Genomic DNA, 144179 nt, shown 5'->3' with positions numbered 1-144179 from the left:
ATGGCGGCCCGACGGCTACTCACACTGCGGGCCACCGACTTCCTTCTCCTCCCCCTCTCGACCCCGGGCGCCTCTACGGAACGGACCCCCGAAACAGGAACCTCAGTGGGGGGACTCCTTGAAGAGGCCGGGGAGCCAGAGGTTCGGCGTTCGAAGAAACGTCGACCGCAAAGGCCGCCTGGCAGGCGTGGATGAGCTCGTCTCCTCTATTCTAGCCTTCTTTGCCGATCTGGAGGCCGCGACGCCTTTCCTCTTGTGAGCCTTGAGGTCCCTGGCGAGCATCCGTGCTGCTTCGGCATCCACTCCTGGAAAAAAAAAAAAGAAAAAAAGAGAGAGGAAAAGAGATCAGTAAAAAAAAAGGGAGAAGAAAAAGAGAGAGAAGAAGAGCGGGAGAAAAAAAAAGGAAGGAAAAGATGGGATACTCGTAGGATCCAGAGGACTCAAGCCAATGTTGAACAAAAACTGCTCCTTCAGAAGGTTGGGAAGGGAAGGAGTTGAGTAACTAAGAAGTTTTCGGACGGCCTGAAGGTCGTCCTCCCTCAAGCTAGGAGCCCTGCGGACAGAGTCCCTTAGGGAGCCCCGAGGGGGCAGTCCCAGCCTCAAGGTTGGGCAATGGACGAAGAGGTACTTTCCCTTCCAGTTATGAATTGAAGAGGGAGCACCTTTCAGCAACCCCTTCTTGCCAAACTGGAGGGAGAAATACCACCAGTCCTTTGCCGAGGAGTGGCGCTTGAAGGTGTAGAAATACCTAAACAAAGAAAGGGACGGCTGAACTTCGACTACGTGGCAAAGGGAGAGGAACCCTATCAAAAACCTAAAGGAATTCGACGCAACTGAAGCTAAAGAAATATCTAAGAAACGAAAAAGGACGACGATGAAGGACGAAAGCGGAAGCCGGAGTCCGGCACAGAAGGCCTCCTGATACAGGCAGAAACGATCAGGTGGGGGGGTGCTAGCCCGATCGGAGGGACCAGGAAGCTCCAGATCATACTCCGAAGGAACTCCATACTGAACCCTTATCAGTAGAAGTTCGTCCAGAGTCAGAGAACAAGGAATGGCATCCGACGCAAAAATTGGGCAGGGCCCAGCCCTAGATGTGGGTTCGTCTACAGCGTGGGGGTTCTAGGGAGCTGAGGCGGACGAACTCCTGGAACCACTAGAGGCGGAGGTGCCGGAGGATATTTCAAACAAAGACCCTAAAGATCCTGGAGAAATCAGGCAGGACAAGAGGCGAAAGGTTTAAGGGGGATCGAACCAGAGGAATGCGGTAGAAGAAAAATGGAGGAGAAAAGGCCCCTAGATGGCAGGAAGAGAAATGAAAGTTCCGGGACTAACCTAGATCGCTCCGAAAGATGCAGAGGGCAAGGACAGGGATGACTCGAAGAATGCTTAGGGCCAAGGTGGACGCCAAAGAGGGTCAGAGCTCTCGGAGAGAAGGCAGACACCAACAGAACTCTCAGGCGGAATGAGACTCCTGAAGGCGGAAAGGTGGGTTAAATAGACCCTGGGATCCGATGCTATAATGATCGCAGATCTCCCCAGGCCGACCCATGCTCGCCACGTGTCCCACTCACCACCGCAAGCGGCTAAAAGTGGTTGACAGCTGACAGAGCCATTACTATGCCGTACCTGGGCCAACGCACCAGCGGAAATTTCGAAAGGTCCCTTCGGATTGCCCCGATTTGAAAAGACCCCAGCAAGCGCGCATTAAATGCTAGAATATCTGTGGGCGATCGTGCACGGGATTCAAGGGACAACTTCAGCTGTGAAAATTTCTCCGTACTTTCTTCATTCGAAACTCGAACTTGAAAGTAGGAGGACTGGTGTTGGGTATAAAATACCCTCCAATCAAAGTTCGCGACAGGAATAACCCTCCGGAGATTCTACCAGCTTTCGACCTTCGCGACATCTCTCCGAACCTCTCTGGCGGCCGAGCCTCCGCAACACCCCCAAGTTTTGCCGACGGATAAGCCCCCACCAGCGTCGACTGGATTTTTCACGACGGACGGACTCCACCCAAGTTTCCACGATGATCGACCACCTTCTAGACTTCGCCCGGACTCTTACGGGAGCCGGACTTCGTCCCCGACTCTGGCTACATGTAGACTTCGCCCGGACTCCTACGGGAGCTGGACTTTGCCCCGACGTCAATCGCAGAAAGACTTTGTCCGGACTCCTACGGGAGCCGGACTTTGCCCCCGACTTCAATTGTAGGTAGACTTCGTCCGGACTCCTACGGAAGCCGGACTTCGCCCCAACATCAATCGCAGGAAGACTTCGTCTGGACTCCTACGAGAGCCGGACTTCATCCCCGACTCCGGCTGCAGGAGGACTTCGTCCGGACTCCTACGGGAGTCGGACTTCGTCCCCGACTTCAATTGCAGGTAGACTTCGCCTGGACTCCTACGAGAGCCGGACTTTGCCCCCGACTTCAATTGCAGGTAGACTTCGCCCGGACTCCTATGGGAGCCGGACTTCGCCCTGACGTCAATCGCAGGAAGACTTCATCCGGACTCCTACGGGAGCCGGACTTCGTCTCCGATTCCGACTGCAGGAGGACTTCGTCCGAACTCCTATGGGAGTCAGACTTCGCCCTCGACTTCAATTGCAGGTAGACTTCGCCCGGACTCCTATGGGAGCCGGACTTTGCCCCCGACTTCAATTGCAGGTAGACTTCACCCAGACTCCTACGGGAGCCAGACTTTGCCCCGATGTCAATCGCAGGAAGACTTCGTCCGGACTCCTATGGGAGCCAGACTTCGTCCCCGACTCTGACTGCAGGAGGACTTCGTTCGGACTCCTACGGGAGCCGGACTTCGCTCCCGACTTCAATTGCATGTAGACTTCGTCCGACTCCTACGGGAGCCGGACTTTGCCCCCGACTTCAATTGCAAGTAGACTTCACCCGGACTCCTACGGGAGCCGACTTCGCCCCGACGTCAATTGCAGGAAGACTTCGTCCAGACTCCTATGGGAGCCGGACTTCGTCCCCGACTCCAGCTGCAGGAGGACTTCGTCCGAACTCCTACGGGAGCCGGACTTCGCCCCCGACTTCAATTGCAGGTAGACTTCGCCCGGACTCCTACGGGAGCCGGACTTCACCCCGACGTCAATTGCAGGAAGACTTCGTCCGGACTACTACGGGAGCTGGACTTTGTCTCCGACTCCAATTGCAGGAGGACTTCGTCCAGACTCCTACGGGAGCCGGACTTCGCCCCCGACTTCAATTGTAGGTAGACTTCGCCCGGACTCCTACGGGAGCCGGACTTCGCCCCAACATCAATTACAGGAAGACTTCGTCCGGACTCCTATGGGAGCCAGACTTCATCCCCGACTCCAGCTGCAGGAGGACTTCGTCCGGACTCCTACGGGAGCCAGACTTCACCTCCGACTTCAATTGCAGGAAGATTTCGTCCGGACTCCTACGGGAGCCGGACTTCGTCCCCAACTCCGACTGCAGGAGGACTTCATCCGGACTCCTACGGGAGCCGGACTTTGCCCCCGACTTCAATTGCAGGTAGACTTCGCCCGGACTCCTACGGAGCCAGACTTCGTCCCCGACTTCGACTGCAGGAAGACTTCATCCGGACTCCTATGGGAGTCGGACTTCGAGCTCCTACTGCAAGCGATCCACTCTGAATTTTCGCTACAAACGATCTACTTCAAATTTCTACCGCGAGTGGTCCGTGCTGAATTCCCATCGTAAGCCTTCGCTCAAGCTTCCATTATGGACGAATTTCTTTCAAATTTCTGTTGCAGACAGGCCTTGACCGAGACTCCTCGATAAATGATCCCCATCCGGGCTTCTACAGAGATCGGACTCCAACCGAACTTCGACCGACAGGCCTGGACCCCCTGGCAGGCCGCAGTAACGGTCATGACTCTGCTCCACTTCCTGCAACAGATTCCGCACGGCTCCATCACTCCCTGACAGGCCACAGTAACGGCCATGACTCTGCTCCACTTCCTACGATGGATTCAGCGCGGCTCCATCACTCTCTGGCAGACCACAATAATGGCCACGATTCTGCTTCACTTTCTGCGACGGATACCGCACGGTTCCTCCACCCTCTGGCAAGTCACGACAATGGACGCCACTCCACTCCCCGCAACAGACTCCACGTGGCATGTCCCGGTGATGGCCACGAGTCCACTCCACTACTCTTCGCAACAAACTCCTCCTGCCCTGAGCAGCCCACTGCCAGACGGTTACAAACATCGCTATCAGTCTGTTTCCCCTCCACCTATGAAAGGGGACCCCATATATGTTATTCTCTAAGCTCTAATTTCTATCTCAAAACTTTGCTAAAATTTTCATTTGAGCACTCCATTCTTGTTGAGGCAGAGAACTGACTTGAGCATCGGAGGATCTTGCCGGAGCAACCCCAACTCTGGTTTAGACTTCTTTTGCAGGTCCCGGCGGCGGTCGCGACTCCCTCGACTCCAGCTTCTCCGACGCAGGTGGATTTTTGTACCAACAGGTATATTTTTGACATATTAGTAATCTGATGATCCAGTATAAAGTTTCAAAAAAATTGACATGTGATTTCCAAGATATGGTACTAGTGTGTATTAACTAGGCCTTGTTTCTGGCTTTGGAGAGAAAGGGATTGAGCAATTCTTCAATGGAACAAAGGAAGCAAAGCACACCTTCAGAGAGGACAAGGAAGAGACCGAGAAAGGAATTTAGGAGGAGAAGAAAGAAGAGGGATATGGAAGAAGAAAGAAATAGAATGGATACTTGTTCTTTTTAAATTTTTTAAAATAATAGGATGGATAGACTCCATTAGTATGAGTCCTCTCCCATCTTGCTTCTTATCTTCCATACATGTCTAAGAAAGAAAGAAGTCCCTAAGTGATAGTCGCACCAAAAGTTTTTTCTTCATTTCTTTAGCAATTTGTAGGATGGGCATGTGCAAACTGCAATAGTATATTCTATTTCTTTCACCCATGATATGAAAACTTGATGTCCATGTAACACACATTCAAGAATAAATAAATAAACAAATGAATGAATGAAAAAATTTCAAGTTATCTATATGGAGACTATAAAAAGGTAATATAGATAATATTATAATTGAAAAGTTATTAACAAACATGATTCCATAAGATGATTTGTCAAATTATATTTTCAGAAGCAATCTAAAATTCTTTTTCATATTTTTATTAGATTAGTTTTAAAAGTACCTATTGTAAATATTATTGCTTTAGGAGAATATTTTATCTTTTTATTAGAATTACATGTGAAAGTAATATGAAATGTTTCTATATTTTCCCAATATCAAGAACTAAAATGTAATAAGAAAAATATATATTAGAGAAAGGCGAAGGGGATAGGTTACATCTTACAGAAAATGTTGGAGAGTATTTTTAATATAAGAATTGTAGATGGAATCAACAAAGAATATTTTAAAATTTCAAAATTATTTTTTTAATATAATTTTATCCTTACATATTTGTAACCTTTTTAACTTTTCTCTTTGTTTGGATGATGGCCAAGATTTTTTATTTGATTATTGATGTAATAATAAGTATATAATTTTTTTATTTCTCTAAAAAATTGATATAACGATAAGCATATTTTTTTTTATTTCTCCAAAAAACTATGTAATCAAATTTTCTATATTTGTATATAGTTAGAATTTTATAGGTAATGTAGAAAAAGTCTAAGGGCATTTTTGAGATAAAAATCTCAAATGAAATTTGGATGGAATGTTACTAGATTGTAAAACTCTAATTCTTAATATAGTAGATACAAATTTGTTAGTTGGTGATGAATTATGATATTTTTGTATGTCGAGGCCTTTAAAAATCTAGATGTTGATTATTTCAATGGGTGATCAAGACTAAATGATTCCATATTTTTATTTATGTTGGTCAAAGTATAAGAAATTAGAATTGGACCAAAAAATTAAAGATTTTTCAATATTTTGGATGGAACTGAGACATTGCTATCTGTTGTGGAACTCCACTTGGCCTCGGCCAATTATATCCTCGGCACCAACCGAAGATACTCAAGATCAAACTTCATCGAGTGTGAAGACTATTTCTAACAAGCCTAGCATCAGGTATACATCTTAAAACCAGAGCAAGTCTGTAGGAGACACTTGAATGGCAACTCAAACCTCGATCCTGACTGAGGTGGCTACCTCATCCGTAGCCGAGGTACCTTCAAGTTGGCCCTAGCCAATCTCCAGCTAAAATTTGTAGCTCTCTCTATTGATAGAATCTACTCTCTTTTGGACTCTGAAACATCCAGATAAGGAAGGATATCTCCGATTGAATCACACCCCAAATGAAAATAACTGTTGTCAGTTTAATCTATGCACAATATCCAGAAGCCACCTAGACTCCAAGATATGTACGACTCTAATTTCTCCTCTATAAATAGAAGGGCATAGAGACCCCCAAGCCCAAGGTAAGCTTTCAAAAAACTCTCTCTCCTTCTTCTTGTTCTTCACCTCCCAACTTGAATGTCGAAGGATCTTCGTCGGAAAACACCCAAGTGGGACTTTTTTGCAGATTTCAAACTGGAGTTTCAGAGTTACCCCTACATCACCTCTTCATCTCGGCCATCCGATCTCAAGTGCGGGAATTGGCAGCAACACTATCTAAACTAAAATGATATATTTGAGATCAAAATCTAGTTTAAGATATATATTATAAAAAATAGTAATTAAAATATATTATTTTGATAGAACTAAAAAATATGTTTAAGAAAGTTTTAAAAAATAAATTAGAAGATATCAACTAATATATCGAAATTATATTGATGGATATGTTAGAATATATCAGTTTACATCAAATGATATAATGTGTTAAGATGTTATATATCATATTAATGAGTGCTCAATTTTGATACAAATAGAGATCTTTGTCGAGGTGAAAATCTTGTTATATATGATATGCTATTACTTTAAACAGGCTCATTTTTCATTTAAAAGTATATATTTTTCTATTTTTTTTTAAGCATGAGTTAAAGTATCATAGATTTTCTATCAAGAAAGAAAAAATTATAGAAATATCTCTTCAACTTTAATCTAATTTTACTTATATTTTTTTAACTTTAAAATATATCAAATTACTCTTTAAAATTTTTAAGATATTCCAATATGGTTCTACCATCTATCTGTATTCATGCAATGATACCATTATTTTATAAAATAACCAAACTATCCTTATCCCCATCTCCTTCCTCCTTCCACTCTGATTGCGCCCCTTCTCCACTTCTCACATCAATTCTCTCATCCCTCTTTCTCCATCCTCTTCTTCCTCCTCATCCTCTTTTTCTCCTCATCATCTTCCTCCAAGCCCTTCTCCCTCTTCTCCTTTCTCTTCTCCTACTTCTCCTCCTCCAAGCCTACCCATGTCCCTCTCCATGGTGGCTCTCAATCTCACCACCTCTGCCCCATCCTCAATGGTGATCTTTCATTCCCCTCCTCCCCTTCTCCCCTTCCTCCTCATCTATTTTTCTATCATTCTTCTCCTTCAAGCTTACCCATGATCCCTCCTTTCTCCTCATCAGCTTCTCCTTCGCCTTCTCTTTCCCCTCCTCCTCCTTCAAGCCCACTTGTGAGCCCTCCCCATCTATGGTGGCTCCCTCCACCTCACCGACCAACCCTCCTTTCCCCTCCTCTCCTTCCTCTATTTCCTCCAAGCCAGCCCACCTCTCCTCCCCTAACTCCTCCAAGCCCACCCACGTCTCCTTCTCCAACTCCTCCACCTCTGTCCTTCCTTGTCGGCAGTCTTTCTTTCTCTCTCCTCTCTTTTCTTCTTACTCACTTCTTCTTATCATCTTCCTCCTCTTTTAAGCCCACCTTTGAGTGCTCTCCCTCTTTTTCTATCATTTTCCTTTTAACCCCTTCTCCTCTTCTTTCTCTTCCTCTAATCCCGCCTATGAGGCCTTTGACACTGTCCTTCCCATCCATGCTGATCTCCGTAATCCCACCCTTCCCCTCCATGGCAACTCCTTTCACCTCCATCTCTTTTTTTTTGATGATCTATCTAATATGAGCAAAGGATATTTTCATCTGTTGAAATAGAAAACTAATACCGTTAATTGGTAAGTGAATGGTAAGATTACATAGAATATTTCAAAAACTTGAAAGGCTAGTTTGACATGTTTTAAAGTTGATGACGTATAAATAAAATTAGACAAAAATTGAGAGGATATTTCTATAATTTATCCAAAAAGAAAAGCATTAGAATCATAATAAAGAAATGATGAAAGAATGACTAGTCAATCTTATCAAAATTCAACAAGAAAATCTCTTCCTGAATATAAGAGTGGTGCAACTATAAGGTTATAGCCTCGTTTGTCTTTAATTTTCTCTTTATATATTTATGATAGCAAATAAAATAATCAAAAATATAATTACATTTATCAACCCATATAAATCAACAAATACTCGTAACAAAATTTCCAATAATAAGCATTTCATTGACTGATTGGATTGAGCATGTGGTCATGTGCTTTTCATGTGAGATTATAAGATTACTCATCTCCAACAACTTGCAAGAATGGAATACATGGATCATGTTAGCATATCTACTTCTTAATTAAGTATTAGATCCATACATTAAGATTTCTAAAATATAGGATTCATAAGTTGAAACTTTCTTAAAACCCAAAGCATTAGTTATCTTGATGCATGATTGAAACCAAGATGAATCAAGAGCTCGATTTTTCATGATTAAGATAAAAAAGGTGATAAATTTAGGATATAAGTTTATCTTTAAGATTTTAGATGATATTTTAGAATCAAGATATTGAAGTCTTGCCAATATGATGAATTTGAGATCACAACCTATTTTTGACATCAGTTATGCACTTAATAACAAAAAAATTATTTAAGATAATAGTGAATAAAAAATGTCAAGCAGTAAATTGATATTATATTGGCTGAAATCCTGAAATATGTGGATTTATACCAATAGAGATAATAAGCGTCAAGAGTTTTCTATATATTATATGGTGACCACTGAGATTAATATAGATAGTAGCCCCTAGTAAGGCGAAAATCATGTTATATACCATATAACAACACTTTACACAAACACAGTATTTATAAACTTCATCTCCTTCCCTTTGTCACTCTCTTTTTCCTTAAACATAAGCGTAGAAGTATCACAAAATATTATCAAAAATTATGCAAGATCTTCTTATGTTGATTCTATCGAAGGTTAAACATAAGGTCTCCTCTTAAATGTGAGAGTGCAGCAAGCACAAATTATAATCTAATTTGTCTTTGCTCTCCAGTTTATATATTCATGAGGGTAATTAAAAATAATAATATGCTTATTGAAAATATAACTATGTTTTTTAGCCCATATGAATTAACAAAAGTATATGATAAGATTTTTTTTATATTGAGCATTTTATTGATTGATGGGATTTGAATCATCCATCTAGAATTTCTTGAGAATATTTTCAGTTTGAGAATAAAAAGTCCACATTGACTTGGAGTAAGTTGGAGGAAAAAAGTGATAAATTATTTTATCATTTCATAGGAGCAAACCATTTATGAATAAAGTGAATTATGAAGGGAAAATAGGATCTAGCAATTTTGAAGTTCTAAAGGGTTATGTAATTTAGGTATTGAAGTGAGCATTTAGCTGGATAAGGGATAATATGAATGGATTGAAGAAACTTCTATTCCATCTTATCTTCCATCTAAACTTAATTTTTAGATGGATTGCTGCTTGAGAGGATAAGATTTGAGGTGCAATCGAACTGAGCCAAGTAGAGTAGATAGAGGCTTGAGCTTGACTCAATTCAAAATATTTGGCCTTGAAACTTAGCTCAAGATCGATCAAGTTTTAATATCCCAAGCTCAAGCTTGACTCGATGAAAAAGAACAATACTCGAGATCGACTCGACTCGACTCTAATATTTACGAAGCCATGCTCGAGCTTAAATTCAGTTTGAATTCAAATCTAGCCTACTGATATATATAATATATATTTATATATAAATAAAAATAATACTATTAAAAATAAAAATATCTTAAATAAGCCCATGAGCCTTCAAATCGAGTATCTTGCTACTCAAATTGGACTTGAAAGCTATTCACCACTCGAGCTTGACTCAAACTTGAGAATAGCCGAGTCAAGCTTAAGTAGCTTGTGAGCTACTACTTATTTGCATCTCTAGGTAAGATAATGAACCAAAAAATATCGATGCTTTGAGAAGTTTTTTTCCTTATCAAATTATTATAAGATTCATATATATTTACATGTTGCATTGCTTCTTTCATCCTTCTTAAATAGAAATAAAATGAATCATCATCTTCTCTCTAAAAAGAAAAAAATAATAACTATTGCATTATCTAAACTTCATCCTAGCCTTTACGGTTGCTGTGTAGGAGTATCATTTATATAAGTATGGTTTATAGATCATATGTGAGTCTTCATTTATATTGAATTGAAGGATTGCATAAATGGATTCAATAATATGAACTTTTTGTGTAAATCAACATTCTTGAAATCTAATTAAACAATCATAGCCTATAAGATAGGGAGCAGTTTAGATGGCCAACATATGCTTTAGTGCACTGTTATTATACTTTATTCCAATATATTCCAAAACAAAAGAGCAGTTGTGAAGTATATAATAAATATTTCATAAAGCATATATATATATGTTTATTATTCTACTAGAAAATTTGATTGTACTCGACCTTAATTTTGCTAGATTAGAAGAAAATTAGGTAAAATCATGACAAAAAAATTAGGTATAACAAAACCATCTTATTTCTACTACTTACCATAAACCATATTTGAGCTACATTGAACTAGGTGTACATTCCCTACTACCACTGTAACTAATGTGGACTAAACACTTTTAGAACCAATGTATAAATTTGTGCTCATTGCAAGATCACTTGTGACATTGTTTACACCTCATCTCAATAATTTATATGATGGTCATGGGTGGTCGCCATGTGGACAAGGCTAAAGATCCGGATGAGATGGGGGCACATGAACATTATTAGACCTAATAGGACTTAGCCATGACATCAACCATTGAGTGTCAAAGTATAGGCCAAAGGGACAGAACTTGGTCATGGCACAACTATGACAAGTAAGCCTAAGGAACAGGACTTTGCCATAATTAACCATGACATAAACAGACATATGCTGATGCATGATTACCCTGTTTGAAGTAGATTTGGGCTCACGATTATGTCGAACATGAAGTGCAGGGATCATTGGATAGGCTTCTGGAACTACTAAAGATTGTCGTGAGCCAATGCGAATGGTTACAATAATGCAAATTATTTGATAGTTCGACACATCAATAGAATTAACTTATATTTAATTATCATTATTTTATCTTTATTTTTATTTTAGTTTATAGTAGAACTCTAATTTATCCTTTGCAGCAGTACTTTAATTATAGCCATGACTGCATCGTATCCTATCCTATCCTATCTATCCTATCATTGTTCTTTCAAACATGCATTGTAATGATGGTGAAAGTCCTTGAAGATCAAAACACCTCGACCCATGCTACTTTATCATCATTATCTATCATTCTATTTCTAACTATTCCAGTGTCAGTGACATATCTGCACATCTACCCAACCTAATCCTGACACTTGTCATCTCTTCTTACCAGCAAACTAGTTCTTTTAGCATGCCCTTTCCCCTTCCTAATAGTTGAAGTAAGAGCTGGTGGGCAATAGCTTGATATGAAATTAAAAATATGAATAAATATGCTCCATAATGAAATATTGCATTAACTATATATGTGTGTGTGTGCATGTCTATATATGTGTGTGTGTGTGTGGCGCGCACGCATGCACGTGTGCATTTGTGTACATATGTATGTATGGGTCAAGTTTGAATTACACCCAATGTAGCTCTTATAAAGTTAACCCTTTTTGATGGATGATGAGATCCCATATGAATGATCTAATTTGTTAGATATGATCTACTATCTTAAAATTGTTTATCAAAATTTACATAATTTTGAGACCCCTAGCAAATGAATTAAGTGGTCAAAAATTGGATAGTTTAAATAACACAAACTTTTGGATCATTATATTCATAAGCTGGGAGTCTCTAAATCATATGATTTTTTTATGTATAAATAGCCTTTAGCAACAAATCATATTTTGTGTTTCTATAATGAGCCATCTGAGTTAAGCTTTGCTTTGTAAACCCATTTAACTATAACATTCCTCAGAATCTGAGTTGATCCACCAACTCCTATGTCCCATTTTCTGATCATTTGTATCTCTTCCTCCGTAGCTTTCACTCATACTTCTTGCTTTGCCACAACTTTCAAGTTTTTTTTGTTCTAAAGCAATGACATTATATGTCGAGATATTTATCTCAATGTTCTTACTCTTCTTGGTGGTGTGTCTGAAGAAGAGTCTTCTTGTCTTGAAGTTGTTCATGAGATTATATTTGGGGATGATAGAGGTGTTGTTGCTTCACTTTCATCTCTAATATTCCCTAGAACTCTTGTTTCCAAAATACTAACAACAATTTAGATAGAATGATACTCCTTTCCTTGACTCTTTCTTCATCCAATTTCCAGGCAATGTTCTCTTTGAATTCCATGTCTTGACTTATTATGAGCTTCTTTGTCTTCAGATTATATACTCGATATCCTTTTGACTGATTGATGTGGTCCACAAGCATCACTTTTCTGTTTTCTTATTTTTTATCATGAATGTGAAAATAGCAAATGTAGCCAAAATCTTTAAGATGCTTTGTTGATGGCTTTCCTCCTCCATACTTTGATAAATTTTTGTTCCACACTACTTTCATTGAATATCTATTTAGTAGATTAATATATATTGTTTCCACCCATAACATATTTAGGTGTCCCATCTCTTTAGCATCAATTTTGCCCTCTCAATGATAGTTCTATTCTTCCATTTAAATACACTATTTTTATCCATGAGTGTATTTGATGGTTAATTTATTAGAAAACTGGGTAGGCAGCATATGTAGATTTCAAAAATTTGAAAACTGCAGGGAAACAAACAAGTTAAACCATTTAACCCTACATGCAAGAGATCAAACTAATCCTATCCAAGTCCAGGAGAAAACACATATATATAATCAAAATTTAGAAATAAATATGAGATCAGATCTCATTACCTTGGCATGGATAGATATTACCACTTCTGATGATCATGGATTCATAGATGCTTGAGCCGCACATGTGTCCAATCTCTATGGGTATCCAGGATCAATCTCGAACTGATTTCTCCTCATAGAAAATTTTTCTTTCCAAAAAAAATCTTAGCCTTGAACACTTTGATCAATATCTTGATTTGGACTACAGGATCAACTCCTTGATCAGCAATCTTCTTCTTCTCCTCGATCTTCACTCTTGAAGATAAAGCAGCACCTCTTGACGTGTGAAAAAAGGGGATGCCCAACTCTTGGGCATGGAAGAGAAGAGAGGGAGGAAAGGAGGCATGGAGAAGGGAGAGGGAGAGATATTTCATCAAAAATTAATTAGTTAGAAACTCTAGAGACATACCCTTTATATAGGCACTATCCTGACACATAATAGAACCCAATTATCTTAAAAAGTTAGATCCTTATCTCATAAAAATCTTCTACCTTTTTAATCTGATTTATTCCAATTAAAATCAGATATAAATAGTATATGATCAATCTCTTTAAGCATGTACAAGAGGCACCCTAGAAATACATGTCAGTAGTTGGGGCACCAACTCTTGGTGCCCCACAATAGGATTTCTATCTAAATAAGAAGGGCATGGCCCCACCTCTCTCTCCTCCACACCAAGCCACATGAGAGGGGTGGGCCCTCTAGGATTTGGCACCCAATTCTTGCCAAAAGAGAAAAAAGGTGCCATCCAATCTTCCATCTATTTTATATGTACACTTAGAGATAATTAGGAGATAAAGAAGAGATAATGTTAGGATAATTATACTAACTAATTAACTTAATCAAATCCTCTTGGGCTCATAATTAAGAGCCCAATTAAATCCAAATGGATTTAGGTTAGGTTCAAGGCTATGGACTTGATCAAATCAAAATTTCAGAAAAATTAGGTTTAACCGTGTGCTAGCATGGTTCTCATAAACCTAATAGGATTTTAATAAATCCTAATCAATTGAACTTCACAAGTCAATGATAAATTCAAGAATAAATTCCTTAATGTGTGACCCACATGTTTCATTCTATCTGATAGTGAGATATATTATGATCTCCATCACAATATCATCGAAACTCTTTTCGATCAATTAAAATATTTTCAATTCTACCCTTCGAGGTCATCGATCATCAAGATGACGTCTGATGAGTCTCACAATCCATCAGTGACATCTAGCAGTATGTAATAACAATCCAGTAGAATGAAAGTATAAAAATCTAGGTCAGTTATCATATGGTTCAGTCCTTCTATCATGAGTCTTGACTTGACGGAGGTCATGAAAAACTCATCAGACTCCATCGTCAGTCATATGCTAGATTGGCTCGCCTCGATTTCATTTATGAACTCTGTAAAATCTTTTTCAGTATTCATACTTGCTTTGGCCAAAGATTTTTTGAACTCAGTCTACAAATCGCATAGAACTTTTTTTCTACCAAGATCAATAGATTCATCTAGGTGCATCCTATTCCAAATAGCAAACCTGAACCTACTGAAGCCAACATACACGGTAAGGATCTGAATGGCTAGAGATCAAAGAAACATATAGTCAAATCCAGCAGCCTCGCTGTGAGTAGCCAATGGCACCATAGGTCAAAGGATTAGTCACACCACTACAGCATCAAGAAGATCACTGATGAGTGAGTAGACATCCATGTGGTTCTTGTGTTAGTCACGCTCAGTGCAAGTTGTTCTTTAACAATCACTTGCACCTTCATCTTAGTACCTCTACACCGCAGATCCGAGACTTATCTGCCCATAAAGGAGGTGAACCATGAATCGATCTCAAATAGATTGATCATTATCCTCCGTGATGATCTTTTGATCGAAAGTATTTAGAAATTAACACTAATTAATGTATGTCTTAAATTTTTAACTCTTTAAGAATATACAAAAATCTTTGTTAATTTCTAGGACAAATCATGGACACAAACATGATTAGAATGAAAAAGTCCTTTATTGACAATAAAAAGATTACAAGTACAAGTTTAGGCCCTAGAATTACATAATGTATCAACCAACAATTGACTTTTAGGGCACAAATCCAACAAACTCTTATTTGACCTAAAGCCAATTGCCATATACCTAAGACGCATTTTTCAAGGTGAGCTTCAATCTTCTGCTAGCTGAGAGGCTTGGTCAGCAGGTCTGCCACATTCAGTACGGAGTCGACTCTCTGCACCTCGATGAATTTTTTCTCGAGATATTCGCATATGATGTGAAATCGTTGCTCTATGTGTTTGGACTTCTGGTGAGACCTTAGCTCCTTAGCGAGGGTTATAGTGCCATTGTTGTCGCAGTGTAGTTAATGGCATCTGATGGCATCACACCCAGCTCCATAATGAACTTCTTGAATCAAAAGACTTCCTTAGCAGCTTCAAAGGCAGTGATGTACTCGGCTTTCATGTCGAATCTGCAATGATCGGCTATTTGAAATTCTTCCAGCTAATTGTACCATCATTATACAAGAAGATACATCATGATATAGACTTTCTATCATCGACATCAGTCATAAAGTCTGAATCAATGTATCTCTCAACTTTCAGCTCCGATCTTCCACCAAAGACCAACATCAAATCCTTAGCCTTTCTTAAGTACTTAAAGATATTTTTAATAGCAATCCAGTTTCTTTATCTGGATTCACCTGATATCTACTCATGACACTCACGACAAGTGCAATATTAGGGCATGTACATAACATAGCATACATGAAGCTCCTATTGCGAAGCATAAGGGATCTTGCTCATGCACTGGATCACCTCAGGTGTATCAGGGCACATCTTTTGGAGAGATGAATGTCATGTCTAAAGGGCAAAAGACTCCTTTTGGAGTTCCATGCTGAACCTCTTTAGCACCTCCTCTATGTACATATGCTATGAGAGTCCTATCATTCTCTTAGATCTATCTCTATAGACCTTTATACCAAGAATGTAGGAAGCTTCTCCTAGGTCTTTTATGATGAACTCTTTCGACAACCATACTTTGATCGATGTCAGTATGAAAATATCATTTTCAATCAAAAGGATGTCATCCACGTACAATACGAGGAATGTGACAGTGTTCCCATTGACCTTTTTGTACACACATGGCTCCTCCTTATTTTTGATGAAATTAAATATTTTGATTACATCATTGAAGCGAGTGTTTCAACTCCAAAATGCTTGCTTAAGTCCATATATGGACCTTTACAGCTTGCAAACCTTGTGATCACTATCACTGAATGTGAAATTCAAAGGCTGCTCCATATAGATATCTTCCTCAAGATATCCATTTAAGAAGGTAGTTTTCACATCCATCTGTCAAATTTCATAATCATGAAATACTGCTATGGCAAACAGAGTATAGATGATTTCAGCATGGCTGCAGGCAAAAAATTTTATGATAGTCGATGCTTTCGCGTTGACTATAATCTTTCATTACTAGCCTTGTCTTATAGGTCTTACCTTACCATCCGATCTAATCTTCTTTTTCGTAAATTTATTTACACCAAATAGGATAATACCTTCAGATGGATCCACTAAGGACCAAATCTGGTTGGAATGCATAGAGTCAATTTCTGACTTCATCGATTCCATCTATTTTTCGGAGTCTACATCTAACATTACCTCATCGTAGGTTTTGAGATCATTCTAATGTCCCTATCTCCCACAAAGAATGCTTCTTCTAAATCTTCTGTAAGAATACCTAAGTATCTTTCAAGAGGATGGGAGATCCTACTTGATCTACAATGTGGAAGAGGTATCACATCTACTGACTCATTATTGGGTTCAGGTTCTCGACTCGATGCTCTTCAGAGACTTTTTTTGAGCTGAATCTTCCTCCTACTGCCTCCATTTTGGATAAACTCTTTTTTTAAAAAGATGGCATGGTGGCTCATAATTACATTGTGATCCTCAGAAAGATAGAAATAGTATCCTATGATTTTCTTAGGATACCCTATAAAACAAGCCCTAAAGGACTTAACCTCAAACTTGTTCGCCTGCTGTCGCTTGACATGGGTCGAAATCTTCAAATCTTGAGGTACCCAAGAGTTGGCTTCTTACCATGCCATAACTCATATGGTGTGGTAGGAAAAATTTAGAGAGAATCTGATTCAAAAGATGAATCACAGTAAGCAAAACATATCCACAGAGGAAGTCAAAAAAATTTATGAGCTCATCATGGATTGGACCATATTTAATAGGATCGATTTCTCCTTTCGGATATCCTATTGAGCTAAGGTGTCTCTGGAGGTATCCACTATGAGACTATGTCATTATCTTTGAGATAGTCCAAAATTTTCATTAAGGTATTTTTCTCCTCGATCTGATCGAAGAACCTTTATGAGTTTTTTGATCTATTTTTCTACTTTATGTCTGAACTCTATAAATTTTTCAAAGATTTCAGACTTTCGGTGCATCAAATACACAAACTCATATCCTGAAAAATCATCGATAAAAGTTATGAAGTAGATATAGCCACCCTAACTTGTACATCAAATGGACCACACATATCAGTGTGTACCAGAGCTAAATCTCAGTGACCTTTTCTCCTTGTTCACAAAGGGCAGCTTGGCTATTTTTTCTTGAAGACACGATTCACAAACTGGATAAGACTCAGAAGTTAATGGTCCAAGAAGACCATCTTTCTCTAGTTTGTTGAGTCTGTCTTCTCCAATATGATCTAGCCTAAGGTGCCATAGATACTTTTGACTGATCCTATCTCTAGGTCTCTTAGACCTATGGCATTCACTATTTGCTCGTTAATATTTACACTTGCATCGGTATGTAAATGGTAAAGACCGTCAATCAAGAAAGCATGTGCTATAAGTTTATTTCTAAAATAAATAGAACACATATCTTTATTGAAATAAAAATTATAATTATTCTGTGCTAGTACAGAGATAGAAATCAAATTTTTACTAGATATAGGTACATAGTAACAGTCTTTCAAAAGCAAACTAAATCCTAACGGTAGTCGCAGAGGGTAGGTTTTGACAGCCACAGCAGCAACCCTTGCTTTATTGCCGACCCGAAGAGTGATCTCCCTTCTCTCAACCTCCTAACTTCTTCAAGACCCTACATTAAAGTACACAAATGAGCACTTGAACTAAATCAAGAATCCAACTAGAAGAAAAAAAATCGTTAGATTAGTTTCAATAACGAGCATTTCAGATGTTTTTCCAGAAGGTCCATCTTTCTTTCTGCTCTTAACAATCGTCAGATAGGTCAGATAGTTTCTTCTCCAGTGGCCTTCGACATTACAATAGAAACACTTTCTCTTATCATCGATCTTCTTAGGAACTTGCTTCTTGGGCTTGGCTTCATTCTTTTGCTTCTTCATGGGTTTTTTCTTTTTCTTGAAAGAAGATTTTTTTTTGAAGGAAGCCCTCTCCACAGCTAGAAATGTACTCCTTAAACTCTTCAAGGTGCCCTCTGCAATCACCAGCATATTCAATAACTCTGGTAAAATAGCATCGATCTTATTCATATGGTAGTTCATGATAAACTATCAATATGAGTCAGGAAGAGATTGGAGGATCAGATCCATCTGCAGTTTCTTGTCCATATTCATTTTAAGCTTCTGAAGCTCCTCTATGTCCTTGATTATTGTTAGACAATGATCATTAACAGACTGTCCATCACGCATCTTCGCTCTGAAAAATTTTCGAGAGACCTCAAAGCAAGCTGTGCGACTCTATTCACCATATAATTTTTGCAGGTGAACCAGCATCTCCATGGCAGTCCTCATATCTTTATGCTGTTGCTGAAGATCATTAGACATGGATGCTAAGATGTAGCACTTTGCCTTATTATCTTCATCCATCCATTTCTCAAGTGTAGCTCATTGATCAGCGGATGGGCGAGCAGATAATACAGACGCTTCCTAATCAAGGATATGTGTGAGTTTTTCGAAATTGAGAATAATCCTTAGATTTTGGAGCCAATCTTTGTAATTTATGCCGGTCAACCTATTTGTATCAAGGATTTGGGCTAAGGGGTTTAAAATCGACATGGCTATCTGCAGAGAGAACAGTTTCTAGTTAGATTTTGTACTTATAAAATTATTTATTCTAGAAATTTTAAAAAAAAAAAAGGCTTCCATTATTTCTTCGAATCTCCCACACTACTCGGGTGGAGAAATAGAAATCTATACGCGATCGATTTTAAGTGGATACTGCGGTCCATTAATCTATACACACTTCACCGAATAGTTATTGATGAGTACAGACCAATGAGTGGACAATACTTTATCCATTTCTTCACTAAGCAAGATATAATGGGCTTGATCTCTAAGTACTGTGGCCTCACCTAATAGTTATTGACATATTTCTTAGTTAAGTCAGATCCATCATTCACCAACGAGTGCAAAGCTGTCATTGAGACCCTCACCTAACAGTTATTGGGCCCAACCCCATCTCTACCTCAGGACATCAAATATCAATAGAGTGATTATACCTTCTTGATGCAACCGAACCAATGCAACCAGCCAAGAATGATCAACATCAGGAAGACACCCACATCTCTACAATAATGGAAGACCTCTAAACTTAATATTTAATGAAGAGATTTCGATTTAGATCTCTTCTAAATCTATAGATCTGATATCCGAATGATTAAATTAGATTAGCACATCAAAATATCTAACCAGCCTAGTCGGTATGGGTGAACTCGAGTAAACAAGTAACCTAACATGAAACTGAATCTCTCAATATGGTCAGGTAAGCTAAGATAAGTGAGGATCCCCTCGTTGCTTTCCTTAAACATCAATCAAAATTGATCAGATCAGACAATAAAATTAATTAAATAACCACCATCTAAATACTTGCCTTAGACATCAAATTGGTCGATTAGAATCGATTAGATTAACCTGTTGAAATGAGTCTGAACCACTGAGTCAAATTCGATCTTGAGTCAATCAATTCATATCAAAATATGAATCGATATGATCAACTACAACTAAACTCGATTTTGAGCCCCTTTGATCTAATTCTAATCATCCATCGATTAGATTCAATCAACTGCTCAAAATCGAAAATGGTTCTAGCCTGATCTAATCAATTAGATCCTAATTATAGTTTGATCATTTAGATCTAATTTGTTCATCCCATACCTACATGCAACAACACAATTTCAGATCTAAAAATAATTTTTAGATTATGTTTTATTTTATGCAATTAGTGGCTTATCATCTAGAAACTATTTCAGATCTAAATCTAGTTTCATATATCAAATATATATAGCTTCAGATCTAAATAAAAATGCATCACATATACATCAAATTTTAGATTTAAAACTAAATTTATACATATTAAATATATATAAAATAGATCTAAAATAATGATTAAAATATTTAAAAATATCTTTTCAAAAATCGATTCACATCAAACTAGGACAATCTTTACAATATAGGAGATAAATCCTATAACAGGACAACCTAATATCAGTTTGATGTGAATTTTTAATCATTCTAATTTTAGATCTAATTCAAATTAAACATATCATATATACTAATTTTTAGATTTAAAAGATTTGATTTAATTATTTTGAAAATAATTTTTAAAACTGATCAATCTTGTGCTAGGACAACCTTTACGATATAGGAGGTAAATCCTATACCAAGATAACCTTATATCAGTATAAAATTAATTTTAAATCATTAAAACCTTCAGATCTAATCTAAAAATTAGATCATATGTGTGTTCAAAAATCTGTGGCTCTGATACCACTGTTAGAAAACTGGATAGACAGCATGTGTACATTTCAAAAATTTTGAAAGCCACAGCGGAAACAAATGGGTTAAACCCTTCAACCCCACATGCAAGAGATCAAATCTAATCCTACCAAGTCTAAGAAAAAATACATATATACAATCTAAAATTTAGAAATAAATATGAGATTAGATCTCATTACCTTGACGCAGGTAGATATTCACTGCTTTCGATGATTATGGATTCATAGATACTCGAGCCGCACACGTATCCGACCTCTATGGATATCCATCGAAATCAATCTCGAACTGATTTTTCTTCATAAAAAATTTTTCTTTTCAAGAAGAACCTTAGTCTTAAATACTTTGATCAACATCTTGATCTAGACTGCAGATCAACTCCTTGATCAGCAGCCTTCTTCTTCTTCTCCTCGATCTTCACTCTTGAAGACAAAGCAGCACCTCTTAGCGTGTGAAAAAGGAGATGCCCAACTCTTGGGTGTGGAAGAGAAGAGAGGGAGGAGAGGAGGCGTGGAGAAGGGAGAGAGAGAGAGAGAGAGAGAGATTTTTCATCAAAAATCAATTAGCTAGAAATCCTAGAGACATACCCTTTATATAGGCACTACTCTAACACATAATAGGAACTCAATTATCTTAAAAAGATAGATCCTTATCTCATAAGAATCCTTCACCTTTTAAATCTGATTTATTCTAATTAAAATTAGATATAAATGGTATATGATCAGCCCCTTTAAGCATGTATAAGAGGCGCCCAAGGAATATATGTCAGGTAGAGTTGGGCCCCACAATAGGATTTCTATCCAAATAATAAGGGGTGTGGCCCCACCTCTCTCTCCTCCACACCATGCCACATGATAGGGGACAGGCCCCTCTAGGATTTGGTGCCCAATTCTTGCCAAAAGAGAAGGAAGGCACCATCCAATCTTCCATCTATTCTACATGCACACTTAGAGATAATTAGAGATAAAGAAGAGATAATGCTAGGATAATTGTGCTAATTTATTAACTTAATCAAATTCTCTTGGGCTCATAATTAAGAGTCCAATTAAATCTAAATGGATTTAGGTTAGATTCAAGACTATAGACTTGATCAAATCTAAGTTTCGAGAAAAATTAGGTTTAACCATGTGCTAGCATGGTTCTCATAAATCTAATAGGATTTCAATAAACTCTAACCAATTAACTTCACAAGCCCAATTGGCAAATTCGAGATTAAATCTCTTAATATGTGACCCCATAAATTTCATTCTATCTGGTAGTGAGATATATTATTATCTCCATCATAATATCATCGAAACTCTTTTCGATGGATTGAAACATTTTTAATTCTATCTTTCGAGAGTCATCGATCATCAAGATGACATTCGATGAGTCTCACAATTTATCAGTGACACCTAGCAATATGTAGTGGCAATCTAGTAGAATAAAAGTATAAATCTTTAGGTACAGTTATCATATGATTGAATCTTTCTATCGTAAGTCCCGACTTGATAGAGGTCATGAAAATTCGTCAAACCCCATCATCAGTCTTATGCTGATTGACTCTACTTGAGTTCATTTGTGAATCCTGTGAAAAATTTTTTCGATATTCATACTTGCTTTAGTCAAAAATTTTCTGAACTCAGTCTCGTAAATCATATAGGATTTTTTTTTTCTATCAAAGTTGATAGATTCCATCTAGGTGCATCCTACTCCAAATAACGAACCTGAACCTACTGAAGTCAACATACATAGTAAGGATCCGAATGGCTAGGGACAAGAGAATGTGCAGTCAAACCTAGTAGCCTCGCTGTGAATAGCCAATGGCACCGTAGATCAAAGGACTACTCACACCATTGCAGCATCGAGAAAATCACTGATGAGTGAGTAGACATCCATATGGTTTCATGTTGTCCACTCAGGATAAGTTATTCTCTAACAACCATCTGTACCTTCACTCCAGTGTCTCTATACCACAGATCTAGACTCATCTGCCCATAAAGAGGTGAACCATGCACTGATTTCAAATGGATTGATCCTATCCTCTGTGATGATCTTTGATCGGGAGCATTTAGAAATTAACCACTAATTAATGTATGTCTCAAATTCTTAACTCTTTAAAAATATACAAAAATCTTTTTGTTAATTTCTAGGACAAATCATGGACACAAACATGATTGGAATGAAAAAATCTTTTATTGATAATAAAAGATTACAACTACAAGTTTAGGCCGTAGAATTACATAATGTGTCAGCTAACAATTGACTTCTAGGGCAAAATCCAATACAATTAACATTCCACATCTTTAATTTAGTGAAACTTTGAATTTGTTTGAGTTGTATTCTTTACCTCTATTATTTTTAGTATCTTGTTGTTGTGGCCACTTTGCTTCTCTACATAGTTTTTAAATTTTTTGAAGATGTAGACCACCTTTGATCTTTCTTCATAAAATGCACCCACATCATTCTTCTGTAGTCATCAATATAGAAGATGAAGTACCTTTCAAAAGGTGTGGGTGTCTTCATAGAATTGCAAAACTGTATGTGCACCTACCTCATCGAATTCTTGGCTCTTCATGCTCTTCTATAATGGAATAATTACCTTTGTTGCTGATCAAATAGACCACTTTCATATACATCATACACCGCTTTTATGGTTGGAAGATCTCTCATTATATTTTTTAATAGAGAATCTTCAATCCATAAATATTTACATGGCTTACTTTAGTGATATAGGTCATTATCTACAGTGTAGATCTTCAATCTAGGTAACTTATTATTGATTTCAAAGTCGAGAGTATTACATACCGTCTCATCTCAAGAGAAGCAGACTCCATCTCAAATATGTAAAGGGCATTGAAACTAAGAAGTGAGAATAAAATTATTAATCAATAGATAATTAAATATGTGCATTTGGATACCTATAATTGGGTGTAAGTGACCTCTGCTTGTCGGATATGGACCTTTTTTAGTATTTAGATTTCTATAATTTGATCCAAACTTGTAAAGTGTAAACTAAATTACATTTGCAAACTCTTTCGAAGTAGTTTGTCTTAAAGCCAAATTATCCATAAAACAAACTAATGCAACTGGATGGAAAAGATAGAAACATCTTTATACAGTTGCAATTACATGCAAACAAATATGAGATTATATTTTATTGTAGCTATAGATCTATTGAACCAAGCACTAAAAATATGGTTGCAAATACAATAACAACAGCTACATCAAATTCTAACTACATGCTGGCTCTTTTTCTAATAACTTAAGCTTTTGGGCCATAAATTCGTAACAAATTATATTAATGCTACATTTATTGTGCATTACCACTTTTATTAGTTTCATGCAGTGAGAAATATCAAGGTCAAGAAGGACCAGAGCCATCGATAGGAGAAATTATTGGGTTGAATGAGTCCACCGCGTAGGATTATGGGCAAAGTCAATGGAAGCTCAACACGTTAGCCATAAAATTTGGTTCCTATTAAATATGTAACCATGGTTAACCATCGCTTCATAGGAAAAACATGGCTTAATAAAATTTTTTGGTACAGAGAAAAAATGGCTTAATGGGAATGTAAATAGATGGAAACCATTAATGCTGAACCATTAACCTTTTGATCCAACTTTCTATCTGTCTCTATTCTCGTTCGTCTCATCCCCCATGCTATTGTCTGAGTACACACTATTGTTAGGTGCGACGTAAGTGATGCCAAACGAGAGTGGTGGTGAGGCCATGCAAGGAAGGGAGATGAGCACAGACAACACCGTGCCCGATGATCTTAAGGTGTGACATTTAGGGATCTCGAGGCCATTGTCCATTCCCCTTCATCCCTTTAACACTCATCGATGAGGCCATGGACATGGTCGCAGTTGGTGTAGTGTCGAAGATGGTGAAGGTTGATGTAGGAGTTGGAGTAGGCGGGCAGAATAAGTCATAGCGGATGATAAGCTCAGGGGCTCAATAGCTTAAGGATGCGATAGACCTCAAGGAGATGGGAGAGGAAAGGGGCATGTGAGTGAAAGTGCCCATCTACACTAACCGAGTGGAGGATGACGACTAGAGAGGGGGCAATGGGGTCAACCAACTCAAGTGTTGGAGGCATTGAAGGAATGAAATTTTCTAAGGGGAGGAGGAGGAATGGGAGGTATTGGAGGACATCATTGAAGCTTAGAATCTTCTAAATGAATATTGTGTATAGAAGTTGGTGATGGTGGTGAGGTTTATAGGGAGCTAATAGTGGAATGAGATAACAGGTTATCGGAGGTTTTTAACTATTAGCTTTGCTTTTAGATGTCAATATAGGTTGCATTTAGGCTGCAAAGTGTAATAGCTCTCTGGATGAGAAATTTGGCTGTGAATAATTTTGTACTTATTTTCATTTGGAGCACAAGTTGCATGTGTGATGCTTTCATTTAGCAATTATATTAGCCTTAGAAACTATTAGGTAGATCAGTCCATTGTGAATTTAGGATGAAATCATTTTAATCCTAAGATGAAATTATTAGATGGATTTATTAGGTACTAATGCAGAAGTGCTCACATTCCCATTATCTTTAACTCCTTGTTTGGCCCTATCAACTGATGGTCCCGATGAAGTACTATCATGATTAACTATGGTTCAATAGGGAAAAAGGAATTATTTATCAAAAAAGTTGTTGGGAGTAATAAACTACACAAGTTAGAATGGCAAACGTATAGATCATTGTTGTAACAATTAACATTTATTTATGAGCTCATATGTAAATAAAATTTAATTCCTTGGGTGATAAATCCAATGTCATCTTTTTCTTCTAATATATTCTTTGGTTTTGACAATTTGAAGCCTGAACCATATCTAAGAGTTTGATCTAAAAAGTATAGAAAATAATTCCACTACCTTCATCACCCAATTCTTAGGACAAACAAAAATTTGTATCCTCTTTTGGCCAGAATCTATGGATTTTGGAGAAAATTTGGTGGAAAAACCACAGTCACATTCTCTCAAGTTGCACTTTTCTTAGTACACTTATTTATCTAGCAAAGAAATCAAGAACAATATAGAAACGGAGATAGCAACATAGCAAATATTGTTAGAAAATGCCATCACATAGCGATTTGGTATGCATGCAGAGATTTTAAAATTTTCAAATACGTAGTGGAAAAAAATTTAAAAACTATTTTAACATCGTTCTAGGATAACCATACAATATAATATTTCAATGTTATGTCAGGACAACCTAATATCAGAATGATGTTAAAAAAATCTCTAATTAGATGTAATCTAATCAAGCATAAAAAGAGATTATATCTCAACATAAAGTCGGATATCATCATATGTATAAGATTAAGATTTATGCAGAAATAAAAATTAGATTTTTACCTTTGTGCAAGTAGATCTTCACAGCGATCCGATGATCCATGGATATCTTCATGATCTGTTGAAGCTGTGATTCAATGATCTATGGATATTATCAAGATCTTTTAAAGCCACACAAGTATCCGATCTCTATAGATATCCACACGAGCTGATCTGATCAAGAGATCCTAATCTCACTGAGATGCTAGCTTCCTTGCAAAGATTGCTCCCTTGATTGTCGAATCAATCCTCTCTTTTGATTCTCTTCTCAAGATAATCAAATAGATCTCAAATAAAAGAAATAAATCAGATCTAGTCTGATCTAAAATTTTCCAAGAAATCAGATCTAATCTTATTCCTTTTTTTTTCTCTTCTCAAGAGAAAAGGATAAAGATCTAAGGAAAGGAAAAAGATGAGAAATCAAATCTCTCTTCTTTTCGTTCCATCCAACTCTTAGACCGAATCAAAAGAGAAGGAGATGAGGAAGCATGTCCAACTCTTCAACATCTATAAAAGAGAAGAGAGAAAAAGAGCTATATCTAACTCTTGGACAAGAGAGAGAGGGAGAAAGGAGATACCTCAACAACTAACTCTTGGTTGTAAGAAAGAAAGAGAGGCAACCCTTTCTCCCCTGCGTGCGAACTTCCTTCATGCCCAAAAATCTCTCACCCTAAAAGCTTTCTCACACCCACACCTCTCTTCACATTGAGATAGGATGAGGCACCCCATGTTATCCCTTTGAAAAAGGAGTTAGTTAGGGTTTGTTAGAGTCCAACTCTTCCTGGACTCCTAGTGCCGCCCACCCATCTGTATGCCCTCTCTATTCCATGCCAAAATGCAATCAATAATTCCTTTAGGCATGTGATCTAAGAAGAGTCCTTATGCTGATTAAACACTTATTTGGTTTGGGTTTGAATTCAAACTAGTTTGGGTTTCCAAATAAGTCAAGACTTTAATTAAATTCAAAATTATTTTGGATTTATGAAACCTAGTCCGACTCAAACTCAGACAAATCTAATCAAATTAAATTTGAATGTAATTTGACTAGGACTCAACCCTATTATTTAATTAAATCAAATAATCTAGTAATATTTATAAATTAATCCTTCTATAACTTACTAACTCTGATTAAGTTCTCCATGTAACTTTTGCATATTAGTCCAATCATCAATCATATTGATAATTAGATCCTCTTGTGATTCAAAATTATAATTCAACATTCTGATCAGTCAACATCGCTTTTGTGTGTGATATCGTAGATTCTATTCTGTCTATAGTGAGATATATTTTAATTTCTATCAAAATATGTCTCACTATCAGACAGAATAGAACCTACGAGATCCCACACAAAATATCATTGAAACTTTTTGAATCGATTGAAATAATTCTAACTCACCAACTGAAAATTATTAACTATTAAAATAATTCTCATTGGTCTCAAATCCATTAGTGATACCTAACAGTATATAGTGGCAATCCAACAAAATAGAAGTAATGAACCTCTAGATGTAGTTACCGTATGATTCAGTTCTTCTATCATGAGTCCCGACAAGACGGAGTTTATGAAAAATTTATCGAATTCCATTATCATGTATAAGATTTATTCGACTTGAGTTCTTATGTGAAATCTATGAAAACAATTTCCATCATTCACTCTGTCCTGGTCAAGATCTTCTGAACAAATCATATAGAACTTCTTCTTTTCTACTAAGATCGATAGATCTCATGTAGGTGTACATCTTATTCCTATAATGAACCTACTACAGCCAACATATACCTTAAGGCTCCGTATGGCTAGAGATCAAGTTATGGTGTAGTCAAACTACAGCAATCTCATTGTGAATGCTGAAGTACCAAGGTCAAAGAATCATTAACATACTACAGTATCAAGAATGTCACTGACGAGCGAGTAGACATCAAAGTGACTTCTCATATTGATCATACTCAGTACCTTTATTTTATAACAAACACCTGCATTTCAGTCCAATGTTTTCACACTAAAGACTCGAGACTCGTCTATCCAAAAGAAAATAATCATGCACCAATCTAACCGAATCAATCACCATTCTTATGATGATCTATCGATCATGAGTTATTTAAGAATTAACCATCAATGATACATATCTCAAATTCTCAACTCTTGAAAATATATATCATCATCTTATTAACTCCCTAGATGATTCATGGACACATACGCTACATGAATGTAACTAACTTTCTTAATTAATTAGATCAAATATGAAATTATTTTAAAAAAATTAATGTACCAATCTGATTGACTTTCAAGACATACATCTAACAAATATTTGATCAAACAATGAGAAAGACACCATATAATTAGATAGTTCAAAACCAAATCAAAAAAGTATTTAAAATAAATACATATGCTCTCACATCATCAAATCCAAGATTTTTCAACATCCATAAGTAACAAAGTTAATAAGATTTTATGGCACCAATCTTTCATGCCTAATCTGCTCTATATTTTGTGATCTCATTTGTCCCATACATTCCATAATCTCTAGACCTTTTTGCCATTCACCTGGAGATTTGTTTTCATTATTAGGCTCAGATGGAGGCCTCCACCATGTGTAAATGACTCTTGCAAGTAAGTAAATAAATGATCAGTATACTAAACTCGAAAGATCAATGATTAAATATTTTTAAATCAATAAAAAATTATGATAATAGGCAGTCAATTACCTATGTCAATTTTTTACAGTATCAATACCTCGCAACATTAATGTAAATGGGATAACTGACCCGTCGAAGCCCCAGATATTATTGAAAAATTGAAATATTAAATTACAAATCATATTAATATTGAAATTGAAAACACCATATTTTAATAACATTATAACTTTAAATATTACCTGTGAGAGCATTAGGCCCACATAGTAGGGCAAGTAAAGACTATCTGTTGATATAGATATGTTGTATGGCCTAATTTGATCCTAGTTAAAACTATATATAGGTTTTGAGATGGCCAATACATTGTTGGTATAGAAATCATGCTATATCGACAATCCGATATAGCTAGTTGGGTAAGAATTGAGATGTTGGATATGATAGGAAGATCCATCGACTTTGAAAAAAATTTAGTTGATTTTTTCATTTTCTCTACATCAAATAAGATGAAATAAATTATGAATATCTCATACATAATTAAATTTTTTGAGTGTCAATACAAAAATATAGAAAAATAATGACTTACTTGAGAATGTCTTTGGATATTTCTCAAAATGTCATTTTAACCCAGCATTAGGAACTCCTTTAGGCCTTGCACAGGGAGGGTCTAATAAAGGAGCTAAATAATTTTTTGCATTATTACTTTCATTGTTGTCACATGTATTATCTCTAGTGTAAAATCTACTTGTAAACTTTGTTTCTCAAAGAAGTTTTCCACCATTTTTCTCTCCACTCAAGTATATCCCATAAAACTTTTGCTTGCCTTTTATTCCTTTGACATCTTGTAGGTAAACTGCATTGACTTATGAAAAGCTAATTCAACTTTAGTGCAGTCCACTTGTATTGGCCTATCTTTTTTAAGATTATATATCCTTTTCCTTGCTTCTTTAGTCCACTATTTCATAATGTATATCTTTTAGAAATTCTATTAGTACTCTTGAGGCTAAGAGCTTTTGGAGCATATGAACAAAATATATCCATTGATTCAAACTTCTTACGTATACAAGTAACCTCTATAGTAGATAAGTTGAGTTCAACTATACAAATTTTTGAATCTTTACCATGGATAATTAAATTAAACTTGTATAAACTGCCACCTAATATAATTTCTTCAAATGATGATGCATTGCATCCATCAAGAAACTAATTCTCAAATAATTTGTAAATCTTAAGTGTATAAAATTTGGCCATATGCTTCAAAACTTCACTATGTTTAATTGTATGTATAGGAGTACTTTGATTGCGATGGAAGTCTTCATCGACTTCATTCCTTCGTCAACCTTTAATCAATTTTTCAAATGCAATCACAATCTTAATAAGCAAAGTTGACTTATTTACCATGCCATTCAAAATATTGTAGGTAGTCTCACTCCTTTGAGATGATTTAGTCCGACCATCAAAAAAGTCTTTGTTTAGAGTTGTGCACCATTTTTGATGAATTTTATAAAGATTATTAAGCCATTTATGATCTTAAACATTATATTCAGAGATTATCTTACTCCATATTTCTTCAAACTCCATTTCTAAGTCACAACCCTGCAAACATTTATGAAATAGGTGATAGAAACTTTGGCTAGAATTGAGATTGCCCAAGTGTGAGGGAGCATTTTAAGAGATGTGCCATAGACAAAGATAGTGATGTCTATTTGGAAACACTTGTTCAATATCCTTAGCCATTGCTTGATCTTGATCGATGAAAATTGTTTTAAGAGATTGATCACCCATGGACTCCAAAAATGACTTAAAAAGTCATATAAAAGATGTTGTTGTCTCATACATGCACAATCAAATATAACATTTTGCCAGTGGTGGTTAACCCCTACAAATTATGCACAAGTGAGATTATATCTATTTATACAATAAGTTGCATCAAAAATCATAATATCATCATCAATTCTTGACCTGCCATCCCTCCAAAGAGGGTTTATCATCCGACCCTCTTCATCAACCTACACATCCCAATAAAATATGTCATCCTACATAGCTTTGCACTTTAAATAGCTCACTAAAACTTTGATTTTCAACACCTCCAACTTCTTCAACCATATAGGAATATACATCGACTGTTTGAATTCCAGCATTCACCACAAAGTCTATAATACCTACTTTTATAGCCATAAATGATCTTATTGATCTCAACAAATACCTTTCATCGAGCTTTGCCAACTCATGATTATGCTTAGCAACCAATCTAGTAACCATCCACTTCCCATTTTCATCAATAGTGAATAGAATCATTGCTTTATAATCAATTTTGGTGTCTAGCTTATTAAAGGTCGATTTATCAGGTCGATGATCATTTTTAAGCTCTTTTTTGAGCAATAATAATTCTCTGTATGATTTTTTTTATTCTAAAAATATAAGTTTGCTTTCCCTTTCGGATACTAAAATCCATAGTCATAATATAACCTATAAGCCTCCTCACTATGCACACCCTAACTTAATAGCTCCATGCTTGGCTCTTCATGACTTAAAATATCAATTGACTCATCATTCCTTTTAGTTTCTTTCCGATAAGAGTGTGGACATATGGCTTTCCCTTCCTTATTATTGTCAATACAAATATCCTCTCTTTCACAACCAAGCCAATTCATCTCTCCACCATTTTTAGCACAATAATTATGACTATATATCCATTACTACAACTAGCAAACAACCACACATAGGCTTAAGAATATTGAAATAAAAGAAATATGAAAATTTGAAGTGTATTTTACATAAATGTTGATGAATTACACATCTAAATTTAATTATTAATTTAGTCAGTCTTAACTTTTTACTAAAAATTGATTTGTATCAATAAGCACGATTACTCAAATCATAACATTCTTAACTATTATCTCTGACGATTGATTTTCTTGTTTTCATTTTCTTTTTTGGGTAAGAGAAGAGGTCAATTGTATTGTGAGAATAAAAGATTATAGGCAAAATATAAAGTAAAAGGTTAGTATACAGAGAGAAGTAATAGACTAAGAGGTCATAAGTGTATAATAAAAAGACCTCTCCTAAAAATAGTTAATTACATATACAAAACAGAGCAAAAAAGAACAATGTGGATACCAACAAAAAAATAGAAATGCTTATAAACAAAAATTTAAAGTGGACTATGTGGATTGCTCCCAAAAGAAAATGCAGGATCATAGAGGCATGAACGTAGAATATATGCAGCTAACTTGCCATAGTATGAGAATCTAAAAATTATTATAGCTAAGAGAAAGATAAAAACTAGTCGAGAAAAGAATGCAAAGGTGATGTGTCTTAAATTATGCCACAAGTACATAGTGTACAATGTAGTATGTTCAGCAAGTACGAATCGATCCCACGAGAAATTAAATTTTCAAATTATATTCAAATACTTGCTCAGACGAGCTTTAAAAAGAAGAAGAGAGATTGTTTGTTTATTTACTATTACAATAATAAATAATTAAATATAAAAATAAATAATCTAAAAGATCTAGAACTTTTGAATTTACTAGACCAATAAATTAGATAGCCTTTTTATAATTTTTTTTATGATGTTTTTTGATTAAAGTGTAAAGCATGAACAAGCATGAACTATAAAGAGACTTGACTCAACTATAATTCATCAAGCATTTCACTTTCATCCTAATTAAGAGATTCTTCTTTCAACTACTTTTCTTGTGTTATCCAAGTATGGGCTATGAAAGAGCTTAAACCCAACTATAATTCATCTAAGTTTTTCTTGAAGAAGAAGAAGAAAAGATTTTAAGAGATTTGTGAGCCTTCTACCTATTATCCCCTTTAGCACCGAATCAAGAATGGACTATACAGGGTTTCTGACCCAACTATAATCCATCAATCTCTTAGCAAGAGAGATGAAGGGAGAAGAACTTTGAAAATTAAAAGCTCAAAAAAAATTCAAAGAAAAAGGTTTCTAATCATGGTCTAGCTTCATCGTAAATCCTAAAAAGATTGTTTAGTTATAAATAAATTGATTTGAAGCAAACATAAAATAGAACGATGCTAATTACGAGAATTTAAAATTATAGAAATTAAAAGATTGCAGAAGAATAAATGTAAGAATTTAAACTATCCTAGTGTTGAAATTAAAAATTGCATAAATTAAATTAAAGGAAAAGAAACTAATTTATTGTTGAAATAAAAATACTGATACAAAACTCTTAACTCCTAAGCCATTAACAGGGCTTAGAGTTAAAAACAAAAATAAAAATAAAAAGAAGAGGAAAACTTAAATTAGAATTTTTTCCTACAACCTTCCTCTATAGAGCCTTCTGATTCTCGCACCTTTCTCTGGCTGACTCTCCTTCTCGTGTGTTGGAAGGATAGAAGAAAGTGAAAAAAAAACTAAAGAATTTAAAAGATTGATATTTTCGTCTGTCATGTGGACCCCTACAAGAGGTATGGTGTGGAGAAAGTTATCTAAGAGTAGAGACATTGAAACCTTTTATAGGTGAATGGAGGTAGGATGTTTTTGTATGTTTTAGATGTGGGACTAATGAAAGGAACAAAAGGCTAGGAGATGGATGGATGAGATTTAAGAACAAAAAAAGATTGGATGGATGAGATGAAAGGAGAGGATGGCATAAATAATTTTCTCCAAAGTTTTTTTTTTTCCTTTTCTATGTTGATCTATGCGCATTCACTCGCTGCTTCACCGCTCGCACCTCCTTCTGCATGGACTCGTCTGCTATCTCATTGCGCGTGAAGCTCTACTTGCAACACCCAATCGCGTCATGTTCGTGCGTCAAACCACACTCGTTTCTTTTTGCATTGCACACTTTCGTACAAGCTACTCAAAAGACTCCACGCACCAAGCCATGAACCCATCCACTGCTTCCCAACCTTTACATGGTCCTTTCTCCATGCTACACCCAACATTTTTCCATGCAATCTACCATGGACCGTACCCCCTATGTGGTCCACCATGAACCCTGTGGGAAGAGGAATCTGTGAGCCGCGTGAAAATCTTTTCATTTTAAGATGTTATTGTCGCATTTCATATGGCTCACCAAGCTTCTCATGGACCAAGTGGTCCATGGTGGACCATCAGCTTGTGGATTGGTTTGGTAGATTTTCGGCTTTGATTTTAAATCCATTTTAATTTCATTTTTGGTCTTGTTTGATCCTTTTAAGCTGTGGATTGGGTTCTTTATGTTAGTGCACCTCTTTCTTGCAAAATATATGAAGAAGTATCAATTCTAAAAAAATAAAAATCATTTAGTTTATAAAATAATATTTTTTTATCATATTTATGCACTTATCAAAAGGCATATTCTATCAAAAAAAAACAAAAAGAGAATGCATAGGCATAACACACCGCCCTTGTGAATATGGCTTTGCTATATTAAGAAGACCAGTTGAAGCATCAACCAAAGCAAGAAAGCTAGACCAATTGAGAAGTAATAAGGGAGGCTCTTCTGCCGGTGTTGCTTATCTAGGAAATATCTATTGCATTGCTGTTGGAGGGGTTTTCTTGTTACTTCAAGCATCCGATACTATTGTGTTCCACTGTTGTTTGAGGTTTATTCCTAGATATCTTGCTTTTAGCTTGCAGGTTGTGTTTAAGAAGTATACATTTTATCTCTTTTATTGGTTGCAAGAATGGCTTCTGTTTCTGATTCCATGATTGGAGTATGGATGGTGAAGTTATTCTATATTTCAGTAAGATATTTTTTCAGCTTGGGGGTTGTCTCCTCTCTATCCTTTGTTCTCCTTACAATAGCATATGCTGTGGAGGTTACATCATCAATAAGATTATTCAAGTTAACAAAATATCTCAAGGTGTTCCTTGTTATGGGCTTCTTTTGCTGAGTTTTTTACACTACAAGCATCTTTTGTTTATACTGATTGTTAAGTTGGCATTTTTGAGTCTTTGGTACCTTCTACTAATGTTGAGGAATCAAAGTTAGAGTTCGCATTTCTGGGCTTCGCAATCACTACTTCGCTGCATCTTTAACAACCATTTCTTTGTTGTTGCTTTGCTTTTCCACTTGTGGAGAAGGCTTTGCTGTCAACCCATGTGGTTATATACTTCAGTTTGTCCATTGAGACTGTTGCATCTTTTACTTACCACTTACTATTCCAAGTGCATAAAGTTATCAACCCAACTCTGGGCTGCATTGAGCTTCTTCTGCTTATGGTCTTTTTCTTTTGTTTTAAGCACTTTGTCTTCTATGTTATTGTTCTTTGGTCTTCCTACTTTAAATGTCTTATTTTGCTTAATTCTATCTAAACTTTGTAATCATCTATATTATTACTTAATAAAGCTTTTACCCTTTGCTCTAACAAAAAAATAACTATAACATTGGCTATTGATCCATGATCCTGTCGGTCGTATAGCATGCTGGGAATGAAAGAGGAGAGTATTAAGTAATACCCAAAGGGATGAATGGGAACAGACAATGGCCTCGATATCTCCGAACATCGCACCTTGAGATCACCATACATGGCTCGGTTGCGTTTTCTCCCATCCTTGCATGGCCTCACCATCGCTCTCATCGGGCGTTGCCTCCATCACATCCGGACAATGGTGTGCACTCGAACAACGATATGGGAGACGAGACAAACGGGAATAGGAACAAACAGAAAGTTCGGGTCAAAAGGTTAATAGTTGAGTATTAATGGTTCCGTCTATTTACTTTTCCGAAAGTCATTTTTTTCTATACCCAACAACTTTCCACTAAGCCATTTTTTTTCTATTAAGCCATGATTAACCATGATTACGTATTTAGGACCCATTCTTTAATAGATAAATATCATAAAAATATTGATCCATTTTTTCAATGATCAATTTATCTATATTCTCATACTTCTCTAAATAGGTAAATTAATTTTTTATGGACAATATTTATCCATGAAATAGAAAAAAAATCTTACCCATCTAAAAGGTGGTTAAGTCATTTTTCTATCAATCAAAAAAATAATATTTTTATTTCATTTCTAATATACCCTTAACCCTATAATAACAATATAATAATATATAATACTAACTTATATATAATATAGTATTATTATTGGATAATAAAAATTTATTATTTTAATATAATATACTATTATAATAATATAATGTTATAGTATAATATCTTATTTTATTATTATAATAAAATATTAATATTTTAAATTATTGTAATAAATATAATATAACATAATAATATATTATTTTAATATATATTAATATTATATATGACATTATAATATATATTTTATTTTATTATATATATTATAATTTATTTATTATATTATATTATGTACAACATATATTATCTATATCTATGAATATATATTATATAATATCATATATTATAATATATTATATTATTATATATAATAAAAGATATTATGAGAAATATGGATAGATCTTAGTAATTTATCCAAAAAACTAGTAATGCAAAAAAATATGGGTAATAGATATTTGAGTCATTTTCAATGCACAAAAGAAGATGAGGAAATTATTTTCCATTCTAAATGTTACCTACAAAATACTTATTAAGAAAAATATAAATTTTTGGATAAAACTTTTATCCTCAAAAAATGGATCCTTAATGAAAATCAGATTTTCTAGCTGATGCGTTGAACTTTTATCGGGACTCTTATCTGACAGAGTAGCAGACTCATTCTACGTAATAATTACCTTCATAACTAATAGAAGAAGCATCAAAGTACTTTACCATACCAATATTTTTTTAATTTTTTTATCAAATTAATACAAGTTTAAACTTATTTACCAAACTAATGCAAATAAAAAAATATCATTTGGAATGATATTTTTACAGAAAAAATGTCATTCAGAATGGCATTTTTGGGGACAATTTTGGGCCTAGTCAATAACCCCTCCACAGCCTATATGGAATTTAAAAAAAAGCTATAAATGCCATTTAGAATGGTGCTTTTCAAAACGCCATTCGGAATGGCACTTTTGAAAATGCCATTCGGAATGGCACTTTCAAAAGTGCATTCTGAATGGTGCTTTTAGTTCATTATTTGCGCACTTTATTTGCTCCTTCTCGCACTGCTTCTTCTCCATCCCGATGACTTTGCTGACGCCGATGCTAACTCCCTTCTCCATCCCAACCGGATGTCCTCCTCATGAATGACATTTTCAAAAGCGCCATTCAAAAAGATACTTTTAAAAGCTCTTCATCATTCTACTCAGACACCCCTCTGTCTCCTTCCCGATGTCCACTCCATCCTGCTGCTTCGTCACCCCATTTAAAATGGCATTTTTAGGATCGTCCCATGTGGATTGATGGCTAGATTGAACCTCTGCATATTGGTGCTCAAGCAGCAATTGTGTTATTGGTAGTGTCAGAACAGTATCGACTGGATTACTATTCATCAGGACTGCATCTGAGATTGTTGAAGCACTATTGGCACTTTGGTTTGCTTGTGAGACTAGTATCTAGATTATAAGTACTATCTCAATTGGCTTGCTCCGGTGGTGGTGATGATAGTAATAATGGTGGTGATGTCGGTGGCACCTTGAATGGCTACGATGGCGGTGGCATCTTAGATAATCATTGTATTTACGAGAACTTCAAATCTGAACTAAGATCAATTTTATAGATAGATAGTCTTGGAAGAGTGAATGATAATCTTGGAAGACCAGTCGAGTTGACTTAAAGTTAGTTCGAGTCGACTCCTGAAATCCTGACAGTTTGCTTTAGCTTAAATTCACAATACAATACTTAAATTAACTTACAGCTAGTGTATATATCTGTTTAAAATTTTTAAACCTAATTCACCCTCTCTCCTCTTGGATTGTCTAGCTGGACAACATATTTTTTTTGTTAGAGCATATCCCCTCAACTGGCGTCGTAATGTAATATATTTCTTCCCTATATTAGAGAAGTGGAGCTAAGTTGTCTAAACTTGTTTCTTACTATTTCAAAAGATGTAATTGAATTACTTGATATATTATTATTATTTATATTTATATTTTAATTTATATGATCTTTTTAGTATGGTATTTTCTTTTCCAACCTTTCGAGACACATCTGAAGATCTGTATCCATGTCTACAAACCATAACATCCTAACACATAAAATTAAACAAGCAAAATATTTAAATTAATTTCGATAGAAATAATAATTAATAATATAAGATAAAATAAAAATATCAAGTCTGCAAAAAAAAATCTCATAGTACTACAAGTCCAAAAAATATTAAGTCCCATGAGGACGTCGTGGTGCCCATGGTCGCTTGGACCTTCTCAGGAATGTCCACAATGGTTGCTTCTGCTCCTGTGTCACCTATCTGCGAGCTGAGTGATCCCCTTAACCCCGTCATCTGGATCCAACTATGCAGACCACTCGGATGAAGACTTATGATGCCAATTTGGATCTTGTGCTATCATATGAGGCATATAGGAAAATGAAGGCTCTAGCATCTGTGGATCAAAAGATCATGGCATATATGTAGCATGCAGTAATGACATCTGCGAAATATATAGTGATAATATATATGGAACATATGGTGACGATATATATCTTATATCTGATGCATCGGATGCTCCATGCCAAGGCACACAGCTATCTGGGTCATTGCCAATCGTCATCAATGTTCCTGAACATGATCTCTCCATCTCCTGCAGTATCTTGGTCCGCTTGTCCTCATCAGTCGTAGATAGAGCATGACGAGTATCCAACATAAGATTCGACAAATGATCAGTCTACATAACAAAAATAAAATAAAAATTTAATGAATTAAAATTTAATATGAGATTGACATAAGACATAATTTCTGTGACCTTACCAATATATGCACAATAGAACTCTCACCCTTATATCCCAAAACTGCATATCGAGGCTACCCAATGACCCATACTGTAATATTGAGAAATCAAGTCATGTAGTCCTCGATATATGAATAGCCTCCCAATATATGATCACCATGAACTATATGATCTCGCCGTATATTCCAAATGATGATATACTCTGCATGTCTGATACGTTAATCAATATAAGCTCTTCTTTATCGATCAACACGATGAAGTCGCTGGCTGGTATCAAATTACTCTGGAATGCTTTGAATCTAACCAAACTGTCGTAGCACATGATCTGAAAGGTGTCACTCTTCTACATCAAAATAAATAAGCGATATCCTAGCAGCCCATAAATCATGTCCATCCATGCAAATCTATAGTAATATGGACAATATCTGATCTGTGTATGGCTTTCACAAAAATTGATAGAATTAAAAATAAAATCAGATTAATAAGCTCATTTTTCAATAGATTATGAATACTATAAAATAATATTTATACATAAATTAAAATTATCCGTCTATATGTATCAGCTAATGTATCCAGCTGGCATCTATAAACTCATGCCACCTCCGTCGCCAAGTGATGAACGTTGAATGCAACATTCTATCTGCTTGACAGTATGTTCACATTAATTCAATTTCATCTGATTAAAAATAGTACTGAGTTTTAATAGAATCAATATTTTTATACCTATATCCCCAAGGTGCGTCTAGTCTGAATGGAACATTAGGGTTATGTTGCTCTGATGTCATCTCAAGCAACTATCTCCATAATGGGCTGATGTCAACATCCTCTCTTATACCCAAATCTATCAATTCTAAAGAAATCATACATGATATGTCTAATTAGAGCTACAATAAAATGTAAAAAATTAAAATTTGTATATCACATACCTGCAATAATACAAGATAACTATCAATCTCTGACTGGTCTGTTGCAGAACCCCGACACATAGCCCTATATGGATACGTTAGTGCTGCACTACCCTAACTGAGCCTACGAGTGAAATCTAAATTCTCTAACAATAGTAAAAACATCTACTTTATTTTGTTAGATTAAGTATCAGGCAAAAGAGCACGCCTTAGTAATCGTAGTATGTGGCCCCTGATATATTGTCACACTATCTCCTCTAATACGTCATCCCCAATGTGCAATTATCGATAGTGATCATCCAAACACTCCATCCTCCATCATGAATGATCAAAGAATTGCACCTTGGACTGAAACCCTAGTAACCAGTAGCACATAGCCTGCTACTCTAGAATGCTAAGAGTGGGATTAGCTCCTGTGACTGTCTCACCATCAACTGATAGTCCAATGAGGATACTAACATCCTGTAACGTGATGGTCGCCTCACCGAATGAAAAATAAAATGTGTGTGTCTCTATGCGCCATCTCTCAAGCAAGGCAGTAGTAAGACCAACGTCTATTTGTATCCATCCAATCTAATATACTCCATAAAACTTCAGATATCGTAAATAATCTACAACTCTATTTAGGATATCCTCTGTCTTCCATAAGTCAGCATCAGCTCATTGTAATCGAAGGTGTCTGGGCTCCTACAATAAGATAGAATAATTAGATAACGTATATGACTTTAACAAGATTCTCTTTATAAAAATATAAATAATAAGAGTAGAAATAGAATGCTTACTTTGCCATCTAAGATGGCCTGTGAGCGATGAATCTCTTGCAATATAAGAATACTACGGTCTCAAAGATCCAGATGCCATCTCTCGTAAGTCCTAACACACTAATGAATCTAAAATAATGACATACATCTCAAGTGTATTAGAGCATGAGAAATGTAATACATGGAACAAGGATTCATCTCTGGATATAGACTAGACAATAGTTCAACAATCAAAAATGGATAGAACAATATACAACTCTGAACATAGATTACACAATAGTTCAACTATCGAAAATATATAAAACAATACACAACTCTGAAAATATATAGAGCAATACACTCTACTGCCTTTAATTTCTTCCATTGCTTGAAGTTGATGTGTGTGGAAGTAACCTAAGACGGCGATGATGATCATGACCCTACTCCTTACAAATGCCACAATGATTCTTGCTTCTTATTTGTCTATTATTCATCTCATTTCGCAGTCTTATTGACTTTGGCCTATCTTTCTACTTAGGTCTCAAACAATAATGATCAGAAATATATGTGAATATATGTGTGGATCTTTAATAGTCTTCATGTGGTAATATATAAAACTTGTCACTCCAAGCATTCATGTATACCACAACTGTGCATGCATCATCCATGAATCCACTAAAATGTACAATAATTTCTTGGCACACAACTAAAACATATGAACAAGGATATCTATAGATGCTCCACTTTCCACAAGAACATTTTCTGTCACTTAAAGTTATAGTTTGAGAATTTTCTCCACCTCTTAATCTTGCGTTGCTCTCCTTATAAGCACTAGATCACCACCACCATGATCTAAATTTAAGTTGCTAAAAAATTATGGAGGTTCATGCAAATAAGATTCAGATTTCAGATTCTCCTACATTAATATCGGGCAAATCATCTTCATCACCATCTTCATCTTCATCTTCATCATTGTTACTCTCCTCATCAAGCCATTCTTCTTCAGCCTCATTCTCATCTGACTCAAAACTTCGATTATCAGAATTTATTTCAATGCTGACTCAATCATCATCCTCCATTTGAGTATTGTATCCTGCACTTATTGCTACTTTCACTATAGGAGAAGTCACCATAGGAGAAATTACTATAGAAAAAGTCACTATAGGACTTTGAATAATTAGACAATTAGGGCTAACAGTATTAGAATGTTGTCCTACAAATATGGTCTCAATACCAACGGTTTGCACCATAGGACTTATGAAAGACGAAGAAGGTCCAGGAGTATTGTCCTCTTGGGTTAAAAGCTTATTAAAGTACCCAAACCTCAGTACCATCATTTGAGTAGTATTTTCAGTAAATGGTACATCTTTCTTTTCAATATATAATTCAATATATCGGGATTCTGAATATTTCAAAAAAAATATCAATATTTCTTGGACATCTTCATCATCATTAATTGGAACTAAGATATACTTGCTCTGCATTAATTATCCCAATAAATTAGGAGATCTCCACCTCAATTTGATTTCATATTTTTCTCTGTCTATAGGAATACCACTATATAAATGGTCTAATAATTCTTAACATGATAATGATGAAGATAGCCTAACCAATCGGCTCATAGGCTGACTGTATTGCATGTCATTTTTGCTATTTTCTATTATGTCATTATAATAAATAGTAAATGAACCCGAGCACTGACCATTTTCTCAAAAAATTCTATGACAATATCAAAATCAAAATATTTAGTATTAATAAAATTATTTTGATAAATGACTTACATAAGAAATACATCCTATCATCAACTAAAAAATATAGATAGGTCCTATCCCATTCAGGAATTATATTAATTCTATAAATAATTACAGTAATCAAACAATACGTAATAGAGGTCAAAAAAATTTTTGGCAATATTTTCTTTTAGTTCTCCCCACACGGCTGAAGATGTGTGAGGAGAACTAAAGAAAAATACTGTTCGAAATTTTTTTTGAATGCTCTGTGTATCGTTTGATTACTATAATTTTCTATAGAATTAATTATAATTCTCAAACTGTTTAAACTGGATAGTCAATTGACCAATGTACATAATTTTTCCATCCGTACAAAAATATATAAATATACGGATGCCGTATAATAGATACATTAATCAAAAGATGGATCTATAATTTAATGAAATATAATATATTTAAAATTTTTAAATTAACTGCCTACCAAAGTATCGAGTAGCATTGCAAACAGGTCAGGCTGGATCGGGCACTACCCCTAACCGAGTCTGGTCCGAAAATTTTTTTCGGGCTTCAGATCGGGCCTAGGCCTGATGATTTTAAAAAAAATTAGATTCGATCCATACTACTACAAAAAGGGGCTATAGCAGCGCTTATACGGCAGCAAGTTCTAAAATTGCTGCTATATAACCTACGACAGCGGTTATTCGTAACTACTGTAGTAGATATAACCTATGGTAGCGATTATTTATAACCGCTGTGGTAGGTATAACTTACGGTAGTGATTAAGATAACCACTGCTATAGGTGGACCTACTGTAGCGATTATAGTAACCACTGCCGTAGGTTTTATCTACCGTAGTGGCTATAAATAACTGTTGTCATAGGTCAGACTTACGGTAGTGGTTATTATAACCGCTTCGATAGGCATAACCTACGATCGCGATAACGGATAACCATCACCATAGATCGGATCTACAGCAGCGATTACTGTAATCACTGCCATAGGTATAACCTACGGCAGTGGTTATTCATAATCGCTGCGGTAGGTCGGACCTACGGCAGTGGTTATTATAACCACTATTGTAGGTAAAAATTTTATCATTCCATAACTTTTGATCCAGAGATCGGATTTCAGCAATTTTTTTTTTGATTTCATATAACCTTTTAAGATTTACATGGCTGTAATGATGATTTTGTGAAAAAATATTATTTTATCCCTCAAATTGGAGTTTTAAATTATTTAATTGATATTTACAAATAATTTTGGATGATTACATGAATCTGTAATAGTAAAATCAAATTTCAAGCACATCTTCATCATTTATTATCTAAATAATTATCATTAGAGTATCCTCACAAAAAATTACCTCAATCCGATAGCCCTAGTTTTGTCGATCATTAAAATTTGATTTCGATGGTCACGAATGATCACATGATGATCTGATAGATAGAGATTACGGATGGATCAAAAAATTTATGATGATGATTTTGATGATATTTATAGTATACTATCAAAATTTTACTTCAATCGGATATCATATGCATGGTCAATTTAGCATGAGATGATTTTGATCGTTAAATAAAAAATAAGTGATCACAAGGCCAATTGACATCCGATTGAGATGATTTTTTGGATAAATGATCTTTGTTAGTACTTTAATCATTTGTATGGTAGTGATCATAAAATTCAAACCGTACGTACATGTTAGAATCCATTGAGTGCATCTTACAAAAGCATAGGTATAATTACTTAAGAAATTTAAAATGAGTAGCAAGCGACATATAGTTTTAGATCGTCATACGCGCGGTTTGAATTTTACGATCATCACCGTACAAATGATCAAAGTAGTAGCAAAGATCATTTATCTAAAAAATCATCTTATAATCAGATACCTTTTGGCTTTTTTGTCACTCATTTTTTATTTAATGATCCATGATAATGATAATGATGTCTGATTGAAGTGAAATTTTGATAGTGTAATACAAATATCACTGAATTCATCATTGCAAGTTTTCGGATCCATCGATGGTCTCATCTATCAGATTATTATGTGACCATTTGTGATCGTCGAAATTAAATTTTAATAATCGACATATCTAGGGTTATCGGATCGAGACAGTCTTTTGTGACGATACTTTAATGATAATTATTTAGATAATGAATGGTGAAGACAAGCTCGCCCGCCACCACCGCCCCGACGGGCTAGGCCTTTCCTCGCTCTCCCTCCCGCCGGCCTCTCCTCGCACTATTTGTAGTAGTGCCATTTTCAAGAATATAACAAATAATATTAACAGGTACATTAATTTAACGAATACATTAGTTGAAAGGAGAAAAATAAAGATATGATAGAAAGAGCCTGGGGGGAGAGAGAGGGAAGAGGGGGGGGGTGTGGGGGAGGGGGGTTGGCCAAGCGGGGGGAGAGAGAGAGAGAAGGAAGAGAGGGCTGGGGGTGGGGGGGAGAGAGAGAAGGAAGAACGGCCTGGGGGGGAGGGGAAGAGAGAAAGAAGAGACGGCCATGGGGGGAAGAGGGGGAGGGGGGCATGGTGGTTTATCGACAGCAGGGCATTGGATGGAAGGGAGTCAGCGTAGGTGGAGTCGTCGGGAAGAAAGAGGTGTGGAAAGAAGAAATGCGGATAGGGCCCGCTATTTTTTTTTTAATATAATGATTTGAAAGTGCCATTCTGAATGGCATTTTTAAAAGTATCATTTTGAACGATGTTTTTATTTTTATTTTTTTTTTATTTCGTGTAGATTATGGAAGTGTTATTGATTAGATCAAAAAATATTATTTTTTTATAAAAATATTATTTCAAATAATATTTTTTTTATATTAATTAATTTGATAAATAAGTTTAAATCTGTATTAATTTGATAAAAAAATTTAAAAAAATTATTATTACGGTAAAGTACTCGTGAAGCGTCCCGTGGGTTTATTAGCCTGCTGCGAGTCCGTGGCACTTCTCATACAAGTTTCCCAGCCAAATTTGCACGCGTTTACTTGACCACCATTGCCTATAAATTCCACGCGCCCCACTCCAAAATCGTCGTCAGATTACTTCCACGATGGAGAACGTTGGGGTTCTGCGAGAGTGGTTCGGCCGAGTAGACTCCAACCACACCGGCAACATCACCGCTCCTCAGCTTCAGGTTCTCTCTCTTCTGCTTCTCCTTCCCCCTCTACCAAAACCCTAATCTTTTCCTTTGGCCGCCTTTCTTTTCTTGCCCTAATCTAACTTTAGCCCTCAATTTTTTTCCTTCTACATGTTTTGGTTCGAAAATCGGTGATCAGAGAGCGCTGGCTGTTGGAAATCTCGATTTTCCTCTCTCCATCGTTCAGCAGATGATCAGGTTTTCCTCCTAATCTTTCACTTCAAGAAAACACCTATTTTTTGATTTCATGATGTGGAGAACTTGGTCTGATGCTTTGGGCTTTGCAGGATGTACGACTTTGATAGAAACGGGACCATGAACTTTGAAGGCGAGTCTTGTAACTCTTCGATCATATATGCATTTTTGTCGATTACTCTCTCCGTGTTTGCTTTTTGTTGTTTGTTTATATAGATTGTTTCGGTTATGTGACGTTGATAGGCAGTGATAGATGGTTTTTCCCCCTAATGGATGCCATCTGATAATATTTTGCACTCGTTCATTGTTTGCATTTGTGTTAATGTCAGAACAGTTTTAGGTATACAGGTTATCCATGATGGTAAATCATGCTATTATAATTTAGGAAAGGTAGTTTTATACCAAAGCTTTGCTTCAATTGACATGCAGAGCAGTTCTTTCTTTCATGATTGCTTTTTCTGTTGACCCAAAACACATCAACGTCCCAATGTGTGTCAATGTATTTGATGTCGTTAATATAGCTTGGTTCTTTTCTGATTTGTAATTTACAGCTATTTCAATTCTAAGGCTGAGCGATGCTAAATATGGCCTACGGTATCCCCCGCAACCCCCTCTCACTGTGAGTATGTGTGTGGTTTTCTTAGTCACATGGGACTGCCAAGCCCCTAAGCAGCCAACTCTATCATACCATCCACATTCCTCCCATTCTTCAGCACCTTTCAGCAGATCCAGATAGCCCACAAAAAAATTTCTTCCCGGTGAATATAGGAGATCTTGAACCATCTCAGATGTCAGCATCTAAGTATCGTGTATTATAGGAGATCTTGAACCATCTTCATAGATCGTTGCTTGGGCATTCAGTTTGCTAAAACTATTTGATGCGCTCTCACATCCTGAGCTCTGGTTTTCCATTTATTTACCATTTGTGCTTGATAATCCTCCCAACTGACTTTTGCATAAGCCCTTGATAGCTTTGGAATACATTACTTTTATGATCCAACCCAATGAAATATTCCAACAAGCGAAAGCCATCACAAATGCCCTTCACATGCTCTCTTAATGTCCAATCACATTTCATGCATTTTGTTTTAACTTCTTGACATCCATGGTTTAGTTCATAATCCAGCCTGTTATATAATATGTTCTGTACTGGCTTGGATCTAGGATAGTGCACCAGCAAATGAATGGTCTCTTCGTCATGCCTTTGATGCCTAAGGCACCAGGCATTAGACAACCTTTAGTGTCTTTGTTGCTGGGTCAATGTCAGTAACATGTTATGTCCCACATTCTATAGGAAGTACCTGATCCTTGGCCTGATAGGATCTTCCATAAATTCTTTGATATTATGTCCTCGACATTATCTTTAAAATGATTCTCTTTCTGATTTGCTTAAAAATAAGTGGATTGAGCAATGTTCATCATATGGGACGTAGTGTACCATACTAACACCGGACCGAGACTCGATATGATGTGTATTAACAGAACCAGCCCCGTGTTGGATGCATGGACACTACCAGCATAGTATAAGTATAGAGTCCGGTATCAAGATTGTGAATGTTGGGATTGAGTTAAACTATACTTCTAAGATGGATCCATATTCATCCAATGCACATGATTGTTTGAATCCATGTTTGAAATGGGAATTATGACGGGCCTCCATGCCATGATGAGAAACTTTAGCTATATTGGCAACATCCTATTTCCTCTCTCTCTATCTCTCCCCCTTCTTTTTGGCTTCGGTTATTAGTTTGTATGATGGTCATTATTGAGAGTTAAACATCTGCAGGATAAGAAGCTTCATTCTAAAGTCTATTTTACTTTTAAAAAAATGTGGAAACATAATTTAGCAATTTAATATGTTCACTTTATTTATCTAATTTGATTGAGAATTGATGCTTGAGTAAGCACTGCATCTTTTGACATACAACTTTTTTTGTTTTATGATCTGGATTGGGAATTTAGCAAAATATCGATGATTATTTATCTTTTGTTTGCAAAAGGTTCCAAGTGGGAATGCTAGAATGCAATGTTAACCTTGTTCACCAAGCTGACTTGTTGATTGGGTTATTAAATAATTTCACTGCAGTATCTCAAAATTGATGATGCTTGAGAATGTAGTGCATCATTGGAAAGCAACCTTTGCAACTATTGAACTTTCAAATGAGTAGTTGATCAATCTTGTTGCTGTCTGTTTTGCTTTACTTGGAATTGTAATTGAATATGGCATCTAAACTTCTCAAGAAGCCTGTTATGGTTTGTTGATGCATTGCATATGAATTTAATGTTTGCTATTTTTGAGCAAGCATGCCAAATCCCCAACTTTAGTTATGTAGCATGTCAAGTTCTGAAGATCAGGTTATGCTATGGATTTATAATGAATCAGACTAGAGTGCTACCGTGTGTCTTGGCTGTCGAGCTTTTTTTCTTTTTGGTTAGTCGTAGAGGTTATTTTCACTTGTTTCAAAAATTGCAGTCTTTGTTTGTTTATGTTATGAAGTGACTAGGTCCATTTTATATAATTTCATGGTTCTGGCAATAAATTTAGTTTCAATAAGCATAAACATTAATTGTCTGCAAGTTGTGGTGAATTTTTGGCATATACTTCACGAGGAGTTATTTGAACCAAAACCACAGTGAAGAAGCCTTGCCAACTATTTGGCTTTGTTGATTTCAGCCACACTGTTTTTGATAAGTTTGACAAAATCACCTTGACAAAACTTCTGTCCATTTCGTTTTTGGCCTTCTGTTTTCTTGTCAATTCTAGGTGACTCTCCATATAGTAGCCTCTAGTTATAGTATGACATTCTCATATGATCTTTATCAATTCACTGCTTTAGCCTCAATTGGTGCAACTCTACTTCTTTTGATATACTCATATTCACATATCCTTTTTTTCACTATATACTTATCACATCCCAAACCCAATGTATAATAGACGCCGCATTCCTGCTGGGTGAACTATATAAGCATGCAAAGCTACCAATCAAATCATAATAATTCAGAGCAATAATGATAGTTCTTCAATCTTCAAAAAATTAATTGAATAAAGATCCAATTAAATCATTTCCATAAACAAATATCTCAGGTTGTGTTTGGTAGCTGGCAAATTATTTAGATTGTTGGTAATTTAAAGTGGGCCCATTGGATTACTGTGTTTGGTATGCTTTTTGGGTGGCAATCTAGATTGCCTTAACAATCTGCATTGACTCTCGGGAGGCATTCTAGATAGCCTTGGGGAGGGGTGACTATCCAGATTACCACTTTTTGGGAATGTTGCAAAAGAATTTTTGGATAAAATTATCCCTAAAAAAAAATCACACAAAATTTGCGGCTCCTGTGCCCTCGTCCCGTCCCCCTTCCCAATGGCTCCTCGGCACTCGTCCCCACCACCCCCACAGTGCTGCCCCCTGCTCCTTGATCCAGAGGCGACACATTCTCTAGGAAGCAAATAAGAAAAAAATTAGGATTTTTTGCCATGCCTTCAAGGGAGAAGACTGTCGGTAGTGCTGGCGGGAGAGGCGAACGAGAAGGAAAGGAGGTGCACTTTTGGGGGGTGAGAAAGTGGCCATGGCGGTGGTACGTGGCGGAGATACAGGATCTAGGGAAGAAGAGCTGTGTCTGGCTCGAGACCTTTAACACGGCCGAGGAGGCCACCAAGGCCTACAATGCCGCCACCTGCGAGTTCCGCGGCCCTAAGGGCAAAACTAACTTCCCCTTCTCCGACCTTTGCCCCAAACCCAACTCCCCTTTCGTCACCACCATCGATAGCGGTGCGACTCCCACACAGTCCAAGTAGCAGCACCATCGAGTCCTTCATCCGGGCGGGTGATTTAACATTTGAGAGTTTATTCCACTTAAATCTAGTCACTGCCCGCTTTTAGCCTCGACGGCTTCTTTTTTTCCTCTTTTTTTGGTCTCGAAGGCTTATTTTGCTGTCTTCATCCAGCCAGGGTCGAGAAGTAGCTCTTGATCCGAACCAACGGGGACCAAGCACTGGCAGTGGCGGTGACGACGATGCCTCCCTTCCGACGGGGACTGTCGGGGGTGGATCGCACCACCCAAGGCGAGTTGAGGCTCCGGCGGAGGAGCTGCTGTACGACAGCGATGAAGTGCTCTGCAGGGTCAACTGGCGATGCTGTGGCGGCTTGAAAGTTCCGATAGAAGCTCACTTGCTTGGTCATCGCCTCCTCCATCGAGATCCGTTGCCCCGACCACCCAATCTTGTCCTCCACTGCCTCCCCGCAAAGCCTGCACAGCCACCACCCCGCATATTGCTCCTGCACTCACGTGATGTATCCCGGCATGCACTCCATCAGCCCAAAACACTTGCATGCTGCCACTTCCACCACCTCCATCTTCTCTTCCCCTGCCGCCGCCTTCCCTCTCATCACTGTCGCCAACATCCTTTCTGATCCCAAATCCAAAAAAAAATTTGGGATCTGGGCCGATGGATGGGAGATCCAACTCAGTGTTGTAACCTATCAATTGTCAATTTCTTTCTGATTGATGAAAGTACTTATTCATCAATTAAGAAAAAAAAGGAAGAGCACCAAGACAAAATTATTGGAGATGTTTTGAGAATTTGATTTCACATAACCGTAATTTGATTGTCATACCAAACATGTCAGTTAAGATTCTCAGTAATATTACTACAATATTACCTGCATGTACCAAACATAGTAATCAACATTACTGGCAATTTAATGGTGGCAATTTATCTTGAAGGCAATCCACATTACCTTACAAGATTATCGGGCGATGCACCAAATGCAACCTCAAAGTAACATGAGTCATAATATTCCAACTAATTATTATCATTCAAATCGGATATAATATCCAAAACTAAATTGAACTAAGCTAAAAGACCAGATGACTCGATTATCTCTAAGCAATCTAGTGCATTCTCTCCAGTCCTGAGTAATCATGATTTAGGATTTGAGAAAATAAAAAGAAAAAGTAGTGAGCTACGCTAGTTCACTAAACAACATAACACATCAAAATAGGGCCCAAGCATGCGAAACACAAATAATCATTTGCATAATATTGATTAGGAAATAGGAAGAAATGAATTCTCCAATAATACAAATATTTATTTTCAAATTTTATTTTTTTATAAACTGATTATAGATCCAGCATCAGGCTATGTCCACATGACCCAATGGTGTGTGTCAAATAATTGATACATGATGCACAAAATGTTAACTATTCTATTCATTGGTGGCTCGGTGACGGTGTTGAAATAATTTCTCATATTGCAAGTTGATAGGTCGGACATATAATCTGTATTGGTGGGGCCAGATTAGAGCGATGCTGAGAATATGTACAAAACAAATTTCATAAATTACCCTGTGAAATTATACAAAATTCATCTTACAAGAATATCAAAATACATGACATATTTTAGAACAATTATGATAGTAATAATAGCATACTTGATCCGCTTAATCAAACATAAAACAGATATCATAATCAAATTTAATAAACTATTTATAATTTTCCAAACATCATTAGAAAGCACACTTTGAAGTATTAGGTTGCTTACATCTTCACATTTCAAAATCCCACTTTAGTTAGATGGGTCAGCTTCACCTATTCAATGTCATTAAAATACAATTAATTTTTATTATTGTCTTATAAACCAAGCAAAGTTAAAAATTAAGATACGAGTGGGCATACGGCTTCATGCTGGACAAGGATGTAGAAGGACAGGGCTAGCAGGATGATAGGGCCCAACAATTGGATTGGTCCGATCACACTAATTCCATCAGATCAAAAGTTAGATCCAGAGTATAGGTGGTTCACAATGATTGAGGATGGTCAGATTTAGTGGGATCCAATAAGGATCAGGTTGTAGGCCAATGCACTACTGGGTGGCCAAGGGTCAGGCCCCTTAACGGAGGTCAACACAGGTTACAAGGGAGGGACCTATTGAGGTCACCCATCATCTGGAGATAGATAAATCCTAGGAAGAGAGAGAAAAGAAGAGAGAGGAGAGAGAAATAAAATGAAAGAAGGATAAAGAAGAAGAAAAGAAGAGGACAAAGAAGAAGAGGAGGACCATGGCAAGTAACCGTGGTGGTGGTCGACAGTCGGAAGATTGGCGACAAGGGGCCACCGGTGGCCAGCGATAGGGTGGTCGGCAATGAAAAAAGAGAGGAATGACCAGAAAGAAACAGGGGTTTCGGCATGTTTCTCCATATTTCCGTGGTCCCCGATAGAGGGGCTTTGCTGACTGCTGAGAACAACATAGGGAATAGGTCTCCTTCTCTGGCAACAAGTGCTGGAAGTGGAGAAGGTCAGAAAAAGGAAAATAAAGGGGTTTTTTCGGATCTGAAAATAAGGGATAAATGGGGTCTCCTATCCTTGGATTTTTCTGGCGAAATCTCGACCAGCAGCGGGGCTTGTGAATGAGGAAGTGAAGAGAAGAAGATTAAGGGCCTTATCTAGGATACCGGCGAGGATTTGGGTGTGATTTCTGGCAGCTACAGTGAGCCCAACTGGTAGTTTTCCAAGAGAAGAAGAAAGAGAGTGATGCCTAGGTAGTCTCTGATGATGGGGAAGAACTAGGGTTGGGGTTCTTTAAATAGGAGTGGAGGATGGGCTTCCCTAGCCTCCAGCGAAGTTCATGTTGGAGGACTCATTCTCCTCCATCCATATTTACCAGAGGACTGGCTGGATATGGGGACGTGCCTTTGGGCCGCATTTTTGGTCCTGGGCTGGGCCAGAAGGCCAACCCAATCTACATGGGGCTGTGCCTCACAATTCTAACCTTAATATTATCATCTTTTTCTCTCTCATCGAATGTCCAAAGGCCCTCTTTGTTGTCAAACACCCTGTTGTTGTCTTTTGAAAAGTTTTACTCTGCTCAAGGGCTTGCACTTGACACCCAAGAAGCTCCTTTGTCATATAGAGGAATGGGGAGGCTGAAGTGGTGCAAATACACCTTACTAATTAAAGTTAACTTTAGCACTATTTGTTTCTTTGCATTTTTAGTTAAAGTTGGTAAGACTTGTTGTTACCAATTTATAAACATATACTATATGTATGTATATGAACTACACGCACACATGTGTGCATAGAGACTTATGTAGTTTAGATTTAAATAGGGTGTTTTTTCCTCTCAAAGTTTTTGGCTTTTGTTTTTCCATTAATCTACTGTTTTATTGAGTTTTAGCAGTCTTTTATTTATATATGTTGTCCAAGCTGAGCGGCCCATCTTACTAGTGGATTTTTGAGTCCGACTATGAGAAAGATTATTGTCTAAGGTCCTACATTAGATCCATATGGCCTAAAAAGAGGTTTTGGGTCATTTCAATGTTGATTGCTTCCTGTGTAGTATTCTGTGGAATTACAGAAATTACTATCTCTTAGAAGTACTTAGCTATCATTTGTTTGGAAGATGATGATTTTAGTATTACAGAGTTTTAAGTTGCTTAGAAGTCCTTTATGGAGTCAGATTATGTATATTAGAGTCCAAGGCTTGTAATAGGTCAATCTGGAGTCCTTCTAGAGGTAGCAAATATTGTTTTGGAGTTGTTTGATGGTAGGAGTGGTAATGTATCACGTTGGGCTAGGGTCCGCTCAAGTTGAGTCAGTTCGGGTCAAAAAAATTCAAAAACCATACCCTACCCATTTATTTTATGCAAATCCATACCACCCGCTGACCCATTTAAGTTTTCACTCATTTGTGATGCATAAATTAAAAAGGAAGGCAAAACATGGTATGTAAAGATGACAAACAACAAAACCAAATTTAGCTTAAATTATATGATCATAATCACAATAATCTTAGAACTTCAGGATATATGAAACCATAAACTAAACAATAAAACTAGCTAAAATTCAACTTCAAAATTGCAAGATCTCATGGCCTGTCCTATCCATCACTCTATATAAAATTCCCATTTCTCTAAAACTGAATTGAACCATATGGAAACAATTAGAAACTGATGCAGTAAAAGGAGAGGACAACAGGTATTGACAGATTATAGGCTAGAAGAAAGGGTTAGGATTAAAGAAGGAACAATTAGGGTTTTTAGGAAAACCTCCAGATTCGAAAGTTTATTGATAAATGATGACAAGAGATGGCTGCAAACCTATGTTACAGCACTTAAATACTAGGGTTACAAATGTTTCTTTTAATCCCAACCATAGATTAGCTACTTTAAATTGTAGCCATTGAAAACTATCAAAATAAGCCTAGAGCTACAGTAACCATGAATAGTAATGGAACTACAGTAACCTCATGAACAGTAACGGAACTACAATAACCTGTGATAGTTATTTGCTATATTATTACAGCAATTAAAATAAATAATCTATTTAAAGTTGAACCCTAAGCTCCTGCATCAGAAACCTATCAACTATATCGGGTTTGGGAGCCAGTTGTTTCCCAACTAGGCCACCCTAAGGGAACCATTAGGTCCATTGTCCAAAACCAACCATTTATAATCATGTTTATTTTAGGTTAGCTTGGCATTGGCCTAACTTTAAAAGACTCCTCCAAGTCCATTGATTCATGTGGGTTGGGTGCAGTTCAGATTTTGCCCCATATAGGAAGGTCTATAATAGCATTCTGGAACCATTGACCCAGTGTAAACATTTTTGTTTGCTAGATCACTAGTTCATGGTTCAACTACACGTCAACCATGGGTCAACCAATGGGCAAGTTGTAATATAATTTCCCATCTTAAACCTACCATCCGTCTTTTCAAATCCTAGACCTTGTCCTTGCCTCCCTTGGCAATGTTACACCACATCCTAACACCCAAGGATCATCGATATACGGTGGCTTTGAAGAAGAATCAGATGGGACCACCAAAGCTTTAAACCAAAGCCTAATGCTACTGTGGATGTGCAGATGGCCGATCGAGGTGAACAAAATGTTGTATAAGGAGAGCTGATTGAACCAGCTTTGAAGATATTTTCAAATGTGGAAGATCGTGCTATAGGCCAAGTAAAGCAGAGACGGCAATGTAAGTCATGTTGGGATAGGCCGAAAGGAGGTTAATAATAGGTCAAGACTGATAGGATGTGAGTATCAATCCAACAATTGCTATATAGTATCTATTCTGATGAACATAAGTAGTGGGAGGACAGTCGACATCAATTATCATAATCATTAGGAGTAGAGGCCAGACGTGGATGGCAGCCATCAGAGTGGACAATTACTATCTTTGAATATGAATAACTGGAACTGTATTTTATGAAGGAACCTTATGACATCCAACATTGATGAATTTTATTTTATCTTAGCTTTATTTTGTCTCGCACTTTACTTATCCATAGGATTCTTCCTTAGAAATAGTGTTAACTTAGATTTTCCCTACCATAGTCCAGGCTACAATCTATTCCCATCCATCTTCTTTGAATAGTGGTGTGATGGTGGCCAATATTTTTGAAGGTCTAGGCATTAGGACCCATGCTACTCTTGTATCCTCCCTTCAGTCGTCTTCTTTCTATTTGCTTAATGTTGGTGGCATGCCCACGAATCTATCTACCAGTTCTGCCATTGATTTGTCAAACAAACTTTCTAGCATGCCCATCCTTAGGTGGCAAGGAAAGCCTTGTAATCTGAATAAGTTTATTGGGATGCTCGATGGGATCATTGTATAGATGTTGTCAAGTCGAAATAAAAGGAGATCAATGAAGCAGCTACTAGTGGCCATCATGTTAAAGCCACTTATGAAGCGTTACATGGCATCTTCAGTTTCTATGTTGGAATAGGTTGAAACACTTGTTTTTGTTGTTGAGAGCTGGTATTATAAGTCACAACACGTTTCGATGTACATTGTGGTGAAATTAGCCAATTCTATCGTCGTGGAGGATGAATTGGCTTATTGATTATTACATCATGGAAATGTCAGGATTTGCAAGAAATTTGGTTGTCAAAGTTTCAGCTTGTCAGAAGGAATAGGCTGAACCTTATCTCATAGAGCCCTTAGAATTTATAGACCAAGGCAATGGGGAAGAGATCCTGCGAGCGAGTGCAGGAGCAGATCAGGCTGAATAGGAAATCAATGATGCTTTGGTCAACCTTAGGCCAATATTTGAGCTCGAGATGAGCTTCAGCCATCCTAGTTTGCAAATGACTTCTAAGAAAAATGTTAGTGGAATCATGCCGACACATGGTCTTGTCACTGGAAATAGTCATCCTTTTGGGGCAATAGATGTGGGACAAAGCCTACGCATATCCCTTTTTTGAGAGCTGGGAGGCTACCACCCTAGTGGATACCATGCCACCACCACCTCGTCATCAGGAACCACGCACACCAAATCTATGTACCAAGGAGCAACCTATTCTACTGTATCCACCGTACCCATAGGTTGAGGGCTAAGCATGACGATGGATCTTACACTACTAGATCCTCCACGGTTTCTACTTGCTCCTTAAGCTGAAGTCCCTTCTCTACCAAATCCTTCATGGTCTTCAATCAGCCAAGGTGAATTATATCCAAGTTCAAAATTAAATTGATGGATATGGTGTCAAATACATCCCATCATCCTCTTGATCGACTGTTGATGAGATGTGGGTGGCATTGTTTACGCCACATCCTTAACTCCTAACGATCACCATACACTTGGTGGCTTTGAAATAGATTGAGATGGGGTTACCAAAGCTTTGAGCTAAGGCCTAACGCTACTGTGGATGCCTAGATGGCCGATTGAGGTGAACAAGTGTTGTATAAGGAGTGCTGACTGAATTTTTCTTGAAGATATTCCCAAATGCAAACAACCGTGCTACATGACAGCTTTCGAAGCAAGCTAGCCAAGCAAGGACAGCGGGGAAGTGAAAGTGAAGGAGCTTATCTTTCAATAGAATCTGCCATCCACAGTGGCAGTTAGCACCTTGGTATTGAATCACTCTTCCCTTTTTGCTCTAGGGTGTGTCAAATGTAGTGTGTTAACTAGGATAAGAATTAAAGTAGGGAATAGCGGTAAGGCTTTCACCTGGGTGTGAAGGTGGGGTTGACTAACGAAAGACGACCAATGTAAGTGATGTTGGGATAGGCCGAAAGGAGGTTAATAACAGGTCAAGACCCATAAGGTATGAATATCAATTTAACAATTGCTACATAGTGATCATTATGATGAACATGAGTAGTGGGACGGTAGCTGGGATCAGTTATTAGAACCGCTAGGAGTGAAGGCCTAATGTGGGTAGCAGCTATCAGAGGACAATTACCATCTTTTAGTATAAATAAATGGAATTGTATTCTATGAAGAAACCTTTCAACATCCAACATCAATGAATTTTATTGTCTTAGATTTACTTTATCTAATACTTTAGTTATTGGTAGGATTTTACTTTAGAAGCAGCAGTAACTTAGATTTTTCCATAGTCCAAGCTATATCATATCCTAATCCATCTACCTTGAAGGCCAAGGCATCTAGGTTCATGCTACTCTCATGTCCTCCCTTCAATGATCCTTTTTTTGGCTGCTCTAATACTGGTGGCATGTCCGCATGCTTATCCACTAGTCCTATCATTGACTTGTCAAATAAGCTTTCCAGCTTGCCCATTCCTAAGTGGTGAGGAAAGCCTTTTGCCCTAAAGACAATGGCATGATGGCTCGGGAAGGATGTAACAACAAATCAAGCAATAATGGTGAATAATTGTTGGTGTGTTTGTGGCTTGAAGCTTTTGTTAGATGTATGCCCTAGAAGCCATATTGGCTGACACATGTACACATTCTAGAGGCATAATATTGTAATTAAATTTTTATATATTAATAAAATTTGAGTTTTTATCTATTCACATCTGTGTTTATTATGTTGTGAATTGTTTATTGAGTTAATGGATATGATAACATATATTCTCAAAAAGTTGAGAATTTGAGACATGTGTTATTATTAGTTAACTCATAAATTGCTTTCGATCATAGCATCATCACGGGGACGGTGATTGATCCGAAAAGATTGATGCGTGATCGCTTTCTTAGGGTAGATGATGAGTCTTGAATCTACGGTATGGAGACATTAGAGCGAAAGTACAAGTGTTTGTTAGGAATAAGGGTACTGAGTGTGACCAATCTCGAGTAGTCACAAGAGTATCTACCTTCTTGTCAGTGACATACTCATAGCTGCAGTAGTGTGTTTAGTTTTTTGATCTGAGGTGCATCGGCAATTCACCTTGAGGGTGCTGTAGTTTGACTACATCATAACTCAGTCTCCTAGTTATATGGAGCCTTGAGATGTATTTTGGTTGCAGTATGCATATTATAGGAATTGGATTGTACTAAAATGGGATCTATCTACCTCGGTAGAAGAGTAGTCCCATGCAGATTATGAGATTGAGTCCTAAAGTCCATGGCCATGGTAGTGTGAATGATGGAAAGGTGTTTCCATAAGGTTTCATATAGGACTCGAATCGATTGATTCTAACATATGACAGGGATAAGGTTTGACGAGTTATCCTTGATCTCTGTCCTGTCGGAACTCATGATAGAAGAATTGAATCACATGGTAACTGCACATAGAGAATCATTCTTTCAATTCTGCTAGCTTGCTACTACATATTGCTAGATGTCACTGGTGGATTGTGAGAGCTTATTAGGATCATACTAGATCGATGATCCTTGATGAGTATGAGTTAGAATTGTTCTAACCTATTGAAAGAAGTTTTAATGATGCTATGATGGAGATCATGGTATATCTCATTATCAGACAAATTGAATCTATGGGGTCACACAATAAGGGATTTAATCTTGGATTGATCCAATTAGACTTGTGAAGTCATAATTGGATTAAGTTTTGGTGAAATCCTATTGGGTTTAGGCACACCATGTTAGCACATGGTTAAATCCAAATTTTTTTCTGGACTTGACTTCTTATTGGATAAGATTTAGATCAAGTAAATTGTCTTAGTCGTAATCTAATCCATTTGGATTTAGGGGGCACTACATTGGGTGCCTCAATAGGATTGGGTCAAGCCAATTAGTTGGCTCATGTCCTCTTTTTCTTCCTTGACTTGATGCAAGTTTTATGGAAGGGGCGCATGCCAGCTCTGGATGAGATCAAGAGGGGCACACGCCTTGGCATGTTTCAGGTGTGCTCACTACTGGAATCCATGTGGAGGAATGAGAGAGGCACACGCCCCTTTCTGGTTTCAGCATGAGGAGAAGGGAGAGAGGGCACATGCCTTCTCTTAAACTTGCTTGGATGAGGACAAGTGGCTGCCAAGTGTTGGCGCTTACTTACCTATTTGGAAGGGATCACATACCATTTAGATCTGATTTTTTTGAAAAGAAAATCAGATTAAATGGAATGAGTTGTTATGAGATAACAACCAGCCATTTTATCCTGATTGGTTTGAATTTTGAATTCAAAGCAAGGGTCTATAAAAGGACAGCCTTTTAGGGTTTGCCAAGTGATGAAAATTAGATTTTCATAGTCTCTCCCTGTGTCTACACCTCTCCCTCTCCACCCTATTCCACGTCCAAGAGTTGAGCATCCCTATCTCCACACGCCTAAGGTTATTAGGCAAATCTTGTCTTGTACCAAGAAAAGGGGGAAGCGAATTCTCAAAGGTTGAGATCGTGAGGAAGATTAAGAGTTGATCTACGATCTAGAAAGGCTCACAAGAAGGACGATCCAAGGTTGATCCCGATGGATATCTGTAGAGGTCGGGCACGTACGCGGCTTAATAGCGAATCTCCTTCAGATCCACGAAAATTGGATTGCGGTGATCATCTACCTGCGCAAGGTGATAATGAGATTATCACAACCCCTTTGCATACTGAGTTCTTGCTTTAGTTTTCTGATTTAGATTTATGATCAATCGTTGCATCGGTTTAAGTTTTTGAATTCTGTTGCTTCTTTGATTAATCGATCCGGTATGCAACCCGATCCTTCAACTGGTATCAGAGCTAGGTTGTTGTGATCATAGATCTAAGTTAGATTTATTTTCGAATGAGATCTGAAGTTTTTAATAGATCTAAAAGGAGTTTTAGATTAAATCAGCATGTTTAAGACTAGATCTAAATTATATTTGATTTATGTATGCATATTTGGTATGTAGATCTAGGTACACATATGAGATATATAGATTTAGTTTGTTTTGAGTAGCCTAGTACTCGGAATGGGTACATCATCATGGTCGTTTGGTCATAAGAGGAAGCATGGATTAAAGTTTCTTTCTTGTTTAATCGACGGGTTCTCTTATGGCATATAGGGGTGCCGCTTGTGATGTCTCGTGAAGAAGAACAGCGAAAAGAGGATCTTTTGTATGAGATACATCATAGATCTAAACTAGACTTATTTTCAGATGAGATATGAAGTTTGTTGATCTAAAAGGAGTTTTAGATTGGATCAGCATGTTTTTATATATATAAGATATATATACTTGCATATGAGATATGTAGATTGAATCATGCATATAAGATATGTAGATTTAGTTTGTTCTGAGCAGTCTAGTATTCGGAATGGGTACATCACCATGACCGTTCGGTCATAAGAGGAAGTAGAAATTAAAATCTCTTTCTTGCCCAATTGATGGATTCTCTTATTGTGTGTAGGGGTGCCACTTATGATGTCTCACGAAGAAGAACAGCGAAAAGAGGAAAAACTTAATTTTTTGCAAAATCTTAGATCTAAAAATTCTAGGATCTTTTGCTTATGATGCATGTTTAAATTTAGATCTTGTTAGGTATAAAATACCCACAGCCAAAACCCCCAGCGGAATCGACGACGGAACAGAACAGCTCCGCCCGGACTCCTACGGGAGCCGGGCTCCACCACCGGCATCGACAGCAGCTCAGCTCTGCCCGGACTCCTACGGGAGTCGGGCTCCGCCTTCGACTTCGAGCATCTCAGCTCCGCCCGGACTCCTACGGGAGCCGGGCTCCGCCTTCGATATCAACAGCAGCTCAGCTCCGCTCGGACTCCTACGGGAGCCGGGCTCCGCCTTCGACTTCGAGCAGCTCAGCTCCGCCCGGACTCCTACGGGAGCCGGGCTCCGCCTTCGATATCAACAGCAGCTCAGCTCCGCCCGGACTCCTACGGGAGCCGGGCTCCGCCTTCGACTTCGAGCAGCTCAGCTCCGCCCGGACTCCTACGGGAGCCGGGCTCCGCCTTCGATATCAACAGCAGCTCAGCTCCGTCGGACTCCTACGGGAGCCGGGCTCCGCCTTCGACTTCGAGCAGCTCGGCTCCGTCCGGACTCCTACGGGAGCCGGGCTCCGCCTTCGATATCAACAGCAGCTCAGCTCCGCCCGGACTCCTACGGGAGCCGGGCTCCGCCCTCAGTATCAGCTGCTGGTAAGCTCCGTCCGGACTCCTACGGGAGCCGGACTTCATCTTTAACTTTGATTGCAGAATGCTCCGCCCGGACTCCTACGGGAGCCGGGTTCCGCTTTCAGTATCCACTGCAGGTAAGTTCCGTCCGGACTCCTACGGGAGCCGGACTCCACCTACGACCCCAACCGAAAGGAGGACCCTTCCCGGACTTCTACAGAGGCCGGACTCCGACCGCTGCCGAGCCTCGATCAACAGATCTGCGCCCCTTGGCAGATCACAATAACAACCATGATCCTGTTCCACTTCCTGTAGCGGATTCTGCGCGGCTCCATTACTCTCTGACAGGCTGTGTCAACGGCCACGATTCTGCTCCGCTCCCTGCGGCAGGTGCTGCACGATCCCACTACTCGCTGACAACTAGCAGCAACAGACGTCGCTCCACTACCTGCAACAGGCCCTACGTGGCAGGCTATGACAATAGCCACGGGTCTACCCCACTACCTTTCGCAATAATTCCCCTGACCATGGACGGCCCACTACCAGACGGTTACGAACGTCGCCATCAATCCGTTGCCTCCTCCGCCTATAAAAGGGGGACCCAGATACATTATTCTTTAAGCTCACCTCTTATCTCAAAACTCTGCTAAATTCTCCGTTCGAGCACTCCATTCTTGTTGAGGCAGAGAACTGACTTGAGCGTCGGAGGGTCTTGCCGGAGCAACCCCACCTCCGGTTTAGACTTCCCTTGCAGGTCCCGGCGGCGACCGCGGCTTCCCCGACTCCAGCTTCTCCGGCGCAAGCAGATTTTTGCACCAACAGATCTGAAAAGATGTTTTCATATCTAAACTAGAAGTTTAATGATGCATATATGTTTTTGAAATATTGAAATTTGTGGCTGGCATGCTTGTGGAGTCGACTCGAGATCCTAGTGAGTCAGCTCAGTTTGCAGATGAGCCGACTCAGTTGTGCAGGTTGAGGCTTACAGATTTCTGTTCATCACAGTTGAGTCGATTTCGTCTAAGAGTTGAGCCGACTCACTGTGATGAGTCGACTCGGATCTAGGATGAGTCGACTCATGTCTGTGGATAATGAATTTGTATGAGATACAAAATGAAATGCGACTCGGATCTAGGATGAGTCGACTTATGGCTGTGGATAATGAATTTGTATGAGATACAAAATGAAATGTAGTTTAAATCTGAAATTGTTTTGACATCTAAACTAAACCCATGTTCATAATGCACTTAATTAAGAATTAAAACATAAAATTAATGAGATCTAAAATTGAGAATTTAAAATTTAATTTCATCGCATAAAACATGGGGTTATGGGTGTGGGTAGCTCAATTAGGTCTAGTTTGAGCGGTTGATCAAATCGAATCAAAATTTGATTAGGATTGGGACAAGTGTGCTCATGACCAACCCAATAGTTGTAGATTGGTCGGTTCGACTAACAATTATATATTGTCGATCAACTTAAAAAACTAATTTGGCTCAGTGGTTTAAGTCCGAGTCTAGGTTGATCTATTCAATTTTTATTGATTAATTGGTGTCTAAGACGAGTCTGGATTGTGGTTTTTAATTGGGATCATGCTTATCTGGCCATGAACAAATGGTGTCTAAGGCAAGCATCTGCAATCCTTCCAACGATCACACTTATCTGGCCAACTTGGGCGATTAAGTTTTGAATTGAGTTGCCTTGTGATTCGAGCTAGTCCATGCTACTAGGTTAGTCATAATATTTATGACTAATTAAGAATGAGACCTAAATTTAAAATCTCCTTAATAATATTATGTCGAGGGGTCTTCCATCATTATAGTGCTGTGCCCTCTCCGATGTTGACTGTTCTCGGTGGATATAGTGGTTCAGTTGCATCAGAGGAGAAGCAACCACTTTATATGCGGGGTGGAGATGGGATTGAGTCCAAGATCTATCAGGTGAGGATCCAATGATGGCTTTACTCGTGCTTAATGGTGGGTTTGACTTAACTAATGAATGAGGCTAAGATCTGTCAGGTGAGGTCTTAAGACTTAGAGATCAAATTTACTGTAATTTGCTTGAAAAGCATTGGGCAAGAGTTGTCCACCCATTGGTTGACACATTCATCAAGATCTGTCAGGTGAGGTGGTGTACCAATCGGTGGGACCGCAGTATCCACTAGGAATCTTAACTCGCGAAGGGATTTCAACTTTCTAACCCAAGGAGTGTTAGGATCTGAAAAAATAGTGAGAGCTCCATAGAATTAGTGGGAGCTAAGTTTGTTTTTAAAATATTTTTTTAAAAACAAACTAAAATCAATTACAAAAGTCTAACTAGAAATTTCTTCTCTATAAGAAGTTATCTGTCTTTAATAGTCTAGCTTGCATCTTTGAAATCAATCAATTGTTAGGTTTCAACTGTAAGGATTGGTTAAGGGACTTGAAAGGTATTTTGAGTTCTAGGAAGCTAGATTGTGTCTTAGATCAGAAAATACCGATAGGGATCTTGAAGAGTTCAAGAGACACACCTTTAGAAGATATGTCAGACTTGCTCGTGATGAAGACTAACCTAACGATTTTTTTACTATCAGTTGGGTAATAGACTCTGGTTCTAATGTACACTTGTGCACTTTAATGCAGGATCTTAAAGAATGTTGAAGGTTGATGTTAGGAGAGATAACCCTACGAGTAGACAATGGAGCAAGAGTTGCTGCTGTAGCCGTAGGGACTTATCTTCTTCGATTACCATCTGGTTTCTGTCTAGAACCAGGGATTGTTACTGTGTGCCTAATGTGAGCAGAAATTCGATTTTTGTTTCGTGCTTAGCACAGGATGATTATGAAATTAGTTTCAATAAGGACCATTGCACCATTTATTTTGAAAATAAAATGATTGCACGTGGTTACTTGATCAACAGTCTACCATTTGCATGTTAATGTAGATGAGTTAGTTAATTTATCCAAGCAAATTGTGAGTGCTGTTGGATCTAAGAGATCCAGAGATGAGGTTAATCTAAAGTACATGTGGCACCTTAGGCTAGGTCATATCGGAGAAGAAAGGATTAATAGACTAGTGAAAGATGGTCTTTTAGACTTGTTCAAGGATGAATCGATTCCAGTCTGTGAGTCCTACCTTCAAGGTTAAATGATCAAGCTATCGTCTGTAGGACACAGGAAAAAGACCACTAAAGTATTGGCTCTGCTACATATTGATGCGTGCGGCCCATTTGATGTGTCAATCAGAGGAGGTTATCTCTACTTCATCATCTTTATCGATGATTTTTCATGGCCTATGTTTCTTATGAAACACAAATTTGAAGCCTTTGAAAGGTTCAAAGAATTCAGATGTGAGGTAGAGAAGCAAACTGAAAAATCACTTAAGATAGTTTGATCAGATCGAGGAGAATATCTGAGTGGAGAATTTTTCGGTTATCGCAAGAAAATTACATAGTTCTCAATGGACTCCATCTGGAACGCCTCAGCTCAACGAAGTTTCAAAATGAAAAAATCGGATTCTATTGGATATGGTTCGATCTATGATGAGCTTCACCGATCTTCCTTTAATTTTTTGGAGACACGTTTTAATCTGTCAATTACTTAATTAATAGGGTTTTCTCTAAATCCATTTCTATCATACCATATGAGATTTGACATGATAAAAAGTCAAATTTTGGTTATTTCAGAATTTGGAGATGTCTGGTCTATGTCAAACGACAACAGGCGGACAAATTAGAGGCTAGATCTATGAGAGCTCGTTTTATAGGGTATCCAAAAGAGTCTTTGGAATATTATTTCTACCTTCTGGAGGATCACAATGTGATTATAAGTTCGTACGCCAAATTTTTAGAAAGAGATTTTATCCAAAATGGAGGCAGTGGAAGAAAAATTCAGCTTGAAGAGAGTTTCTAAAGAGCAACGAATCATAGAGTCTGTGGAATCCGTTCCACCTCGTAGATCTAGTAGGATCATATGTTCTCCTGAAAGATACATGGATATGTTGGAAGAAGATGTAGAGGAAACGTTTCTCATGGATAATATGGATTATGTTGATGATTCTAAAATCTATGATGCGGAATGTCAGATATCGACTCTGAGAAATGGTTGGAAGTGATGAGGTCAGAGATTGACTCAATATATACCAACCAGGTCTGGACATTAGTAGATCCACCAGTAGGAATAGTTTCTATTGGGTGCAAATGGATCTTTAAGAGAAAGATTGATTCAGATGGAAAGGTGGAGACCTTTAAAGCGAGGTTTATGGCTAAAGATTATAGTCAGTGCGAAGGCATGACTATCAAGAAATCTTTTCATCAGTTGCTATGTTGAAATTCATTCGGATATTGCTTGCTATTGCAGCAGCTCATGATTATGAGATTTGGCAGATAGATGTAAAAACTGCTTTTCTGAATGGATATCTTGAGGAAGATATCTATATGGATGGGTTTCACGTCCAGTGATGGAGATCACAAGGTCTGCAAGCTGCAAAGATCCATCTATGGACTAAACTAAGTATTTCGAAGTTGGAATACTCGATTCAATGATGCAATCAAATCATTTAGTTTCATCAAGAACGAGGAGAAATCTTGCGTGTTCAAGAAAGACAGTGGGAGGATTGTCACATTCCTTGTATTATACGTGGATGACATCCTCCTAATTGAGAATGGCATTCTCATGATGACTTCAAATTTTGATTGTCCAAAGAGTTCTCCATGAAAGATCTTAGAGAAGCATCCTATATTCTGGGAATAAAAGTTTATAGAGATAGATCTAAAAAGATGTTTGGTCTTTCACAGCAACTGTACATGGAGAAAGTACTGAAACGGTTCAACATAGAGAATTTCAAGAGGGGTCTGTTATCCTTCAGGCATGGAGTTCATCTCTTTAAGAAGATGTGCCCTAACATACTTGAGGAGATTCAGCGTATGATCAAGATTTCTTATACTTCTGCTTTAGAGAGTCTCATGTATGCTAGGCTATATACTTGATTTGATATTGCTCTTGCTGTGAGGATCACAAGTAGATAACGATCGAATCCAGATGAGGAGCATTGGATTGCTATGAAGAATATCTTTAAGTACTTAAGAAGGACTAAGGATCTCTTCTTAATCTTTGGAGGAGACTTGCGGGTACAGGGATACATAGATTCAGACTTTATGACTGACATTTATGATAGAAAATCTACATCAGGTTTTGTGTTTATATGTAACGATGGTGCGGTTAGCTGGAAGAGTTTTAAGCAATCGATTATTACAGATTCCATCATGGAGGTAGAGTACATCGCCGCATCGGAGGCTGTTAAGAAAGGATTTTGGTTCAAAAAGTTTGTTGCGGAGCTGGATGTGATACCATCAGATGTCGTTCCACTCTTCTGCTATAACAATAAGGCTATAGTATTTGCTAAGAAATCGAGGTCTCATCAGAAGTTCAAGCACATCGAGCGACGATTTCATCTCATTCGCAAATACCTCAAGAAATTTGTTGAGATGTAGAGAGTGGACTCTACAGAGAATGTGGCTGATCCGCTGACTAAACAGCTGAGCCAACAGAAGACTAAAGCTCACTTTGAAAAGATGGAGCTTAAGTATATGGTCAATTGGCTTTAAGTCAAGTGGGAGTTTGTTAGATGTATGCCCTAAAAGCTATCTGGCTGACACATGTATCCATTTTAGAGATATAATTTTGTAATTAAATTTTTATATATTAATAAAATTTAGATTTTTATCCATTTACATATGTCTTTATTGTGTTTGTGAATCGTCCATTGAGTTAATGGGTATGATAACATATATTCTCAAGAATTGATAATTTGAGACGTGTTATTATTAATTAACTAATAAATTGTTCTCGATTATAGTATCATCACGGAGACGATAATTGATTCGGAAAGATTGGTGCATGATCGTTTAGGGTAGATGAGTCTTAAATTTACGGTATGGGGACATCGGAGGGAAAGTGTAAGTGCTTATTAAGAACTAAAGTACTGAGCGTGACCAATCTCGAGTAGTCATAAGGATATCTATCTTCTCGTCAGTGACATACTCATAGCTGCAGTAGTATATTTAGTTCTCTGACCTGAGGTATATCAACAGTTCATCTTGAGAGTGCTGTAGTTTGACTATATTATAATTCGGTCTCCTAGTCATATGAAGCCTTGAGATGTATGTTGGTTGTAGTATGTTCATTGTAGGAATTGGATTGCATCAAAATGAGATCTATCAACCTCAATAGAAGAGTAATCTTATGTAGATCATGAAATTGAGTCCTAAAGCCCATGGCCATTGCAATGTGAATGGAGAGATGTTTTCATAAGGTTTCATATAAGACTCGAATCGATTGATTCTAACATATGACAGAGATAAGGTTTGACAAGTTATCCTTGATCTCTATCCTGTCGGGACTCGTGATAGAAGAACCAAATTACACGGTAACTGCACCTGGAGGTTCATCCCTTCAGTTCTACTGGCTTATCACTATATATTGCTAGATATCACTAGTGGATTGTGAGAGCTCATTAGGATCATGTTGGATTCATGATCCTTGATGGGTGTGAGTTGGAATTGTTCCAACCAATTGAAAGGAGTTTTAATGATACAATGATGGAGATCATGGTATATCTCATTATCAGATAGAATTGAACCTATGGAGTTACATAATAAGGGATTTAATTTTGGATTGATCTAATTGGGCTTGTGAAGTCACAATTGGATTAGGATTTGGTGAAATCCTATTGGGTCTAGGCACACCATGCTAGCACATGGTTAAAACCAAATTTTTTTCTAGATTTGATTTCTTATTGGATAAGGTTTAGATCAAGTAAATTGCTTTAGTCCTAACCTAATCCATTTGGGTTTAGGAGGCACCATATTGGGCACCTCAATAGGATTGGGTCAAGCCAATTAGTTGGCTCATATCCTCTTTTTCTCTCTTGATTTGGTGCAAGTTTTATGGAAGGGGCGCATGCCACCTCTGGATGAGATCAAGAGGGGCACACGCCTTGGCATGTTCCAGGTGTGCTCACCACTGGAATTCATGTGGAGGAATGAGAGAGGCACACGCCCCTCTCTGATTTCAGCATGAGGAGAAGGGAGAGAGGGCACACGCCCCTTCTCTCTCTTGCTTGGATGAGGAGAAGTGGTTGCCATATGTTGGCGCCCACTTATCTATTTGGGAGGGATCACATACCATTTAGACTTGGTTTTCTTGGGAAGAAAATCAGATTAAATGGAATGAGTTGTTATGAGATAACAACCAGCCATTTTATCTCGATTGGTTTGAATTTTGAATTCAAATCAAGGGTCTATAAAAGGGCAGCCTTTCAGGGCTTGCCAAGTGATGAAAATCAGATTTTCATAGTCTCTCCTTGTGTCTACACCTTCTCTCCCTCTCCACCCTATTCCACGCCCAAGAGTTGAGCGTCCCTATTTCCACACGCCTAAGGTTGTTAGGCAAACCTTGTCTTGTGCCAGGAAAAGGAGGAAGCAAGTTCTCAAAGGTTGAGATCGTGAGGAAGATCAAGAGTTGATCTACGATCTAGAAAGGCTCACAAGAAGGATGATCCAAGGTTGATCCCTGTGGATACTTGTAGAGACCGGGCACGTGCGCGGCTCAACAGCGAATCTCCTTTAGATTTACGAAAATCGGATTATGGTGATCATCTACCCGTGCAAGGTGATAATAAGATTATCACAACCCCTTTGTATACTGATTTCTTACTTTAGTGTTTTGATTTAGATCTATGATCAGTCGCCAGATCGGTTTAAGTTTTTGAATTCTGCTGCTTTTTTGATTAATCAATCCGGTATGCAACCCGATCATTCTATCTTAGAGTTTTGTCAATCCATGATGACCTAATTGTCCTTAATCAGAGTAATAAAGTAGATGAGGAAGTGGTGGGTTGATGGTCAATGATGTTGCTCTACTCCCTTCTTCCCTTTATTTAGTCCCTTTCTGCCTATGATTTGGTCTCGATCACCACAGTCATAATGGAGAAGAAGAAGAAAGTGAAGAAGAAATGGTATAAGCTGCTTGTCGGATTGAGTTGTTGATTGAAAGAAGTTGAGGTGGTGGAGGTTTCTTGCCAAGCATTGTTGGTGATCGAGTGTCAAGAGATGAGGAGAAAAAGAAAGTAAAGCAGCAAGGGAGGGATGATTAAGGACTTTTCTTCTCAGAAAGTAATTTTCTGGGAAGTTATTTTCTAAGAATAGGAATTCGGTATGTTTGGTTGACCATGGGAAAAAGTGATTTGTTGAAGAATGGCTTATGTTTGGTTAAGCACCCATTTTCTTGAAAAAATTATATAGAATACCTATTATAAGCTTAGTAGATATAAGACCATACATTTTTGTTCCTAAATTTTATGTAAATAATAATATTATATTTATATTAACATAAAAATAATATTAATATATTATAATATAACATTAGATTATAATAATTTATTGTGTTAATATAATACTAAATTATTAATATATATTATATTATGTTAATACAATATTAGTATTTTAATATAATAAATTTATTAATATATTAATAAATATAATATAATTATAATACTATATTAATATAAATACTATATTAATGTTAATAAAAAATTAAATTAGTATAAGTATTAAAATATAATAAATATTATAATATTATATTATATTATATTTATATAAATATTAAGATAATATTAATATAATATTGTATTATCATTGTTCAATATTTCATCTTAACTATCCATGATATTTTGCAAACTCTTAGCCGTAGATCTTAAAAAGGTATTTTGGGAAAGAAGAAAATACCATTACTTTTCATCGTATGGAAAGTTTTAAAACCCACCTCCTCCATGGATTTTTACTTTTCATGAAATGTAGGAAGTGACCTCTCATGGGAAGAATTTTTTTCATTCTTTCTTCTCTTAAAACTCCAACCAAATAAGAGACCTCTTCCGTACTTCCTAGAAATTGCCTCTTCCTCCCTCCACTACTCGTGAACCAAACGAGTCCTAAGAGTGACCGGAATGGGGTTCAATTCGGTAGTCTTTTTTGTACCTTAATATATTGACATGTGCCTGTCAAAAATGGTTTTACTGGGTTGTTTGGATGGTTGCGCTGCCCGGTTTGATGGGTTTCAGGAGATTCCAAGTTTAACCATGACCTGACCCATATATGTGTTCGGTGATGGGTCAAGCGGGTGACTAAACTCCGGCCTTAAAATAGGGTTCCATGGGGAGTGATGAATATGTGCATTATTTTAGGTTTATTCTGAATTATTTAGCTCCATTGTGAGATTTTCCTCAATCTTATCTCTCTTCTCTATCAACATGTTTTTCTTTTTTTTTAACCTTTACCTCTCCAATTTTTTTCTTTTGCCATCACTATCAATCCACCAGATGTTTGTTCCAATGTTAAAAGTTCATTTGTAGCTCTTACACTGAGGATTTGCATGTTATACACGTAAATTGGACTCCACAATGATCTTATGATCATACATCTAAGATTGTATACGCTCATGATCCTATTACCTGATCATCCCAAGGTCCATTTGTCATCATAATTAAATGTATTGGTTGATGAATTTTCGCTTTTATAAACCAATGCCTAGCAGAATTTTGATGGGACTATAAAAGATTCAATATATTTATACCCATAATTGTATGTGTTTCTTGTGTGTCTCTCAAAGACTTGGTCCGATACCTGGTGTGCACATGGTTGTTATGCCATTTAAACAAAAAAGGCAGATGATGCTTCATCAATTGATATTACACTGATTCTGAAAACAGATTTTTGGCTGCTTGCTTATGCATCATTTAATTAGCCAGAGCTTGTCTATGTATGCTTTAGAAGGCCTAGATTCACTGTATTGACATGATCTCATCTGGACATATACATACATTTACATAAACACATATGCTCTAGGCACAGACATTGCATACACAACTTTTGAACAATGATGAATATGAAAAAAGCTTGATCAATTAAAAAAAATTCGCATGTGATTGGATTTCTTAGTTGTTTTTAAGGATGTAAGTATCTTGTGCTGGTTTAGTGCTGCTTGGCATGATATTACTGTGCTGTGTGATGCAATGCTGGTGCTTGGCACACATGCAATGCATTGGCTTTTTGGCACGATGGTGTGCCAGGCACTGGCATGTATCCTGCATGATGGTGGTGCTGTCTGTTGGTGAGGCATTGGTATGGTATGTATGGTGCCATGCCGATCGGCAGGGGTGGGGCTTTCTAATCCATGGTTGTTTCATATATGAACAATTTTTTTTAATTTTCTCTGATTCAATGTTTAATTGGTATCTTATGCTGGTTTAGTGCCGGCTTGGCATGATACTACTGTGCTATGTAATGCCATGCTGGTTCTTGGAATGCATTGGCTATTTGGTACCATGGTATGCCGAGCAATGGCATGTAGTCAGCTTGGTGGTAGTACTGTGTCGATAAGGCATGAGTATGATATGTATGGTGCCATGCTGATCGGCAGAACAGCACTTTCTAATCCATGGTTGTTCCATATATGAATAAATTTTTTATTTTCATTAATGCAATATTTAGTTTTTTCTGTGATAATCATTTTTCATTAATATATTGCTTTTTGATTAAAAAATGCGGGCTTATTTTTATAAAGCTTATTTATTTTAGTATAAGAAATTATTTGTATCATAGTAAATTTTGTATATGAAAGGGTCTTTTATAATCTAGTTATGGGTTATATGCAATAAACCCCTATTTCTTAAGTTGGAGACAGCTTTGCATGCACCCGAGTCATCATGGCTATTATTGCATATATCTTGATTTGTTTTAATGTTAACAAAATTGCACATGGATTGCTTTGTCATATTAAAGCCATATTTGTAATTTTATGATTTAACCTTGCAGAATTTCTCGCTCTTAACAAGTTTCTGCTCAAGGTTGGTGCTTCTAACAAGTAATTTTTTTAAGATTTCATGAACTTTCAAATACTATATCTGAACTTAAGATAGACCTGGGGGTGATGCATGCCTATACTGCAGCCAATCATTTGTTGCCCAGCATTAAGTTTCACATGTCATAGCCATTTTCGCAATCTTTCAAAGCTTGTATCATATCATGTTGAGTATGTGCACATGCATGAAAAAGTCTATCATTAGCTCATGCAAGGTGCACTACAAATTGCCAAATACATTAACTTTGCAATCTTTCAAAGCATAAACTTTTCACTGACAAATTGTTGGTATTATATCTGTAATAAAAAATCTGCATGCTATGAATGTCAAACATGTTTGACTATTCTAGACCAACAATTCATCCCAATGAGTCTTGAATTAATATTGTATTGATGATATTGCAACTAAAACATCTTGCACACTAAATTATAACCTTTGGCCTAAACTAAATCAAAATAAAAATATAAAAATAATGAAAGCAATGAAACTAAGCTATTGTAAGGTTTAAACCATAGATACATCATGACTAGGGCAACTAATTCCCTCTTTTTGGCAAACATTGATTATGCTTTTTTGGTCATTAAGGCAATTTACAAGAAACTTGTTGAATTTTTATTTGTGACGACTCATATCAGCACTAAGCTTCAACCTAATATTACTAACATTTCAATATCAGTAGAAATATATGATAAATACTATTATTTTTTCTTTCTTGGTATCTTAAAAGATAAATCTAATATAGATCGTTTTTTGTTTCATGAAAGATTAATTACATATCTAAGTAACTCAAGGCAAATATGGGTATGTTTATGTTAGGTGAGTATTATTACATCTTTGATATTTTCCCAAGGTTTAGAGTACCGATGTGGGTGCTAGTATTAAATGGGAACCAAGTTGATATGGTGTTGATATGATATCATACTAAGCAGTACGGGGTGTATTGTATTGGTATGGCATATGGTATCATACTAACACTGGTGTATCATACTGAACCGCGTGTTGACATTGTAATAGGATGGTACCAGTATGGGATCCACTATCGAGATGGTGAACCTTGATGCTAACTATCGTATAACCAAGGTTCAAAAGCCGATGGTTGTACTTGCACCGACCAAAGGTGGTATCAAGGTTCGTTGACAGAATTAGATCCCATGCCGGCTAACAGCGGTATGAGTCGGTATGCCTCTGTATCGGACCGTATTGTGCTTGAATCGATACAGAAACGAGGGAGAATTGGGGAAGAAAAAGAGAGCGGGGAGGGAGGGAGAGGAAGGGAAAGAAAGGGAGGCTGATGGAGACGTCGGTGGTGGTGACTGGAGGGCTGTGGAGGCCGCCAGAGAGCCGTCGAGACCTTTGGGGCTCCATGGTCCTCCACTAGAGAGATTAGAGAGAGAAAGAGGGGGGATGGAGAGGAATGGAAGGAGGGGGAGGTGGTCGGGAGGCTACTGGAGGGCCACCCAACATCGGGTGGCGGCCCTCCGATGGCCTTCCCGCCGCCATCCCTTCCATTCCTCCCTCCTCTCCTCTCTCTCTATTTCTCTCTCTAATCTCTTTCACAGAGGACCGTGAAGCCCCAGCGGCCTCGGCAGGCCATCTTCAGCCTTTCCATTTCATTTCCTCCCCTTCTCTCTCTCTCTTCCTCTCTTCTTTCTCACTTCTTTTTTGCTGGTGTTCTGAATTGAATGCCCGAACTGCACCACCGGTGCCGTTCGGGGTGGTTCGGCGTTCCATGGATTAGTGTGTATGTTATGCCTCAATCCCAGGATTGTACGGACGAAGGGATGGGGTTGCATATGCCTGAAACACCTTCGACGCTTGATACTACCTTTTTTGGCCTCTAAATTTTGGTTTTAGGTTTCCTCTGGCATTTGATATTTTTGCAAGGAAGAATGTGCAAATAACGCGTTAACTATCCTTATTATAGTTTCATGTGCATGCTAAAGTTAGAAACATGCATGTGTATCACATAAACAATATATCCAAATTGCATATATAATATAGGCATTCATATTATCATTTAAAAAGCAATTAGATTGCTAGAAATCATAAATCTTTATACAAGGAGCATATTGACCGTTCTAACTCATGGATCGATGTGTAATAAAAAAATCCGGAAGTAAAACTAACCATTTGACAAAACAACAAAGAACAATATATCTGTAATGGCATTCATTAACAAAATTATATTCTTCAAATCTCCATACAGCCCCTCACTATATTTTTTTTATTCATTTTGTGAAATTTTATATTTTTTTAAGATGAGGTAGAAGTGCAAGTTCACTGCATGCATTTTGACCATGCACCACATTATGTATGCAGATGCATGAATTTATTTATCCTCTTTTGAAGACCAAATTCTTAATTTTTTAATGCATATACATTTCTAGTTAATTGGAGATAAAAGTTATAAGGTTAGTAGAAATCAGTTAGTTTAAAAATGCACCACCTCTCTCAAAGTTCAACATATAATAAATTAACACATTCAAAATTACATATTTTTAATATTTTTATAAATAATTAATTCAAAAGTTGCTATTAGAAGTTCAAAAATGAAAAACTTATTGCAAACAAAATGCACTATCAAAACTAGCACATCATGCATAACTTTTTGAAATTATAATGTTTTAAATATTTTACAAATAATTATTGTAGAATTTAATTTTAAAAATTCTAAATAATCATGAAATGTTAAACAGGGTTTTCGTATTTTTCAGCATTGTATATGCACCATATAAAATAAGAACTTGAACGGTTGTATCTTTGACAAATTAATTCTAAGTATCTTTGACAGATTAATTTTAAATTTATTTAATTTTTGGGCATAAGTTTTACCCTGTGTTTGGTTGGGGTCATGAGAGGGTGGATAGATAAGGTTGGAAGAATGGATGATCTCTATCTACCGTTTGGTTCAAAAAGTTATATGGAGGATGGATAAAAAATGAGGGGTTGTCTATCCATCCTGGTCCATCAATTTGTATCCTTTCAAATTGATAGGATGCAAGGAAGGATGGATGGAGCATCGATGAGTGGATTTTTGCATTGACAAAATTTTTTCTCATTAATTTTTTTGACAAAACTATATTATTTTTTCATTTTTTTCGTTCATATTATTTATATATATTTTTATGTGTACTATTAATCATATACTATTAAATTTTATTACTAATTATTTTAATTTTAGTATATAATTAAATAATTAGAATTATTTTCTATTTCTCTATTTTTATATACTATTTTTTAATTAACTATTTGTATAATATTAACTATTTAAATTAAATTATAAAATAATTTGTTATTTATATAATTGATATATATAATTTATTCATTAATATTAATTTATAAAATTATTTATTAATTTAAATTAAATATTTATATATTTTTATATAATTATAGATTATAATGATTATAAGTTTATATCTTGTTTATTTTTTTAGTATAAATAAGTGTTATAAATTGATAATAATAATATTTTTATCTAAGGATAGTTTAGTAAATATGTTACATAAATATCATTCATTCTCTCTTTCTTTTCTCCTATACCAAATAGAAGAGGGGATTATTTTCATCCATCCTTTCATGTTTAACTAAGCATATGAAAGGATGGATAGAAGATTCATCTATCCTCTCCCCTGTCCATGCTTCCTCCTCCATCCATCCTTCCTTCAATCCATTCTTCATATCAAACAGAGGATTAGGAGAGCCTGAGCATTCTAATTGATCCTTTTTTTGTTTAAATTTTGTAGCATGTACACATGACACGTGCAAATAATCTACCAACTTTTTTTAAATGTAACATATTATTTTTAAAATATTTTTAATAAACTTAATTTTAGATAAATAAAAGCAAGAAAAATTAATTTAGTATGGTTATAGAATCACCATGCCCCACATCATATCTGAAAATCAATCCGAACAAACACCATTTGATAGGATTAATGTTGGACTAAATGGATATTGGGTGTAGGTTTTGGGATTAACTATAAAAACCCCAAAATCCTACTCTTTCAACACCAAATAATTTTCTAAAGAATGAATTCTTCAAAGATCTATTCTCCAAAAAAAAAAAAAAAAAAAAGATAGAGTTTCTCTTTTATTTATTTTAGCTATTTTAGCACAGTTTATGCTTAGATTTTTTTCAAAAAAATAAAAAATGGTGGAGATAAGACATGGACCTTGGGGATTTGTCTTTGCAAGCTCAAAACCATGGTTTTGGAGGCCAAATGCTGGCTTTATAGTGCAAGGGTGCTGCCTTGCTTTCCAGGCCAATCCAACCTAATGGTCAAAGAGGGAGAATGGGGTGTATTTTTGAGGCCTCAGTGGGTATTGAGCAGTGTTGCATTGAGCTATTTAGGCTTGGTTCAGTCAGAACTGCTCGATCCTTAAGTGGTTTGTGGGCAGTTTGCATGGATCTACCCCTGAACTTGCGGGGATAGGACTAAACCATCCTCAATTTGGCACTAACTGGGTGTTTTGATACAGTTTGCTTGATTTTCATCCTTGGTTATAGCATTATGGTACTGAACTGGTGCATTTTTGTTTTTTAGTGGTTTTATGTTGTTTTAGGATTGTATGAGGGTTATGGCAATTATGGGGTTAGCACATGGAGTATTTATGGTGCTGATGTTGTTAGTATCTCTGGCGTTTTGCCAGTGTAGAGTTTTTTTTTCCTTCTTGCTTTCAGTTTTCTTACACTATAACATACTGAGAGAAAATTTGTTTTGATGAATGAAGCACATTTTCTTTGTGCACTTAGTTTTTGCCTTTAAATTACGTAGATGTGTTATTTTTTTTGTAATTGTAAATTTACTGATAAAAGTTTATGTGCAACTGTACATGTAGAAGAGGAAAGATAATTAAAGTTTTAATTCATTATGACTTATGAAAACTCACCAAAATTATATTGATATCTTACTTGCGACATCCATATTAAAATTATACTTTTGAAAACAAAATGTTTGACATATAATTGTCGCATTGCACAAGGTTAGGTTACTCCATTAAGGTGTAAAATTTCGCAAAAATATTGGATTGTGATCTTGGATTTATTGGAAAGGTCTTTATGAAACCTACGATTCATATCTCACAAACCTTGGTGGAATTCTAATTTCTAATGGTTTCTGGGTCAAAAAAGGGCCAAAAGCTGTAACTGTAATTCAGTAACGATTTTCTTTTGGTTTCTGGAAATTCATTTCTTTCCATGAAAATATCAGATTTGAAAATCTCGGACTCATTAGGACTTTAGGAGGTCTATGATTAATATCTCATAGCCTTTAACAAAGTTCATATGTTTTCTTTCTCAAAAAGTGGCTAAAAGTTTTAGCTACAATTTAGTAATTTTTAAAATTTGTCATTTTAGGAGTTCGTAGATAGCAATTTAGATGGTTGGGATTTTTTATTTAGATTCAAGTGCATGATCTGTTTTGGATTGAAATTTTTTTCATGCTTTATGTATAGCATAGATTTAAAATAATTTGCACATTTCATATATCATTTGATTAAAATTTATGATGTAATAGTTGTAAAACTACAACAATCTTAGAGGAAAAAATGTATATTTGTTAAAAGATTCTCTATATTTAGAGATGTTTCTGCATATATAATGGATTGCCCAGATTACATGGCATTGTAGGTTGACACTCAACCTGAAGTATACCCCAAATTCATGCCAAATGGGAAAAGGAAGGTAGAAATTCTCCTTTTTTAATCTTTGACCTTTTTCACATGGAAAAAAGGAGTTGAGTAGTCGATCATGTAAAAGCATGATTGTGAGCGGAATTGTTTTGATCTACATGAGTCTGTCAAATCTGAATATGAAAGGGAGTGGAAGAACTCTCTTTCTTCATCCCTTTTGCTCCTCTTATTCAAAAACCCAAAATGGAAAAGAAAAAGTAGCACAATTGCTTTTGACTTGATACTGACTGATACTGGATGGAACTTGCAATTGCCAATTTGTATGCTTGGCGCCAAACAATATAGACTATAACACCTTGGTTTCATATGTATCATGGTAATAGGTGCATTCTAATACCTAGTTCTCTATCGGTATGATCATGGGATGAAGCCATATACAATTGCCATGGGCCCCCTTAAATTTTAAGTTTTCCTTTTAGATTATATGGATTTAACATCTAAAAGAAATAAACTTAAAGAATGTTCTCCCCAAAATCATGGGGATTACTTGTTTGGTTCCAAAATTTTGTTTTGCAACTTCCCTCTCCCTAAAATAAAGTGGTCTAGTTGCTAGTTTGGCTACCTACATGGAAGTTATGGATTGTTAATGTAAGGTATTGAAAGCAGAGAATAAAAGAAATTCTCTGTTCTATATTATTCCAATTTCTTGGTACCTATTATATACAAGAAAAATTATCTAAATCCAAACCTTAAAATTTGGTAAATTACAAGAAATTAGGAAGCCAGAAATCAGAAAATCATTACAAGAAATTAGGAAGCTAAAAATCAGGAAAGAAAATAGGAAATGATATCCCTAAACTGACTCCTTCGAATGTGGAATATAATCTGGAAAATAAATTGAAATAATATCCCTAAACTGACTCCTTCAAATCGGGAACATAATCTGAAAAATAAATTGATAAGCTGTTAACACTCCCCCTCAAGCTAGTGAATAGATGTTGGTCATTCTCAGTTTGTCTACTAGCACTTCAAAATTTGATCTAGGCAGCCCTTTTGTTAGCACATCTGCTATCTGCTGTTTTGTAGGCACATATGTCATGCAAATTATCCCATCTTCAATCTTCTTTTTGATAAAGTGCCGGTCTACCTCAACTTGCTTTGTTCGGTCATGATGAACCGATTATGCGCAATACTTATTGCGGTCTTATTGTCACAATATAGCTTCATAAAACCCATATTAGGCATTTTCAATTCTTCCATTAGTCTCTTTAATCACAAGCTTCCTGTGCAAGAGCTCTAAATTCTGCCTCTGCATTGCTACGGGCTACAGCAGACTACTTTTTGCTTCTCCCAGTAACCAAGTTCCCCCAAACCTTTGTACAATAATCTGATGTGGATCTCCTATCCTCTACTGAACCTGCTCAATCTGCATTGGTAAATGCCTCCACATTTCTCAGCTCTCATTTTTCATAAAAAATAAGGCTTTACCTGATGCAGTTTTTAGATACCGTAAGATTCGATAGATTGCTTTAAGATGCTCTTCAACCGGAGAATGCTTGTACTGGCTTACTAACTGCAAATGCAATATCTGGTCTTGTTTAAGACAAGTATATCAATCTTCCCACCAGTCGTTGATATGTACTATCTACTGGAATTTCATTCGTTGCTTTTCCAAACTTCATGTTCAGATCTATGGGTGTTTCGGCAGGCTTGCAACCGAGCATTCCTGTTTCTTTCAATAGGTCTACTGTATATTTCTTTGGGAGATAAGATACCTCTCTTGCTTCTTGCCACTTCCATCCCTAAGAAGTATCTAAGTTGCCGAAGGTCTTTCATTTCAAATTCATTTCTTAGAATTTTCTTCAACCTCTCCATTTCTTTCATATCGTCTCTGGTTAATATAATGTCATCCACGTACACGATCAAGATAGCTTTCTTTCCATCTTGTGAATGTTTGAAAAAGAGAATATGATCGGTTTGTCCCTGGTGGTAACCATGCCTCTTTATTGTCTTTGCAAAACAATCAAACCAAGCCTTCGGCGATTGTTTTAATCAAGGTTCGCTGTACCGATACCGGACGGTGTGCCGGTGTCGGACCGGTATGGTACCGGTATCGTACCGTACCGACACACGGTACGCCTAGGCATATCGGTCCGGTACCGGTACACAATATTTTTTTCGATTTTCAATTTTTTTTTTGGATTTTTGAAGTTAATAATTGATAAATACAACCTCAATATGGCATTATATTGCATATTATTGACATATTTGGGTTCAATTTGGAGTTAGGTTGCGGTACAAAGACTTTTGATCCAAAATTTCAAACATATATTTATTTACATTATATTTCAACTATGTCATCTTAAAACTAAAGAAAAAATATATAAAATACGCATTAAAATGTATCTAAATATTTAAGTACAAAGCGCAATAACTGATATACGAACCTAAGATGTACTCCGCATTTAATTTCTTGTCGAGTGTCTGTGATGCTCGTAGATGTCTGGATCATCAACATAGTCTGAAGGGATATCAGTTCAATCCTCTAGCCAAGCTGCATCATACTCTCGAATATTCATCATCCCATAAGGCATCCTCTCTGGATTGTAAGACATTTCAGACCTCTCGCTAAAATTTTGATTCTGAGAAGTATCCTTGAGATGATGGTACTGTTGTGGAGGAGTCTATCCAAATATGTCAGTAGCAAAATCTGATCCATAAGATGCTCCAGGCTGCATAGGGTAGTAACCACTAGAAGATGCCTCGGATGCACCATATGTATATGGATCATAAGGTGGTTGTGGATAATAGGATCCATAATGCGAGGATGATCCAGATACATCTATGGATCCTACTCCACGTGCAAGATCGTCCTCAGTATATATATATATATATAATTAAAATATATGCAAGTATAACAAAACACGATAGTTTAATGATAATTAAAATAATTATATATAATTTTAAAATAATTTTAATAATTATTTTAAAATTTATAAATTCAAAATAAATATGTTATATGTTTCAAATAATATTTTTAAATTAACTAAAATATAACACTATTTTTATATATTTTTTATTTTATAATTAAATTTTTTAATTTAAATTATTAAAAAAATAATTTTTTAATTTCAAATATTTGAAAAAAAATTTAAAATTAGATTTAAGTAGCTTGAATCATTCTAAACATGATTCCCAAACTCTAATTTTTTTTCCTAAAATTTATTTTTTTTTAATTTTTAAATAAATAAATATTTAAAAATATTTAAAAAATATATAATTAACAAAAATTAACAATTTGGTGTCATCGTGTAGATCTTCCAAAGATCTATCACATATAATTAAATCATACCAAAATCATAAGATTTTGGCGTGATTTTCTTCTATTTTTATTTTACCTCATTTTTATCCTATTTCTAACAACAAAAATAAAAAAAAATATTTACTAACAAAATAACAGATTATCTTACCTCCGGTCAAAGATCAGCCTCTTCTCAAATCACTCCAATTTCACGAAATTTTGCCTTCTTTTCTAATTTTTTGGAGGTCTCAACGATTAAGTTGCCCACGGCCATGGGTGTTCTTTGAGAACTCTCAAAGAACACCGAAGATCTGGTGCTTATTAAAGCACCAGGCCCTCCCCCCATGTGAAGTGGGCCACGCCTATCTCTCCCCCCTCCCTCCCCCCCACCACATGAAAAGGCCCCCACCTTCCCCCCTCCCCCCCACCCCCATGTGAACCCCTGGGCTGTACGGTTTGGTTCACCCCGAACCGACGGCGAACCGAGCTATACCGCTCGGTTCCGGGCGGTATGGGCACGAACCGCATTGAACCGGGCGGTTCGGTGCGGTTCGGGGTTGTTTTTCGAAAAACATGCCCGAACCGGACCGGTAAAGGATCGATCCGGCTCGGTACGCCCCGTACCGGATGGTTCGGCCCGGTACAGCAAACCATAGTTTTAATCTATATAGTGACTTCTTCAACCTACACACTCTCCTATCACTATTTGCCCCTTCAAAATCTGGAGGCAAATCCATGTAAACCTCCTTATCATGCTTCTCATTGAGGAAGGCATTTTTTACATCCATTTGATGTAGTGCCCGGTCAAGATTAGCTGCTAGTGATAGTAACACCCTTATAGTATTTAATTTTGCAACTGAGGCAAACGTTTCCATGTAGTCCACCCCAAAAGTCTAAGTGAATCTTTTTGCAACCAGACGAGCCTTGTGTCTCTCTATTTCACCATCTAACTTACACTTAATGGTAAACACCCATTTACACCCTACAGAACTCTTACCTTCAGGTAACTCTACTACATCCTAAGTTTTATTCCTTTTTAAGGCTCTCATTTCTTCAAGTACAGCAGCCTTCCATTCTGGTTTTTCAAGAGCTTCTTGAATATTTTTTGGAATTTCATTCTTTTCAACCTTTTCTATCAAAGCTCGGAATGTCGATGACAATCGGCAGTAAGATAGGTAGTTGGAAATGGGATGTTGTGTGCATGCTCTAACCCTTTTTTTGAGAGTTACAGGAATGTCCAAATCATTAGGTTGAGACTCCATTTGTGGCAAGTTCGAAGTATCATTGGTATCAACAGCTTCAGTTTCAGTTTGTGTATTTACTTGTGGATTGGACTCTTGGCAATACGGCTGATGCATGAAAGCTTGCACTTCTTGAGGCTTTTTGTCCCTTCGTGAATAAACATGAAGCTTTGATTGTTGTTGACTAAGCCCATTTGAATCTCCCCCTATTTCCAAATCAAACCCTGTTGATGACACAATTGTATGATTTTTATTTATTGGTGTTTCGGGTATGGCAGAAACTACAGGAAGAGGAATAGGACAATCCCAAAGCCTCTCTCTCCTAATGTCTCTCCCTGAAGAGTGGGGTTTGGGTAGAAAGGTTGGTCTTCAAGAAAAGAGACATCTAGGGAAACAAATAATTTTTTTTGTGGTTGGACAGTAGCATTTGTATCCCTTCTGATTTGGAGAATACCCAACAAAGATGCATTTTATGGCTCTAGGATCTAACTTTTCACAATTAGGACTGATATTATGGACAAAGGACGCACAGCCAAAGACTTTTGGAGACAAGGAGGTGAACAACCGGGTTTGGGGATACGACTCAAGTAGGATACTCAAAGGTGTTTTAAAGTTGAGGACTCTGGATGGAAGTCGGTTTATCAAGTAGACAGCCTCACCCCAAAACTGTTTAGGAACATGGGTATAAACATAAGAGCATGAGCAACCTCCAATAGATGGCGATTTTTATGTTCAGCAATACCATTTTGTTGAGGGGTTTTGACAAAAGAACTTTGCTAGAAAATCCCATTTTCTTTAAAGTAATTGCCAAGGATTGAATTGAAATATTCCCAACCATTATCCGTTCGAAGAATTTGAATTGATGTATGAAATTGATTTTGTATCATTTTATAATATAGAACAGTTTGAAACTGGAACAGATGCATTCTGTTGAGATGCTTGGGCTTGGGCAAGAAGGGCGTGCAGTTGTTCAAGCTGCTCCTTGTTAAAAACTGATCCTCCTGCTTTGTTTTCCTCTGAAGCAGCCTGGAATCCTTTGCGCTGTTCGCCTTGTTTGCATGGCTTCCAATTAGCTGATTTTTCATGTATCTTCCAGTATGTTTCTCTAGTATGATATGGACGTTGACAATGATCACACCAGGCTCTATGATTCTTTCGATTTCCATGCTGATCTGCAGAACTAGCAGGTTCATAATTTTTTGAAACAAGGGCAGAGCTTTGAGACAGATTATCCAAGATGATTTCTTTACTTCCTCTTAGCATGACACATTTCTTGCTTTCTTCCCATCTCACCTCTGCAAATGTCTCTCTAATGTTTGGAAATGGTTTAGTTTCCAACAGCCGTCCTTGTACCTCATCTAACTCCTTGTTTAAACCATGGAGAAAATCAAATACCCGTTCTTTTTCAAGCATTTGCTTATATTTCAAGCTGTCTTCAGCACAATGCCAATTTATTTCATAAAACATATCCATCTCCTGCCATAATTCAGTCAAAATATTGAAATACTCTATCACTGAAAGATTACTTTGTTTTGTGTTTTTTAAGGTAGATCTAATCTCAAAACACTGTGCTGAGTTCTCCAGATCTGAGTACATTTCATGCGCCATATCCTATATCTCCTTTGCTATCTTGTAGAATAAATATGTTCGGCCGATCTTAGGTTCCATGGAATTAATCAACCAAGCCATAATCATAGAATTTTCTGATTAGCCTGCTTCTCCTTCCTCAGGTGTTGTCATTGTACCTGTCAAGTAGCCGAATTTGCCTTTGCCTCGAATTACCAGCATAATCGATTGAGACCATTCAAGAAAATTGGTCCCATTTGAGTTGGTGCTGGGTTATTTGGAGAGAATGAGTATCCCCAACAGCAGGAACCACAGATGATGGCATATTTTTGGAGGGTTCAGATGATACCTCTGAGGAACCTTCTTGGGTTGCATCAGCCTTGACCGTTTTAGCCATAAAACAATGATCAGAGGAACCTTGGCTCTGATACCATTAAAGCAGAGAGTAAAAGAAATTCTCTATTCTATATTATTCCAATTTCTTGGTACCTATTATATACAAGAAAAATTACCTAAATCTAGACCTTAGAATTTGGTAAATTACAAGAAATTAGGAAGCTAGAAATCATGAAATAATTACAAGAAATTAGGAAGCTAAAAATTAGGAAAGAAAATAGGAAATGATATCCCTAAACCGACTCCTTCAAATGTGGAACATAATCTGAAAAATAAATTGAAATAATATCCCTAAACTGACTCCTTCATATCTGGAATATAATCTGGAAAATAAATTGATGAGCCGTCAATAGGTATAATTTTCTTATTTAAAATAAATATGGACATTAAGAAACTATCATATACCAAGCCAAGAGGAATTTTGCTTTTGGTCTTCTACTGAGGTCCAAACTACTAGAAAAAGACAAGTTCCCTCTTGTCTCATATATATGACTGGTAACATTTTGTAATTTAGGAGTTTTATCTTTTATATTTGATCTTTTATTGTTTATTTAATAAACTACATATTAGCTTAAAATTTTGAATATTTTTTTAATAACATTTGTTCACCTTGGCATTAAACCATAGAGTTGTTTGGAACAATTAATATTTCAAAGTATGTTCTCATAGACTTATAAATAGATACTTATTCAACATCATTAAACAATGCATAGGAATTTAATATAATATATGTTTGTTTTTTTTTCCTCTGAATACATATGCTGGAATAGGAATGTCAACTTTCTCCTATATGACAAAATACTATGATTAGACTTTATTTTGCTTTTAGCTCAAATTATTAAATTTAATGTGTTTTTTGTTGGCCTCCCAAGGAAAAATGCTGGCTCGGCCCATCTAATCCTTTTTGCTTGCTATGGATTGGGACTTCAATCCTTGGATTTTATAATATAAATATGATAATTTTTCTTATCATGAACTAGTTTGTAACAATTCATTAATAGATTTATTAGTATAACTAAATTGGTTGCAATCAAAGATTCAGATCCCAGCGGGATGTCCTGCGAAACATCGGGATAGGGTACCATCCCATGTGTCAGGACAGGACCATTCCGCTAGTGTCCTCGCATCTCAATTGGGATGCTTTGGGTATCCTCTGTCCCAAGCGTCGGGACGGAGCAGGACGGCGGTGCGTCCCGTTCCATAGAAAAATCGAGACAGCCCCGTCTCACGGGATTTAAAACTTTGGTTGCAACTATAATAGCTGCAAGTTGTAGAACTCTGTAATAACCTGGAACCTCACCCAAAAAGGCTAATAGGAAGGTGTTGTTTAGGTTCCTTAGCCTGTATCATTTGCCAATATCTAATCAATGTATAGTCAATGTGAGAATGCATACATGCCCACACGGGATTTGATATACTTTCTCCATTTAAGCCCTAGGCTTGCCAGGCTAAGAGTTCAAATCCATTCAAATTTAATCACAAGTACTACATTCAATCACGAACGCCATAATCAGCTTGTGGTCAATCCGATTGGGCTTGTGCTACAATATCCTTAATCTACATGGGCTATAGATCTGCTTTGATATCATTTGTAACAACGTAAAACCTCACCCAAAAACACTAGCCAGAAGGTGTTATTTCAGTTCTTTGGCCCTATATAAGTATCCAAGATTTATCCAATGCAGAGCTGATATGGAACTAAATATACGCTTGCATGGTCCTTTTAAGTGCTCCTCAAGCCATTGGCATAATTGCCACTATTGGGCCTTGGCCCTAGATTCCTCCACCATCATAACCACCACTCTAGTGGTGACAAATTGAAATAAATTATTTCATTGTTAGAATCAAGCAACAATTCTATGCCCATGTCGTACTAGATTGAGTTTAATGATTTTGAATTGAATATGGCTATACATCCAAAAATTGCTGCTACAATTTAGATAACTGTTCATTTCAATTTTTCATCTCTTCTTTGAACTCCCTTTTCTTGTATGATTGAATTTCAAGTGAAGCATTATGATGAAATTTTATCACAAGGATTATGAAGGCTGAGTATAGTGTGAGTTGGATAAATGCGCTCCATCCAGACACCATTCACATGGATTGATATTTAGATGGAATGATTGGTTTAGATATCATGATCCACGGATTGGCTCTTTCAATCGAGATCTGAAGTTCACAATCTAATTGATCTCAGCATAGGGATCTTATGTAAGTTGTTAGTGCCATCTTATCTTTGGTTTTCTTTGAATGAAATTGCCTCTGGTTTGTTTTGCCTTCCTCTTGCTGATTTTCAGCACCAGAGATCTGGAAGTTTCAGATCCAAGCAGAAAGATCAGATCAATCCTTTTGCTGATTGAGAGTTTCATTGTACATCAATCCTTTTGGTCTTTCTAAAGCAAATACTGCTTTAGAATATATGAGATTAGGTTAGCTAGCTCATCATGTTTTTGAATTGATTGTTATCTGTAGTGTGGATGCAGATGTATGTGCTGGTCCATATACGTAAGTCATTTTTTCCCGTTAACTCTTTGCTGGTGTGGTGTTTCCATCTAATTATAAATTCTAGAAGAATCAAATTCTGATATTCTTTGTGCATTGTTTGAAGTAAGAGTTTATGAGTATTTTATTTTTTTTCAGTTCAATTATGAGCTATAATTTTGAATATATTCTCAACTTTATTATGTTGAATATATTTTTTTTAAATTCATAATGATGAATTTTGTCCCATTATGTGTTTCTATTTGGTTCATTAAAGATGTGCTGTAATTTTTCTTATTTATTATTTATTTTTTATGTAGGTTCAGAATGTCTTCTCAGCGCTAGAAAGGTCTTCCATTGCATCCTTCTTATGTGTACATGCTATCACTATCCATTCAAAAACTTTTTATCATATGTCTGTTATGATCTAAGTTGGAGCATGTTATGTTATTATATTTTCATTTCATGTCAGTTCATCTCTTGGATTTATAGTTATGGAAGTTTCAAGTTTTGGCTAAAATGGATTGGTTTCGGCTGGTTTTGGCAAATTTTGGTCAGTTTTGATTAGTTTTGTTCGAGTCAACTAGTTTTGGCCAAAAATAATGGAAACTACCTTTTTTTGGTTAACTGACTCATATATGTTTAATATTTTCTTTGTTTCTGTCTTTGAATTTCTGTACTAATTAGCAAGCATTGTGTTTCAATAATTTTTCTCACTTAATGTTTTTTATTTTTAGAAAGAAAATGAAATATTAAAATCGGATAATCAAGTAAAATGTTTTTTTTTATCTAGATAGGTTTTTGGTTAATTTGGTAGGTTATAAAATGAATTAAAGTGACATTTGTTGTCATAGCTCATTAGAATCACATATGCTTACACTAGTTTTTTATTGCTTAGATGAGTAATTAAATAAAATAAAATGAAATATATTTAGAAGAGTTCTCTCTTAGATGGTTATCGATTTTATACTCTTGTGATACTGAACGAGGACATATAATTAATTCTATACTATTATGTACTTAGTCTTGCTAATTTGTGCTTGATTGAATGAGTTTTGGTTTTTATACTTAAATACATTAGGAGAGGGCGAGTGTTATCATAATGATGAAGTTGCTCCATTGTGACCTATGTATCATGAGTTCAAAACACGAAAACAACATCTCTACGTGTGGGGGGAAGGGCTGTGTTCATCTGACCCTCTTCCGACTCTGTTGTGGTGGAAGCCTCGTGTGCTACGATACCATCTGATACTTAATACATTAGTATCTTCATTATGACCTGTATCATGAGTTTTGATGAGTGTTGTAGCATACTAAAATTAATCGTACTCACTACATTGTAGATAAGGTGAGTCAGGATCGTATCTACAGGGATCTCAGGCCGATTATTTTGAAAATATAAATAAAATAAATAAAAAAAATAATAGATTGCAAGAAACTAAGAAAGAAACAAAGAGATTGCAATAAAAATATTTTTCATTGATTAAATAAAAAAAACATACAATGGAAAAGAAACAAAAGTTCGATATAAGAACAACGAAATCAAGTTGATCTTCTAGTTGCGTCTGATAGTGGATATATCTCCTTGAATCCTTTATCTTCCTCCATGTAGACAGCGGCAGGATGGTTGGAAGGCTTGGTCTAGGAAGTCCAAAGAAGAAAGATAGATGGAAGAGGATATGTGGAAGAGAAAGAATAGCGGCACTAGGATTAAGACCTCTCTTAAATTTCTTGGGATGTGGAAAAGGGATTTATGGAGGAATATGGTGTCGTGCTAGGGTTAGTACCTCCCCTAGACTTATGGAGAAGAGAAAGAAGGAGAGAGAGAGAGAAAAGCTTGAAGAGAACTTAGAGTTGGCTTGATTGAAGAAGATGGGGGCCTTGGGATTTTATTTATAGAGTGGGGAGGCTAGGATTTTATGAAAAAAGAGATGGGAGCGTGAATAAGGATCCTTGGATCTTTATGAAGAGATCTTTTAATCTGAGCCTTTGAGATTTAAGTCGTGTTCACATTTGGTTTCATTTATCTTTTAATTTGGGCCCTTGATTGGAGAGGCTGCTTCTTGATCCTTGATCTTTAAGTCGCGTTCACACTGGAATGGGAGCTGGTTGCCTGGTTCACTCAAATCTGATCTGATTGGAGTCCAATTTGAATCATATGAATCCAAACTCTCCATCACTTACAAAATAGACTAGAGAGCATCAAATTTTAATAAAATAACATCAATTATTATAATATTTAGTGTTTCTAAGGACTTAAATTAAATATTCTATCACAACCCCCAACTTGAACTTTACTCGTCGTCGAGTAAAATAGATAATTAGCATTGTGCACCAAATTATTCTTGAATCGAAAGTTATTCTAGACATTCCTAACTGTAGTGGATATCTGGTTAGACCATTAAAAAGGTACTTCATTAGATTATCAATTCGATTCAATTAGTGGTTGAGTATTAGTCATTAAATTTTTAGAGATCTTCTTTTGCCAACTTTTCACTCTACTCTTTAAGTCCTCTAATTTGATGTGAGCAGGGTTTATTGTCTTATTACAATTTAGTCCCCTTATTATCTATTTTTTTTTCTTTCTTTTTTTTTTCAAAAAGAATGTAGTGCAATGTTTTAGCCTCTTGAGCTTTCTAGCTGATCCTTGTAGCAAGCTTTCAGTCAATGACTCCCAACCCAGTTGGCTTTAGGGTAATAGGTGTAGAACACCCCTCAGGCTTACTGATTTGAGTCCAAAAAAAGTTACGAGGTGAGACAGACTCTATAACAATCTTTTAGCATCCCTACTTTTTGACGCGAACTAAAATGCTTACTCAAGCAAAGGGGTCCGGTTACTCACCGAGACAATGCTAAATCTTTTTTTATTTTATCTTTTTTTACAATAAATTTTTTTTTTGCATACCTCGATCTTTCCACCCATACCTCCATGAAGCAGATTCTTCATTGAGATGGTGGGAAGAGGATTTTAGAATCACTCCAAAATTTAGTCTGGTCTAAATTCTTCCATTAATTGGGTGTTCTTAATAATTTCTTCCTCAATATTTTTAAAATTATCTAGACCATTAATCACTCATTGATTAGGGTGCCTAGTTAACTTCAAATCGAGATAACATTCAGATACATAAAACTAATTATTTCTGATCATACTCGAGGATTTAATTAAATTAGTTATTCTCCAACTTAATTTTCATTGTCCCTAATGGAAGGAAAAAAAATGCAAAAGGAGGGATACCACCTGATTTGCTGTTGTTTGCAGGTTCTTTCATGTTTTCCAAGAGCCCTCATTAGATGTTGATGATTCTCTCCTCAACTTAGCTAGTTGTCCTTATTAGATTTCTACAAAATAAAAAAAAAATCTGGATAACTGAAAAATAAAATATGGGTTGCTTCCCAACAAGCACTAAGTTTAAGGTCTTCAGTTAGATCAAGCTAAAGTTCAATTATAGACTGGATGCTGTAATTCAATTGAGTCAACTTGCTCGCCATCTATGATTTCATTCACATAATATTTCAATCGTTGGTCATTTTTTTTGAAGGTGTTTTCCTGTTTAGGATCTTTGATTTCAATTGTTCCATGAGGAAACACCTGAGTTACGACATATGGTCCATTCCAATATGAACAGAATTTTTCAGGAAATAGTCGCAACCTCGAATTATAAAGCCATACTTTTTGATTAGGTTCGAACATTTTTCGTGAAATGTATTTATCATGATAAGCCTTAGTTCGAGCCTTATAAATTCGCGAACTCTCGTATGCTTCATTGCGTAGCTCTTCTAATTCGTTCAATTGTAATCTTTTATTATTACCTGCATTTTTTATGTCGAAATTGAATTACTTTATAGCCTAAAATGCACGGTGTTCTAGCCCTATCGGCAGATGGCAGGCTCTTTCAAAAATGAGCCGGAAAGAAGACATTCCTATTGGGATCCCGTATGCAGTACGGTAGGCCCATAATGTATCGTCTAATCGTCCAGACCAATCTTTTCGATCCGGCCTAACCGTCTTCTCGAGAATTTGTTTGATCTCTTTATTGGAGACTTTCACTTGGCCACTAGTTTGGGGGTGGTATGGTGTGGCAACTTTGTGAGTAATTCCATATTTCTTCATTAAGCTTTCAAAGTGCTATTCGTGAAGTGTGCACCTCCGTCACTAATAATGGCTCTTGGACAATTGAATCAATTTAAGATGTTCTGTTGGATGAATTTCATTACCACCTTATGATTATTTGTCCTGGTTGTCATAGCCTCAACCCATTTAGATACGTAATCTATCGCAACCAAAATGTATTCGTATCCGTAAGATGGAAGAAAGGGGCCTATAAAATCGATTCTCCAAATATCAAAAACTTCCACGACTAAAATAGGGGATAAGGACATCATGTTTTTTCTAGAAATGTTCCCGTCTGCTGTCAGTGCAAGCACTCAAGGCAAAATTTATGTGCATCTTTAAACAATGTCGGCCAGTAAAACCCACTTTGTAACTTTTTCACGGCTGTTCTCTTTCCACTGAAATGTCTCCCGCATGCATGAGAGCGGCAAAAGGTAAGTATACTTCGATACTCACTCTCAGGGATACAGCGTCGAATCACTTGGTCAGGACAATGCTTGAATAATTCAGATTCCTCTCAATAATAATATTTGACCTATGAGAAGGATCGATCTTTCTCTTGTTTTGTCCAATGGAGAGAAACTTGTCCTGTTGCCAAATAGTTAATAATGTGAGTAAACAATGGGATTTGGTTAGAGGAGATTGTAAAAAGTTCGTCAGAAAATTTTTCTTTGACTTCATCTGTATCCATCCTATGATCAACTAAAATTTTAGAAATGTGATCAGCGACCACATTTTCGGAATCTTTCTTGTCTCGGATTTCTAAATCAAATTTTTGAAGCAGAAGGATCCGTCTGATCAATCGTGGTTTAGTATCTTTCTCTGAGAGCAGATGTTTCAGAGCTGCGTGATCAGAATACACTAGAATCTTAGACCCTAATAGATATGAATAAAATTTATCAAGGGCGAATACCACCGCTAGTAGCTCTTTTTCTGTCGTGGTGTAGTTTAATTGGGCATCGGATAGAGTTTTTCTAGCGTAATAGATCACATGTGGCTCCTTGTTGATTCTTTGACCTAAGACGGCTCCTATTGCGAAATCGGAAGTGTCATACATGATTTCAAATGGGAAGAACCAATCAGGGGGCTTTATTATGGGTGCTGTTGTCAAGATTGTTCGTAATGTATGGAAGGCTTGTAGACATTTTTCATTAAAGACAAATGACGTGTCTTGGCTAGTAGATTCCACAAGGGTCTCGATATTTTGCTAAAATCTTTGATGAAGCGTCTGTAAAATTTAACGTGACCTAGAAAAGATCGTATTTGTTGAATCGAAGTGGGTGGTGGTAGTTTTGAAATGACCTCGATTTTGGCTGTCTACCTTAATCCCCCTTTCGGAAACAATATCCCAATACGATTCCTTCTCGAATCATGAAATGATTCTTTTTCCAACTTAAAATCAAATTTATCTCCGTACAGTGCTTAAGGACTTTGGAGAGGTTATGAAGACAATCCTCAAAAGTGATTCTAAATACGGAGAAATCATCCATGAATATTTCGAGATATTTATCCACCATATCCGAAAAAATGGCCAAGATGCACTGTTGAAATGTAGCGGGTGCATTGCAGAGCCCAAACGGCATACGTCGAAAAGCGAAAGTGTCATAAGGGCAAGTGCAGGTGGTCTCCTTTTGGTCATCCGGGAATACAGGTATCTGATTGTACCCCGAATAACCATCCAGAAAATAGAAACAATGTTGACCTGCTAGCCGTTCTAGGATTTGATCTATAAGGGGTAATGGAAAATGGTTCTTCCTAGTTACGGTATTTAGTTTTCTATAATCAATGCACTCGCCAATCAGATGGTGTGCGAGTGGAAAGTAGTTCACCTTCTTCATTCTCCACCACAGTAATAGCTGATTTTTTAGGTACTACTTGGGTAGGGTTGACCCATTTACTGTCGGATATGGGGTAGATGATTCTAGCATCTAACCATTTTACCACCTCTTTCTTCACTACTTCCCGCATGTTTGGGTTCAGTCTCTGCATGTCTCGATGGGGTTTGGCATCTGCCTCGCAATGAATGTGGTGCATACAGATGGAGGGGTCAATTCCTTTTAGATTGGCAATGGACTAGCTGATAGCCTCTTTGTTTTCCTTCAGAATACCAACCAATTGTGCTTCTTGATCCGGGGTCAAGTCTGATGCAATGATCACCGGGAGAGTGTCATTAGATCCTAAGAATGTATATTTGAGTGCGGTCGGAAGTGGCTTTAATTCTAGTGCAGGTGGTGATTCTAATGACGGGGCTGTGGGTGTATTGGTTAATGCAGGCAATGGCTCGTACTGGATTGTCCAAGGAGTAGTTTCAGCATTTGATGACAACTAGAATGTTTACTTCTTCGCTACCTCCCTCCATATCACGGTCATCCACTCCAAAGTACATCAAGTGGGTGTCTCGAAAATCATAGGCAAAAATCATTGATGTTGCTTCATCTATAATGTTCTCGAATGTATCTATTTCGAAGTAACTATTCGTTGATGGTCCTTGGGATGCACTAAACACATTCAGTCTTAGTTTTTTATTCCTAAACATGCATTCATGACTCCTATCCTACAATTGATGCACGCGTTTGCCGTAGCTAGAAAGGGTCTGTCTAAGATAATGGGAATTTGCCTTGGATTGCCACTTAGTTTCATATCTAGGATTAAAAAATCAACTGAAAAATAGAACTCATCTACCTTGATCAAAACATTCTCGATCATCCCATGTGGTGTCTTAATTGATCTATTAGCTAACTGTAAAGTGACCGACTGGGTTTCAGTTCTCCGAACCCAAAAAGTTCAATACCGAGCTAGGTAAAAGGTTCACACTGGCCCCTAGGTCCAGGAGAGCTTATTCTATGTGAAAGTTCCCTATAATGCAAGAAATGATAGGGGCACCTGGATCTTTAAGCTTTGAAGGGGTAGCGTGCTGGAAGACAGAGCTAGCTTGTTCGGTTAGGCATACTTTCTTCGAAAATTGTGATCGAGATTTACGTTTCTGGGTGCACAATTCCTTCAAAAATTTTGCATAAGTTGGGATTTGTTTGATTGCATCTAGGGGGAGATTAATTGGGCTTGCTTAAATAATTCTAATATCTCGTCGAGTCTTCCTTCTTATCCACAGGAGTAGGGACTTTTAGGGCACTCAAAAATGGAGCTTTAGGCAAGTAAAGTGATTTTGGTTCAGTTGGTTCATTCTTTACTTTTGGGTCCTCTTTGTTCTTGGGTGATTCGGGCTTGGTCTGAGGTCTAGGGTTGGTCTCATTGGTTTTACTCATGTGTTCAATGATCTTTCCACTTTTGAGAGTCATGATTGATTTGGCATGTTCATAAAAGATTTCTGGAGCATTTGAGCTCTCAGCTATGAATTGCTCTCTCGGGTTGCTCTTAGGTTAGCTAGGTAATTTTTCTTCTTTCCTCCTACTGAATGCAGTTGCTAGTTGACCTATTTGGATCTCTAGCTTAGCAATGGATTGTGTGTGGGAGTTAAGGATTTGGGTGTTGACTTTTAATCGTTCTAGTACTTTTAAAATCTTCTCCTTAAAAGTTGAGTTGTGATCAATGGTAGACGGTTGAGGAGCATTTTGGAACTGGTGGTATGGTTCATGCCTATATATCGGGTCCTGATAATTGGGTCTAGGTATAGTAGGGCCAACCACTGGCTGTAGTCTCCAGGAAAAATTTGGATGGTTTCTCCAGTTGGGGTTATAAATGTTTGAGTATGGATCATTTTCTGGTCTATGAGCTTGTTGGGTTTGAGCTTGCTAGACCTGCTCGTGCATAAACTCAGGAAATTGAGGTGCGATTGGGCATTCACCAACAAAATAGATCGGGCTTGCATATAATGCACAAATATCTTGGACGGGGTTAGGTAGAATCGGAGAGTGTCCAGTATTCAAAAGACGATCTAATTTTTGGGACAACTCATCTACCTGTGGATATCCATAATGTTTCTAATCTGATAGATTCCACCTCTTTTCTCTTGAGACATGGGTTGTTCTCTAGAGGTGGCAGACATGTGATGCAGGAAGTTCTCACTAAGTGTTTCAAAGAGCTGCCAAGCCTCATCTTCACTGTTTAGCATGAATGTCCCACCATATGATGCATCGATCATTTGTCGGTGTTTCTCCGATAGACTGTCGTAAAAATACTGAACAAGTTACCATTTGGAGACAGCGTGGTGGGGGCATTTACGAATAAGGTCTCTTAATCTTTTCCATATCATATGAAAAAGTTCACCATCCAATTGGGAAAAACTAGTGATGACTTTTCTAATTTGATTTGTTTTTCCAATTGAAAAGTATTTCTTGAGGAATTCTCTCTGAAGATGGTCCCAAGTTGAAATGGTTATGGAATCTAGAGAGTTTAACTACTGCTTGGTTTTGTCCTTAAGTGAAAAAGGGAACAGTTTCAACCTGAGGGCATCATCGGAGAAGTTTTGGATTTTTTACTATGGAGCATATCTCAAGAAATTCGTCCAAGTATTTGTACGGATCCTCGTTCGTCAGTCTATAGAATGATGGTAGTATTTGAATAATGCTGGACTTGATTTCGTATTGTGCCGCCTCCACGGGAGGAGGCTGGATACATGGCGAGTAGGTGTAAGATGAGGAAGTAAAATACTCCCTCAATTGTCATGGTGGGTCAGTCTCTTGTTTTGGATCCATGGTTTTGATTCGGTTTGTTCGAATCATTTTTTCTAGCTCTTGGTCTAATGGGTGTAAATCAGGTTGTAATGATCGGCATCCTAGTATGCACCCAAAAGATCTCATCGAGTGTTAAGCAAGTTTTTTTTTTGAAAGATAAGAGGAGAAAAGGAGGGGGAGAGAAAGAGTTTTAAAGAAGAGAACCTAAGGAGTTCTAAGGCTAAGAAGAGAGAAGAATTAATTAGGTTTGATGTTTTTAGTTAACAATCAAGTGGTTCGACTAATCCTGACTATGGGTTATTCTAAATCTAAACAGCTCTTAACTATCAAGGTCACCTTCAAGTACTCTAAGTAGCAGACTAGCCGCTCAACTGACCAGGTAAGTGTAAGGTTGGTGGAGGTCCCCCTGTTGCTTTTTTTAGACACCAACTGCGTTGGCTAGGTAAGCGAACGGAACCAATTAATGAACTACCTTCCTTCAGGATGTAATTTTTGAACCACTTTTCTAGACACCAGTTAAACTGACTAACCTGAATTCGGTCCAACTTTTTGGGTTCCTTGTCCTACTGAGCTCGAGGATCCTTAGGGGTCAACGTCTAATCGATTTTAAATTAGAGGTTTAGGTTAATGCAATTGCAAGATGGTGGTTTGTAGGCCAAGGAAGGGTGATGAAATTCTCACTTTATGTTGATTAAGATTTTGTCCTTAAGTTTTTTTATGAAAATATGCAATGCAAAAAGAAAAGGTATCCAAACATGTTAAGTAGCTTTTAAGATTTAATTGGTTTATTTATATTAGTCAAGTGTTATGTGGTGTTTTTGTATTTTTTTTATATTTGTTATCTTTAAGCAAGAAGGAATAAGAGGAAAGTTTTAAATTAGGTAAATTAGGTACGAAAAGATCTAGTGAATTTAACTAAATAGAAAGTAAATAATACTAAGATTAAAAGGCAAGTAGGTAACCTACAAATAAAGCAACAAATCGAATCTACTTTTAGGGTAATAAATTATTTTAAGCTATGGAAAGCATTAAACCATTAGGTTATAGAAAGCAAAAAATTTTTCTATACATGCAAATAAAGTAATCTAGCTAAAGCAGTAAATCTATCATATATGAAAAGTAATATAAGATAGAAATTTTAAAAAGAGTAAATAGAAGGTAATTAAGCAATTAAAGTAAATTAATTAATAATTAAAAGTAAATTATCAATTAGCAAAATAAAGTATGAAAAGCAAGAGTGCAAGAGAAGAAAATAATCAACTAAAAATATAAAGCAGTAAAGCATATAAGGCAGTCAAGCAGTCTAAAGTAAGAAATAAAAATTTAGAAAGTAGTAAAATATTTTTTTTGTTATTTTGCAGATTTTTTTTTAAAAAATCGCGTCAAGATCTCCGACGACGACGTTAAAATTTGATGCATGTCGTAGCACATCAAAATTAATCCTACCACTACTATGTAGATAGGGTGAGTTGGGATCGTATCCACAGGAATCTTAGGTCAATTATTTTAAAAATATAAATAAAATAAATAAAAAAATAATAAATTGCAAGAAACTAAGAAAAAAATAAAGAGTTTGCAATAAAAATATTTTCATTGATTAAATAAAAAAATATACAATGAAAAAGAAACAAAAGTTTGATACAAGAACAACGAAACCAAATTGATCTTCTAGCTGCGTCCGATAGTGGATGTCTCCTTGAATCCTTCGTCTTCCTCTATGCAGACAGCGGCAGGATGGCTGGAAGGCTTGGTTTAGGAACTTCAAGGAAGAAAGGTAGATGGAAGAGGGTATGTGGAAGAGAAAGGGTAGCGGTACTAGGATTAGGACTTCTCTTAAATTTTTTGAGATGTAGAAAAGGGATCTATGGAGGAATATGGTGTCGTGCTAGGGTTAGTACCTCCCCTAGACTTATGGAGAAGAGAAAGAGGGAGAGAGAGAAAAAAGCTTGAAGAGAATTTAGGGTTGGCTTGATTGAAGAAAATGGAGGCCTTGGGGTTCTATTTATAGAGTGGAGAGGCTAGGGTTTCATGAAAAGAGAGGTGGGAGCATGAATAAGGATCCTTGGATCTTCATGAAGAGTGATCTTTTAATCTGAGTCTTTGAGATTTAAGTCGTGTTCACACTTGGTTTCATTTATCTTCTAATCTGGGCTCTTGATTGGAGAGGCTACTTTTTAACCCTTGATCTTTAAGTCGCGTTCGCACTAGAATGGGAGCTGGTTGTCTGGTTTATTTAAATCTGATCCGATTTGAGTCTAATTTGAATCGTATGAATCCAAACTCTCCATCACCTGCAAAATAGACTAGAGAGCATCAAATTTTAATAAAATAACATCAATTATTACAATATTTAGTGCCTCTAGCAACTTAAATTAAGTATTCATCAAGTTCAAAACATGAAAATAATCTCTCTGCATGTGGGGGTAAGACTGTTCATCTGACCTCTCTCAGACCCTATAGTTGTGGGAACCTCGTGCACTATGATGCCCTTTGGTACTTAATACATTAGTATATTATTATGATCTACATAATGCATTAAGCTCAATAGGATCCAATTTCAGCCCAAAACTAGTTATACTACATTAGTTATGATTCTAGATAACTCAAGATACAACAAAATGATGTAAAATAACTTGGCTTGAATTATTTTTATCTTTTCTTTTTTTAAAAATTTTTCTGACTTTTTTGGTTTAACTCATTGGGAGTGAAATTGCTGAACCATTTAAACTGAAAATCTACCCCAGAGACCCAAATCGAAACCAAAGCCAAGATTCAAAATCTTTGAAGGTTATTTTTGTTTGTATGTTATATGGTTATATGAATATTTTTTGTATTATAGCTTACAAGTAGAATTTGTTTTTGCTACATAATTGTAAATGAAAGGCCAAATTATTAAATTGTTTTATTGGCGTCATTAGCAAAGATGGTTGGATAATTATGGACTAGATTGGAACTAAAATTATTTAGGAAACTTTCTGACTTGATCAAACTTTGGATGTTGATGCATTAGTGAAATAGTTGAAGTGAATTAGCATTCTGCCGAGCCATTACATGTAACAAAAACTATCTGAAAGGGCAAAAATGCCTTGAAATAGCAATATTACAATGAGAAAGAATCTACCCATGGTATATGTTTACATGGAGAAAACATATGAGGGATATAATAGAGTGATTTATGGGAACTTAGTTTGATTCTAGTTTGAAACTTGTTCTGCTTCTGTTTAATAGTCTTGGTAATTTCAGTTTAAATTCTTTGCTTTGTTTGAAACCAGCAAAAAATATAAAAAACTATTTGAACAAATATATTAAAACTCTGAGAATTAAAGAAAAAATTAGAAAAATAATGCAAATGGAAAACTGCAAGCACCAATTTAAGATATGTTATTATATTGTTTAGGCATGTGGCTTTTGTGCTTTCATTTTGAAATTAAAAAAAAAAAGAAGGAAAATGGAAAGAATAAAATAGAATATCATAGAAAAAGATTACAAGGTGAAGAAAAATATTGTAGTTGTCATTTTATAGTATAGAGAACTATTTTATAGTATAATATTAGTGTTTACCATGTTCTTCTAGTAACTACTGGGCTATTGAATATTTCAACTTAGGTAAAAATTGTACAAATGGTAGAAAAATGATTGGACATTGCAATCGAGAATAATAATAACCAAAAAGAATCTTTGATGTGTCCAAGTTTCAAAAATCAACAATTATAAAATTATAAACCAATAGTTGATTATGTTTGAACAAGTTATTGATAATGTAACCTACTTTGTCTTAATACATGTGTATTCACTTTAAAATTAAGAATCCTGGAACTATCATTTTCATAGAGAATAATATTTGAAATAAATATTATCTTTTTAATTCTTCTATAAGTATTTTGTTATCAAAATTTTTGTTTCATGACATGTAGTGTTCATGTCAAAAATGTTTTGCTCCTAGATCAGGAAGTAGAAACTAGCTATATTAGTCAATTTTCCTCAAGTGTTCATACAGTGGTACTTGTCAAATTTATGGAATTTCCTAAAATCTTGATTGTTTAAACTTAACCACTAGGATGAGGATTTGAATGAAAATAGCCTGTAACTTTCATACCAGACATCCAATTGCTTCCAATTTTCTTAAGACTTGCAAAGTTCAAGATTACTCTTCTAAAAATTCTCCTCAAGGATATAATATCATCCACAAGTCAATTCTCCCTTCAATTCAAAAGGAGAAAAGATGAAATTTGAATTTTCTAGCAAGGATCTAGGGTCAGTTTTGTCAAACTCATTTATTTCGATCTTAATTGGAGCGCTAATATTGGGGCCGAACTTAAGATATCACCAAAACAAATTTGTGACAAGCCAAAATGTATCTTCAGCCGGAACTCTGAACCATGTTATTAGATAACGTGAGAGGTAATTTAAGGGGCAATAAGGGTTTGAAAGAGATTGTTATATTTCATAATGAAGATCTGCAAATTCTTGATGACATGGTACTTGACTTTTTTGTCATGATAGGTCTACACCAAGGCCATATTTTCTTTTTCTTTTTTTTCTTTTTGGGTGAATGGCAGACAATACACATCATGGTACAACTTCTCCAATCAGCATTAATGACATCTTAACAATCATAGGAAGGCTTTCTTCGCCACAAGACACCAAATGAAACATTTCAGTAGGAATCATGGAAAAGGTGTTGACAACTTGATTTCCTTCTTGAAACATGAGATATGTGAAAATAGTCAAGGTCTTTAGTTTCTACTCAGTATTGAGTAAGAAAGGATGACAAGATGTAGTAGCTGAGGGCTGACTAGATATTTGTTTGACCATTGTCAAACAGTAACCTTCTGTCCGATGCTAGAAACATGGAGATAATCCATAATTGGTTCATCGAACCGGATGGTTCGAGGTGTGCCAAACCATATCGGTGGCTAATCGATGCAGTTCCGGTGTTTGATTTGGAACATCGGTGAGAATGGAGCAAGGGAGAAGGAACGAGAGAGAGAGAGAGGGGAGACAAGGAGAGGGAAAGGTCGGTGATGGCTCGCTGAGGCTTTCGGGGCTCTGCAGTCCTATGCGAGATGCGAGAAGATAGAGAGATAGAGATAGATAGGGGGGAAAGGAGAGAAGAGAAGTGAGGGGAAGGTAGCGGGGGAGTTGCTGGATGGCCCAAAATCACCCCACGGTCGCTGTGGGTTCGAAACAGGGGCAAAGCCCCTATTTTGTCGTGTTCACCCCTGTTTTAAACTTGCGATGACCACGCGGTAGTTTTGGGCCGTTCGACGGCCATGACGGTCCTTCGACGGCCCCTCCGCCGCTTTCCCCTCACTCCTCTTCTCTCTTTCTCTCTCTCTTCTCTTTTCCTCTTGTGGAGGATCGTGGAGCTCAAGAGGCCTCGACATCCTTCTGAGGGACTCCACGGCCCTCTGGTAGATACCGCCGGCATCTTCGCTAGCCTCCCTTTCCTTCCCTCCCTCTCCCTCCCCCCTCTTTTTCCTCGGTTCATCCCTCATTTCCATGTTGGTTCGAATCCGGTATAGGGGCATACCGACTTGTACGGCCAGTCGGCTAGCATGGGGTCCAGTTCTGAGTTGACGATCCTTGGTCTATATAGTAGGTGATAGCATGCCTTGCAGCTGGAGTTACATAGGAGCAACAATCATCAAGTCTAAGGGAATAGCCTTTGCTGCAATTACCTGTCTGTGGTGGTCTTGGATGACAAAGCTATCTCCTACATTGAATACATGCCTTTAAAATTTGAACAGCCACATCAAAATTGATCTTGAGATTTTCAACATGGCGGGAAGCTGAAGTGAAGAAGATGGTAGAAGAACTGCCATGAAGGGCAATGTCTCCCTTGCTAGAGATTCGAGATGTCTAAAAGATGGGCTTTTCATAGAAGATATCAATTCCATCATTGGGGAGAGACATTTTTTGCTATAAACCATGGAGAATGATGGTTGTTATTGAAGATGTTGGCATTCCTAACATTCCAGATTGCCCATCAAGCATAAGCTACTATGGTAGCTACCTCTTCCTAGTATTGTCTTGGAAACATTGACATTGACCTTAGGTTTGGCCAATCTTGCTGCTGACCAAAAATAGATGGCAAATATCTCCAAACACCTCCTAAGATAGGATAATTAATAAGAACATGGTCAATGCGTTCCTCATAAGCACCATTCCTTGGATAATTAGCAAAATGTTGAAGTCTTCTTCTCCAAAGTGAGGAGAAAAAGGCGAGCGACCTTGATCTACCTTCCACCAAAATATTTGAATCAAGGCTCCCAATCTTGATACTGGACCATATACTGTCTTCATGTTGGTATACTGTTAGTATGCTTGATACGGGGGCCGGTTTGATGTATTGAGAGCCAGTACGCTCTCCATACTGAGTCTCGGTTTAGTATTGGCATGGTATGGTATGCCTGGTACGGTACACCCGAGATGGGGTGGATGTACCGATATGGCAGGATTTGAATCCTTAGGTGGTATCAAGCCTTCCAAATCGTAGTACCACTAAATTGGAAATTAGATTCTAGTCACTAAATGCTCCATGTTAGAACAATAATCACTGTTTTTTGGCGGTAAATCTCAAAGCTCCCTAGGATTTGTAGTTCAAGGCACTCCTTTAGCCTTTATGGCAATTTCAGTTCAAAAGGAATGAACCTTTGAGTTATGTTTATAGAGCCAAAAAAAAAAAGCACAAGGACACAATTGACCATAAAATTAGATGGAGAAAATTGAGAAAACATAACAATTAAATTCTACATACCAAAATCACCATTTCCATGTTGCAGAGAGTAAATCAAAATGAAAACCATCTTAATATACTAGTAGAATGAACAATAAGATATACTCACTCTATTTTGTTGGGAGCATCTTAATTCCAATTAGCACCTTTATCAAGTTGTCAAGTGCATAACACGTTTCATGTCTGCTCCTTTTATTCCACCTTTATCCTTCTCTGCATTGACTTGTCGACTAGTTGTAATATCATTTCAAGTTTCAAATGGCATCCTACGCTTGTCCAGTATGTTGGAAACCATCGAAATAAAGTTATGCTGCACAGTTTTTGTTTGACAATAGCACATGCTTCTCATGGCGGATTCATGCTTAAAAATATGAACATTGTTGCTGCCATTGTTTTTCATCAACAATTATCCTTTTCACCCTTAGATGATTTTGGAAAATTGATATACATACTTCTCATGTGGCTCGAAGAGGTTTAAGTTTGTGCTTTCTTGGACAATCTATTTTAGTTTTGTGATAGTACTTTTTAAGCTTCTGAACCTTGTTTATTTTGGACTTGTGGTCTGCCCATACATGAGTTTTGCAATAAAGCTAGATGAGGTAGGCATGCCCTTGATGTGACACCAAGGTAATGTAGAAGCAGCACCTTTTGTGGTGATCATATATCTTGGAGGATAAAATTATCACTGTTGAAGGCCTACTTGTACACCACTTAAGTATAGGGGACTCCTCTTGGACACACTAAGGAAATAGTTAAGTTGGTTCCCTTTATTTAGAGTATGATGATATGGGCCAAGGAGAATTATAAAGTCAATGTGGCCTGATACTCTTTCTAAAGCTATTTGAGGGTATGCCTATAATATCTCACACACCCCTAGGTTTAACTAAATATTTTATTTATGCTATATGTATAGTTGCTATGTATGCTAGGTATATGCATGCTTTATATTGTGCATATTGGTGTTCTGAAGGAATTTATGGCATTATATTATTAAAGATTTACGAATGCATGCAGTGTTAATGACCAATGTTTAGAGATACTAGGTGGATCAACAAGGTCCACCACTCCACCTACTGGCCTGTTACCTAGGGCCCTAACTAGTTGGGTTATTGAGAAGTTTGGCATCCTTAAGAACTTGTTTGACCCAGTGCTGCACATAATTGGACTGGTTGACCTAGATGGATTGACCAGTTTCCACCTATTTGACTCATTAGCATACAATTTGAATAAAAACTTAAATAAGGGGTTTAGAGCACAAATTTTGTTCTCTCAGCTTTGCTTTTGCAGGAGCTTGGAGAGCTTTATCTCGTCACTATCTCCATCATCGGTTGAGTGCAAGGCCACTAAGGTTCGTTTTGTCGATCTCCTTGATCTCATCTACACCAAGGAGTTGGATAGAGCTGGTGACAAGGGTCTCAACTTCAAATTAGAGGCAAAAAGAAATTAAAGGCAAAGGGATGGACAAGGAAAGGGATGATGGTAATGAGCTCAATGTTGACAGCTAGATGCCAAGGGAATGAGAATGGAGATGGGGCTTGGAGATGAGAAAGGGTTGTCAGCATAGGTCGACATCACGGAGAGGAGTGGCGCTGACACCAAAGGAGCAGTCATGGTATGGGGGATGAGGTTGGAGGGAGTATGAGATGGGAGAGGGCTAGGATGCAATAAAAAGGAATTGGGAATCAGAGAGTATTGAGAGAAAAAGACAAGATTGAGTAGAGGGTGGTCCATCCATTACCTTTTATTACCTCACCCGATCAACTTGTAGTTGGACTACCATTGAACCAGGGCCCATGAACCAGCTGCCACAGTGGGTCAGTCCAGTTCAATGGGTTCCAAACATTGATCATGACCCTCTGACCTTTGATTGGAAGAAAACACTTTGAAGTTTTGTGTCAAACCAATTCCATGTGAAAGTAGACTTTTTAAATGTTGAGATATCACAAATTGAAGTTCGACCAATGGTGCAATCCTGATATGATAAGCTTAGTGTGTTAGAATTAAATATGATGTGGACACTTGAACATTTGGGATACTTCATGGCACTCTCTGACACTTTTTTCCATAAAATTATGGTGCCATTATCATTGTTTCTACTTTAGGGCTTGTATTTTAATTCTAACATAATAGTTAGTAATCATTTTATTAAATTTTATGAAGTTAAGGAGCATAAATCTTGCTCGTTGTTCATTATACTTAAGATACATCATCTCGGTATCGGGTTTTGTACCGGTGCCACCCTATACTGCATCGGTATGCCTAGTATGGGGGCCAGCTTAGTATATCGAGTGTCGATATGCACCTCATACTGTGTATTAGTATCGAACCAGTATGGGATAGTATGCCTCATACCACTTGGTTCGGTATGGTATGGCATACCTTGATTATACCTGTATATTAATACAGTTTGCATGTATATAAGATTTAAATGTCTCTCCACGTCTATGATTTCTAGAAGATTCTTCTAGATACTTGGACACTATGCACCTATATCACATATCTAGGTAACATTGGTTCAATCTCATTATATCGGTGTGGTTATATACTAGTGACGATTGTAATTTGTATGTTTTTGCTAATTGCATCTTACCTTTTGATGTGTTTGTGCCTTTGTATATTTGCCAAGATATGTCTCTTTGGTATAGATCTTGTTCTCCTTGACATAGGTAAATCATACAATTTACTCTAGCATTATTCTGTACATAAGACTATATGTTTCAAATTTGCGAGTTTTCATATTTTGGATGTTTAACTTTATCATGTAATGATCACTTATCATGCTTGAATAACTATTTGTTAAAAGTCTTTGCCTTGGCTCTTATTTTCTTGTTTTGCTTATTTCTACAGGGGCCGTGGATTTCTCCCTCTTGATGATGTCTATGCGGTATTCTTTGTTTCAAACAGTTTGTGATTTAAGTAATCGTCTCTGTGGTAGTGCTGAAACCATATCAGATATGGATTAAATACCAATGTACCGAATCCATATTTGTTTTGTTTGATGAATATAGAAACCAATGCAAATGTTAGTTGGATGCAAAAATTTATATCCATATTTGTTTTAAGTGGATATGGATATCAATCAAATATTGAAAGTGTGGATATAAATATTAGATAAAAATCGAATAATTAAACTTTATGACCATAGAATTAAAGATATTACTAAGTGGATGATAAATCAAGTTAGTACCATGAATAAATAGAATCAGATATTCCAATACAAATCGCGTAGCTGTCTTGTCCATATTCATATGTTTTTCTTTGATGGATATGGATATGGATACAGATATTTATTGGATGCTCAAGTTTCTCCATATCAAGATAAATTTCGATATGAAAATAGATCTGGATGAATATTATCCGGTCCATTTTCACTCTATTTTGTGGTACATTTTGCTCGTAACATGCATACAGGTTGGTTCAGTTTGGGTTAGCCTTCAACGATCCAACCCACTTGAATTGCAGCTCAAACTTTTGGCCATTTGAACTGTGAACTCATCATTTACAATTTACCATTTTATCCAATGTGATTTTGACCACCATTTGTATAGATTCTTTTTTCTGTAGATAATATTTGAGTCTATTGTGATGGCAAACCAAGAATGTTATTCTTCATGACCTAGTTGATGCGCCTGATATATTGAAAATTAGGTCCTTTTTTTTGTTCATGAAAACATGATGCTTATCAACATCAATCTATTTATTCTATTAATATGCAAGCATGAGTAAATGCCTTTGCTCTACACCTCTTGGCACCTGCTCATATTTTTCATGCACAATTTCTTTTTGGCATGATGCAGACCCTTATATTTGTTTGTCTTGATTATTTTTTCTATTACAATGTTAACTATTTATCATGAATTCTAAGTTGAGGACCACTGTTGAAACAATGTCACAGGCACTAGTCAAACTCGGTTTCTCCCTTGACTCACCTGCCTTTTATACAGTCTGTGAGGTACCATACACCTGTGCTTTTATATCTCAAAAAGCAATAATTTTTCTAAAAGCAATGATGCAACTTGTGCAATTAGTTTAGCTAGTAGCCTTCAATACATGTGTTGTTTGGTCATTTCGATGATATATATATATATATATATATATATATATATATATATATATATATATATATATATATATATATATATATATATATATATCCTGTACAGTCATGACAGTAACTTTCAAAAGATGGAGCAAATTTATGCCAAAGCATGAGTCACAAACATTGCAAATGAAACAAGCTTCCATCTTATCGGCTATTTATCAATAGGGATCCTGATAAACCTCCTATTTATCTTTTCTATGTTTGCTTGGTCATTAAACAAGAATAGGTCCATATAATGTAAGCATCAAGCACAGGATGAACTGTGTATTATCTGCCCTCTCTTTGATTTTAGGTTGACACCAGATAGGTGACCGAGGATAAAACAGAAAGGCTTTGTCACCCTCTCTTCCTCCCACCCCCTGCAAGCCTTTCTTTGGAAGAAAATGAATACAACAAAATATAAGCTATGTTGCCTGCTCGGATCAATGATTTTCACCTACAGAACAAGTGTAGTTTAGTGAATCACCTTTCATGTTAACATTCAAGCGAATCACCCACTCCTGGTCCATCTTGACATAGATCCAATCCAAAGGTTTAGACCTAGGCCTGTATCTGGTTAGGTGGAGTCTCTTTCTGGTGTTCGAATCAGGTCTAAAGTTTCCGTAGGTAGTCCAGTCTTTTAGACTAATTTTTGTCAAGTTGAATGAGGTGTTTGTTCAGGTCTGATGGGATTGAATCCAATTATCCATGGCCCATATGAAACCTGATTGGTGGTTAGATCTTAATTTGAGACCCATGCCTGACCCATGGATCTTTCTTAGAACAGGAGTCAGACACTTGCATTTCTATCTTGAAGCCAACCAAATTTCATGCAAAACTTATATAGAATATAAAATTTAGTAACAAGGATGTGTGTTACCAGATGATTGAACTGCTGAAGTTTTATTTCCTGATTAACAACTTGTTCCCACTCGCTCACTGTATTAAAATGTATTTACAGTTGCAGATGGTTGGGCTATCTTGTAATGTGTGTGCGGTTTGTGTTTTCAGTTTTTAACAATATTAAAAAATTATCAGGATTCACAAATATTTGAGAACCTATTTTAACTTACTACGGCATGTATTGTAATAAAATAACAATATTACTCCATGCACCATGTTCAAGTTACAAGTAGGAAAATGCAAAAAAGAAATCTACCAATTATTAAAGTGAAGTGGGAAGAAAAGGAGAACATGCAATCATTTGCATGGAGCTTAGAACACATGCATGCTGCATGGGCCTATGTGGGCAGCTAGCAGCATTCTGTGGCACAACTGCATATGGGGAGTGCATTGGTCCAATGTGGTGCAGTCACTAGATGGCATTTGCATGTGCTTGCACCTATGTCACCGCATGTACCACTTAAAACAATGCATTCACTAAAGAAATGCAACATGTTGACCATGTCTAGGATTATATCCATAATGTTTACATCTTCATTGAAACATTTTATGTTTGCATATTTTGAGATGCTATATGTATTATGCCTGCCCTCTGCATTTTCTTGTGATTTGTCTTGTTCTAATTGCTGGAACTATTGTTTAATGTTTCTCTTGTTCACATTAGAGCTTTGACAAGAACAAGATGGGAATGGTTCGGTTGGACGAGTTCATTTCACTTTGTATTTTTGTACAGTCAGCTTGGTATGTGAATTCATATGCCTTAAAAGAAACTAGTTAGTTGTTCTTTGTTACATAATATATATTCCTTTTTCATTTTCATCGTTATGTTTGTTAGATAGACCAGTTCATGTTGTTTTGTTAGGATCTCTACTTCTGACAGAGCACCTTGAATTCATTTTGCTTCTGGGGCAGTAGCAGCATCTTCATTCTACCTATGAACCTAAGTCTATTTTGACATTCTGTATATAAATTGTAGTAACTTGATATGAACCTCTTTAGAGTTCTTCTTCATTATATAATATATTTCTTTCTTTATTTTCGTCTGCTTTTATTCAATGAGCAAATGCTGTTTGTTTCTTCTGGAATTCAATTTATGATGGAACATATAGCCTCGCTCTGTTACATTTGGAGGGGATTGCTATATTCCATCAAGTTAAGATGCATCATAAACCAGTTGTCGAAGCAAATACTCTCTAAACAATTTAACATGAACTGGAATGTTGTATAGAATATAGATTAACATAAAAGAAGCGTTTGAAGAGCTTAAATCTTCTTTGTCAAAGCCGACCAAATATGTTATAGAGTACCCTTTTTTTTAAGAAAAAAGGTAAATACATGCAGTAGTGTCATGATGTCTCCATGCCCTCTCCATAATGTGCAGTCTATACATGGATACATTGTCAATATTTGAACTTGCTTTGCATACATTGTCAATATTTGAACTTGCTTTGCATATCCTGTAATTTGATTGCACTAGCTTGATTTAATCTTCATCGCTAACTCATTTACTTGCAGCAATTTGTTCAATTCTTTCGATACACCTAAGCAGGGAAGAGTGACATTGGATTTCAACCAGTTTGTTTACTGCAGTAAGTGTTTGTTAAGTTGGTCCAGCAACTTTTATAGGTCTTCTGTTCTTTTTCCTACATCTCTTTGATGTTATGCAAAATTCATTTTTGGTCAGTAATACACAACTATCATCCCTAGAATCATGTACGTGAGTGCTATACTGATTTAAATGGCTTCTTATTGCATTAATGAAGGCTACAGCTAGTGCTGCATTCATTATCCTGAACAGGATGTGCCCCAGATGGCAATTCCTGATGTTAACATTTTCTATATTATTGCTTTTTTGTGCAGCGGCGAACTGCAGGATATAGAAACTGCTGATTGTCTTTGGCTCAGCATCTGGCTGTGTTTTAATACTGCAAACTCTCTTGTACACTAATCTTGTATTGTGTGCCGTTCTTATTGTCATGTTAAATTGTTTACTGTACAGTTTAGATATATCTACATTGTTGTAAAACCCCTGATAATGCTTCATCTGTTACATTTGCAAAGTTGCTGAGTTATGTAAACACTGTGCGGTTACGATACATGGGCGTAAAGAGTAGGCTTTGCGCATACCACGCAATTCAATGATCTTAGCTGCCAAACCAAACTATAAAACATTTGATATAAACGTCTAAAATGTCTGTACAGGAAATCATGGGTTTGGGAACGTCTTGCTTATGCATTAAGTTTTCTGAAATATATAGTTCCAATGAAACAACTTAGTATGTTGATCTTGAACAACTTGATGGTAGGCTAAGGATTTCCAGAACATATCATTTTTTATATACACATTTATAATATTTCAAAGATTATATTTTGGATTTGTAACTTGGATCATTAAATTTTGTGGGGGCTATGTAAGTCCTCTCTTTACACCTTGTGTGCATTGTAACTGTATCCATGTAAACATGACCAAATTATCTCCTTCGTTGACGATGGTCGTGGGTTCATTTCTGACTATAGGACTATTTCTTATGGCCATCAATTGTAGTGTTTTCAAAATTCATTTTACACAAAGTTCTTGTTCGAGACATAAAATTAATGAAATAGACAACTCAAAGTCTGAAACCCTTATCTATAAGCTCTCTACTTAGATATATTCTCGGAAAACTAGTCCATGGAGTAAACCATATACGGCTTAAAAATTGAGAGTTGAGAGGTCTGCAGTGGGGAGAGAGGGTCTTACCAGCATCGGTGAATGTAAGTGCAGCAACATAAATGGTGGCAATTTTAGTAAATTAATATTTTTTAAAAATAAATTATCAAAATAATATTTTTTTAAATTATTTATGAAAATGTTGACCAAAATAAAATTGTCTTATGATCGAGTGATTTTCAGTGTTGACTTAGTATTTTTAAAGCCAGTTTGGATAGGCGGTGATCTAAAGTTGCGACTTTTTGGGTTGCCCTATTGTAGGGCAAGCGGCGATCTAAAATTGTCATTTGCTAGGGTGACTATATGAATCGTCTTATTATAGGATAATTTTTTGGATTGCCCTATTATAGGGTAACTCGTAGAGTTGTCGTATGATAAAGTGATTTTAAAACTCTCCTCGTCCCATCCGAGTAAAAGGTCATCTTATGAGCATCCTTTTTGAATAGCAAAAATAGGCTTTCTATTTTGGATCCGTGGAGCAACAGATGCTGTCCCATGGGTTGTTTCCTAGTAAAAAGGTTATTTATGGGTCATCTCTTTTTGAATGTCAATCCAAAACTTAGTATGCCATCGTTCGCTTCGAAAAAGAATGATCAAGGGTCGTTCCCTTTTATCCAAAATAGATTTTTTTTTACTTTTAGTTTTTAAAATTTTTGAAATTCTCTAGATAATTCAAAGTCATTTTGAATGAACTTGAGACTTTCGAACAACAATATTTTTACCTCTAATTTGATGAATTTATAATTTTGATCTTCTCTACGCATCTCTATCATTTTAAAAATTCTTAATTCTCTTAAGATATATACTTAAACTTTTCAAAAAAAAAAAAATTAATAGTATTCCTCTCAAATATTTTGAAGCTATCAAAATTAATTCTTGAGACAACAGTGTTAGTCTAATCATATATAAATAATATAACTACTCAATAAATGTTCAATTTACTTGAAGTAGTTCTTGATGTTGTAATGAATCTCTGCATTCCTTCTTTATTTCTGTCAGAAGAAAATTAAGTATGCGGTAGACATCATAATCCATCTAAATTCGTATATGTTATCTGAAAAATCTATTTCTAATTAATATTGCAGGATATCTTAAAGATGGTGGACAATTCCAAATTTCAATCACATAATCTGTATCAAGCACAACAATGATTTTTTTATGGAACCAACAAAAATTTTAACATGTGCATCCAGATAAGAAAAACCTGTAACATTAATTTTAAAATAATGTAAACTAATAGTTGATCATTATAAAATTTATTAACAAAAAAAAATATATAACTATTATAACTATCGGGAGGTGTATATACTAAGGTACTGAGACCTTCTCCGTGTTCACCTCTCGTAGATGCGTGTTATCTCTGGCCGTTATCGTGATGGCTCAAGTACGGTATCAACGATGGAAAGGGAGGTGCTATCATGCTCGGCCTATCGACATGTGTCTAATGTCTGCCTCTGGTCCTCTCATGTATATGATTGACGTGCTGCTCATTGGGTCACTGTGATGTATCTCCTGGCTCACTCATCTTCTTGATATAGATGCATCATCTATCGGGAGATCGAAGTTTGAAAAATCAGGATATAAGGTGTACTGGACAAATGATGAGATATTTGAATCATCCGTCGACGGTGTAGTGTTGAGTCATCTATCCTAAGAGATGACTTGCATAGTATCGATAAGGCCATCCATGATATCGGTAAGCGTTCGATCCTTGCATCCAATAATGATCGAATGGAAGCCGCTCCTTATCCGATGGTATCGTGACGTGATCATCCGAAACTGTCAGTATCAAAGGGTAAACAGATATTATTCATAAGTATAAAAAGAATAACATAGCAAAATGAGACAAAAAGTAAAATATACTTACCACAATATCCATCACGCTGTCCGAAGGATGGAACCTCATCTCTAGCAACTCACTCGTCAATGACGATATGAATTGCCTAGTGATACTCCTATACCACTTCAGATATAGATCATAATGATCCATAATGGGGAGTATAGATGGACCAGCCACAATCAAATCCTTCCATCGCTCTCATGCATCAATATGCTCTCGAACCCAATTATGGCGATGCCGCCCTCATCGATCTAGACTATGGAGGCCATCAGAAGTGTTGTATGGTGGAGGGATGCCCTGATGCATATCAAACTATCGCATCATGCACTCCGAACAATAGATCTCCACGATGTCGAAGCAAATGAGAGGTGTGCATGTCTTCCATACATGCTGATCTGATCAGCATACCTCGGCTATGCAGTCAAGATCTTCGATGTGTAAGGTATCCACACCATCTGATCGTCACGCTACTGGTCAAGCTGATCCTCATAGTATATGACTATGTAGCACTGGATTGCTTGCACCAGTCAATCGAGTCCTCCATCTCTCCTAAACAAAGTCAATATGTTATTGTGTGAAAACGTATAGTCATTTATCATAAAAAATCAATGCTACTGATTATATACTTGCATCCCAGTAGATCGGTCTGGTCGTGCTGTATCCCGTCAAATAGACCCTCAAAATCAGCATCATCTTCATCTAACGGATCATGTCCTACTGCATCATCTCCCGACGTCGGCTGGTGGGTTGCTATTCTGGGGAGCACCCTATTTGGCCATCTGATATGTAAATGCTCCCATACCCAAAGCTGTAGCAACACCAATGGCCCAGCTATCTCACGTGCATATGATCTAGTGGTCCTACAGAGCTTGCGATACAAGAAGGCTAAAGTAGCACTGTCCCAACTCAACTGTTTATATTTATGGAGATCATATAGCGAGAGTAAGTACAATAACTGCACGTGGGAATCAAACTTATTGATGAACAGATGGCTATTGATAAAGCAAAAAATGAATGCTCGAGCATGTCTCTGCATGGTCTCATCATTTACATCATCCGATAAGTGGTGGAACGTGTCGCAAAGCTAGTGAAATCTCAATAAAGATCCTGACAACATCGTCTCTAGTGGTCTAATCCCAAACAACTCGCAGAGATCCGATCAGATGATCTATATAGTACCGATGATGGCAGGCCCATGGATTCGTAATCCGAGTAGAACCGCAACATCCTACAACATGATCGTCATCTCCCTGATGCGGAGGTGGAAAATGTGAGTCTCTTGATGCTATCACTCTACCATGAGATGAGGGCCCAATCCAGTTGTATATCACATACTCCAAATACTCCATAAAAATCAGCGATATGAAGATATTCTCGGATCCTCTCATGTGGCCACCAGACGTGCATGGCGGTCGAGCCTTTATGTCTATAGCTTAGGGGCCCTGTGTCATGCCCAGAATATATACGATCATTGCAGTGTCGGATCACAGCATGATAGGGTCTGTCGATTCTGGGTGCACATCAGAATTTGAACCTACCATGTCTAAGGCACAAAATGACAAGACGATCTTACAACCAAGAAATATCAAAGATGATAAAAATATTAATAATAGGATAATTTCATAAATTTTTTTAAATATTTATACGACATGATTACATAACCAAAATATTTTAATAGGAACACAAATGATATATAAAGACAGTCTACATAATATGAACAAATAGATAAATCAGTATTGTTAAGGGCATCTGCATTGATTGTACCCTATCTCCGTGTATAGTTCACACCGTACAATATTTTGGCACTCCATTGCATCCATATCATTTAAAATCCTCTTCAATTGTGGATGCCCCTTTTCATGTTGTCTTATGGACGGATGTGGTATGAATCTATGTGCAGTCCACTCAAGCCAATAACAAGGACTCTTTGGGGGATAGAAGGTAGGTGCATATAATTGCTCATAACGTATAATAGTATAACAGTCGTCAACAAATTGCTTCTAATCCAAGTTCTCACTGGTACATACAGTAAACAAATTGAAGTACGGGTAGTGCAGTAACTGCCACTTCTGATATGTGTATGTGCACGTCTCTAAGTCGACTGTCTATATATAATCAGATTCATCGGAGCTATAATACCTTCGTCTCAACTGAATCTCATATAAATCCGATCAGTTATTATGCTTAACGACACCATGAAGTGAAAATTTAGTGTAGGGGCAAAATGGTAATTTTAAAACTTTTCAAAATTACTATTTTACAGTGAAATTATTAATTAATCTCATTAATTAATACTAATTAACCCTACACTAGGATCTAAATATGATACAACAGCATGCATTTAAATTTGAAATTTAAATTTGAATCAGTAAACATTTTACAGTACTGTGTTTAGAACACATCACCTTTTGCGGGTAGTCGATCACCGCAATCTGATCACCGTTGGGGGGCTCTGATCGTCACGTCGCAGCCACACAAATGTCTGGCCTCTGCGGATCGTCCACACGAAGCTCCTGTCTGATCAGCTCCTCACGAATGCTAGTTCGTGATTTCACCCTTTTGATGGCAGATGTTGATCGAACTCCTTCGATCGATGTGTGCCGACTTCTCGGACGCTCCGGATCGTCTGCACAGTTGCTTGAGAGGCTGATGGATCTCTCTCTGAAATTTGGTGGACTCACGACACTCGTGGCACACCAATCTCACTTCCCGAACTCTAGGTAGAAACCCTAGGGTACACACCAAAAACCCTGCGCCCAATTTTCTCTCTTTTCTTTCTTTTTCTCTCGGAAGGTTTTGGATCTTCACCTTGCGCAGAAGCCTTCCTCACGCCTCAAAGTTTCTCTCCTAAATTTTTTACGCACGTCCCACCTTTCTCCTCTTTTTAAAACAACGTCGAACGTGTCTTATCCGCGTGAGAGGATAAAGACAAGAGGTTACACATTTGAATTCAAATCAAATTTGAATTCAAACGAAAACCAACTTATCCCTATCCTTTTGGGTGTGAGAAGAGAAGGGGCGTGGCTCTTTGTGCGTGAAAAATGTTTCACGAGAAACCTTTTCTCGTGTAAGTAATGTGGCGCACAAAATGGATAAGGATGAAAGGGCAAGTGATAAGTTATCCATTCAAATTCAAACATGCTTTGAATTTGAATGGCTAACTAATTATTTTATCCATCCATATGGCGCACAAATGAGGGCGTGGGGAAGGGTTTTGCGTGAGAAAAATTTCACGAGAAGTTTCTTCTCGTGAATTCAAATGGGTGCAAGGAAGTTGGGTGTCGCAAGGAATTTAAAACAAGGTGGTTTGATTCAAATTGAGCCAACCTAGTTTAAAATAGGTTAAGCACAATTAGACCAGATTAAACCCAACATAATTAGACTTAATTAGGCTCAATAAAATCCTAATCAAATCAGGAATTAACTAAACCTAACCCCTGATCAAATCAGGGACTAAACCACCTTAGCGATTAGGTCAACATTTAACCTAATCGGGTCAATCCAAACTGAATCCAATTCAATTTGGACTTGATCCAAAAATAATTACTCAATCAAATTGAGTTAATTAGTGATTAAATCACTAATTAAACCTCTCATAAATATTGAGTCCAAATCTGATGGGAAATCAGGCATCAGAGACCACCGATATGAAACCCTGATCAAAGAGTTCAAATTTCAAATTCAAAATTTGAAATTCAAAATTTTGACCCCGGTACCCAAAATGTGTGGAACTCATGATTAGAGAATCCTAATTCTCAATCATAGAGTCTCAGATAGATAAGACTCATAATCAGCCATCAGATCAGAAAGGAACCTCTAATGTGTGTGACCCCGCAGGTTCGAACCTAAACCGGTAGCACAGGAACCAATTTCTGTACTAATCGAAGTGACCATCTAGCAATGGTACCTGACGACTGGATAGGTCAAATAATCACAATCGCAACATTCAGAACCTACGTGAATATGGTTACCGTATAATTCATCCCTTTTGATCCCTGTGTTTAGGACGACTCAGGGTTAAACTGTCAACCCTGATGATATCATCCGAATCGTGCTCAACTCAATTAGTCCTGTGACTCCTCACTAGGACTATCCTGGCCAAGATTTTGCTAAATTGAAACACGACTGTACACAGCTCCTAAACTGGAGTGGTCAATCCCATCTTGACACACGCACCGACAAGTCAAGTACTTGACTACACCCAGCAACCTTCCGTCACTGAATTAGAAATTCAGGTAGTCCAGTGCCTAAGTGCAGTGAGTTGCTTGCAAGTCACCGTGGCGGTCTCAGGTCGGAGGGACATTTATACCCATATCCCATCGGAGCAAATCTTGACAGCAGAAATAGCTCCGGAGTTGGTCACGTTCAGTGCAGATGTACCATTACATCTCACCTGTATGCCATACCAGTGTCTCCACACTCTTTGGTTATGAGGACAACCAACCCATATGACACACAACGACCTATGCTCGATAAACGTTGTCGTCCTTGGTAACAACGTATCATTTGGTCGCGAACATGTTTAAGGACTAAGCGACAAATCCTCCTTTGTCGAGTCTAAATAGTCCTAAGGACTTCACCACAACACAGGAGTTCATTAGAAGATGAAACATTTGTGATGAAAAAATACCAAAATAACTTTGATTTATTTATAATTCATGTACTAATACAAAAAGGAGCACAACCGTCAACAGGCTGACGATTGGCTTTGGGATACTATTCCCAACACACCATGCTCCTCAAACTTTAGCTGGTGTTTATTTAGCTTTCGTCTAATCTTATCGATGAATATCCTGTCGGCCTCTCTTCTTCATACTGCTATTGCACATCTGATGCTAAACTACTTTGCAAGCATCTGACAGATAGACGAACAAGAGCGTTAACGAACAATAAGCGAGCTTCCTTCAACACTTTATTGAAACTTTTAGATAGATTCATATTCATTATTCCATACCTACATTCATCCGTATCATGCATCGGCGACCATTTATTCTGATTGTCAAGTGGATATGTTTTGAGGTATTGAAAGTAATTGGACCATGTTTTCTCAATATGTTGCATACTTCGATCGAACTTTTAGGATTGGTTTTGCTTTGCGGTTTGATAGAAATAAGTCAAAAATGCCGTATCATATAATCAATCGTTTAGGTTTGTCTCAATATGTCTAAGGCATAATTTGTGATACCCATTTAGTGCTGTCCATCCAATAGATTCATCTGAAACAGCAGCTAATATTCTTTTATGCCGGTTTGAGATTATACCGATCCCCATATGGTTACATGTCATGTAATGGCGCAAATGCCACAAAGCTCTCATCTTCACAAATGGCAAATGCCAGGAGATAGATACTCTCATTTCCATCCCTCCCTACGGCTATCATAAGAGTACCCTTATATCGGCCATATAGATGCGTTGCGTCGTTACTAATTTGTTGGTGGCAGAATTAGAAGCCTTGAATGCATGGATCGAATGCATAAAAAACTCGATGGAGCACCTCTGTGTTTGGTTCTATCATAGGATTTTTTGCAAAATCTATCATGATCCCCTCATTGGCACGACAAACTACAACTAGATAAAGACTCAATGTGTTATAGGACTCCATCTAATCTTCAAACAGCTCGCTAATAATAAATTATTTAGTTATCCATGTCTTTCTGTAAGATGCCTCACACTACTATGTATCACGTACATAAGCCTAGTAGGTTGATATAGATATGGATATTTTTGTCATAACTGATTCTCTAATAATATCGGCAATCATGCATGCATCATGCTGTAGATGATCTCGCATCACATCTGTACTCAAGTATGTATGTGGCCCTTTATATACCGTAATCTTCCATCGGCATCTTGGTTCGATAGTATGCACGAGATGCTAGTTGCAAGTATCAGATTATTTACAGACGATGCTCCATTTAATCCTATATTGACTTGATGACTTTGAAAGGATGGTGGATGCGAATGGCATACTGTTTCATGATGCGTTGGATATATTTTTTTTGACCTGAATACCATTCTCTTTTTGAACTCTTCATTCCCATCAAAGAATGGATGTTTTGGCAACGTTCTATGGGATGCAACCTCATCATCATTGGATGCATCAACCAACCTAAATTCAGGAACAAAGGGTGCCTCATGTGGTGGGACATCCTCTTCTGTACTGAACTCCCCACTATCACTGCCATCAGACTCCGGATCATCATCCTTATCTTCGTTATCAATAGGATTTGGATTATAACTAACAGCAGCTTTATTTTTGAACAAAATTGTATCGACTGCTGTGGTTTTCAATCCTTTAACCCAGGCATGGCATGCATGTGGCTGATTAAGTGGTATAAGATTGTTAGATTCATACTCTATATGCTCCACTGTAGTTACCACATAACTAGGACTAGCCTTCACATCATCAAATGTGGTGTTACTCCAATATTGATACGTAACCTCTGCTCCTACCATGTACTGAGGACTATCAGTTACAGATGTTGCTAGTCCACCAACCGTATATGCTGGAGTGCCTCCATACTCATACCCAGCTTCATCGGCCATTGAAGATGTATCAAGTAGAGATGCCCCTATGCCTGATTGCGCAAGTGGAGCAGATACAGGCTAAGACACACTCACATGCTATTCACCACTATCTGAAACTCCTACCGCTGTCAATTCGATAAAAATTTCAACCGCCAGAAAGCCCTCTGTGATGGGATGCCCAAGATGGTGTACATATTTTGATCATCTTCAATAGGTACGTCAAATACTATGTAGCAGTATGAATCGAAAATCTACATATAAGAAAAACTCTACAGTGATTGGGGTTCTATCTAATGACAGCATAGCAGATCCGCACAAATTTTTGGTATGTTACATTATGGTCTATCATGATCATTCGGGTCCTTCCACCATTATAATATGTACCATTAGTATTACGATTGATCCTCTCATTTCAATGGAAGATAACAGTGACAAGTCTTAAATCTATTTTTTAAAAATTATTGTGTGAAGTAAATGCATAAACATATGAACATATGTTTACTAAGAGGAAGTACTTAACACCGATATTATGAATGGGATCAAATTCTCTACACATGTTGAATAAAAGAACAGGCTAAGATTTTCAAAACGACCAAGACCAATCATTGAGTCTCTAAGTTTGAAAGGCAGACCTAGTGCAAGTCTCACACCATGGATTTGGTGTCATTCATATTATCATGAGAACAGAACCCATAATTTGAAAATTTTTGTCGACAAAGAATAATCCTTTAGATCAAAAATCCTCAAACCCTAAAATTATATCATGCTTTTAGCGAGATTAAGTCTCAAAACCTCAAGGAACCAACTCACACCAAATGCCTTGAGAGAAAACCCCAATCGAACCTAATAAACCCCTCCGATCTCCCTCAAGAGCTCTCCTTCCCCACATATCTCCAAAAAAAAGATGAAATAAAAAGAATAAGAAGCAAAAAGAACAAAATAAATGATCAATCTATGTAGATAAAGGTTTTACCTTCTAATCAGCCGATGGAGAGGAGCTAAGGGAGCCCACCCATGGATGGGAGGTAGGGGAGCTGAGGGAGAGGGAGAGAGACAAAGAGAGGGAGAGATCGATCGTCTGTCCGCCCGCATGAGAGAGAGTAAGAGGAGCTGAAACCCGATCGCAGGGTTTTAAGATAGTAGGGTTTCAAGGTAAAAAGGAAACAGAGAGCACCGAGGGGCTTTAAGGAATAACGCTATTGGGTTTTAGGGGTGTAGGGTGTCTCAGTGAATTGCCCTACCATAGGGCGACTTATATAGTCACCTTATGGTAAGGTGACCCATGAAGTTGCCTTATGGTAAGGCTACTTATATAGTCATCCTATCATAGGACTACTTTATACTGACCATGCTATCCCTTCATATCTCACCAGCTGACGTTGCATGGCTGAGTTAGCATAAAAAATCATTCTATGATAGGATGACTTTGTCTGCGGATAATAATTCCATAAATAGCTTAAAAAAAATATTATTTTGATAATTTATTTTAAAATAAATATTATTTTGATAAAAAAACCCATAAATCATATTTCCGTAGGAATGTGGTGTCCTATATATTTGGGATTGCATCGTCCAAGGACAAATTCCTCTTCCAATCACCGCCCCTTTCCTCCATTTCATCTATTTCCTTTCCTCGCTCCCAAACGGGCCGTAAATAATCTAAATACCAGGAGTTGTGCAATACCTCAATCTTGTGATTCGCCCTGCAGTCAACCACACGATCTGCATAGCTAATGATCATCCACAAGACACCTGGCTGTCTCTAAGTTGGTTTCCCAATTCTTGGTATCATGGCCTATATCTCTTGTGCTTTTGGCTCGGTTAGCATGTGAACCATCAGTTTCGCCACTGCCTCGTCACATAAAAGCGATGATTGTTAGGACAAAACCCTCCAGGACCAAATGGCCCATGTACATCGATAATGATGTTTGATGTGGGAGCATCCAGGACATACATTCAGGCTACACCGATTGTGGATCCCATATGTCTGGGTTTTGGGATAACTATTTTTGATGATTAATTATTTTTCCATCTTAGTTAGGAAAGTTGTTGTTATTACTTATAGAGAGTTTTGATTTTTTGCGATCTTTTTTGAGAATTTTTAATATTGTTAGGAACATTAGTAGTTAGAATTTTTGAGTTAGAATAGAATTTGGAATCCCACATTGAAATATTAAAAAAAATCATCCACATGTACTATTTATAAACTAGGGTTCCGTCTCAGGAATCTCAATCGGGTGGGAGGCTTGGAGCGGCTGAACAAGAAAGCTTAGATGATGGTTCGGGTGTTGTGATTGTGCTTCATAATGGAGAAATTTAGGCCATGTGGCTCCCGTCCCTATTTCCCAACATCTCATGCTGCACACAGAGGCTTCTCCATTGAAAAGTCTTTATTTTAATATATATATTAGATATCTTCACCAAAGTTGCTCTTGAATCAATTCTAAAAATATGAAAATCCTTGGGTAATGGTGAGGAGTGATACTTTGTAGCATTTTATGGCCTCCTCTTGAACCAAGGTGTGGTAAATTAAATTATCCGAATTGCTTTTACCTCTTTCAATCGTGACGCAAATGATGTGTCCAGTTTTGGAGCCATGCTGTTGTTTTACAGGATTAGGCGAATCTAGGCTTAGCCTTTTGCTTTGAGGCTTGGCCTGCTCTATAACTCTTTCTGCAACTAGCCTCGCCTCGACGTGCACAAATTGTTAGCAACCTCTTTGCTGCGACGCGGGACCGATTCTCCACCCAATCCCACACAACTATATGATGACCAATCATCAGCTTGTGGTGCCACAAAGATGAAAAATAAAAGACCGATCGACACCGTATCACACGTCCCTTTCGGTTCTCCCAATTTCTGGTCCAGGATTTTTGGCCCAGGCTTTCTTTCTTTCCTGCTTGGGCCCATTAGTTGGGCAGTTGGATTTTGAGTTAGCAAATAGATCCAAGGCTTCCAATAATGCCATAATCTCATTACAAGAGCCCCTTGTTGTTATCAATTTAATTACTACAATGATCATTGTTTGTGAGATTTTTTACCCAATTTACTGTTATTTTTAAAATTATTTATCGAAATAATATTTCTTAAAAAATATTTATCAAACTATTGCCCACAAAAAAATCATCCTATGATAGGATGACTTTAGTTGCCGTCTGCACCCCCCTCCACGCCATGTGGGAGGGTGTGAGGTGGTGAGTCAGCTGATAATATCGACATTTGAAAGGACGACTTTCATAGTTGCTTTATGGAAGGGCGACTTTTATAGTCACCTTATGGAAGGGCGACTATATCAGTCGTCCTTTCAACCGGCGATTATAAAATTCATCCTTCCAAACGCCGACTCTTAAGGGACTTATCCAAAAAATAAATAAAAACCACAGTCGGCTCCCCTCTTCCCCATGACAAACCCCACAGTCAGCCCCCCTCCTCCTGACGATACTCGATCTCCCCTCGAACGACACTCGGTCCCCCCTCCTCCCCTCGATACTCGATCCCCCCTCCTCCCCACACGATCTCTCCTCTCGGTCCCCTCCTCCTCGCGCGATCTCTCTCTCTCTCGATTCCCCCTCCTCCTCGTGCGATCTCCACAGCTCGGTGCCCCCTCCTCCCCACACGATCTCTCCCTCTCGATCCCCCCTCCTCCTTGCGCGAACCCCACCGCTCCTCTTGGTCCCCGATGCGAACACCCCGCCTTAGTCCCTTGCGGCCGTCCCCCTCCTCTCTGGTGGCCCTCCCTCCTCTCAACGCAAGAACTCCGGTCCCCTCCTCTCCGATGTACATCTCCGTACTGCAGCCAGCATTCCTTAAGGATAATTTTTTTTTTTTTATTTTTATGATTTATTTTTTATTTAAATTATAAATTTATTTTTATAATAATTAACATAAATATAATTTTTATTTATAAATAAATTATCAAAATAATTTTCTACTTGAAATTATTTGGATGGTTGGGCCCAAAATCTGTGGCCCAACCATTAAGTTTATATTTTTTTAAACTTTTATATTACATTAAACCATAGATCCATCTTTTGATTAATGTACATATTCTAAAATATCCGTATAATTATATTTTTTTATACGGATAGGAGAATTATGTACATTGATCAATTGATTGTCTAGTTTGGATAGTTTGAGAATTATAATTAATTCTATAGGTAATTATGGTAATTAATTGATGCACAATAGGAGCCAAAAGAAATTTTGGATAGTATTTTTCTTTAGTTCTCCTTACACATTTTCAGCCATGTGGGTAGAACTAAGAAAAAATACTGCCGAAATTATTTTGGGCCCCTATTGTACATCGGTTGATTATCATAATTACCTATAGAATTAATACAGTTTTTGAATTGATAGGACCTAACATTACCTAGTAGTAGATAGCAATAAGATATATTTATTAAAGTCATTTGAAATATTAAATACTTTCTTCCTAGTGAACATCTGTTTATTTGTTCATGCAGTTACTTTTCATAATAATTTTCAATAAAATTTTCAACAAAATGGATCCAAGCCTTGTCACTGTTATCTTACATTGGGATGGAAAGATCAGTCATAATGCTAACGATGCATATTATGATGGTGGAAGGATCCAGATGACAATGGTGGATCGAAATGCAACATATGTGAAACTTGTGCGAGTTTGCTATGCTGTCACCAGATGGAACCCTAATCACTGTGGAGTTTTTCTATTATGTAGATTTTCGATGCATACTATTGGACAGTATTTGGCTGTACCTATTGAAGATGATCAGAACACTAATATCATCTTGAGCATCCCATCAGAGGAGATTTTTCAAACTGTTAAAATTTTTATTCAGCCGGTAGCGATAGGAGTTTCAGATGATGATGAACAGGGTGGTGATAAACAGCATGTTAGTATGTCTCAGGCTATATCTGCCCTACTTATGTAATCGAAGATGGATGGTTCTCTATCTGATGTAGCTCCAATGATCGATGAAACGGATATCAGTACGAACGCACCCCTATATGTACCATTGGTGGACCAGCAGCATCCGTGACCAGTAATCCTCAGTACATAGTAGATATAGAGTCTGCATATCAATATTCATATAACACCGTATTTGATGATACGAGTGTCAGTCCTAGTTATGTGATAGCTACCGTGGAGCACGTGAAGCACGAATTTGATCCTGTATCACTTAATCAACCACATACAATACGTGCTGGACTAAGAGGATTGGAAACTACAATAGCTGAGATAACTTTATTTGAAAATGAAGCCGCTGTTGGTTATGATCCTAATTCTACTAATGACGAAGATAAGGATAATGATGTAGAGTCTGATGGCAGTGATAGTGAAGAATCTAGTGCAGAAGAGGATGTCCCCACCACATAAGGTACCCCTTGTTCCTAAATTTGGGCTAGTTGATGCATCCGATGACGATGAGGCTGCATCTTATGAAGCATTGCCAGAACATCTATTATTTGGTGGGAATGAAAAGTTAAGAAAAGAAATGGTATTTGGGTCGAAAGGACAAGTCCAATGTGTCATGAAATAATATGTCATTCACACCCACCATCCTTTCAAAGTCATCGAGTCAGATAGGGTTAAATGGAGCGTCATGTGTAAACTGTTTGATATTTACAGTTAGCATCTCCGTGCATTCCTTCAGACCAAGACGCAGTGATGGAAGATTACGGTATATAAAGGGCCACATACATGCTTGAATACAGATATAATGTGAGATCATCCACGGCTTGATGCATGCATGATTACTGATGTCATTAGAGGATCAGTTAGAGCAGAGATATCCATATCCATATCAGCCTGCCAGACTTATGTACATGATGCATGACAGTGCGAGGCATCTTATAGAAAGATGTAGATAGCTAAACAACTTGTTATGGATGAGCTGTTTGGAGATTGGACAGAGTTCTATATGAAGCGAAAATTTAGTGCAGGGGCAAAATGGTAATTTTAAAACTTTTTCAAAATTACTATTTTACAGCGGAATTATTAATTAATCTCATTAATTAATACTAATTAACCCTACACTAGGATCTAAATATGATACAACAGCATGCATTTAAATTTGAAATTCAAATTTGAATCAGTAAACGTTTTACAGTACTGTGTTCAGAACACATCACCTTTTGCGGGTAGTCGATCACCGCAATCTGATCACCGTCAGAGGGCTCTGATCGCCATGTCACAGCCACCCAACTGTCTGACCTCTGCGGATCGTCCACACGAAGCTCCCGTCTGATCAGCTCCTCACGAATGCTAGTTCGTGATTTCACTCTTTTGATGGCAGATGTTGATCGAACTCCTTCGATCGATGTGTGCCGACTTCTCGGATGCTCCGGATCGTCTGCACAGTTACTTGAGAGGCTGATGGATCTCTCTCTGAAATTTGGTGGACTCACAACACTCGTGGCACACCAATCTCACTTCCCGAACCCTAGGTAGAAACCCTAGGGTACACACCAAAAACCATGCGCCCAATTTTCTCTCTTTTCTTTCTTTTTCTCTCGGAAGGTTTTGGACCTTCATCTTGGCAGAAGCCTTCCTCACGCCCCAAAGTTTCTCTCCTAATTTTTCTATGCACGTCCCACCTTTCTCCTCTTTTTAAAACAACATCGAACGTGTCTTATCCGCGTGAGAGGATAAAGACAAGAGGTTACACATTTGAATTCAAATCAAATTTGAATTCAAACGAAAACCAACTTATCCCTATCCTTTTGGGCGTGAGAAGAGAAGGGGCGTGGCTCTTTGTGCGTGGAAAAGTTTCACGAGAAACCTTTTCTCGTGTAAGTAATGTGGCGCACAAAATGGATAAGGATGAAAGGGCAAGTGATAAGTTATCCATTCAAATTCAAACATGCTTTGAATTTGAATGGCTAACTAATTATTTTATCCATCCATATGGCGCACAAATGAGGATGTGGGGAAGGGTTTTGCGTGAGAAAAATTTCACGAGAAGTTTCTTCTCGTGAATTCAAATGGGTGCAAGGAAGTTGGGTGACGCAGGGAATTTAAAACAAGGTGGTTTGATTCAAATTGAGCCAACCTAGTTTAAAATAGGTTGAGCACAATTAGACCAAATTAAACCCAACATAATTAGGCTTAATTAGGCTTAATAAAATCTTAATCAAATCAGAAATTAACTAAACCTAACCCCTGATCAAATCAGGGACTAAACCACCTTAGCGATTAGTTCAACATTTAACCTAATCGGGTCAATCCAAACTGAATCCAATTCAATTGGACTTGATCCAAAAATAATTACTCAATCAAATTGAGTTAATTAGTGATTAAATCACTAATTAAACCTTTCATAAATATTGAGTCCAAATCTGATGGGCAATCAGGCATCAGAGACCATCGATATGAAACCCTGATCAAAGAGTTCAAATTTCAAATTCAAAATTTGAAATTCAAAATTTTGACCCCGGTACCCAAAATGTGTGGAACTCATGATTAGAGAATCCTAATTCTCAATCATAGAGCCCCAGATAGATAAGACTCATAATCAGCCATCAGATCAGAAAGGAACCTCTAATGTGTGTGACCCCGCAGGTTCGAACCTAAGCCGGTAGCACAGGAACCAATTTCTGTACTAATCGAAGTGACCATCTAGCAATGGTACCCGACGACCGGATAGGTCGAATAATCGCAATCGCAACATTCAGAACCTACGTGAGTATGGTTACCGTATAATTCATCCCTTTTGACCCATGTGTTTAGGATGACTCAGGGTTAAACTGTCAACCCTGATGATATCATCCGAATCGTGCTCAACTCAATTAGTCCTGTGACTCCTCACTAGGACTACCCTGGCCAAGGTTTTGCTAAATTGAAACACGACTGTACACAGCTCCTAAACTGGAGTGGTCAATCCCATCTTGACACACGCACCGACAAGTCAAGTACTTGACTACACCCAGCAACCTTCCATCACTGAATTAGAAATTCAGGTAGTCCAGTGCCTAAGTGCAGTGAGTTGCTTGCAAGTCACCGTGGCGGTCTCAGGTCGGAGGGACATTTATACCCATATCCCATCGGAGCAAATCTTGACAGCAGAAATAGCTCCGGAGTTGGTCACGTTCAGTGCAGATGTACCATTACATCTCACCTGTATGCCATACCAGTGTCTCCACACTCTTTGGTTATGAGGACAACCAACCCATATGGCACACAACGACCTATGCTCGATAAATTGTCGTCCTTGGTAACAACGTATCATTTGGTCGCGAACATGTTTAAGGACTAAACGACAAATCCTCCTTTGTCGAGTCTAAATAGTCCTAAGGACTTCACCACAACACAGGAGTTCATTAGAAGATGAAACATTTGTGATGAAAAAATATCAAAATAACTTTTATTTATTTATAATTCATGTACTAATACAAAAGGAGCACAACCGTCAACAGGCTGACGATTGGCTTTGGGACACTATTCCCAACAATCTCCCACTTGGCCTAAAGCCTATCGGTGCAGTATCTAATACCCATCTTCGACTTGTAGTCGTTGAACTCCTTCACCGCAATGGCTTTAGTGAATGGGTCGGCCAGGTTCTCCTTCCCGTCGATCTTCTGAAGGTCGACGTCACCTCGATCCACTATCTCCCGGATGAGATGGTAGCGGCGCAGAATATGCTTCGTCCGCTGGTGTGCCTTTGGTTCCTTCACCTGAGCAATGGCTCCAGAGCTGTCGCAGTAGAGCAGAACTGGACCAACAAGGGAGGGTGCTACTCCGAGCTCGGTGATGAATTTTCTCAGCCACACCGCTTCTTTGGCAGCATCTGATGCAGCAATATACTCTGCCTCGCATACTGAATCAGCCACAGTGTGCTGCTTGGAACTCTTCCAGCAGACAGCCCCACCATTAAGGGTAAAAATAAATCCTGACACACTCTTGCTATCATCTCGATCAGACTGGAAACTAGAGTCTGTAAACCCTATAAGTCTCAAGTCCGATTCACCATATATAAGCCACTGGTCCTTAGTATTTCTCAAATACTTCAGGATGGTTTTAACAACCTTCCAGTGATTCTCTCCTGGATCAGATTGGTATCTACTCACTACCCCTAGTGAGTATGCCACATCTGGTCGTGTACATGTCATGGCGTACATGATAGATCCCACTGCCGAAGCATATGGAATCCTACCCATACGCTCTCTCTCTTGAGGTGTTGTCGGACAATCCCTCTTCGAGAGAGAAATTCCATGGCCTATCGGTAGATAGCCTTTCTTGAAATTTTCCATGCTGAACCTTTTCAGCATAGTATCAATGTACGTGGACTGGGATAAGCCAAGCAACTTTTTGGATCTATCCCTATAGATCCTCATCCCTAGGATGTAGGAAGCTTCTCCCAGATCCTTCATGGAGAACTGTGACGATAGCCAAATCTTTATTCCCTGTAATGCAGGGACATCATTCCCGATTAAGAGAATGTCATCCACATACAATACAAGAAATACTACTGCTGGACCATTAGCCCACTTATAAATGCAGGGTTCTTCTCCGTTCTTAACGAAGCCATACGTTTTGATCGTCCTATCAAAACGTATGTTTCAACTCCGAGATGCCTGCTTAAGTCCATAAATGGACCTCTGTAGCTTGCACACCTTAGACTCATCTGTGGATGTGAACCATTCAGGTTGTATCATATACACCTCTTCGTCCAGCTCTCCATTTAGGAAAGCTGTCTTCACATCCATCTGCCAGATTTCATAGTCCAGATGGGCAGCTATCGCAAGCATAATCCAAATGGACTTGAGCATTGCCACAGGAGAAAACGTCTCGTCATAGTCTATACCATAACGTTGACGATATCCCTTGGCAACCAGACGGGCTTTATAGGTCTCCACCTTTCCGTCTGCGCCCCTCTTCCTTTTGAAGACCCACTTACACCCTATGGGTTTTACTCCTTCGGGTGGGTCAACCAATGTCCACACATCGTTGACCTTCATGGACTCTATTTCGGATTTCATGGCCTCTAGCCATTTCTCAGAGTCAGGTCTCTGCATTGCATCCATGTAGGTGATCGGATCCTCATCATTTTCATCAAGTTCGATAGGATCACCATCCCGGATCAAGAAACCATAGTATCTGTCCGGTTGATGTGGTACTCTACCAGACCGCCTTAAGGGTGCATAATCAATGGGCTCCGGATCTGATCTAATCAAATCCGGTTCAGGTTCAGTAACATGTGTCGGTTTTTCCACCTGTCGAACTTCGTCAAGTTCGACTTTAGAGGTAACAGTTCCTTCACTAAGGAACTCCTTTTCTAAAAAGATTGCCTTAAGGCTGACAAACACCTTTTGCTCATCAGCAAGGTAGAAATAATACCCTTTGGTCTCTTTTGGGTACCCTATAAAATTACACTTGTCAGACCTAGGTCCAAGCTTGTCTGTAATTAAACGTTTAACATAAGCCGGACACCCCCAAACCCTAAGGTGCGAGAGTACTGGCTTACGTCCTATCCATATCTCATATGGCGTTTTGGCTACAGACTTACTCGGAACTCTATTTAGAAGGTAACAAGCCGATTCGAGCACATATCCCCAGAGGGAGATCGGCAGACCAGCAAACCCCATCATGGATCGAACCATGTCTAACAGGATCCGATTTCTCCTTTCAGACACACCATTATGCTGTGGTGTTCCAGGAGGAGTCCACTGAGAGAGAATCCCATTCTCCCCTAGATACGTCAGAAACTCATTGGAAAGGTATTCACCTCCTCGATCAGATCGAAGAGTTTTAATACACTTTTCAGTTTGTTTTTCTACCTCATTTCGGAATAGTTTGAACATTTCAAATGATTCCGACTTATGCTTCATTAAATAGACATACCCATACCTAGATAGGTCGTCTGTGAAGGTTATGAAGTAGAAAAATCCACCTCTTGCACTTGAGCTCATGGGTCCACATACATCAGAATGTACCAGACCTAAGAGTTCACTGGCTCGCTCACCTTTTCCAGTAAAAGGTGACTTGGTCATCTTTCCAAGAAGACAGGACTCACAGGTTGGAAGTGATTCACAATCACTAACTTCAAGAATTCCTTCTTGAGCCAACCTGTTTATCCTGTTCTTATTGATATGACCTAGCCTACAGTGCCAAAGGTAGACTTCTGACACATTATCTATTCTAGAGCGTTTACCGAATTTTTGAACCACATTAACAGGCTGTGATAGTAAGTAAATTCTATTATTTAATTGTCCAACAAATATTGTAACACCATTCAAAATGATATTGCAAATATTTCTTTTATTAAAAAATCATAACCGTACATGGCCAAAAGGCCTACAGAAATAATATTTAATAAAAAACTTGGACAATAGTGACATTCACTCAGAATTATATTACGAGAATTGATTACAAGACTCATGATTCCTAAAGCTAGAACTGGAACTTTGCTTCCATCTCCAACATTCAGGAACCTCTCGCCTTCATCAAATCTCCTACTGACCTGCAGACCCTACATCGAATTACAAATATGATAAGGGCTTCCGGTATCCAATACCCAGGCAGTAGTATCACAAATCGAAAAGTTGCAAGGAGTTATCATATAATTACCTTGCTTCTTCTTTGGCCTGTTCGGGTCCAGGGAGGCAATGTATTGAGGACAGTTCCTCTTCCAATGCCCGTGCTTCTTGCAAAAGAAGCACTCCGCCTGGCTCTGGTCATGCTTGCGCTTCTTGGTCTGACCCCGTGCTACTGTCCCAGCATGAGATTGCACCTTCTTATTTTTCTTCTTCTTGTTCTTCTTCCCCTTCCCAAAGGGTTGACGACGAGAAGAAGACCCTCCCACTACATTCACTGACTCCTTATGGAGTTGGTGATCCTTCTCAAAGTTCTGCAGCAACCCCAACAATCCGTGGTAGTTTACTGCAGGCTTTGTCATTCGAAAATGAGTAAGGAATGGGAGGAAGGACTTGGGCAAGGAATTAAGGATCGCATCCTTACCGAGCTGCTCGTGCAGAGGAAAGCCCAATTTGCTTAGGCGCTCAATCATCTCGATCATATACAGTACATGATCAGTGACTGAGGCCCCATCCCTCATCCGAGCATTGAAAATAGCATAACTAGTTTTGTGCCTTTCAACATCGTCAGGCGTGCCAAAGGAGTCGTTCAACATTTGAAGCATCTCCTGTGGCTGGGCGTTCTCAAACCTTCGGCTGAACTCGTCATTCATTGCTGCCAGCATAATACATCGAACGGTGGTGCGGTCATTGAGCCACTTCAAGTAAGTGTCTCGGATCGCTTTACTAGCGTTCGGAGCTGGCTCCTCAGGTGCTGGATCCGTTACTACATAAAGGATCCGCTCATGCTCAAGGACGATTTTCAATTTTCGATACCAGCTATCGAAATTGGGTCCCATGAGCTTGTCATTATCTAATAATGACCGGAGCGACAGGGTAGTGGCCATAGCTGCTTAAAGAAAAACGAGACCTCTATTAGTACATAAATTAATACTAAAGACTTGGACTTTAGTCTAAAGTTTTTCCCAATATTTTTACGAACTGGTAGCCTCATCCTCCAATTCGAGGAATTACTTTAATTCCTTAATGGGTACTAGAATCCACACAGACTACACACGAGCCCAACTTTGGTTGGTCAACCCATGTGCATCTATGGGTAGGTTCTTAACCAGTTGTTTCTCTAAACAACTTCTAGTAATTTATTTTGCCCCAGAACCTAATCAGTAGGCTTTGGCCTCCACTGAAAAGATCTGGTTAGGTCCAACCATTAACATGACTTAATTTAGTGAATCGGACCAATAAATGATCAGGCCCGACTTTGGCCGGCCAACCTAACCACCATCAGAAAGACTCAATCAAATTATCATATTATGAATAATAATTCCATTAGCCAATGAGCACAAGGCCTTTGGGCCTCCAATGATCATTGAACTAATGGACTCATTATCATTCACTTAATGGGAGGCTATGACTTAGTTATCATTATAACTTAATCATTTTAGGGACCTAATAATTTTGAGGATTTTATTAAAGAATAATAGAGAAGAAATCATCCAGCCAATTTCAATCCTCCCACTGACTTCACCAAGTCAGATTAAAAAGGATTTAATTAAAGCTGGCATTAGGAGCACCTAAATCAGTCATACTGATTTACCTAATGACATGGGTGAGCTCTAATCACCAAGTGATCTAATCAAAATCTAACTTACCAGATTGGCCAGATAAGTGAGATCAGTGGTGGGGATTTGTCATTAACTCGTCAATGATCGAATCAATGCGAGTAGCTCCCGCTTAAGAACCACTGGTCAAAACTGCCGAACTTACCTTAGACACCAACCGGTTCATTAGTTTTAATTTTGATCAACTTAGTAAATAGAGCTCCACCGCGTAGCCATGAATTAAGTCCATCTTGGTCTAGTTAAAGACATGGACCCATTCAACTACAACTATTGAAGTTGAGTCTAGAGTATCCTTGACCTAATCTAATTCAACTTTTGATTAGATTTGACCAATTACTCCAATTCGTCCATTTTTTAAACTAACCTTAGGTCTAACCCAATTATGGACCTAATTCATCTAACCCATTGACCCAAAAGTTTATGCAATTGTCTTAGGTCTTAATTCACAATTCTAGACCTACTAGACAACACTTAATTCTTTTAATTAAGTACTTGGGCTGATGGGTCAGGGTTTGGCATTTCGAAAATAATTTTCAAATTTGAAAGATTTTATTTTCTGTTCACCAAATGTGTTAACTCATTTCACAAACGGGTCAGCACATTTTATAAACAGCAATTCTATTGCTCATTTCATAACAGAAAATAACTCAAAATAAATCATAAATTTTCTTTTAGATCTAATCTAACACATTCATGATAAATTTTTTAATTAAGTCCTTTCGCTGCTTCATCGGCATGGGATATAATTGCATCGGCACCCCTACCGCCATAGGAGACCCCATCGAATGGAAAGAGAGGGCCTTTAAACCCTACTTTTCTCCTATGACCGGACGGCCATGGCAACCAACCCAATTAGATTACTTGCTACTTGGATCATGTATATCTAAATATACAAATTTAAAATTTAAATTTTAAATTTCAAATTTCAAATTTCAAATTTTAAATTTTAAATTTCAAATTTGAGATTTCAACCAAATTTTAAATTTCGAATTTTCAATCTTTGAATTTTAAATTTTGAATTTCAAATTTCAAATTTCGAATTTTAAATTTCAAATTTCAAATTTGAGATTTCAACCAAATTTCAAATTTCAAATTTTGAATTTTGAATTTCAAATTTCAAATTTCGAATTTTAAATTTCAAATTTCAAATTTGAGATTTCAACCAAATTTCAAATTTCAAATTTTGAATTTCAAATTTGAAACTTCTAACAAATTTTAAATTTTAAATTTCAAATCTTTTTGAATTTCGAATTTTGAATTTTGAATTTCAAATTTAAACTTATAGATTACACCTTAATCTATGCATGCATATGTATATCATATTCTAGAACCTGCTCTGATACCAATTGAAGCGAAAATTTAGTGCAGGGGCAAAATGGTAATTTTAAAACTTTTTCAAAATTACTATTTTATAGTGGAATTATTAATTAATCTCATTAATTAATACTAATTAACCCTACACTAGGATCTAAATATGATACAACAGCATGCATTTAAATTTGAAATTCAAATTTGAATCAGTAAACGTTTTACAGTACTGTGTTCAGAACACATCACCTTTTGCAGGTAGTCGATCACCGCAATCTGATCACCGTCAGAGGGCTCTGATCGTCACATCGCAGCCACCCAACTGTCTGGCCTCTGCGGATTGTCCACACGAAGCTCCCGTCTGATCAGCTCCTCACGAATGCTAGTTCGTGATTTCACTCTTTTGATGGCAGATGTTGATCGAACTCCTTCGATCGATGTGTGCCGACTTCTCGGATGCTCCGGATCATCTGCACAGTTACTTGAGAGGCTGATGGATCTCTCTCTGAAATTTGGTGGACTCACAACACTCGTGGCACACCAATCTCACTTCCCGAACCCTAGGTAGAAACCCTAGGGTACACACCAAAAACCCTGCGCCCAATTTTCTCTCTTTTCTTTCTTTTTCTCTCGGAAGGTTTTGGACCTTCACTTGTGCAGAAGCCTTCCTCACGCCCCAAAGTTTCTCTCCTAATTTTTCTACGCACGTCCCACCTTTCTCCTCTTTTTAAAACAACATCGAACGTGTCTTATCCGCGTGAGAGGATAAAGACAAGAGGTTACACATTTGAATTCAAATCAAATTTGAATTCAAACGAAAACCAACTTATCCTATCCTTTTGGGTGTGAGAAGAGAAGGGGCGTGGCTCTTTGTGCGTGGAAAAGTTTCACGAGAAACCTTTTCTCGTGTAAGTAATGTGGCGCACAAAATGGATAAGGATGAAAGGGCAAGTGATAAGTTATCCATTCAAATTCAAACATGCTTTGAATTTGAATGGCTAACTAATTATTTTATCCATCCATATGGCGCACAAATGAGGACGTGGGGAAGGGTTTTGCGTGAGAAAAATTTCACGAGAAGTTTCTTCTCGTGAATTCAAATGGGTGCAAGGAAGTTGGGTGACGCAGGGAATTTAAAACAAGGTGGTTTGATTCAAATTGAGCCAACCTAGTTTAAAATAGGTTGAGCACAATTAGACCAAATTAAACCCAACATAATTAGGCTTAATTAGGCTTAATAAAATCCTAATCAAATCAGGAATTAACTAAACTTAACCCCTGATCAAATCAGGGACTAAACCACCTTAGCGATTAGTTCAACATTTAACCTAATCGGGTCAATCCAAACTGAATCCAATTCAATTGGACTTGATCCAAAAATAATTACTCAATCAAATTGAGTTAATTAGTGATTAAATCACTAATTAAACTCTCATAAATATTGAGTCCAAATCTGATGGGCAATCAGGCATCAGAGACCATCGATATGAAACCCTGATCAAAGAGTTCAAATTTCAAATTCAAAATTTGAAATTCAAAATTTTGACCCCGGTACCCAAAATGTGTGAAACTCATGATTAGAGAATCCTAATTCTCAATCATAGAGCCCCAGATAGATAAGACTCATAATCAGCCATCAGATCAGAAAGGAACCTCTAATGTGTGTGACCCCGCAGGTTCGAACCTAAGCCGGTAGCACAGGAACCAATTTCTGTACTAATCGAAGTGACCATCTAGCAATGGTACCCGACGACCGGATAGGTTGAATAATCGCAATCGCAACATTCAGAACCTACGTGAATATGGTTACCGTATAATTCATCCCTTTTGACCCCTGTGTTTAGGATGACTCAGGGTTAAACTGTCAACCCTGATGATATCATCCGAATCGTGCTCAACTCAATTAGTCCTGTGACTCCTCACTAGGACTACCCTGGCAAGATTTTGCTAAATTGAAACACGACTGTACACAGCTCCTAAACTGGAGTGGTCAATCCCATCTTGACACACGCACCGACAAGTCAAGTACTTGACTACACCCAGCAACCTTCCATCACTGAATTAGAAATTCAGGTAGTCCAGTGCCTAAGTGCAGTGAGTTACTTGAAGTCACCGTGGCGGTCTCAGGTCGGAGGGACATTTATACCCATATCCCATCGGAGCAAATCTTGACAGCAGAAATAGCTCCGGAGTTGGTCACGTTCAGTGCAGATGTACCATTACATCTCACCTGTATGCCATACCAGTGTCTCCACACTCTTTGGTTATGAGGACAACCAACCCATATGGCACACAACGACCTATGCTCGATAAATATTGTCGTCCTTGATAACAACGTATCATTTGGTCGCGAACATGTTTAAGGACTAAACGACAAATCCTCCTTTGTCGAGTCTAAATAGTCCTAAGGACTTCACCACAACACAGGAGTTCATTAGAAGATGAAACATTTGTGATGAAAAAATATCAAAATAACTTTTATTTATTTATAATTCATGTACTAATACAAAAGGAGCACAACCATCAACAGGCTGACGATTGGCTTTGGGACACTATTCCCAACACTATAATGCATTGGGTCTTTGGCTAGCTGCAGTTTATTGTGCCAATAAGGAGATCGTGATAGATTTTACAAAATTTTCTACAGCAGAGGTAAACACAGGTGTTCCATCGAGTTTTTTAAGCATTTGGTCCATGCATTCAGGGCTTCCAATTCTATCGCCCATTAATTAGTATCGATGCAACATATCTGTATGGTCGATATAAGGGTACTCTTATGATAGCTATGGGAAGGGATGAAAATGGGAGTATTTATCCTCTAGTATTTGCCATTTGTGAAGGCAAAAATCGGAGTAGTTGGTCATGATTTTTATGACGTTTGCGCTATTATGTGGTACATGATCATATGGAGATTGGCATAATTTCAGACCGGCATAAAAGAATATTAACTATTGTTTCAGATCAATCTGTTAGATGGACAGCACCATATGGATATCATAGATTATGTCTTTGACATCTTAAGGCTAACTTAAATGGTAGATTCTATGATGCTACATTTTTAACTTATTTTCATCAAACTGCAAAGCAAAATCAATCCTGAAAGTTTGATCGAAACATGCAACATATTGAGAGAACATGGCCCAATTGCTTCCAATATCTGAAAACATATCCACTTAATGACCTGAGTAAATAGGCGGTGGTGCATGACATAGGTGGATGTAGATATAGAATAATGAATACCAATCTATCTGAAAGCTAAAGTGTTGAAGGGGGCTCACTCATTGTCCATTACTGCTTTTGTTTGTCTTTCCTTCAAACACTTGTCGAAGTAGTTCAGTGTCAGATGTGCAATTGCAGCACGAAGAAGGGAGGCCGACAGGATATTCACAGATAAGATTAGACGAAAGTTAAATGCACGGCAACTAAAGTCAGAGAGTATTATGTGATTAAGTACAATAACCAATCAGATTTGTATAAGATTCAATTAAAATAAAGGTATTACAGCTCCAATAAACCTGATTATACACAGACAATTGACTTAGGAGCACACACATGCATATATAGGAAGTGGCAGTTACTGCATTATCCATGCTCCCACTTGTTTGCTATTTGTACCAGCAAAAATTTAGACTGAAAGCAGTTCGTTGATGACTGTTATACTATTGCATATTATGAGCAGTCATATGCATTTACCTACCATCCTTCAGAGAGTCAGCATTATTGGCCTGAGTGGATGCACCGAGACTGATACCACACCCATCCACAAGAAGACAAGGAAAGCGACGTCCACAGTCAAGGAAGATTCGAAATGATATGGATGCAATAGAGCATCAAAATATTATATGATGTGGATTGTGCAAAGAGATGGGGTATAATCGATGTAGATGTCCCCAACGACACTAATTTATCTCTACTTTTCATGTGGTCTATCTTTATGTAATGCTTATGTTCTTTTTAAACTATTTTGATTATGTAATCATATCATGTAAACACTCGAAATAATATACAAAATGATCATGTTGCTAATATTGGCTATTTAATGTTCTTACTATCTTTTTCGTACACTTGTCTTTACATTTTGCACCTTAGACATGACTGATTCAGACTTCGACGTACATTCGGAGCCGATTGATCCTACCATGCTCTATCTTCAGACTCGACACCATAGTGACAGTATATATTCTTGGGAGGACATGGGGTCCTTGCGCTGCAAACACAGAGGCTCCACCGCGATGCATGCTTGGCAGCCACATCAGAGGATTGTAGAGTATTTTTATGTGGCTGGTTTTTATGGAGTTTTTAAAGTTTGTGACATACAGCTTGATTGGGCCCTCATTACTGCCATGGTGAAGCTATGACATCAGGAGACTCACACTTTTCACCTCCGCATCGGAAAGACGACGATCACGTTGCAGGATGTTACTATTCTACTTGGATTATGAGTGCATGGGCCTGCTATCACCAGTACTACGTAGATTATTTGGTCAGATCTCTACGAGGAGTTGCTTGGGATTAGACCATCAGAGGCGATATTGTCGGGATCTTCATTGAGATTTCACTAGCTTCGTGATATGTTCCATCACTTACCGGATGATGCAGATGATGAGACCGTACGGAGGCATTCACGGGCATTTATTCTTTGTTTTATCGATGAGCATTTGTTCATCGATAAGTCTGGTTCTCATGTGCAGTTATTGTACTTACCTTTGCTACGTGATCTCGACGTATATGGCAGTGGAGTTGGGGCAGCACTACATTAGTCTTCTTGTATTGCGAGCTTTGTAGAGCCAGTAGACCAGATGCACATGAGATAGCAGAGCCATTGGTGTTGCTTCAGCTTTGGGTCTGGGAGTATTTACACGTCGGATGGCCAGATCGAGTGCTTCCCAAAGTAAGAGCCCACCAGCCGGTAGCGGAAGGTGATATAGCAGGACATGTCCCATTAGATGTGGATAATGCTAGTTTTGAGAGTCCATTTGGTGACGTACAGCATGACCAGGCTGATCTATTAGGGTGCAGGTATATAACTAGTAGCACTGATTTTACATGATAAATGACTGCCTGCATGTTTTCATATAATAACATAGTGGCTTTATTTTGGACAGATGGAGGACTCGACTGACTGGTGCTTGTAATCTGATGCCACACACAGTTATATATTATAGAAATCAGCTAGATCAGCAGTGCGATGATCAGATGTTGTGGGTCTCTTACACACTAGAGATATTGGTTGTATTGCCCGAGATATGTCGATCAGATCAGCACATATGGAGGACATGCACACCTCTCATTTGCTTCGATATTGTGGAGATCTATTGTCCGGAGCACGGGATGCGATAGTTTGGCATTCATCAGGACGTCCCCCCACCATGTGACACTCGAGATGCTCTCACCATTTGGATCAACGAGGGTGACATCGCTATGATTGGGTTTAAGAGTATCGGGAGTATATTGATGCATGGGAGCGATGGAAGAATTTGATTGTGGCTGGTCGACCCATGCTTTTCATGATGGATTATTATGATCCATATCTGCAGTAGTACAGGAGCATCACTAGGTGATTCATCTCGTTATTGATGAGTGAGTGTCGCGAGATGAAGTTCTGTGCTCCGGGTGGCATGATGACATTATTGTCATAAGTACATTTTACTTTTATCTCATTTTGTTATGTTGTTATTAGTATACATATGAATAATATTTATTTTTCTAACATTTCATAGGATCACGTCGCTATATCATATAGCAAAGAGTGATTCTATTCGGTCACTGTTGGATGCAAGGATCGAGCACTTACCGATATTATGGACGGTCTTGTTGATACTATGCAAGTTGTCTCAGATGATAGACGACTTCAGACTGTGCCATCGGCATATAATCCGAGTACCTCTTCGTATGCCCAGCACACCTCATATCCTAGCTTCTCAGACTTTGATCTCTCCATAGATGATGCATCTCTATCACAGAGAGTGAGCAAGCCTCCACCTCTCTCTCCACCGATCGATACCATACCTGAGCCATCACATCAGCGATCAGAGATGATATGCATTTACGAGAGACAGATGCGGAGGAGGTCCCAGTATCTGGATATATATACCTCTCGATAGTTATGATATTTGTACATTTTTTTTTCTAAAATAATTTTGTAATCTTACATTATTTTGAAATTAATGTACAAATTTTTTTATCCAAAAGCACATGTTACAATTTATACTAGTTGCACAAAAAATTAATTATTAATCTTCATACAGGTTATATGGTTAGAGTTTGAGATTGTCCAATATTTTTTATATATTATAATAATAATATAATATAATATAATATAATATATTATATTATTATATATAATTATATTATATAATATATATTATATTATATTAATATAAAATATTGATATAATATAATACTATAATATCATATCTATTATATTATTATAATGTATAATAGTAAAATAATATCATATATTATATTATAAATTGATATAATACTGAGAATACATCAACATTATTTGGCACAGACTTGATTTGGCATGCAATATTAGTTTGGCATGGATTTGGCACGGAGTAAATCATTAGTTTGTATGGATTAAATATCTGAACTTCAAGGTAATATTAGATGCACAAAATCTAATAGAGTTCAGAGTCATTTTAAGTCATACATTGTACAACTGAGGTATTCCATGTATAATATAAATCATTCAACATCATTCTTTTATTCATTCTTTCATGCATGTATATAAACCATTCAACAATTCAAAAGAGGATATGTAAACCACTCTACATTCAAGAAAATAAGATACTATATCATCACAACACACAACATATAAAATCAAAATACTACATCATCATAACACACAACACATAAAACTCAATACAGTCTGATCCTTAGGATCAGACTGGACAGCAGGATGATAGCGATGGAGAGATGAGGATGGTCTAGATGAGGATGGTCTATATAGGATGGTTAAGGAGGTTGACTGGGAGAAGGCTGACTGGATTGATCACTTAAGAGATTCAAAATAAGAATATTCATCTGTTGGTCAATCCAGATAATATTCTGCAAAACTGTAGCCAATCCAGTAGAGAGAATATTTTATCTTTCTATCTCACCTGATTCTCTCTGTATTGCAGTCTGGAGCACTCTAAGAGTATAGATAATCTCATCTAGTTGATGTTGCATATCTGTATGAGGTGAATATCTCTCTACTTCTTCGATACGACAGACCAAATTATGAATGTCCTGTCTTATATCCCACACCGCTGAAATAAGATTATCCAATTTTTACTCGAATGAAGAACTATGTATGTCGCTAGTATCCATACGTGCAGTACTCTCTCCTAAAGATGAGAATTGAAGAATAGATGCAACCTCTCGAGCAATTGTACTAACCATATCTAGAGTCATTCTCACTTACTCAACAGATTTTATACGCTCTATAGACTTGGAAGGTCCTACTTCACTCCTATAGTGTGGCTTTTCTTCCTCAGCTGAAATATCCTCCTCCACATGTTCTCTGCTTCTATCCTTTCTAATCCACTCACCATTAGTTTTAAACAATGCATTCTGTGGAGGGCTGCTTCCTTGATTTTGCTATCTCTACCTAATTTTGTTGATTATTCATCCTAAATTCTTACTTCATAATGTTTAAAGATATGTGTTAAAATTATGGCATAAGGTAGGAATATCTATGCTCTACCCATCACTTCTTGCATAGCCTTGATGATCATTTTTGAAAGGTTGAGTGGGATATATTGGACTACATGATACATAATTACTAAGTCCTTCTCTATTACAGTATCAAATCCTCCTGTTCTAGATTGTATAATCTAGCAAATAATGATATGGAGGAGTCTCATTTCAATATTTAAGTATCGCTCATAAATTTTACGGAATTGATCGTGATCCTCTACCTTAAGAATAGTTTCTATCCTTTCACCTTTATTTCCTCTACTGTCCCACAGGTCACCTACAATTGAAAGTTTCAAAATTGGTCTTAGTATTTTATCATCAAAATAAATTTTCTTTCCTTTCATCAAAGATAATACGATTTTTTCTTTAAATAAAATATTCTCATAAAATTTTCTAACTAACTTCATAAATATTGGGACTTCAATTGTGCAGATGAATTTTCATCTCATACCTCTAATTAAATTTGCAATCTCGAATCCCTCTGAATCTAAAAAATTCATATCAACAATACAGCCTGAGAGAATATTTTTATCACTTACTGGAGTTCTTGGAGGAGGTGATCTTGAAGGAAGTGATGAAGTTGGTGCTTCTTCGCTTGCTCCTCTTCTCCTTCTGCTTTTTTCACTTCTGCTTACTCTTTGGCGTTGGAGAAGATGCATCTTCGGAGCCATCAGGTTGAAGGTTGGCTAAGAATGAGATGAAAAAGAGGTTTTTGGTTTGAGAAGGAGATGGGAAGGAGGTTTTGATTTGAGATTTAAGATGTGAGTGGAAATGGTATGATGTGAGTGGAGATGGAGAGCTAGAAATTTTGAAGGGAGCTAGAGATTTTGAGAAAAAGAACAGAAAGTCAATATTCTGAATTAGTTTAGTGACTTGGATCGGATTCAATGAATATAAAAGCGGTGGAAGGAAGGCATCTAAAATCGGATCCAATATAGTAATGTAGGCGCCTACATCAGGGATGTAGACGCCCCGCTCCTCTTTTTCGTGTTGGGCAATTTTTTGATCAATTTCTGTGTCTAGGTCAATTTATTTCAATCCGATTGATCCAAGTTCAAATCTTGACTAATATCCTAGCTCCTCTTTATTCATTTTTTGTTTTTCCATTGTAGACAGCACCTTCATGAAGGCAAGGATTCACCGTAACCTAACATGCACCATAACCTAACTACATGTTGGGTCAGGTCACGAGCATCTCTAACCACTTTAGGTCACGGGCATCCGCTATTAGGTCACAGGCATGCTGCGGTGCAGACGTACGGACAAGAAGATAAGCTATACGCACACCGAAACCCTCTGTTTGCCCACTTGGAGATGAACGCCCATCCAACATATACGCGCATATCAAAACAAAACCTCTGTTTGCCCACTTGGAGATGAGTGCCGATCCAACGGAGGAGGGGAAGTCGCCCTATAGTAGGGTGGCTCTATAGCGGGCTGATGGGGTTGGAGATGAGCACCGATCCAATGGAGGAGGAGATGAGCACTGATCCAATGGAGGGTGTGGATCGGAGGAGAATAAAGTCACCCTATAGTAGGATGGGTTTGTGAGCCCCCCTTTAGTAGGGCGACTCATAAAGTCACCCTTCCACTCGATGATTTTTTCTGGCTGACTCATCCCTCCCACATGGCGTGAGGATGGGTTAGGTGGCACCTAAAGTAGTCCTATCATAGGATGACTTTCTTCCGAACATTATTTTCATAAATATTTTTTGAAAAATATTATTTTCATAAATTATTTTTAAATTAATAGTAAATCAGTAAAAAAATCTTATTTGTGAGTTCTGGCTATATATAACCTTCATGCAGAACAATGATTTAAACATCTACTGTATCTATGCATGCTTTGAGAGTTGTGCAAAATAACAGTACTCTTAGTAGAAAATACAAAACTTATCCCCTATTATTTTAACCATAAAAAGTTAGAACTTATTTGGCATCACCTTTTTTTCCTATATTTTTTTATTAAAAAAGATAAAAGACATGTTTGATTTTATTATTTTATTTTTCATTAAAAAATATTTTTATAAAAATAAAATTAAAAGATTTTTATTTTTATTATTTTTTAAAAATAAGAAATTAATGTCTTTTACTATCACTATTATCCCTACTATCTTCGCCATCTATCATTGTCAATATCACCATTGTCTCTAACAATATCATCATTTTCATTATCAGCATCGCTATCATTATCTCCAGCACTGCCATTACTACTACCATTACCATCATAGTTGCTAGAACAATTGATACAACCATGTCTATTATGTTGCCATCGCCATCACAGCTTCTGCAATGCCTATATCACACTATTGTTATAATTATTATCGCCATAATTCTGTTATCAACACTCTCACTACCACCCTTGCTATTGCTACCATCATGATAGTACTGCTACCTTGTTAGTACTCTTATCTGTTAGCAACCTGGTATTGCTCCAATACCAGTCATGGACCGATCTCTTGCGTGGGAACCTAGGTGTTAATCCAACAAATCGAAGAAGAGACAAAGAAGCATGGTTGCTGAAAAATCTACGGACGTGCAGATTTCTGAGCGATAGCCTCTCCGAAACACCTCTTTCCCCTATAGGCATGATCAACCTGGAAACTTACTATTTTAATACCTAAAATTTTCGGAGCTTAGGCATGAGGAACCAGCTCCAAGAATATGAGGCATTTAGGATCCTTATGCAGCAGATTTCTGAGACAGCAGCCACTTGATAGGATTTCTTCCTCTCCCAAAATCCTTTCTGTACCAGATCTGAAACTCATCTTTTTAGATTTGAAAGTTCCCTTGATGAAGCCTCTAACCACCAGAGAAAAGAGATGTAGAACTTCTCTTGGATGACAACAAGAAGGGAGCAAAGGGGGTGGCAATCACTAGGGAGCGCTAGAAATCGTAGCGCATCCTTTCTTTCCTATTTTGGTGTGGCGGCCAAGAAACCATAGGATTTCATGCTGCTGGTGGCATGGAGAAGACATAGAGAGAGGAGGAGAGAGAAAGTTGAGGGAGAAAAGAATCTTCTATTGATTTTCTCAATCAAACCTATATACAATGTATCTTATATACAATGTCAATGTGACCAGATCCAAAAACTCCTATGGTTAACTCAATGAGATTGAGCTCCCTCCAAGCCAATGTATATCCATGATTTGACTCAATCTCATCAATTGGACTCAAACTTAGCCATATACAAGTTAGCCCCTCAAGGCCCAAAATTTTTGGACCTTGAGACTGTGAAGGCTGATAGTCTTTCATCCTAGGACCCAAAATAGCTCTAGATCTTTTGAGCCAACTCTATGGCTCAACTCCTGGCCTCCCAGGGCTTGGGAGCACCACACCAATTCTTACAATCTTCACGTTGGTGCCCCAAAGCTTTGACAAATCTGATAATATCTTCTTGCACGATCTTGCTATCGCTGCATACCCTGACAGCCCCTTGTGTGGACATCCTTACCACCGCCAACCTTCTTCACCTTTTGAGCTCTCTTGGAGACCTTTGAGATGACTGTCTCCATAGTTAAAGATCTTTGCTTGCTCCTTGGCATCACCTTGGAACTAGTTGTAGGCTCCCTTTTGTTTGACAGCTGCACCACTTATTGCTTTGGATTTTTTTGGAGAGACCACAGCGTTCCTATGCTGATGCTCGCTGCAACTGATGCTTTACCTGACACGATCTCCTCAAAGGCATGTCCCTCCACCGATAAAGCCACCTCTGCTCGATGCTCCATCTAAATTTGAAGTCTATCTGATGTGCAGAAGTCAAGCCTGTATCCCGAGGCCAGCCACCCAATGCCGTCCTGTTGGGCCTACTGTTGCACCTCGATCACCATTGCTGTCTCTTCGAACCCTTCACACTCCGTGGATTGCTCCGAAGCCGTTTTGGACCCTCCGCACCCTGCAGGCTCCTTCAAAACCATCAAGAGCTTATCTGACTCTTCAGACATAGTAACTGAACCTAAGAAATCCAAGTCTTTCTTTTCTCCTCCCTTGCACTTTTTTCAAAGCGGACACTCCCGCTTAAAGTGCCCTACTTTACCACACTTGTAGCATCTAGCCTCTTTGCTGTCTTTTCGGGACTGTCTCCGCCCCACCTGCTTGTTCTTTTGCTTTCATTTCTTGGATCTCTCCGAAACAGCAAGATCCTCCTAGAAACCTCCCTCTTCGTCATTTGTTTCTGCGGCTCGTTGGATCTGAGCACTGACATGATCTCCTCATACACCAATATCTTCTTATCGTATAGCAGCATTGTAACCAATGGATCAAAGCTTTTGGATAGCGAATATAATAGCAATAGACTTTTATCCTCCTCTTCAAGCTCCACCCCAATATTGAGCAAATCCATCCTCATCCGATTGAATTGCTACATATGCCCTGCAATGTCCTCGCCCTCCTGCATCCAAAGACTGTAAAGTTACTTTTTCAGCATTAACTTGTTGTACATGTTCTTCTCCATATACAACATGTACAATCTTGACTATAA

General features: G+C 37.4%; 1 protein-coding gene across 2 annotated transcripts; it reads left to right on the top strand.

The window, feature by feature from the left end:
- Positions 1-44888: 44888 nt before the first annotated feature.
- Positions 44889-108554, top strand: LOC105061538 (uncharacterized). 2 transcript variants are annotated; one of them, XM_010945617.4, is made up of 10 exons: positions 44889-45086; positions 45229-45287; positions 45377-45417; positions 71367-71398; positions 86350-86378; positions 104358-104394; positions 105406-105462; positions 107159-107235; positions 108010-108083; positions 108355-108554. In XM_010945617.4, exons 1-10 carry the CDS (start codon positions 45003-45005, stop codon positions 108372-108374), a joined length of 510 nt encoding a protein of 169 aa, XP_010943919.1. In that variant the 5' UTR covers positions 44889-45002; the 3' UTR covers positions 108375-108554. The 2 variants fall into 2 exon arrangements, with proteins under 2 accessions (XP_010943919.1, XP_010943921.1); XM_010945619.4 differs by lacking the exon at positions 105406-105462.
- The last annotated feature ends 35625 nt before the right edge of the window (positions 108555-144179 follow it).

Source organism: Elaeis guineensis, chromosome 11 (assembly GCF_000442705.2).
Source record: "Elaeis guineensis isolate ETL-2024a chromosome 11, EG11, whole genome shotgun sequence".
Taxonomy (NCBI): domain Eukaryota; kingdom Viridiplantae; phylum Streptophyta; class Magnoliopsida; order Arecales; family Arecaceae; genus Elaeis; species Elaeis guineensis.
This window is presented reverse-complemented; position numbering and strand designations above follow the sequence as displayed.

Bases quoted from the DNA above. Each gene is read 5' to 3' on its own strand.
- LOC105061538 (XM_010945617.4), top strand. From the start codon at position 45,003: ATGGAGAACGTTGGGGTTCTGCGAGAGTGGTTCGGCCGAGTAGACTCC. The intron at 86,379-104,357 runs GTCTTCCATTGC...TTATTTCTACAG, and splicing joins GTCTTCTCAGCGCTAGAAAG to GGGCCGTGGATTTCTCCCTC. The intron at 107,236-108,009 runs GTATGTGAATTC...ATTTACTTGCAG, and splicing joins ATTTTTGTACAGTCAGCTTG to CAATTTGTTCAATTCTTTCG.